The sequence below is a fragment of the Trachurus trachurus genome (genome assembly GCF_905171665.1).
Source record: "Trachurus trachurus genome assembly, chromosome: 6".
NCBI classification, from domain to species: domain Eukaryota; kingdom Metazoa; phylum Chordata; class Actinopteri; order Carangiformes; family Carangidae; genus Trachurus; species Trachurus trachurus.
In genome coordinates, this window is record NC_139897.1 from 24,047,614 (window position 1) to 24,191,792 (window position 144,179).

A 144,179-nucleotide genomic window follows, 5' to 3' on the forward strand; every position below is an offset into this window, starting at 1 on the left:
TTCTCGGCGCTGAGAGTGACAGTCTCCTGCTCCCGTAACACTGCAGGTAAACAGGCTCCAGGATTTCATGTCAAGTCAGCTGAGTGAAAGGTGTAATTAATATTTCCTCTGACACATTGTCTTATCATCTGCCCCCCCCCCCCTCTCTCTCTCTGTCTCTAAGTCAAACCTCAACCAGTAGTGCGCCTCAGTATCTCGCCATTTCAACACCAGCAGAAAGCATCATACTAAAACAAGACATACATGTGAATGCCTCTCTTAAAGAGGAACTATGCAAGATCTGCATCTTAATTTAACGGCTTCAGAGTAATTGTGATGGTTAAATGATTTGTTACGGGGAGAATGGAGGCTCTCTACCTTCCACCTAGCATCTCTTGGCCGAAAACCTTGCAAGATCAGCGCCTCCGGCTACATTGAAAACAAAATGAACATGACAGGGAACGAGGGAGGAGGGTTACAGGCGAGTTTTTACGACAGTAAAAATATGCACAAACAGTAGGGGGAGCTCCGTAGAGAAAAAAAATGCGACCAAAACAGTGAAAAAGCGACTGACTTGCATAGTTCCCCTTTAAGATATTGTGCTTATTTCATGATGTTTCGCTTAATTGCTGATGTGACCACTGCATTCTTCTACATGGCTGCAGCACTGGACAGATGGAAAACTCTGTGGTTGCATCGTGAGTCCCTCATCAACTGTGAAAACTGGGGCACTAACTAAAAAAAAAAAACCACTATCACATAGTTTCAAATTGATTGAGCAGTCTGCAGTATTGTCTGCTTCTAGTCATATCTCCATGTTGCCCTAATCCTGCTGTGCATGTACATATTCATCACTCACTCATTCTGTTCGGACCACATTACTATTTTTGGCTTTGGATTTATCTCCTTGAGTGTTGAGAGAGCAAGACAGATAACAAGACAGATGACCGAAAACATTATTGTGACTGTTGAGTGCAGCCCAGTTCAGATCTGTCGGAAACACTTACATCACAGGGCAAATGAAGATGACAATACAGTTTGATTAGGTTTTAAGATTCCTCTTCTCTGCTGCAGAAACACTGCAAACTAACAGGTACTACAGGGAATTAGAAAGAGATCCAGATTGGATTAAAGTTTGAAGACCTTAAATAGCTCGGAAATTACTTCCTGACAGTCAACACAGCACTGTGATGTATGACTGAGTGTCCTCCCTGAGCAAGTTCACTAAGTTCATTAAATAAAAGCGACTGCTTTGCACAGTAAACACGCTCTGATCGCTGGTGTTTTTGAGCAGAAGAAGCTCATCAGTCAGTGTTTCCTCTAGCCTGTGAGAATGGCTCAATTTGCAGACAACTTGCAAACAAACAGACTGGTAATGATTTATTGGTTCAAATCACATTATGGGCACCAACTCTATTAAAGCTGACTTTCCTGTGCAGACGGACAAGATTGTCCACAAGCATGTGTTGCATTGTCCCAAATTGATTCCAACTGTTTACCCAATTATGTCTGTCTCTGTGGTACCCATTCCTCTTTGGCTTGTGTCCACTAAAACAAGGCAATATCTACCCATTACATAGTTTTTTGTTTCATGTAAACACTCACAGGAATTATACATATATGCATTTGACGTATCATATGAGCCCTTAACTTTGAGTTCCGCCCCCCAAGTTGAGACCTTTGCAAGTGTTGAAAACTGATCAATTCCCTACAAACAGCTCAGAAATTAACCACACATGCTGAAGTCTATTGATGAAACCATGTTTTACATTTAGATATGCAATCTGTTCACCCGCACTGGTGCTGAAACAGCTGCAGATCTCTGCTATGGCTGTCATTATGTGTTAAATCACCTGGAATCACCTCTCTGCAGGTCAAATGAGTAATTCCTCTCCATCCCTCTATTGCATGACATTGATCTTCTGGCGGCAGCGAGAACTGCCTACAGGACTTATGGTCCCGCAGAGTCCTTCCCCCTTCTAAGCATGCACGCGGTCCATGTGATAGTCTGAGTGGAAATCCAGCTGTCTGGAGAAGAGCCTGTTGTTTTGACAGTGCACTGCTGGATCCTCACATCTTGTCTCTGTCTCTGGAACTAATCAATTTTGATGTCGCGATACGCACAGCCCGCACCTGCTTCCTCTCTGGCTACCACACACACACACACATACACACACATATGGGATATGCACACCCACGTAATTGTACATACACACACTGCTCAGAGGACAGTTCTGCCTCTCGGTGACGGCAGAAGAAGACAAAGTACATTCTGTCGGTTTAGACCAAAAAAAATAAATAAAAAATGGGTCCATTTCCTTATACGTGTGGATCCCAGCTGCCAAAAAAACACAAAATGGTGTGTTGGGAAGGCTTCTGGAGTTTGGCTGTTAATAGTGCTCTGCAAATCCTCAAGGGGTGGCCATTTTAGGGAGCTGGGGATCTGGGTTGTGTCTCTGACTCCTTTTTGTGCTAACATTATACACCTGCATAAGCATACGACCGCCCATGCAAGATCACACACAGACACACACACAGACACACACGTACACTAGCATTAGTTGTGTGTTGACTGTGGTATCTGGTACATGTGGGCATAACGTCCAAACCAGGAAATAGAGTAGACCAGTAGCTCGCCAACAATTAAGACAGAACCCATAATGGGACTTGAAGGATTCCTGCATGTCTGTACTGACATTTGGGTGAGACCTGGCACTGAGACTCTAAACTTTAATTCTGGGAAACACATGCATCAGCAAATTCAGTTTCAAACTTTTCAGAAGGCCGGTACATTGTGTCAGGAGGCTGGGGTGAAGGCTAAAAAACCAAATATAGTGTGCTGTAGCGTTGAAGAGAAGATTAATGACCCAGTGTGTTCATTTCCTGCAGTGTGCCAGAGTTCTCTCTACACACACACACACACACACACACATACACACTAATTTCACTGATAAAATCTAAACCTGGTTCCAGCCGGGTGTTATTACACTGCATATCTACATCTCCATGCAGTCATGAACGCAAATGATTTGACAGTGTCATTTTGATAAATGTGTTGTCATTTCATTGGATAAAACTCAATGTGCCCATGGATACATGAGAAGGGAGGGTTTGGCTTTTATTATGACTCCAGTGCTTGGAATAAAAACACATGCAGAAGGTTCAAAACTGGATTATGTCAGGAGAATTATTCTTTAGCGCACCGTTTAGGTATCTGTTTACAAAGTGTCTGTTCACAGTGTTACATCTGGTAACAATTAGCAATTATAAAATGATTCTCTGCTATTAAAGGAATTAATAGATGAAGGGTAAGAGTATTTAACCATGCTAACACATTTGTATGCTTAGATACTTATCTTAAATAATCAGATTGTATAAGGTTATGTATTTATACAGTACCACTGCAGATACCTGACTCTATCCCTATTTAATTTTCGTGCCAGCAGTCTGTTTACATCACTGCAGTTCCTTGCACAAACTGGGAGACATTGTTAGCGTGTGTTATATCACCATGCAGCTCAGAATTAGCTACTTACTCAGAAGTTGGAGCCTGACGTGAGTGGTTTATCCTACTTGTCGCCTTTGTGTATTTGCATAATATGTTTTCTTACACTGCACTGCATTGAGCTCTCAGAGCCACCATACAGAACAGTGTGCAGCTTAACTCACACAAACTTATTAAGAGTGCAGTTTCCTACAGTTAGACTGAACGATTTGACACAGGAAAATCTTTTAAATCCCCTTGTGAACTTTGACATGTTCTAATAAGCACTTTACATTTAAAAACAGCAGCTTCTGTTCCACTGAGCTACAGTAGCGCATATTGCATTTGCAAAAATAGCACCAAAGAAAGACAATTTCCTTTCTGAACATCAAAACGCTTCAATAATGTGAAGCAGAGTTTGCATCTCATGCAGGAGCTTCATCTTAATACTGCTTCTATCAAATAATAACAACGGCTATTGAGTCCAGAGGAGAGGGCTTCTCAGCATCACGCACAGCCGTCCGCGCTACAGAAGCTGGCCGGCTGCTGTGAGCGCCTGGGCTCAGGCGCTACAGATCAAAGTGGTGATAGTTCATCAGCACATACCAAAAAATATTTGGTTGATAACAGAGGGCAGATTTTCCAGATCATAGCATAATAAGAAAAATTCCTTTCTCCCAGTTTGAACTCTTCTTGATACAAGAGGTCATATAAAGCAGCAAAGTATACTGTAAGTCATAAGAGTGGAAGACAGATGGAGGACCCAGGGTTTATCTAGTGATGTGAGACAAATGTGAATATTTTGATAGAAGAATGGAAAAGTTGCATCAGATTTTCTGTGGGAGAAAAGCCATTTTGTGTCTTATTTTTGTGGTGATGTATATTTTGTACTTTGCAGAATTCAATATGCTCAAGTGCTTTATCACCTTCGAGTATAATCTTGTCACCTCCTCTCTAAAGGCTTTCCGGTGCACATAATGATGAATTCAGTGAAAACACTGACAAAAAAACTTGACAGAGTTCATCATTAACACTTGCAGCTGTGCAGCATTAATAACAACTATCAAAATGATGTGCTAGCAAGTCTTGAGAGGTGTGAAGGCAAACGAACAAACATTACTCCCTGGAAACAAGGGTTTGTTTTAACACCATTGACACAGTGATCCAAATAAACAAATAAGCTATGTGTCTTTTTTAGTGCATATTAGGAAAGTTAGTACTGTTTGGGGAGCAACAAAATATTATAGTTTTCATTCTTGGCTATAACACAGCACACAAAATTCTGATTTGCCGCCAATTTCAAACTGATTGCTTAAGAGAATATGATGATCTGTGACAAATTTCATGACCATCCAGCCAATAGCTGAGATGTTTCATTCAACCAAATCCAGAAATAAGAGGTGATAGAGGAAACATCAGGGATGACCAAAACCATTAGGATACATCATCCTGGAACCACGAGTGTCATTTTCTCCAGAACATGTGGCAGATATTGAGACATTTCACAGATTAAGTGAAAAACGAAAGAAAAAAAATTGAATCACCAAAGTTAGTTGTTATGATTCATCCTCTGGGGAGCCAGAATTTCACAGAAGTTCATCAGTAGTTGCTGAGATATTTCAGCCTGGATCAAAGTGATAGATCAACCCCCCGACTGCCACACTGACAATATCATACAGTAGTATGCTATACTGACATGGCTAGCAGTCCTTTAGGATGACTGTGCCGATGAAAACTGTTTGCACTCATGAAAATTCCCAGAACAGTTTCCTCTGCTACTGCTGCCACGTGCGCCGACGTATAACTTCAAAGTCAGTGGAATATGCAACATATGGGACGAATTCAAAATGCCTACTGAGACGAAAAGTATAAAATGAAAGCACATTTCTTCTGTGGCGTGACTCTACAGCCCAACAAAGCAGCAACAAAGTTCCCCCGATTTCATTATTATTTGTCTCGATATGTGAAGTGCACCTGTTTTATTAGAAGAAGACCCAAACTGGTCCGGACAGTGGAAGCAGCAACGTCTGTGCATTCCAGTCCAATAAGGAGAGCTGGGCACCATGGCGAGCGCCGATCATGGGAGCAGACCTCTCATGTAGACACGTGAGAAACATCACAAGGCGGACTGCTCGGTTCTCAGGGAAGGGCCTTTTTGCTTGTCAGCGGGGTCTGAATTGTGGGGGTGGGTTGGAATCGAAACACACCAAGCCACATGTAGTACACACTGTGCTACCCCGTCCATATGGGAATATTTACGTCGCCTTTGTTGTGCAAAGATCAAAGCGGCGGAGATCCATTTCAGTTGATTTTATGACACGATTTAGCAAATTTACAGGGGGGGGACTTTAAATGCCCTGTAAAACCTGTTCCACAGCATGCAAGACCACCCCATTAAGTCTGATGTCCCACATGAATATAAAGGAAATCTGACTTTGTAGACCTTTGTAGATGTTGCTGCAGTGTGAAGGGACGGTGTATTTTTTTTAAATGTTGGTAAGTGTAAAAACCCACACGAAACCCAACCCATAAATTCAACTGAAATGAAAAAAAAAAAAAAAAAAGTTAAAGAAAACAAAAGAAATGGCTGCACAGGAACAAAATCAAAAGCAGAACACCATAAATTTATTGTGGAAAAAAAGCAACATTGGGAAAAAAAAAAAAAAAAGTCTATTCTGGCACATTGTTCATTTTTTTTATATTACAAAAAGGAGAAAAAGGCTACAAATCTCGATAATTTATACAAATACAACAACTTTCAAAAATAAATCTTTAATTTAGTAAACGCTCTGTGAACAAGTTTCTGCAATAACCACCCACCACTTGAGATCCCTGAGCAGAGACACAGAGTGAACCGCTTCTTCTTCTTTTTTTTTCCTTTTTCTTTTCTTTTTTTTTTTTTTTTTAAAACATCTTCACTCAAGCAATAACAATTATCAGTGTTTGATCATAAACACTTTATATACACAGGAGAAATCAGCACATGGGGTTTTGTGAGACGCGGGGCGGGGGGAGTGAACGTGACTGGTGATTATTTTACTCAACATATCACGAGTGACCATCACAGGCAGCGACAGAACAGTGTTGACGCCGTTACAACCGCAACAAGTGACTTATTATATATTCAATCTTTTATCCTCCACTGCAGGTGTTACTGTGTATGAACCTGTAACGGGCCACATATCTGTTACCTTCCTTCATTTTTACATGTTATAAAAAAAACACAGTGCCAGCTGGTTCTGTTGCTAGGGTAACACAAAGCAATAACTTACAATGTAATAAACTAAGGACACAGATACAGATCAAGTGGTTTGTGGCCGGTAACAAACAAAATGATCACAAATACTGCACATATTCTTACTTTTGGGGAAGGTGCCATTTTTCCATTTACTGTATGCCGACGACGACAACAAACAAACAAACAAACAGATGTTAATTACACAGAATATATACAAAATGAGATCTTAAGACTGTGAACAGAGGTTTGACAACGTGGGAAAATACTTCATGTCAGGAAAAACCAAACTTGCTCAGTAATCTGAGCTTCCATTTTAAAGTCTGGCTACTTTTTTGCTGCATGATTTTCTGTATAATATACACAACGTTGGTATATATTAGGATTCATTTTATACAAACACAATGAAATTAGTTTTTTATTCCAACACAAACATAGGCGTTTTTTTTTAACATTCCCCTCAGACGTGCTACGTCTCTGCATTGTTCCACGGTGAGAAGGTGTCTGTGCATCGGCATAGCTCTTGTATTTGGTTAGAAGAACTCCTTCATCTGTATCAGCTCCACAAGCGCTCCTTCAGTAAAAGTGGCAGGTGTGTGTACCCAGAAACTACCGTACCTGCCACTTTGTCGTCTGCGACTTCCATGGGAAGCTAGCTTAATAATAACAATTCCATTTATAGCTTCTTGATGTTGAGGATAAACTAGTAACTATGGCAACTTTTAACAGGGAAACACAAGAAGCAGTAGTGGTAGAAATGCCACCTGCGTGCTACTGTAGACTGCTAAAAGAAGATCCACACCTTTTGTCATAAGGCATAACAATGTGAAAGTCCCACTTTCTTCATTCCAGCCAAAACATTTTGCACGCGGCAAAAATCCTGCCTGTGTGGAGCTTTAAGAGGCTTTTGTTGTGCTGTAATGGCTGACAATTTTATTTCCCTTTTTTTTCAAGTTTTCACCAAATGTCAGGACATCCGCTACAAATGGTTTACAAACAACGCTGCTGATTCTCATACCTTCATTATGAAGCGTGTATAATCTAACAAGCGAAACAAACCCACTGAGGAAAATACACAAACTTGAGATTTCACCGATAAGAAATGGATTTACATTAATTTGGAGGTTTTGGACGGTGTCCATTTCTTCATATAATCTTATTTACTTCATTATCAAGATGGAACATCTGATCAAACCAAGAACTTCACTAAATGGTAAAGGAAAATACCCTCAGTGCTGTGCTCTGAGATCCCTCTCTGTTGTATTTTATCTTGCACAGCTCAGGGATAAGTTTCACCCTTTCGAACTACGATTACTTATTTAAGGAACTTAATTCGTCACAAATGTTGGAGGATGTACCTGGTCTCACCTCAAGTTCAAGTGCTGTAGTTATAAAAGAGAAAAAAAAAAGAATAAAAAAAAACATGGTTCCTGTGAGAGCACTAATTTTGAAGAAAGTTCTAAAGAGTCCAAATACTGCGCAGCGCCGGCCAAACTGTGAGCAATGCCTCAGAGGAAAGCTGCTGGCCTGAGGTGTATGCAGAGCTCAGGAGTCATTAGGAGGGCTGTACGGCGCAGTCATGGCCTCTTTGAACAAACATCCTCCCTGAATCTCCTCCATCCCTCCTGGAAGAGAGGAGCGAACGAGTGAGTGCGTGGGCCGTCCTTTTCCTTTTCCTTCTCCTTCTCCTCCGTGTCTGGCGTGCACATGGCAGGTACTGTACTGTAGGCGGGCAGGATGAGCTCAGGGGCCGGTGGTCCTCAGGCCCTGTTTCTCCATGATGTTCCACAGCTTACGCAAGTTGGACTGGGTGATGGTGTCGTCAGGTTTCAGCTGAAGCGCTCGGAGGTAATTGGCTTCAGCTTCTTGCAGCTTCCCGTTGAGGTGGAGGATTGCCCCCAGGTTCATCAGCGCTGCAGGATACTGAAACCAAAAGAAAGATTTCAGTCATTTCAGGGGCGAGATGAGTTTCACGCTGAGCGTATACCTCAGGCAAGCTTCAAGCTCTCCAAACTTACACTGTCTGTTCTTTTCTATAATACCGATGCAGAACCCTACACTGTTACTGAGAAGTAGATATAAGAGCGTGGGTGTTAACAGAGCCTCCTGAGAGACAGGAAACAGTGAGCTGACACACACACAACACTTTTATTTACTCACCACAACAGGCTTGTTTAAACTGAAGAAATTATTCATTGAAAAATTCAAATCAGAGGCCATGAATGGATGTTATGAATAATGCAAATGAAGTCTTTTGAGTCGCACTTGGGGGTATAAATAATTCAACGAAAATGAAATTTGACCAGAAATGTTTTATATCACTGAGCCACGCAATGAATTATTGTCTGGACATTTAACAGATTAAAATACTTTCAAATGTAAATCTTTTCACTAAAACCTGAGAAATGTCTGAACGGATGTATAAATATAAACAGTCTAGCGGTAGCACATTTAGTGATCATATGAAGCCATACAGCACGCCGTTGGTTCCTGCCTGTCAAGATTGTTTGGAAGATCGGTAACCACGATGCTTTGCATGTCCCTGTGTCTTGTCTGTGGCCACACATGTCAAAGTGAGCAAACCACCACTTTGAAGTGGGTCTAACTTAATACTGTATTTTCCTGCTGGTGCCGAAGGGGTGAAAATCAAGACGCAGGAGGAGCAGCAACTGGCGACGGGCGGGTGAGTCACGAGGATGCACTAAAGGTACGTGTCCGGTGTGCAATCACATCATAAAGTATCCAGGCAAAAGGAAGGGTCCACATCTGATCTCCATTTTAGTCTGGAGTGTGGAAAAGATGTCGAATCCTGTCAAGAAGCTACCGTTTTACTGCTTCAGACTATTGCAATTTCTCTAATTGTTAATTCCCTGGCAACGAGACACACTCAAATAAAACAGCGTTAGTAAAAAAAAAAAAAAAAAAAAGGCCAATCATGTGCTTTGAGACTTTTTCCCTATAATTATTGCCTCATACATCACTGTCACATGGAATGGCACATGATTATGGCATTGAGGCTCAGTTTCATTCTCCCTGCCTTTTAACTAATCACGAGTAATTCTCAGAGAAACATACTTTGCATGAGAAAAATGTATTTCTATAAATGTTTTGAGAAATCTGTGGAATGTCGTGGGAAAATGCATGGAAATGCGAACCGTTCACATCGGACGCAGTTAAAGAAAAAATGTATAACGTATTGAAAATATAAAAAAACCCATCAGAGACCTTTTTATGTACTTGCATGGCTCATAAATAAAATGTTTGATCCAATTCATTTAATGGATTTATACAATGTAGAGTAAGTAAACAGCTCAACTGTGAAATGTAAATGTCTAGACTTTGCATATTCAAAGTGTAGTTTTCCATGCACCTTCTCATCCACTGTGAACTGCTTTCCTTTGTCTTGCCTGTTCCACCCTTGTCTCACTCTCAACTCTCAAAACATTTCTTTGTTTTTCCACTGTCAAGCTTGGATGAGTGATACTCCATGCATGAGAATTGCATTGGGAACACAGACTCTGGGATAATCCTATTGTCCCTTGGAGAGAGGAGTCACTTCCTACCTCAACACATATAAAACACGCTGCAGATGCTTCAGCCAAAGTAAAGGCGAGTGGCATGACCGACACAACTCACTGTTGCTCCATGATGATCCAAATGTGCAGCTTTGAATTACTAGATACCACACGCTGTAATATCGTGCAATTACATTAATCCCCTACAAAAACATTGTCCCTCAGTGTTTCAGTTATTATTCACAGGACTTCTTGACTTTAATGGTCGGGGTAATTCTGGAGCTGTTTGTGCTTTAAATTACCCGCCGTTTGACCTCACCGTTGGAGGGTCAAACCACAAAATAACGCTGGGGGATCAATTTGCAAGTGGGGGGATTTTAACCGGTCGAGAAAATACCAGCCAAAACATAACTGTTTATACATATGGACATAGTCGAAAGTGACGCATTTATACTGCGTCTGTAACGTGGAAGTGACAAATGGTGTAGGTGTATATTGGAAAATTAGTCTCAAAGTCATTTTGTGGAGTTGTTGAGGATCCAATGTTAAGTGAGGAGCAATCATCCCTTAGCCCCAGATTGCTTCTGAAGGGGTCAGTCGGTTCATAAGGTAACGGCAGCTCAGAATAAGAGCAGTCTTTGGAGAAATTCAAGTGAGAGAATGACAATGGTCAAATAATACCCTGCTTTGGCTCTTCGGGATCTCTGGCGTCTGTTGATTTTGGTTGTTGGCAAATGCACACAGGAATATTTCAGCTACAATTTATGTTTTTCGTATCATTTCTCCATTGCCCCGCAGAAATGAGGTGATCTCACAGGGTACGACAATGGTTTCGAAAGTTTTCCCTTTAGAGATGACACGGGTCGTAGCAGAAGCCAGAATCAAAAACAAAGGCCAGTTTGTCCAGTTGCTGGAGAAACAAATTAAACAGGAAAGTGCATGAGAGGCTGACCTAAACAGGCTAACAAGGCTTTTATTGCAAGCTTTTGTGCGATCCTTCCGGATAGAGCCTGATGAGTGGCGTAACATATGAAGCAGCTGAGCAAAGACTCCTGGGTAAAAAAAAAAAATCAAGGGACTCCTGGTTTTCCTCTCAGTGCAGCAGCAACTGAGGTTCAAAAGACCCCTCTCTCTCTCTTTCCACCATGCAGAACTTATCAATTCCCAAGATCAGTTTCCTTCTTCTCGTCTCCCCTGTAGGCTCCCACCTTTCCTCACCCAAGCCTTTATCCACCAACTTCATAAAAGCTAAGACTTTTGTGATTTACTCTTACATTCTTCCTTGCCTTTGCAACACTCTGCAAAATGTTCTCTTGTCAAAAGCTTTCATTTTTTTCCTCATTTCCTGCTGCTCTGTAACCTTTCTGCGGTGCTACCCTTCCCAAAACTGGCATGTAGCTTCCAGAGGCATGGGCCAGATGTGGAGCATATTAGCCTGGACCGTAAAGCAACATATGCTATTAAGACTGCCAGAGTTGAATGTGAAGCTAGACTCGGGGAATGACCTGACCATAATGACTCCAGAATGGCATTTAAGTAAAGAATATCTTCATAGAAATGGGAAATCTCAAAAGGACAGATGTCACAGGGTGCAGAGAGCAACCAAAGCAAACCATGCATCCGATAGGATTTAGCTCGTCTAGATAGAGGGGATTGTGGGACTAAAGGACTAAATCCCTTGAATGGAGGGAATTGTCCTCTCTCACTGAGAGCAAGCAGACATATGTGCTTAATATAAACCACCAGTGCCTTCGGAGAGTGAGGAGTCAAGCCGCAGTAAAGCATGAAATGACAAATGAAGATGGACAGGGTACATGGCTTAAGTCAAGTCGCATCGCAAAGAACAAAGGATAACGGTAAAGAAGATGGATGAAGATGCTAAATTGCAATTGTGCCTCAGCTGTAAGCAATACAAACAGCGAGAGGCATCGAGGCAAAAAGTGACCAACTAGGGACAAAATAGAAAAAGTGCCTCTGTGTTTGGACGCAGACGTCAAATGCGTATTTGTACAATTACAGACGCCAAGAAACGGTCATGTGAAAATTACACGGATCTGGCCTTGAAAATAGAGCTGTGGGAAACACAAACTTTTACAGCTTGTATTTCATAGAAATAACATATCTATCAGGGGGATGCATGATATGGCTGGAAATGTCTCTGCAGAGCAAGAGCTCAACTTGTTTACCCAGTGTTGTCTGTATGTGAGAATGTGAGTGTACATCATGGATGTTTTATGGGACTCCATCAAGGCGTGCCCTCAGTCCACCACTGGAAGTTGCTAATCCAGCGTCGACAGTATTCTCATTAGCTCGACTTTGTTTGCTACCAGTAAATCCTTCCATATTATGTCATAATCATGTCAACAAGTTCACATTTCTATAAAACGGAGAAACAAGTGAGTAGTGATCAGATGAGTCTAGAAAACAGGGACATTCCCACAGTTCTCCTTTAACGTTGTTATCTTACTGAACATTATTTAATGTATGGGTTTGAACTAAAAAATATTTTTTTCTTACTTTCCATCTGGGTTTAATCAGATGTTAAAAATACACAATGCTTTGGCAAAGGTTGAGCCCTGCATCAACATTGAGAACAACAAAGGCGATAGGAGCTCAGTTTCATGGTTTCTGTGGAAATTTTTAAATTTTATCCCTTTGTTTTCCTCCAGTTTTGTATTTTTTGTTTGTATATGTTATACTAGTGTTTGTGTGTTTTCAGAGCTAAACTGTATTGTCTGTGTAACGCTGTCCAGATACTTTTTGATCATTAATCCTGAGGTGATTTCTTCTAATCAAGACACAGGAACAAACACGGCGACCGCATGCCAAACATATTTTGTTCCCTCTGCGGCCCTCGCTCAAACAACTCGACCCCTCCTGTCAGGGAGTCTCAAAGACTGGACCCCCATTCATTTTCAAGATGTCAAAGTCCTCTGACTGAGTGTTATTATCATTATTCTTTTCAATTTGCCTACCCGGGCCCCTCCTTTGAAGTTGATGATGGATTCTGCACAAACAAACCTCTGAGCTTAGTCGAAGTTGCCCTTATTTATCCACTGACAATGAAGGTCGTTGTGAGGAGGGCCGAGCGGGCAGTAATAATATTGGAAAGCCGTCCAGACTGTGATTGCACGGTGCCCATCAGGGTAAACAGTAATGTGGGTGATTAGCTGGTCGCGGTTGTACTCACATTAGGTCTCAGGCTTGCTGCTTGTCCGTAGTACTTCTCGGCTGCCTCATTTAGGCTTGCTTGTCTGCAAAAAGGGGGAAAACAGAGAGAGGCGATCATTATTCATCTTTATTGCTCCTGGCTTAGGATGAGGCCCTGAACCCTGCGTGTTTACTAGCGCTCAGGGGTCACTGAGAAAACAGCAGGAGGGAACAGCATGAGGGATGAGAGAAGGGCCCATCCAGTTGCCTGTAGGTTTCTCGTTCGATAGCATCTCGCTCTCCCTCGATAACATCTGTGCTGAGCAGTGCACTGCAAGCACTTTTTGTTCTAATTGAAGCTCAGGGTCAGGACATTTGGCTTATTGGGGACTTGCAGAAAACTCATCAACAAACCACGGCTGAGGTCTGAGATATTCAACCCGGGGTAAACTGTGGGTTGACATACCAGACAGAGTGCAGCGACTCTGAGGATGGAGGCACAGAACCATTTAACCATAATATGAGAATAAACAGGAGAGCAGAAGGGATGGCACAGATGCACCGAATCATGCTGTATATCCCATACTGCGACAAAAATGATTTTTGGGGCAGATGGCTTGTCGGCATGACTCCCTGGTACCAGAAATACGTTATTCCTTAGGACATAAAAACCTGCAGTTCAGACAGGAATGGCCTACAGTATATTATGCTTCTTATCTTCCCTCATAATCTACTACTGTTATACACAAATCTGTGGCTACCATGTCACAAGGCATTTTCTGTAATTAATATCATAGAAATCACCTTTATGGTCCACAGCTGCATGCTTGTCACTGATGGTAGCTATCGCCTCATTGGAAACAAACTTTGACAAAGTCAAGGTCAGAGTCGGCGACGGCCGGCCGTGGAGCCCCTTTTTTTTTAGTTGTAATGATCAAAGGAAGCGAGGCCGTTGGAACCAGTTTCATTTTGGCTGTCGCAGTTTGTTAAGGGATCATCATCCATATGGTTTCAGATAAAAGGCAGTGCTTTTACTTCAGGATCTCCGGGGTCAGCAGCCTAAGTACACACAGTGTTTATGTGTGGTTACACTGTGTAATATGTTGTAAATGCCTGATTTGTAACTGGAGAATTTATGCTCTTTAGTTAGCCGTTACATAGTGAACGCACCGACATGACTTAAAAAACATCATTCTGATCTCATCCTTCAAACATACAGATGAGCATGCCACTGCCGTTTATTTTTGTTAGCACAAATGAATTTTTCCAACTCTGTAAAAAACAGCTCAGATCCAGACAACGAGTCGAGTAGCCGAATTTGTCCTGAGATTATAAATGTGGGTTTCATGTCCAACCACAACCATATGTTTGTTTGCCAGCATAATATTTAGAAAGCGCAATCCTTTGCGAACAAGAAAAAAAAAAAAAAAAGCACCAATCTAATTCAATAATATCATTATCACATTTATAAACACATTATCAGAGGAGAGCTGGAGAACTGCCACGCCACAACCAAAAGGAGCAGCGGCCAGAGTCTTGTCCGATTGCGGGCTGTGAGAGTACAGGAGACAATGGAGGCCAAGTATGTAAACCACTGCCTGGGTTTAAACCCGAGGAAGAATCAGTGTGAGGCTACAAGAGCACAAGAATGAAGGGGAGGAGATTGATGGGAAAATTGAGGAAGAATGAATGAAAAAATAGAAAAAAACCCCCAAGGGAAAAAAATTCTTGACCATATTTCAAATCAGCAGCTCCACCACTGATCCTTTCTGCCCTGACATCTTGTTGTCTGGCGATGCTTTATTAACCCCAGACATGCACAAATCACGATAGTTGACAGTGCTGCTTATAAGCGTGACGCTGCTGGATGCTAATGACTGCATGAACAAATTGCATTTTCAACAACAGGCAGATATTTGTGCTTAAACCGCAGCCGTCCCATCTGTCTCGAGGACAGAAGCACATTTTTTAAGGGTAGGATCTTCTGCGTTCGGAAACAACATTGCACGCAGACGCCGTCCCTGAGGGCAATGCTGTATGAGCACTACACCTAATGCAACTTACCACCATTTTGTCTTCTTTCTTTCTTTTTACTTTTTGGGAAGAGGCACAATCGAATATGCACAAATTGGCGAACCTAACATCATGACATGCTGGTAATATGCACAGATATGGTGCATTATATTTTCACATACTGTAAGACATGTGGTTTGTGTGGGAAACCATGAGGTCAGCTATGAGTCTACGATATATATATATATATATATATATATATATATATATATATATATATATATATATATATATATATATATATATATATATATATATATATATACACTGCTACTGCTTGTTTGTGTCTTTCAGAGTTTCAGATCATATGTGTATGGAGGAGTATTACACCCACTCATGAAAAAAAATGAGAGGAGGGAGATTTTTTTTTTATTATGCACAAGAAGAAAGTCGAAATACAATGCCGAAAGTGAAGTCAAAATGCTTCTTTGTAGTGTAACAGTAACAGCAGGTTGTATCATGATGCAACTGCATACCTCATTGATATCATATCACGTGTTTTAAAAATTTCCCATTTCAACTTTTTCCATAACATTTCAACATTTTTGCTTCATTCTCGAAGGACATAATGAAAAAAATGATCCCTCCTCTTATATACTCTTCCGTATATGTGATATCACAGTGTAGCTGTCACATAAGGAGGGCAGAACAGACACATCCCCACTAGTTTTACCATGAAACAGCCTTTCCTGTTTTATGTTCCCACTATAAACCAGAGCTGAGGTTTTAAAAAAAAAAAAAAACATAAAAATTGTTCAAAGGAGTTAGAAGGAAATTCTTAGTTGGGAAGCAAAAATGATCAAAAACCAAAGGGCTCGGGAGAGCAATAAAACACATTTGCACATCTGAGAGCTTCTGCCCCTCCTGTTAATCTCTTCCCTTCCCCTGTGTTGTAGATTCACTTGTGTCCCCACCAACCGAGGGCCTTTCCACGTCCGCGTCCAAGACAAACAACATAAAGAACATGAGCTGTGGAGGAGTGGGGACCCCATGCCAAGCGAGCGGAGGAAAAGTTCAACCCTGAACACTGCTTGAAGCCCTTTTTAGCTGCCAGGGGTCTGCACCCCGGAGGAGGCTCTCAATACTGGAAGCTGCTGGAGATGAAGATCCTGCATGATCGTACTGGTGGGGGAGAGAGCTATGCATAAAGCAGCTGGGTAAGACTATTACACAGAGCTGTGCAGCATTGCTGTACTCTTGGGAAAAGCGCAGCCAGCTTTATCATACTGGTGATTCAAGATAAGTATTTCCCTTCAGAGCACTGCAGCCATTTTAATCCCAAAGCCCCGAGCCAACCATGATGAGTTTAAACAAGAAAATCTCTATACTGGCTAATATAATTTTGTAGGTTTATTCAGTTAGAGGTGGGGTGTACTGTAAGTTGGCACATGGTTGTATTTACACATTTTCCATTCATGGCTTGTGTTCAGAAACACAACAGATTGTGGGCTGCTGAAGCTCTGCAGCTCCAGCTTGTCGGCTGAACCCTGCGCTGATTTGGAAGCTGTCTTTCAAGTAGCAGCCAGTAAGAGACAGTAGAGAGGAAGAGTGAGACAGAGTGGGAGAAGAGGTGTGGAGAGGACACAGAGAGACAGAGCATATGAAGATACATAGCTGCACAGCACGCTAAGACAAACCAGCAGCTCTCTCGGGCTGGCACTGCAGCAGGAGGAGAGGATTACATAGAACAGCCAAGCAAATCACAGTGGCTGAGGAGAGGTGTAAGCTTCTGGATAAACCGTGCAGACAGTAGACCTCCCTTTTTTTATACACAACCTCGACTCGGCCTCTCGCACAACCGCAGCCAACGCATCTCATCTACGCAGAATGAATTACATTGTGGCTATGGAAATCATCAAACATATCAAAAAAAGAAAAAAAAAGAAAAAATGAATTCCAATCACATAGTCACCTGAGCATGTGGGCCGCGCTGAAGACCACATCAAACTCCCCGCTGTCGAGGCGTGCGGCTTTCTCTGCCATCTCCGCCGCTTCCAGCAGCCGCGACTCTTCCAACAAAAACTGACCTGGCGGGGCGAGAGAGAACAGAAACATGAGTTTAAAAAAAAAAAAAAAAAACGCAGAGGGATCCCCACGGAGATGCTGAGGGATACTCGGCCTAGAAGTGTTGCCTTTGGCCCAGGTGGACAGACAGAACTGGTCTGCCCCTGAATTAATATGCTGAAACTTTAGATACGAGCACAGCATACCATCACTCCTTTGGCCTTCTCTCAGACCCATTTGTTCCTATTAGTCGACCTTGATTGATCTATTTCTCTTAAGATGAAAATACTTCCCCGCAGGAGCTTTGTGCTTTATTATGGGTGTTGCCTTGCTTCTTGCCTTGGACGTCTGTGGACCCACATAATGAGATGGGATTATGGACGGCTGACAAGGCCATGAACTGAGGGTGGACCCCTTGCAAAGGGCCAGGTTTAGAGAGGAATGAATACCCTGTTGACTTTGGTTAGCCCCACTACTGTACCAGGATGCAAACCCACCGAGTGAACCTAAGCATATTTTCCTTAATAACTGCGGATGAAACTGAAGCCGTTAGACCTGAGGTGAGAGACGGGCTGAAAATGAGACTTCAGACCATGATTGAGTGTAAAGTGGCTCCAGGTTACAAACACTTCTGCAGCTATGGAGGGTTTATGATATCAAAGCAAATCAAGGCAATAAAGGAAAAGACAGTTCCTGCAACAATGAATGCCCTGAGCCCGGGAGCGCCCCCGCTATATTTAAACATACATTTCTCAAAGGTGATGCGTGTGTGTGAAGTCTGTAATATTGTGAATCCTGTTCATCACGCGGCGGCGGCGGCGACGTGACTTATAGGGGAATATTGCAGGGTCCAGCTCTGAACACAGACCTGAGCCCTGGGGTTCTGCAGGGCTCGCAAAATTAAATGTAAGAAATTAAATTAAATCTGAGTTTTTTTTAGGACCTTTTTAATACCACACAGAATGCAATTTAATACTTGTATCAAATCATACTGACCACAGTATATGAAAGCATGATAAAAAAAATTATTATTACACAACTTATCATTATTATACCAGAATTATTTCAACTTGATTAATTAAATGAACATGACCTGGATCTGGATAAGTGCTAGAAAATAAATGGCTGCATTTACCTCTTGAAATTTAGGTTTATTGAAGGGATTGCTGAATTTAATTTAATTCAATTTAGCATATAATATCTCCTAAGGCCTTTTTTTTTTTTTGAAGGAAACCTCATATTTATTTTCATAGCCTTTTTCCAATTTGGATGATTTACATTCAGTGCCTATCAAAAGGCCACATCCCTGTTCATGTCAAATAATCAATACCTAGTTGCACACAACACATTTTGTATTTGCGGTTCTGTTTAAGTGTATTTACAGGAATCTGTAAAGTGAACCACAGCCCCGATCTGAATAAGGAACTCGAAATGGGTCAAAGGGAGTTCAAAGTACAGATGTTATATCTTTAACATCCAATACATTCCTATTTCATAGCTTGTTTTGCAATGACTCTCTGTCTCTGTGTGGATCAACGTGGTTAATCTGATCATTAACTCATCTCTTAACCTTTGAAGGTGACAACTGAGACAGTACAGTACAAGAATCCACCATCAACCTGGCGTATCGATTGTTTTAAATTCCACATCCGAGCTGGTGCGGTAAACACAAACCATTCATTTCAGACAGAGGTTCTTCGAGTTGAGTCCTATGTATAATGATGTAAGACAAGAGAAGATGCTGAAGTGGTCACGTTTCATATTTCCATCAAATCAAAGAGAACAATCTGAGGAAATCATCCCCTCTTCTTTTGATCCCCCACTGACCACGTACAGACTGACACTACGGCCGGTCAGAGGAAGAGATGGCAGACGGGGTCTGCCAACACTGTTGTTCTAACATCCTGGGGAGGCGTGCGAGTTCCTGCCTTTGTGCGCACGTCTGTGTTGAGCTGCCAATTTTAAATACTCGCGGTTGCAAGAACGACGTCAGGATCTGTTAAATTGAGAGTTCCAGAAGAAAATAAAAATCAACACTTACCGTAATGCATGTAACAGTTGCCTTTTGTGGGATCAAGTTGGATGGCCTTGAGGAAGTACCTCTCCGCTTCTGTTTTCTGCCCCTGTGAGAGAGAGAGGGATTAAATACAGTGTCATTATTGTTCCAACTGCTTCTTAGAACAACTCATTATAAAAACACTGTACTCGGCTCAACGGCCAAAATACCTTTGTGTGTACCTAATGTCCCTCTCCAAACCGCAGACCTACTTTAACAATAAATCTTAATAAATAGACATGAAACACACGGACCACGGCTGTTATTCTTGCAAGCTCGTGTGTCGTCCTGTCAAAGTGCGCACTGTCATCCTTGGCGCAGTGATCCAGTCGGGGCAAAGGCTTATTCATTACGCACTTTTTATCTGTGCAAAATAACACTTCCAGAGCATAACCGCAGATTGCCCGTGTGTGTGGCCTGACCGCCGTGAAACAAGACAGAGTGGTGGAGAAATGGAGCGGGAGGCTGGGAAGGCAGCGAGAGAGGACAAAGACAGACAGTCTCACGTGTCTATAGGGATCTTTGGTACACAGATTTACATACACAAACACACACTGACGTTGTGTGTGTGTACACTGTTGCTCTGATGAGAGAATCCATACTGGGAGGGTGTGAACAGCATGATGAGGAGAGGCATCACTGAAGACCTGAACGCTCCCTCAGGTCCTTGAGACTGTGACACGCAACCAATCACAGCTCAAGTACGACGGAGCAGCTGGCCAGTGGCGCTGCCAGCTGGGACTCTGTCACATTCCTGCTCTCACTTGGGCTCCAGATGCCATCCAATCAACAATTAACAATGTGCGCCCATCTATAAAAGCTGATGTTTTAGCATTAACAATGCAGCCCATTAAGTATGAGTTCCCCTCTAAAAGATCATGCCTTTTGCATAAATAATGCATATTATTAAACTGCTGTTGTGCTGAGACTATAAAAAGGCGACAGAGCCAGAAAAGACGTTGGGGGATTAAATAAGAATTGGACGACTCAGTGAAAATAATTTACATGTTCCTTCCTAGCGTAATATAAAAGCAAATTACTTCAGTTTACTCAAATAGAAGAACAGGTTCAAATCCAATCAGCGCAGTCTAGTATTAATGACTGTATACTTAGTCAAGCGTATACATTTTGAATGAGCTGCAGATTCAATAAATACATAATTTTCTAATGTAAATATGCGAGCGGGGTTTCCCCCCCTTGATGCCGTGGAAAAATCAAATCCGCCCCGAGTATATGTTTAATATAACCGACGGCGTCCAAGTAGCGATCCCAGCTCCGGTCTGAGAAGCATCATCTCTGTGTATTTATACACTCTAATTCACAGATGGAGGAACGCATATGTTTAAGAGGGCCAGCTGGTTTTATGTTATGTTAGCGGAGGCTTACGTGTGTTTGTTAAACCTCAGAGTGAAGCTTTCACACTCTGAAATGAGTTCCAGTTGTGACTGGATAGAAGATTTGGATTATGACAAGTATATTAATGGAGAGCGAGCTGTCTGTGGAGGAGACAGAGAGGGAGTTAGAACCAGAAAAAAAAAAAAAAAAGCCATCGGTTGCTCATTTCTCATTACTCATCTTAAAAGAAATGTTATTACAGTTCTTATACAGTTCCCTTGACATGCAATTTGTTACACTGCTGGTTATATTACTTTGCAGTTGCACCCCCCTTAAATTGGCAACTGTGTCCTCTTTCATCTTCAAACTTTTGGATTATAACTCATTTGGCTCACCTGTATGCCTCTATGAATAATCCTGAAACTCAACCAGCACTCATGTTCAGCTCTCTTGTTGTACGGCTTCTCTGTGAAGTCAAACCTGTTGCAATGCTTCAAACTCAAAAGGAGTGAACTCCTCCACACTTCTCAGAACAGAGAGAAAGAGAGAGAGAGAGGTGATCGTTCTGCTGCTGCAACACTGCTTCAACTCTGCCGCGTTAAGCTCTGGTCTTGGGACAGAAAAGATCTGAACTCACTTTCTGTCTCTGTCTCTGTTTCTGTCTCTGTGTTCATATGTGTCGCATGTTGCAACAAGATATGTACTGCCCTGAGGGAAGACCGGGTAAAAAAAAGATGGATTACAGACAGCCGATGTGTTGCACATGCCTGGCAAGCAAACAGTCAACATCGCTTCAGTGACACATGCAGGTTGGGTCATAAATTTGGCAGCAGGACCCAGAAGGGTTTGTGTCGGGGATCAAGACCGAATTCAGGTCTCAGTTTCAGGCCTCTGGTTTGTCTAAACAAGACACCGACAATGCCAGAGTCTGGAGAATAACAATATCTACCTCCCTCAACTGCCCTGATACTTTATATTAACTACAGTACTGTAAATATCCACTTCTCATTCCAGTCAGCTCACAATATGGACACAATATCCTCCCTTTTGTCACACACACACATACACACACGTACATGCTGAGATTATTGGTGCGTGCTTCACACCTCAACTCTCCTGACAACATCAGATAAAGTGCAGATGGAGGCGGCCCCGGCTCCGCGGTTGCCGTGGTGATTATGAATGAAGCCTGCATTCTATTAGCTGAGGAAATGACAAGTGGATGACTGAATCCAATATTGCGAACATCGTGTCCAGCTCTGACCCGTGGCGGCGGCTGCAGCGACGGCGGCGGTGGTGGTGTACACATCCTGCCCCCACCCCCCGGCCCCCACCCCCCGCCTCGGTGTGGGTGGAGGTGTGGAGGGGTGGAGGGGTCAGTCCAGCAGGGAGGGTGATACTGATCTGTGTGATTAACTCCCCCCTTCCACTCCCATTTTGTCCTTTCCCCCTCATCCACAAATCAGAGCATCTCATTGCTCTCTCTCTCCCCGGCTCCACCGTCCTCCTCTCACCCTTCTCTGACCCTGCCGCTGAGTCTTATCTCCTCACAAACCCCCCACCCCTCCTCTTCTTCTTCCTCCTCCTCCTCCTCCTCCTCCTCCACCACCACCTCCACCACCGCTCCCGCAGGGATCTGAACCTCCAAAACCCCCCTGACAGTATCTGAAGCGTCTTCATCACTCAAAGTTGTGCCACAGGGAGGAGTGAGGAGGTTAGGAGATGAGTGCTGGGGCGAGGGGGATGAGCAGGTCAATTTCCTGCACTGGTTTTGATCATGCTGAAACGCTGTTGTCACCAGACACACACATGGGTCACAGCCACACGACAGAGAGGAGAGGAGCACACATTAAATAGTACCCTGACTGGGATTCGTGCTGTATAAAAAGTGTGTTTTCACGGCTAAAGAAGCTCTGAGCCTGTCCAAACAAACTCCTCTGATGGAATTATTTGCACTCACAGGGGCTCAAAACACCAATACCATCCATCATGGTCAGAGATCTACAGAGAATTATCCCTGCAGGTTTGAACTCTACTTTCCTCCCGAATCAATAACACTTTCTTAAATGAAATGAGTTTCTCTTCACGGCCGACTGAATTCCTCCTTCGTGTCCACTTCACCAAGTCTTAACTTCTTCTCTGGAGAACTGAGTTGTTCTAAACTCTTCTTCTTGCTGACAGCGCTTGGCCTCAAGATGCTTTCTGATGTCTGATGTCTTTTGTTCCGAGAGGAATTCATGTCAGTTTAACAAGCCACTTTTGTCTGTATGGTGTCAGCCCAACTATAATTTAAGATGACCAACAGTCTGAGCGGAGATGGGAAAATCAATCTGGTGTGAAGCAAGAGCTTGATTTAAATTTCAGCACACAATGCTCCCTTTCAAAAGATATATGGCATTATATTCATATAACACTAGATCTGTTAATTAACTTAGCTAGCTTGGCTCTGCCTATAGGTAGGTATTGTTTTTATGCATGCATGCTTTGGTTTTTGTAATTAAATACATTAGACATAATTAACAAGCTTTAGAGATGTTTGTGGATTCCTTTATGGACAACAGCAAGTCCTCATTTTCACAGTACACATACCCTATAAATAAGTGTCAAACTTATCTATTTCTCGGCAAGAATAAGGGTTTTTCCCCAAAATGTCAAAATAATTCGTCAAGTGAACTTTTTTTTTTTTTTTTACAGAAAACGTGTTTCAATATTCCCATAACAAGTTGGAAAAATGAGGTTCTTTCCAACAAATGTAGGTAAATGATGTGCCAGTAGAATTCTTCCATACAACTCAGTTGTGTGATATACACAAATGCATAAATTTGGAAAGGGAATAAATGAATAGAACTTGAAAAAGACTCTGTTTCCATAAAGGAAATGAAAAGGGACAGAGCCAGGAAGAGCCTTGCCTTCCAGATACCACTGCTGCAGGATTTTGAACACATTTACGTCCTTTCATTAGGGCCCAGGCTGTGGGAGAGAGGGAGAGATGTCGGCTGGAGAGGGGGGCCTCCACCCTTCTTTTGACCTTCTGTGCTTCTCTTCTTCTACTTTGTTTATTTCTCTTCTGACAGTCCTTTTCAGCTCTGCTCCTTTCAGCCAGCTCAATTGCAAAGACGCCTATCGAGCTGCGATCTGTAACGACTGTATGACCTGAACACATGACTGTCTACTCGTAAAAAAAAAAGACTCAGGGACTCTGCTTCTGTCTCATCAACACAGATGTCCCTTTCTTTTGGTTGCGGAGACACAGGTCAGCTGTGTGAACCTGAACGGATATTATCTCTGCAGACCTGAGATCCATGGCAGAAGCAGATTTCTTTCTCTACAGTGTGGAGATCTCAATCATCTATTTTTTTAAGTATTTATTTTTCAACGTTATAGTCAAAGTGCAGCTTTTTGAGCTTCGCTTTGAGATCTAAGGACAAGTTAGATGGAGCATAAAAGAGTCTTTAAAAGACTTTTAATCAGGAAGTTCTAGTCCCTGACAGAGATGATCATCTTGAGAAATACAACGTGACCGCCGCCCCCTCCTCTCATGCTCACTCTTCCAATCTTCTCCCCCCTCGCTCTCATTCACCCACACATTATTGATTAACTGTAGTGGCTTCAGGAGAACTTTACGACTGTCAGGAAGGAGCAGAGGAGAACTGATGAAAAGCTTGGGGGAGATGAAAGAAGGAAGAGAAGACAGGTAGAGAATGAGAAGTGGGAAGCGAAAAGGCAGACGTGTCCAAGTCAGTGATGTAGGCGTCAGATTGAATAGAGTACGATGCTGGTTGTTCCAGGCAGGCCGGCCAGGAGAGGCTGTTAGAGAACTGACTGTAGCAAGCATCGGTTTCCTCTCACGATCTCTCCACTTATAATCAGTGAAAGAAATGATCTGTTTTATTTTTTTGTTTTGTTTTTTTCCATCACAAGTCTGCCCTACAAAGGCAAAGTGCAGTATCGGCATTTTTAAAAATCTTTTTTTTTTTCAAAAGTGTGGCATATTCTCTTCAATCTGGTAGAATTTGATATTGGTACTGCTAAAATTTCCAGACTTATTGGGCTTTTTATTTTGCTGTCCATCCAAAAAAGCACAGTGAAACCAAGGCAAAGTGTAGTATCTGTAGCTAATACCAAGCCAAAGTGCAGTGTCTGCACCAAAACCAAGGCAAAAGTGCAGTATCTGCCATAAAACTGTCAAAATTGGTCAGAAATACAGTACATTTACATGCAATACATGTAATTCAGTCCACCTTTATCTAATCAATTATAGACTTGGTAGTTATTCATAATTTGATGCTTAAACCTGACAATGAAAAACACAAAAAGCTGTTCGGCATTTTTACAGATACTGTACGTTGCCTTTGTAGGGGAGAAGTGACATAGTCTCAAGAGAGGATGACATACACAAAACAAAAAAGTAGTCTTACTGTAATGGCCAGCAGTTTGCCGTAGGTGAGGTGTGCAGGTATGTGGTCGGGCTTGGCTCGTAGGGATTCCCGGTACCAGTGTTCAGCTTCAGGCAGCTTGCTCAGCCTCATGTAGGCTTCTCCTGTGAGAGGCAAAAAAAAGCGAGGGGGGGGGTCGAGTCAGGGGTCAGGCTGTCAAGAGGTTAAGACATTGCATATCTTCCCATTCCTCTGCTGAGGATTTGCATGACAGAGCGGCAGTGAGGCCAGACCTCATCCCCATGGGCTGGAAAACTCAACAACGAGGAACAAAGCCCATGTTGTTTATAAAGTTGTCCTCTTTTTTTTCTTAACTCGTATGCTAATACATGGCAGTGAATGAAAACCATGCAACTGTTTAAATGTCCCGCAGTCCTACTGCAGAAAGTATTCATAGATACTTTCAGTGATATCCACAAAAGCAAAAAACCCCATTCAGTAACACATGTTAGATTTCTTAGATGTGAAAATAATTGAACTGAGGTCTTAGAGTATAAATAATCTCACTTCAGCTCACACTCACAGCTCAGTGGATGGTTTGAAGAAGTCTATAACACACTCCCTCACACATCATCCGATACCTCCTCCCCCCCAACCGCCGAACCTGAACCTCTGCCTCCTAACACCTGAAATAACAACGACCTCTCTTTCATAGCCATCCAATAACACTTGTATTATTGCAAGAATTTGACAACACGGGCTGGTAATTGGACACAACACAGTTAAAATCAACATTATAACATATTTAGGGGCACAAAGTGAATGCAGCACAGGTGTTGGAAATGTCGCTACAACTCGGGCTACATGTTGACATTTCCATCCACACCGAGTCTCGGGAGCAGCTGAACGAGCGGACGCTTTGTTTAGACTAGAGAGCGGAGGAACTTTAATCCTGCGGGGATTAAGACTAATCACTTCCCTTGATAAGAAACTGCGATAAGCAACAGGTGACACACACACACACACACACACACACCTCATTACAACTTTTAATCTCAACACACTTTCTCCAACCGAGCGATAACCCTGCACGATGAGACCTCTTGATAAATACTGTGGTAATGTGAAAGCCATCACGTTTTTTTTAGATGTAACTTCCTTTTCATTGTGAGAAAACACAGCTTGAGGCTTAGCAGACCCAACACCCCTGATGTAATGTAATACATGAGAACATATTTTCAAGATGATGTCCATCAGTGTGGCCTCATGTTTTAGATTCGAGTGTTGGAAATCCATCATCCCGCGGCCGCAAAGTCGGACAAGTCCTTGTCAACAGCTAACATCAAACACAGCATAAGAATGGATTAGATGGATATCACTAATGTTGTGGATCTCACTGTCACAATTCTGTTGGGTTAATTCCTGTATCCCCACATGGCTGACTTTTTTTCATTTCAAACTGACATTTTGACAAGATTAAAGGACAATTCCGGGAAAATTCAACTCGGGGCTGTATTTTCCTATAACATTTTAGGTCTAAAAGAAGGAATCTGAAGATTTTCAGTTTAATTGCTCCTGTTTTGCGGTAGTTGTGTCTGTCCCCGCATCGCCACGGCAGCGATGAATGGGAGCGGATGCAAGTTCCGCTGCTTAGGCTACTCAAACATGCGCTGAGAAGTTTTTTTTTACTTGAAGCAAGTCAAGAGTTGATATTCCTGTGTTTATGACACAAACGGGAGCTTCCGACTGCACCTGAACACACCGAACGCGTCAACTTGGGTCTCGCGCGAGACTCCCGGAGACTTTGAATTAGATCTAGTTTTACAAACATGTCGGCTTGCTTGAAGTAAATAAACTTCTCGGTGCATGTTTGAGTCGCCATCTGACGCTGTCTGTGGAAAAAAAATGTGGCTTTGAGGGATGTAAACAGCCTAAGTAGTGGAATTTACATCCGCTCCCATTCATCGCTGCCGTGGCGATGCGGGGACAGACACAACCACCGCAAAACAGGAGCAATTAAACTGAAAATCTTCAGATTCCTTCTTTTAGACCTAAAATGTTAGGAAAATACAGCCCCGAGTTGAATTTGCCCGGAATTGTTTCAGTTTTAGTTCAGGAAATCATCATTGTGGTTATAAATACGATTATAGAAAAAATGTACAATGCACCCTGGAGGCACTGAACTATTTCTAAATGCACATTCAAGTCTGTTTTGACACAAACTCTTCACTTGTTGACGGGGGTTTTAAATACACGTGTCACCTCCCTGGCAGAAGACCTCTGTACGAGATTAGCGCAAACACACAACGTGCAATTAGAAGTGACATTGAATCCCGAGGAGCTGAAAACCACCAGCTCCTCGGAGTGGAACATTCCTCGGCCCACCAGAGAGCGTTGGAGCGAGACCAGTGGGGCGCAAGATTACCACCCAGGTCTGCCTCTGATGAAAGCCTCTGCTGCTTGGCGTCTGACAAACGGCATGAGAGAGCGCGGGCGCAGCGAGCAGCGAAACTGGAGGGAAACAGATACGAGCAGGTGTGGTGCCAAATGTGCAAATCGGTTGAGCGAGGAAACAAACGCTAAGCTGCAGAAATCACGGCTCGCTGGCTCGCTGCCTCCGTTACAGACGCAGCGCTGCTCCTTAACGGTGACTGGAACTTTCATCAACATTTTGACATAATCTCTGCAGCTCTGTCAAACTGCATTTTGCCAACACATGAAGCCAGGGACCTGTGGCACCACTACCAAGTCTGGATTACACACGTCCCAAGTTGGGGAAGTGTGTGTGTGTGTGTTTAAGTAGCTGCATGTGTATGACAGAGAGAAAGCAGGAGGGAGGAGGGGAAAAAAAGTAAAAAAAAGCAGAGGGAGAGCAGCTATAATGAGCCTGCAGCAGCTGTTCTACAGCTGTAATCCAACAAAGCAAATTAACTCTGTGTAAAATGATATTGTAAAGCTGTTTAGCTGTTAAAGACTGTTTAACAGCGTGAACTCAAATTACACTTCTAAAACATGGATTTCACTGATAGAAACTGATAGAAATGGTTTTACCTGGCATTTTGACGTCTATTCTATTCAAACACTCTTTCTTGTGGCATAGTTTAGCTTTGGCTTCACCCAAAATGCATGTTACACAAATCCCACTATGAACTTTACCTACATTTTAAGTGCCTTGTTCAGGATTCACAATTAATAAACCAGTCATTTCTCACATCACCAGTGGTATGGGTTAGAAATGTTGTAGATAATGTTTGACTTCCTCTTTTCTATCCATAAAAATATAAAAAAGAAATCTACAAATTGAACTTAGTAATTCCTATTGAAAGTTTGTTTGCTGATGCTTTCTCAACTGAAATTAATGAATGTTTTTTTTCCCTGTTTTAATCAGAGGAACTTAGTTAATTATATATAACAAGCAATTTCTCCAAAATACCTTTACCCTCAGTAACATCTGCTGTTAATTCTGCACTACACAACAAAAACAACAACAGGAACAACAACCACAGCTTTTATATTTGTGGTCCTGAAACGAAAGCAGCTCTTACCCATCATGTTGTAGAGGCTCTGTGGTGCAAACTGTCTTGGCATTTTCTGTATTGCTTCTTTAAACACAGAGATGGCCTCCTGTGAAAGAGACAAATACATTGAAAAAAAGAAGGTGGGGGTGTTTGCATTAGAAAGTGGAGTAAGACCCCCACCGGAGCAACTCGCGCTGGGGTAACCAGTCATTCCTCCCCTGCCACTGTGAATACACAGCGTGGAATTGGGGGTCATCGGGGAGGCTGGTTGGTACAGAGCCCGGCTGACAGGGTCTATCCTCAGTGTCACGGCTGTTAGGACGACCAGAGCGGTGTCACGTATAGACTCTATCTAACATGTATAGTCTGTTAGGCCCATGCATTTCCCTCAGAGCCCCTCAGAGTTTAAACGGTGGAGGGAGGTGGAACTACTTTATTGCTGAAGCAAATGTTGCGGTTAGAGGTCGGAGGAAGTGGGACTGTTCTCTTCTTCCAGCATGCCAACTATTTATAAAGGCCTTTATTGAATCTGCAGTTCTACTGCTTCATTCCTGATTGAATCAGCAGCATCAGTGCTTGTGTACAATATAAATGTGCAGCATTGGAAAACCAGTTCCTTTAGCCAGCACTGTAGGTCTTTAGGGGCATGAAAGAGAGTGAATTTGTTAGAAACAGCCTGAGGATTATCTGCACACAACACTGTGTCCCCTATGACAGAGGCAATTTTGGAACATGTCCATATAAAAGCCAGCATTTTCTCCGTGTCCCCCAAAGGCTCCTTGGGCAACTGCCTGCATTTTATCTCAGTTCACTATGGTTTTATATTTTCCGGCATGTACTGTATTCAAAGGAGCACTTTGAACTCCTTCAGCAGTAATGGTGGTGGTTCTTAGATGTAAGTCAGATTATGTTTCAATAACCATACACTGCACACTTTTCATCTTGAAGAGATTTGTGCTTTTGAACTACAGCAAATGCATTTTTGCTACTTTATATTTTATAGAATCCACTTATACATTATGAGGATAAAAAAAAAAAAAAAAACGGTATTTCATATGCAGCGCTGTGAAATCCCAAACATGTTGTGATGTGCAATGTGCAGTCGTTACCTCCTGGTGACCCTGCTCATGGAGCAGCTTGCCCAGGTTGTACAAACAGCTGGCGACGGAGCTCTTGTGGGCATGAGGGTCCTTCAGGTTCTCGTCAGGGATATCAGCACAGGTTAGGAAGGTGCGCTTGGCTTCGTCGTGGCGACCCTGGTTCATCAGGATGATGCCTGTGTTCAAGTAGGCCGCTGTTTCGGGGGGGAGAGGGGGAGAAACCACACGAAGCACAGAAAACAGTGTTAGTTCAGGCAGCTGCTCACATTAGCTGATTAGCATCACTGGTTTCATTCATGCTTTGCAATTACTGACTCATTCACAGCTGCGCAGCTATCAGTTGACTTATTGATTCAACTTTGATTTATTCATTTATTTTTCATGCGTATATATTTTTCAAGGCAGGATTATCTGTCTCACAGGAGTCTTTGATTTTTCGAAATCTTCCCTTGAAACAGCGAAGACATCCTCTGTGACAAATGCATATATATGTGTGTGTGTGTGTGTAATGTAATTGAATCATTTCCCCTCCATGGTGAGCTCCTTGACATAAGTGTCTCTCTGTGACCTGTGGCCACAGAAAAATCAGAAGCGCTGAAAAAGTGAGTAATGACCGTCCATCTCTATAAGAACGAGTCCTTCAGGCTGGAACAATGACCCGCTGTTAATCCTGTTCACACTTTATTGTTGTGTATGTTTGACCTTTGCATCCATCCACCCTGTGGGACACTTCGGGAGCTTGTTGAACTTTTTTTTTTTTTTCTTGAACAGTCAAAGACAACATCTAATGATCGATAAGCAGCCGCAGTGTAATTAGTCTCTGTGGACCCTCTCCTGTCCACACAGCTCCCTATCAAGACGGTCTGTTGGAATAAATTAACCTGATAGTGGAGATCACTCAGGAGGGCTCTTCTGTAGGGTGCTGACATATAATCAAGTAAAGGGAGGGGGGGGGGGGGGGGGGGGGGGGAATCAAAGAGCCTTTTTTTCCCCCCTCCCTACAAAGAAGTTACGTTCCTCTTCTTATGTCGTTGCAATCCATTATCTCAAACACTTCCTCACACCTCACAGTCTTATCTGTCTTACATGGTGTTGCTTTCAATGGTCAATATCTAGATTTTTTTTCCCCCCACGGCACTGAAAGGGGAGCAGATAACAAAAAAAGAAACAACACAGACAGAGAAAAGCAACGTTTTTCTTTTTTCTTTTTCCAATTTCATCAGCCTTTGCTGTGTGCGTAAAATGTGACAGGAATCATTAACACTTTCTCACAAAGCAGGACAGCTCTGCATTTTTAATGTAAGTCCTACAGTTTGCACTAGTTGGCTCCAAACTAGGCAGTGAGTAATGGTGTAACCTTGACAGAAAAAAAAAAAACACCCTTCGTTGTCACATTCTCATTTCGTCTTCAACATGTCTGTCTGCTGCTTGGGGTAATTAATTAACCTTGTTATCGGCGCCAGCAGATTGGATAATTGCATGCTGACTGGAAATTTTCAAGTCTAACCATGATCTTGATTAGGTCTATAATTAATTCGGAGGCAAAAAAAAAGGAAAAAAAAGGAAGAGACGTTTAAGTTCTCTGTTTATCCGTCACTGACTAATGCCTGGAACAATGGGGGGCTAATTTACTGCACGATCAGGTAAGATTGTGAGCGATTTGTTCTAATCAGGGAGCGACGCTGCTGAAAATGACAATGTATGGGAGACTGTACTCCAAGAAAAGCAGAAAAGTTGGAGTGAAGGAGAGGACAGGAGAGTCGAGAAAGGGACACACAACAATAAAATGAGAGATTGAAGTTAATGTAAAGAAGGTATAGAGGGGGAGGAGAAGAAATGAGCGGCACGGTTTCTGAATTCATAATAAATGACATAATGCAGTTACTCGATCTGTTGACACGTCTTGGCTTTGAAAGCCAGTCGGGCAGCTGTGTCGAATGTTTAATTTAGCTGTATAGCCGCTGCCCTTTGCCACCTATTCGTCTCCCTTCACATAACCACAGCCTGTGTTCACTGTTGCCTGGACACAGCACAGCCACAACCACAAGAGCTGGAGATTGTCAATAAAAAAAAAAAGAAAAGAAAAGAAAAGAAAAGAAAAAAGAAGAGCTGTACTTACAAGCGAGAGTTGGCCGGCTCCCAATGGCCAGCTTATAGTAGTGAAGCGCCTCTGAGAACTTGTTGCTCTCCTGCAGCAGCAAACCACTGGAACAGACGAAAACGAAAGAAAGGAGCAATGACAGCTTGAAAAACTCAAATGTTTAGAGTTCGAAGCCTCTGTTAGGTTTAGACAAGAACACAAAGCAGCTGATAAAACTGAGGGGTGGGGGGGTGGGGGGGGAAGAAGATTTAGATCTGAGCGAACCACAGACATTTGAGCACACACTGAGTATTGGCTGTGGATGTTTTGCATTTTCCCCTCCGGCTAAAACAGCATCATTAATAACCCTGTCAGACAGACAGCACTCGAGGGAATACAGTACAAGACACTTCCTCTGAGGGAACAGCTCTGATCAATGAACACACGCAAAGGAGAAGGAGAGCTCGTCCATTTGTTCACACACACATACACTCTTACAGTCAGTGAAACAGCTGGGAGTGGAGATGCATTCAAATGAAAGACATGCATACGAGACAAAAAAGACATTTCTACAGCAGAGAGACGGCACATTTTAGCATAAGAACATATAAAATGACAATGTGAGGCGTGATAGAACATAAACTCACAGGTTATACAGCATGTCTGCCATGTTGCTGCGGTAATACAGAGCATTTCTGTACGCCTGTTCAGCCTCCTCCATCTTGCTTTGGCTCTTCAGCACATTTCCGAGGTTTCCCCAGGCTGGCGGGTCACAAAACAAAAAGTTAATCAAACAGAGGGAGAGAGAGAGAGAGAGGAGGGAAATGGATGGTAGCCTTCTTGAGCAACAACTTAACCTTAAAAAGCTCAGAAGCAGAGTTAGAGAGATATGCTTTCATGGTAAGTAATGGTCGTCTTTTGTTATTCACCGTCTCACGCTGACACGGGATCAGTGTTTTTAACCTCTAAAGAGGACGTTGTTCTGCTGCAGCTGCTATTCCAAGACATATGAGTAAACAGAGATGACACACTAGGGGAGCTTTGTGCCAAAAACCACCAGTCGGTCCGTATGAGTGTGTGTGTATGAAAAGGAGACCACCACTGTGTTATTGCACAGCTAATGGCATTACTGGTGAATGGCACAAAGCAGTATCCGACTGCTTTACTTAAAGAGGCTTTTGTGCATTGTTATAGTCTAATGCATTAATAACTCTAGTGTGTATAAACCCCCGGACGCGGCTCCTTCCTGCAACTCCACTCATCATATGGAAGAGGAAGATAAAAATCTTGGCTCGTGCTGCCTTTGTTGACACGGGTGTGCGTGAGCGCTACAATCTGCAGTGTGCCTGTGAGCAGTGTATTTACTTAACTGTTGAAAAATCCTCCTAACATCTATGAAATCTCACAAGAATATTCAGTGTAAATAAAAACCAGGCGGAAGGAAAAATAATAATAACTTAAGCTTCCTTTATTCAGCTCATAACACCCAGTTCTGCACAGATGACTTCATGAAGCTGTTTTGTGCATCCCGAAATTTCACAGTTCAAACGATCCAGTGGGCGTGTCTGTGTCTGTAAAAGGCCGACTTCCATTCAATTCTCATATTAGCCGTAATGAGTGTGAGTTGGGGACATTGCTGCTGCTGCTGCTGCTGCTGCTGTTGCTGCTCTGTTCGGCTGATGGCCTGCCAAAACAAACAGCTGTCATGCCTCAGCTCCGCTACAGAATCTGAAAGGGAAATTAGCTAACACAACGTGTCCTGCTGTTGCCTTTGCGAGTCCCTTTGCCCTGCTTCCCCTTCTCTCTGCCTGCTCCGAGAACTTCGCCGTGGATAGGAGTCAGCGTCTGATGACCTTGAATGCTGAAAGCTATTGAATATTTTATCTCCTGTTGGAGGTGCCAATCAGAGACGGGTGACGGGTGCCCTTCCAAGAGGAGACGGGGCGTGCGGTGTCATGGCACAGACTGCATGCAGGGTATAAAGAGATGTTGAGACAAGGAGACACAACTTGCGGTAAAATCATGTGTTTCTTTTTTTGTTTTTTTTTAAGAAGAAATGTGACCTCAATTAGCAAAAGTCACACCGGTCTCTCTTGCCTCTACAACTTTCGAGCACTCATGAATCCTGTGGTAGAGCTGGAGTGATGAAGAGGAGACACTTTGAAGCAGAGATTTACTTTGAATTATTCAGAGCGGCAGTAGACTGAGAGAGACAGTGCACATAATCAAATCCAAAACCTAAAAGCTCGCTTGTGCTATTCAGGCAAGCCGAGTCTGATGGCTGAAAAGAGGATTTGAAGTGGGAATGTGTATAAATAAAGAGTGTCTGTGCTCATGTTGCACCTTTGTGCATCCCGAGTCGGACCTTACCTTTAGCAGGATTGACATAAATCCCTGACTTGTAGAGCATCTCCTCATTCTGCCAGTCCTTGTTCCTCAAGACAGTTTTGACGCCAAAAAGAAGAACCAGGGTGGCGCTGCAGTACACCAACACGGTCCTGAAGGAGCGGCGTCGCAGGCGGACGTACAGCGACCTCATCCCCACCGCCACCAGCAGGCAGAAGCCCATACTGGGGATGTACAGTACTCTCTCTGCTATCACAAAGCCCACGTAGAAAAAGAGGTTTGTGGCGGGAAGGAAAGGGATCGCCAACAGGCCTAAAGAGAAAACCACCACATTTTCCGTGGTGGGCAGTGGAGTCCTGCTCTCGTAGTGCTTTTTGGTACCGTTCTGTGCACTACTGATGATGTGAGCGCCTGCGTGGGAATTGTTCATATGTTCATGATTGTTATATTGGTAACTGTGTCCGTTACTGTTTCCGTTTCTGCCGTTGGTGTAGTGATGCGCTTTGCCGTTGCCGTTGGTGTCTTTGCTGCTCTTAGCCGCGTGGTGCGCCGTCCGCAGGCCGAACCAAGCCAGCAGCAGCAGCCCAAGGTAGAAGAGCACGGTGTAAAAGTTCCTCCAATCGGCCAGGCCCCGGATCAGAGGAAGGGCGTCCATCGACCAGTCGAAGCTCAGCGTGTCGGGGCAGAGGAGGAGCCAGAAGTTGACGGCGGGCAGGTAGAAAAAGGTCAGCGCCCTGGTGAGGAGCGAGGGGGAGTCGGCCGCCGGGTTGTCGGAGTTGGAGAAGTTGGGCGGTTTGTTGCCCATCCAGTAAAAGCGACAGGCCAACAGGACGGCTCCCCAGGCCGCCAGCAAAAACACATTGAGCAGCAGGTGGACGTTCTTTCTCTGAAAAGACAAAAGCAAACACAGAAACAACCATCAAATCCACTGGGAAGGAAAATCCACACAGCACTTTAACCAAGAAGCATGTAAGCCAAAGCTCGTTTTCTGGGTGGTTGTAATATTTATGACTCTTATGCATTTACATTTACTTTAACCCAGAGCTATGCACTGGAAGTCGAACAAAGGGATGCCTGATCTCACAGCACTATGTGGCTATGACAGTACAGATGCATGATGCCATCTGGAGCAGAAAGAGTGTTCAAGGACAATTTACAGAGGGGTCGACTGAGCGGGGAGGCTTTGATGCATTTCCTCAAAAACTTTTGTTTTAGCCGCTTTGATGTTTTTTTGGAAACCTGTGCAGCAACAACAGTCCAGTGTCATTTATTTCTGTTCTGTTATTGCCTTAAAAAAAAAAGTCAGACCATCATACTTCAGAGCCTACATAGATATTGTATATCAAAAAGAAACACAACTACATGAGCTCCATTCGTCATATTACTGACTGATATTAAACACTTTCGCATATGCTGTGTGGAAATGCCTATGAAATATTTATAATGTGTTATAATAAAGTGACTGGACGTATTCCCCCACAAGGCCGCTCCACTGTTAGGGACCGCCTTCACCTTATATTGTTTTCATAGTTGAAAATCTAACTTCGAAAAATGTGGAGCTGTCTCTAAAAAACAGCAGCTAAAGCATTAGCAGCAGTGTCCACTCAGATCTTGCAGTATTAATTTTGCATTGAGCTTTAAGAAAAATCAAAAATGAGAAATAAAAGGCAAAAAAATATAGATTGCAAAGTCTCCTCAGTCCAACTCTAAATCCCAGGGGCTCCGTGGTTCTGGGTGTTTTCTCAGATCTAAACCTTTTTATTATTTAAACTTAAACCCAAGGCAACACAAGCTCAAAACCTCTCATACCATTATACCAGCCAGTCGGTGTGATCTTTCTCCATCTCCACAGGCCAAAGGGCACAAACTCGTCTCATTTGTGATCATAAACTTCATACCACTGCAGCTTTAAGGGCTGTAACTATTGATTTCCTCCAACCCATCCATTGTCATTTACAGATTGGGTCTGGTGCAGAGATGCTTCAGTAACCTCTGGGCTCATCTGACCACAAGGGGAAAGCTCTGTTGTCTGCTAATGATCACGGCTAATGCAATGTCGCAGCCCAACACTTAAGCAAATGTAAATTAGTCTGGAAACACAGGAGACAACGCCATGACAACACCATGAAAATGATCTGCCAAACAACTAATTTTGGTGCTGTACTATGGTGCAGGGTGTTTACATCACAACTGGAACAAGATCTGCAACAAACTCAAATCCAGTCTGTTCTTACTGAGGTAGAATGGTTTTGAATCTACAGTACAGTATGGTCCTAACAAGTCTGAATATCACTGAATACACTGCAAAAACTCAAAATCTTACCAAGAATATTTGTCTTATTTCTAGTCAAAACAAATCAAATTATACTCAAAATAAGACTCGTCACATAAAAAATGGCTTGTTTTCTTTCAAGCATATTTTCACTTGAAATAAGTGGAAAAATCTGATGGTGGAGCAAGTTTTTTCAAACGTTCTTATTACGAGCATAAAAAACCTGCTTTCACTGGCAGATTTTTCTACTTACTTGAAGTGAAAATTTGTTTGAGACAAGTGAAAATGATCTAAAAACAAGTTATTTTAAGTGGAAAGAGATTAGTTTTGACTAGAAATTATACATTTTGACAAGAAATGAGACAAATATTCTTGGAAAGATTTTGAGTTTTTGCAGTGTAGCACTTCTTGCTCCAATTAGACGATGTGCTGTATAGCTCTGATACTTCCCAGGTGCTCTGAGAAGCTCCATGTGCTGTTACTGTACGCAGCAAGAGCCGGGCTGAAGTATAGCAGTCCAGAATAAATGAGTAAATAAATAAAAAGCTTGTATAAGGTCATCTCTGTCAAAACCTTCAGGGGAGGCATGACAACAACCCGCGGTGCTTCAGTATTACGTGAAGATATACCGCCGCTGAATAAGTTGTTCAGTCGCTTGGCAACAAAAGGTCATCGTTTTCAATCCACATCACCTTTTCTCATTAATTTCACAAACTGCCAAAGTTGTTACTGTCAACTCCTCGTGGATATCCACAAGGAAAGTCGAGAGGGCAGAGTAAATGACAAACAGAGACAATTATATAAGAATGTAAATTTAGAATTATGAAAAAAAAATGCTCTGAAAGATGCTATTAAACAGCACTTAAACAAGAATATAAAGTTGAGTTACTGTGCAGGGACGTCATGGATGAACCACTTCACCAGGCAGCCATAATGAGTCTAATTTGACTGAATACCCATCATAAAAACAAAAGCCACAGCTAGGCAACTGCATGGAAAACAATAGAGTCCATGTCAAACAAACTGTTCTCCCAGTGTTGTGAAAACCGAAAAGGGAAAGAAAAGCAGGAACATCTGTCAGTATGTACAGATGCAGCCGATAACATGGTACAAACATACACAAACACATTCCACACATGAGACCAAAAAGTGGGTTCTGACTTCTTGTCATGTGGAAATTCAATTTGAGTGAGTGAAACTTTGCCGGTTTAAGTGAAAAACCAGAACAGAGAGCACTTGGGTCATAAAGCTAAAATTATGTCTAAATGGTCCTGTAACAAAAAAAATACAAAAAATAAACAAGCTCCACATCCTGTGGAACTGAGGTTAATACGATGCCTATGTATCATTTTAATTAGCCCTCGGTGACACGTGGGAACGCAGCATCTGTTGGTGCTGATTGTGGGATTATACCCACTGATGTGCGCTCGTAGCAAAAATAAACACACCCATAAGGACGGTATGATAGATCCTTTGATGCAGGTTAAAAGAATTGTTTTGGGATGTGTGCAAGTTTGTACTAGTGTGAACTAGTGTGTACTATGTGCAATAAATTTCTATTTCTATTTCCATTTCTATGTTTTGGCTTTTAATTAGCACTTAATCAGTTTTTTCGATAACCCTGGGATTTAATAATTTTTATCTCTTCTTTTGATTAATTGAAGTGTATGATGTTGTTGCATTGTATTAATGTTGGTTTATGCCTACAGTATGTGACCTGTTGACTGTGAAGCCCTTTGGTGCAAATGCTCTTTGCTTTTAAGGTGCTATGTAAATAAACTTAAACTTAAATATGAAGTTATGATGTTTAAAGTTAAGTTATGAGAAAATTCTTGGACCTATAGTCAACCTAGAACAAATGTTTTGCACGTATGTAAAAAAAAAAAAAAAAAAAATGCATTCAAATGCTTGAATTTACATAGACAGAGAACAGAATTCAAATTCAACAGGCGCCTGCAGCCCGACATTCAAATCTGTCATCTGAACTCTACATGAACTCCCGGGGTAGATGTGTGACTTTCATCCTCTCCCAATCTCACACACCAAGGTTGCATGTGTGATTGTAACTCCATCCCCTAAAATCACCAGAGTGGAAACACACATCGGTCCTGCAGGCACGTTTCTGTCCACGCAGGTGAGCAGCAACTCCACAAAGACGTCGTGAAGTGGTCTGAAGTGGTCTTTGAGGCCCATGGCGGACGTGCCGTACTTCACACAGACTCGAGGCTTGCTGAGCGGTGTTAATACATCTCAATCACCTCTTCAGGGAATCCGGCCTGGATTTACGAGGCTCTTCTGCAGGCTCTCGAGACGACTCTCCGGTCCAAGCAACGGCTTACGAGACACCACCTCGGTGTAACTCAGAGCTCTGCAGCACAGAGTGGAAGGGAAAAAAAAAAAACTCCTCCTCTATTTTTAGATAGAACAGGTCGACTAAAAACTGGGTGTTGCGCAGACAGGCTGAGGTGCCAGGTTACAGACCAAACAACACTCTGATCTCGTCTGAGATAGCGGTCTTTTGTTTATGGCTGTGTTTTTGCAGCACCTTTGCTGTAGGGCAACGAGGCACGAGTGTGTGTATACAACACCTCTGAAGGTGTAAAAAAAACACGACAACGACCTGGCACCGGTCCCGCACGTACTCACTCATAGCTGGCACTGTGACAGACAGATATGTCATCCTGACTCTTCCCAGACACTGCACCTACTCAGACAACACCACCTTAACCACAACCATATGTTGACGCAGAGGACTGAGGCCCAGTTTCATTTACATTCCTCTGCTGCAGTTGTACACTGGGATTTTGCTGATTTATTTTTTTTATTTTTTATGCAGAATACAGTCTTTGGGCATAAGTGAGAGCATTAATACAATCCACTGATTGCACTTGAGCACACATTCATAACCCCGCTGCTCCTTGCTCTTGGCCTACTTTACCAACTGCTCTGACTTTCTAAGGAAAATAAATGTGAAGACAAAAAAATATATATATAGGCAGAGAGCAAACAGGAAATGCTCTGAGGAGATGTTCTGGAGGACACATTACCAGGGGACAACATGAACCCCATGTCTATTATGTCTTGGATAAACAAACATGTGCATCGTCCTTAATATGCCTGCGGTCAAAATGTCTACCATTCAAAAGCATAAGTTCAATTACCAGCCAGGCAACGGCTCCCTGGGCGCTATAGCTCCATTATGCAGGAAAACCAAGGCATTCCAGCTTTGTGTCTTTTGTCTATAATCCAGTTTAGTTTGAAATAAGTGGTTTAGCACAACCCCGTAGGAGGGATGAGGGCAGAATTTTTTTTCTTCTCCCCTTTTGTGTTTCAGGCGCAATCAGTTCAGAACTGAAACAATTTAGCCTTTATAAGGCAGGCGTGTGAATAAAATATCCTTGGAGATGAAATGCAAAACAGGCCAATTACGGAATCCCTATTTGTGCCTGTGCCTGTTTTTTTTTTCCTCCCCTTCTACACTGATTAGGTTGAATTGACTGAGAAGAAAACTCAATCTAAAAAGTTTTTTTTTTTTTTTTAACATCCGTTAGAGTGTATAGTGAAAGAAGTCGTACAGCAAAATAAAGCAGAGAGAGCTCTGAGAGAAATTTAATTAATTAGTTTGGAGAATAGTTGTCTATTCTCTGGGTACACCCAGGCAGGCTTCTTTGCATAATTGGCTGATACACACCATACCTTTTTTTTTTTTTTTTTTTCCAACAGCATTTTAAGACCAATCCATCACTTGACACATCTAACTAGCCCATCAAACCGCAGTGCTGCAACGGCACCTCCGAGAAAATCCAGTGAAAGGAGAAGCGGCGTGTCTGACCTATCCCCCTTCTCGTCATCATTACTGAGATCAATTGTCTGCAGAGGGCCTTTCATCAAGATCCTGCTCCGCATTGATAGTCTTGTAATGGAAGTGAAAATGAGCTCAGGGTAGCAATATGGGAGTGCAACCACCTTTAAAGCCTTCACACACACACACAAAGCTCAAATTTGGGATCCACTCAAAAGGTCTGCATGAATATATCTAGAGGTTTGATGGATGGATGTATACGCTAGGCCGATGTGCCTGCTGCTCGACTGCTGGATCAACTCATCAAGCTTGAACCACAAATTCACCATTTATCTTTTCTGCCTGTTATCAGCAGCAGCTGTTGTGATCCTCTCATCTGAACCTCCGAATGTAGGAACCTGATTGTTAGCGGGGAAGACAAGATAAGAGCTCAACTACACACTTCCTAACAGCGCGTTATGGATTACCAACAGCTGGCTCATGTTTCTGAAATGCAATTAAGCCGATGTCCAACAATTTGCTCCCACACACAAAGTGCAGAAGATGTTCTTCACTAATAACAGGGATTCATTTGGTACATTTTTCTTTGTGTCTTGTTTATTTAATGTGAAATGTCAAAAAAATGTGAATATCAAAGTGTAAAAACAACATGTTGTCATTTCAAGGAGGGTCCATTCAAGTAGTTTGGCACATACACTCCAAATAATGTATCACATTTACTTTAAATTAATTAAAATAAACCCTGATTCTTTTGCTGAGCCAGCTGTTAGCAGTAGTTTAACATTTTCAGTACGAATGTGAGGCCGCTGTGAATCTTCTCTTTTAATGCTCAGCAACAAGAGTATTTAACAAAATGTTGAGGTTACAATAATAAAACATAGAAAACTGGGGTCTAAATGACATAACCTATAGCTGAGAGGCGATGCCCTAACATGCTTCAAGAGTTAGTGAACACCCAAGAAGATTAAAAGTGTCTCCAACCAGTGTTTGACACTTCCTGTCACACCAGCTCATGAATCATTTCACATGCACTAAATTCTCATTCCTCAATTTTTCATGTAGCTAAGCTGAACTACACGGACTCTGTCATCACATTGGGACAGATAACCTCTGTAAATAGTGTGGAGCCTTGGTTTACTTAACGTCAAGTGGACCACTGCTGGACTGCAGGCCACATGGTGCAAAAGGTCACAGAGTCAAACCCCAAAGCGGTCCTGCCTCACACTGCTCATAATCAAAGCTTTTAACCCGTGTGAACCCCGTTTCCAAAAGCCACAGAGTCAGCTGGTCTGGCTGGAGGAGGATGGATGGAGCTGCAGATGAATCTGGCTCAAGAGGAAAGAAATTGGCCACTGATGAGCAGGAATTTGTTGGAGATATAAAAAAAAGGGAGAGAGAGAAAAGACTATTGACTATGAAAGATTAAAGAGAATTAAGTTTCCAGCGATGAGGGTGGGTGATCACTTGAAGGACGTAAGAGGAAATGGGAAGGAGATGGAGCCTGTGCGGATGAAAGGTAATGACAAGTTAATTTTCTGTACTGAACGTGAAAAGAACAACATTTTCTCTTTTAAGTATCCCTGCCTATCTCCGAAGACCTAATGTAAAGAGAAAGAAGAAAAAAAAGAGCTGGAATTAAAATGTACGTGGTGAGAGCAAATAAATCTCAGCAAGAAAATTTCCGACCAAGACGACTTAAAACACGCCAGCTCATGCTCTCTTGGTCAGCCTTTATTCACCATAATCACTGAACCAACATGGGATCCATTTCTCCTGAAACCTTCACTCGACATTCCAGCTCGTCTCACTCTGTTTCACTTCAGCTCAACCTCCTTAAACAACACTTATTTTAAATGTCCCAATCATGCTGCAAAATGTCTTCCCCTGCACGCTGAGGCCAGATGACCCCATGGGTTGGGGAGGTCAGAGAGGAGCTCGCTTTTCCAAAAGTGCCAAAATCAAGGGTGGATTTATTTTCTCATCAGTGGCGTATCTAGGGGAAGACACATCTCATTCTAGGGTACCTCCAGAGGAGAAGAAATCTGATCCACTGGATGGGTGAAAAGGGAGAAGCGTGTTATGGGCAGACAGGAGAAGAGGGTGGAGGAGGGTCTGATGAAAGGAACATAAACAGCTAATCAATGGAAAATCCTCCGGGTTGCCAAGTTTTCAGTGGTTGTTGAAACCTGAGTTGATAAAAATATATGGAAAAGCAACAAAACCTCTCGCTAGTAGCTTCCAAAAAGTGATGACAGTTCATGCACCGGCTCCACCCGCCGACTCAAAGTGGTGAGAATAAAGAAAAAAAAGCTTGTATTATTTCTGCTTTTCTGTTGTTTTGTTTTGAAATAAAAAATGTTTTTGCTGGATCACGCAGCCACAACAAGGTCACACTTCACAATTCATTATCTGAAAGTCCTCAAAAATAAAACAACTCTAAATTCGTCTTCATTAGCATTTGTTACAAAACTGAACTTCGTATTCTGAAAAAGGCAGAAAGGGTCAGGCCGACCAAACAATAAGAGGATAATGACAATGGAAAACCAAAGTGGACTCAAACCCTTAACATTTCGGAGAAGATATTTATTGAGTGAAACCACAGAAATGGTTTGAAAAAATAAACGGACTGTTCCTGATTTCTGGTCTTTTTCGTTTCCCGTATTTATTTGTACTGCGAGGGCCAGCTAGACGAGGCGACCACCACGGCAAATTTGCTGTGACAAGATGCTGATTCAAGCTGGAAGGAGGAGGAGGGGTTGGGTGGGTTGGAATTTGGGTTGGAGGTATAAGTGCTTATGCTCCATCCTGCTAAGGACTTCAAAGATGAATGGAAAATAGTACACAGGCAGAAAAGAAATAAAAATTTTACTGTTTCTGAGGCAAGTTGCCAGTTGTATAAACCAGATTAGTCCTGTCCATGCATGGATTCCCAGTCATTACAATGCATTTGGGAGATCAGAGCCATTGTATTGCAGGGTTTTAGGGAGGCAATAAGCTCCTACAGAATATTGCATGAATGAGACACACAAAGCCAGAGCTGGGGTCCAAAGCTAAGCAGATCTGCTGTCAGACGGATGTCAGTTTCTGGATGTAGAAAGTTGCTCTGATTGCATATTTTCCCTCGCCGAACCGCATTTTTTTGAAAATAGCTCTCCGGTGTGTGTCACGTTACGGTTGACCACCACGTCTCAGTGACAGCATGCCATTTGTTGCTGTTTATACTGGCCTAGTAACGAGCACAAGAGAAGCTCTGCTAGAAAACGCACAGTGAAAAGATGACTTGTGGTGTGGGGACGATGACGAAGAGCAGAAGCGAGACTCAACCATAAACCAAGTCAAGGTCAAAACTCGGTCCAAGATGAATCATCAAATGGTAATGTTCCACTTTTTTTTTTTTTTTTTTACCGGTGGATTTCGAGGGGCCGGTGAGTGTGTGTTTGCAGAATGAGAAACAATAAAAGCTGGTTTTAAAGGGAGTGAGCGTGTGTGCTACAGCCACTAGGGACCACTTAAAGCGGATATAATTGTATCAAGTGACAATACGAGGAAGTGAAAGAGGTTGATGGCAGTGATGAACCTGCAGAGAGCTGCTCTCAGCTTTACAGAGTAAGTTTTAACTCATTCTCTCATTGCCTGGCATGAAACTTCACCTCTTTAATAACATCATCTTTCCCTTCAAGAAATATGAAACAGCTCCGTATCGTTACAGCTGAGAGACAAAATCTGCATCTACCTGTGTGAGCCAACCAGATACTTGGTAGAAACCAAAAACAGAAAAAAGACTGAATATTATGAGGTTGTTTCCGCTGTCTGCAAGTTGTTGGTGGTTCACACAGATGCAGAATAACAATGCTCACATTATATTAACTATAATGTTTGCTCTGTGTGGCCTTCATCTTTATCCACTTTGTGAGTTAAGATAAAAATGCAACATCTCTAAAATACTGTAAATTTAAAGCAGGTATAAAAGAAAAGAGATGATAACAAAAAAACACAAAACTTTAAAGCCATGAGACACCACAGACACACTGACAGTGCTGTTCATTTTCCACAAACCAGTTAAATATGTGAGTCATTCACAAAATTTCCACCTGATAGAATTAATTCAGAATACCAAACGGGCACCGCTCCATAAAAGGAGCCATAGATCAGACTCATAAAATCATTACAGAATCATAAAAGTCTCTTAAAGACCATTGAATTACTTTAATTTGTACCTTTCAGGATAGACAGTAAATCAAAGATGGCCACAGTGGGAGAAATAAAGAGAAAAGGCGCAAGTGGGGGGGGGGAAAAAGATAGAATAAAGAAAAAAACAGACCAAAAAAGAGAGGGAGAGAAAGAAACACCCTGAAAGATCAAGCAGAAAGCTGAGAAACCTTTAATGCTGTGGGAGTACGCAGAGCTTGCCAGACATCTTTCTGTGGGTCTCCGAGCGTCCACTTGTCTCTGAACTCGCACAAGGGCATGATAACTCAATTCCACAGCGGTATGCTCCGAGATTACCAATGAATCCGGGGATTGAGAGAAGAATTCCCAGATGTGCTGGCACAGAAACCCGGCACCTGTATGTCTCCTTGCTGCTTTAACACCCAATCCTTCTTTGGCATGGCTGTTTGAGATGCAACACATGAACATTTCTGCTTGTAATCAATTAGTTTCACTCAGAGGCTGAATTTGTATAAATGCGAAACTGACCGACGGACGTGTTGGTGCTGACAAAACCAAGCTTTGATCATGCAAAATTAAGCGATCCATCCAACTCTCACTACTTTAACGGACATCTCCTGCTACAGATCCTGTTGTGGAGAGGGGATCTTTCCACAGTTTGCATGTTTATAACCGGTGCATTGTCCCGTGTGGCTTCACTTTACTGCTGCTATAATGATTCCAGTGTGTCACAGTGGAGAAATTACAATTGGGTGTGGGCCCGAGTCCATTTAATCCACATGGTCGACTGGACGTTTTAAGAACAAAAACTGCAACTCAGCAGCAAAACAAGAAAGAATGGAAAACAATTAGAGAGTACTGTAAGAGCAGAAATGACAGGGAAACAGCAGCATTCAAGTCTTTCATGGCTGCATTAGGATTCCCAGCAATGCGCATTCAGTATTGTTGTTGCAGAGAAGCCTCTCTGGCTGCTCATGAATCATTTTGTTTCACTGCTCGCTGAGATTGTAATAATCCGAGAGAGCAACAGCAGACCTAAAATGACACTCTGGGTTATACCAAGAAATTATTTTTGGAGAAATCCAGAGTCCAACAGTGGATGGATTCACAATGTCCTCTTTGTGTTGTTCCCAGCGCAGAGACACGTTCTTGATCATACTTATTTCCCAATTTAGTTGATAAAGTAGCTGCTAGAAAAGTAGAAATTGTACAGTAATTCGAGCCTTGTATCAGTGAAGAATAACATTTATCTTCTGTATCTTTACACATCTGCACTGAAATCCAGTTTCAATCCTCATGGGACAACTCTGCAAGACACACGATGACTCCACATCCTCCCATCGCTATAGTGAACAAGTCCCTTGAAACATTATGGACAGATACTGTAAGGTCAGTCATGTGCATCACCTCAGCAGTAAATACTGTGGCACCTGCAGTGGATCGCCTCTGGGACAAGAAATCCATGTTTAAGATACGTTTGGCTGCAGTTACCAGAATATTATGTCTGAGCTCAGACTTCGGACTGAGTAAGAAAAGCAACTCACTTTAATCATAATCTTATATAACGCTGGCCAGCTTAAAGTCTAATCTTATTCTAATACTTGTAGTTGTGGAACATGACAGTTGTTATTATTAATAACGCTACAGTTTTTAAATCACCGCAGAGTTTAAGAATGATAACATTAGATGACTAGAAATAGAACAGAAACACAGCTAAGGCCGATGTCAAACAACATTTAAAAAAAATAATAATAATACATTTACAATAAATGGTCCAAATCTGCCCCAAAGTTTTATTGCTTTTTCTCCCAGGTCCATGCTTCATCTCTCCACTGAATTTGGTGCAAGTCGCCTCAGTGCCGTTTGCATAATCCTCCTGACACAGTTGAAAACATAACCTCCTGCGTGTGTTATGACACAGTATATCATTTTAACATTGCACAGGGGTTTCTGTTTCATGTGACATGGGCTGTATGAGTTACGTTGTGTTTGGTCATTTCTGCATGAGGCCAGCATTCAACTCTTGTGACATTTAAACAGTGGACGACAGACGACGTTTAAATAAAGAATGACTACTGAGAACCATTATCACACAAGTAAACAAAAACGAGTCATGCATTAAATTGTTAAAGGGACCTTCCCCACACGGCCAACTGATATTCTGTGTTATATAAAAAAAAGGCTTTCATACCATCTTGGTGCTCGGGTCTATCCCTGCTCTGTGTATCCTAAAATAGAGCACCAAGTAGCTGATAGTTCATGGGCAGTGACAGGCCATATGACAGCAGCACTTCATACACACAGACTCTACCTCCTGAAAATGTCTACAGCAGACACTTTTTCTTTGTCTCCATGTCCCTTGGCTGCTCCATCCATTAATGTCTCTCCCTTCCTCTGCAACACATTGTTGCTCCATCTCTTTTCTACACATGTCCTGTTTCTCCTCGGGTCTCTCGCTCTGCGCTGGGAGCGCCCACCCTGATGATAAGGCGTCTGCTGGGAAATGCAGTGGTCCTTTGCAGCTACACTCACAGGGGGAAATTTCACCTCAGACCAGGACTCCAGAAAAAAAAATCATATTCAGGTAATAAACTGGACCATTTTGCCTTCGGCATCTATTTTGTGGATATTACACAACACGCTGAGATGATGCAGCAGAGAGACTCTGCAGATAGCACTTAATTTGTTTCCCTTTCCTGTGTTTGTGTAAAGTGGCCGTCTGCCCATTCTGCATCTGAATGATTTCATTTCTCTTATCCAACTTAACAGTTTTGGCAGAGGTTTATAAGGTTTACATGGGTATCTGGTTGCTTGTTTTGATTAGGATTCCTAAAAGCCATATTTACTGTAGTACGTACACAAACAACCAACTAAAAATAATTCCCAACAGCACTCGGAGCCCTTTGACAGGCTTTGAGCCCATTTCTCATATTCCAGATTCTGTTGAGCTTTACACAGCGATAATTCACAAAACTTCAGGACAGGAAAATGGAGAAACACGCTGCATGTCCATACCAAAGCTCACAACTGCCTTTTTTATACAATGATAGATAGTAGCTGGAAGTCTGAATAATGGAGTTCTGGTTGGCTGATTTTACATGCCAGTTTATACGCTGAGACCATAAAAAATGAACTATAAATAGGAGCTATGGCCAGCCACTGAAACAAAGGCCCATACTATACTTCACTTGTATTGATGTTTTGTGCAGTTTGCAAAACTTTACTTAATCTTAATATCAATTGACCTTATAGAACGAGCTGGAAGAAAGAGGACAATTTGGTCCAGGACTGAGAAGAGCAGGGGTCTCATTTATAAAACTGTGCGTGGGATCGTTACTAAAAGTGTACGTACGCCCAAAAGCCACGTTTTGCGTGCGCCAGTAAATATTCAGACTTATAAAACCCTGCGTACGCACACTTGCAAGCAAACTTCCCTTTATAAATCAGAGATCTCCTACAATTGTGCGCAGCTGAATCCGCTTCACGTCCCTCCCTGTACACGCCCTGTTTTAACCCTAGATGGTCAATGCAAACCACCACATGAATGCGATCTGCATGTCAATGAGCCTGACGTGCTGTTGTTCTGTCGGTGTTGTGAATTAGCTGCAGGTGTGAAAGTTACAACGTGACGTGTTGCTGCAGCTGTTAACGGCGTCAGCGGCTCAGAGCGCACGCGGTGTTGTTGCTGCCCTCTCGCATGCTGGACCCGGTTCGGCACATAGTTACAACAATGACAACAGTTTTAATCTGAAACGAGTTATTAACCATTCATCATGGTCTCCCTCTCCCTCCTTTCTCCTCCAGCGGTGCCGTGGTGCAGAATTACGCACGGGGCTCACCGCTGTATTATTTACAGTAATTAGACTGATCGATAAAACTTTGAATAATTAGCGGAATCAGTTACATTCTGAGGAATGATCAAACATGACACTTCTCTTGATAACAAGAAAACAGAATGTAACAATTGTGGGGACGATTACTGGATTTTTTTCCCCAGGGTTTGAGATTTAATTGACTCTCGATCATATCACAGTATCATAGGAACATATAGTTATTTACACCATGTATTTATCCCATGCAGCCGCGGCGTCCTCTCCTCCTCCTGCGCTCCAGGAGTGGACAATATGACGGAGAGATGGTGGTGATTAAATATAGAGAAGGAATTTTGATTTTGAATTTTCAGTTAGATTCTAAGAAGATGTTTCTGAAACACCAGTCCGATGCAACATAAGGGCGCTGTTGAATTAAATCACTGTGGCAACATGGATCTAACACATACGGGTTGAAATTAAATGTGTGACGGCCGATAATAAAAACATAATCGTTCTTCTCAATCATCATTTCCTGAGTCTGACTTCAGTTCACCACCACACCGTCTGTGTCGCCAATTCCCCTTTTCCTCCAAACCATGCGTACGCATGGGTCAGAGTTTGCTTAGAGCTGCGCAGATTCTCCCGTCAAGTTTGTTTTTTATAGATCACAACCTTGGCGTGAAAAGTCACGTACGCCACTTTCAGCCCCGTTTTGTGCGTACGCAACGGTTATAAATGAGACCCCAGGTGAGTAAATACACTGAAAACATGTCTGAGTTAATTAAAATGAAGGGGGATTTCATTACCGTGAGTCTGTTATTTGTTGTAATACTTTGTGGGTGAATCAATCATCCCTGGTGATAGCTTAATGAGTTTGGGAAGAAAACAGACAAACCAGCAAATCTATACACGTCTCCATTAAGACAAACCCAATGCATGTGTAAGAGCGAGACAACAGGACACTGGTGCTATGGGACATTCCTTTCCAGAGCTGAGGTCTTACATAACGTGCCACTATCGATTCGCAGACAGGCTTGGCTATAAAAAAAAGGGGCGTGCAGGCGATCTCAGCAAGAAAGCAAAGCGAGGCCAAGGGACAATGTGAAATTTTTCACATTACAGCCTCATGCTGTATTTGGCATCTGTTTTTTACGCCACCATGAGGCTTTGTTTTGGGGATTTTTCCCCCATTTTTTCTCTCTGTTTCCACCCTTTCACAGTGGGCAAAGTCAGGGTCACAGTGCTTGGCTGTCGCTGGCACTGTGCCTGTCAGATTCGCTTATGCCTGATGAACGGTACATGCTGAAGCGAACCCAGCTCAAGTCACTTTCCATCACTGCGGCTGCATTTGCCTCGTTTTACCCCAAAGCAACGACATTCAGGGGTCGAGAGACCTGTTCAATCATCTCCACGTGGAGCGTCTTCTCTGTTTCACTGCTGCCTCTGTACGCCATTGTTCGGAATAAAAATAGGACTGACAAATGAAGAAACAGTACCTTTTGTATTAAGTTTCAAACCAAAAGATGTAATATGCTAATCTCTTGCTGAGAAACAGATGAGAAAACTCATGTCTGCAAGGTAAATTGCAAGCTAACAAACATTTAGCTTAGCTTATAGCAGCTAACTGGAAACAGCTAGCCTGGCTCTGCTCAGTGAGAGCAAGAGCTGACTCCCCTCACCTTTAAAGCTTACTAATCAACATCTTATGTCATATTTGTTAATCTGTTAAGTAGCCTAAGAACTACTGTGGTTTTATAGAAGGTTATATTCCTTCTTGGAGTCTAATTATGACGCAAGAACTATTCGAGAGCTGTTTCCCTTTGTTTGTACTCTTTATGCAATGACACAACATCGTGTTGGTCTTATCATCTAATTTCTGGTAAAAAAAAAAAAAAGGAAGTGATTTCACACTGTATATCCCAAACAGTGGTAGCCTTCAACCTATACACACTGACCCTTTTGTTTGTCCATAAGTGTGTTTCCATCAAGCCTCAGACTTCCCATCTCCTATCCGCACTAGAAGCGGTGGTGTGTATCCCCTTGTGAGAGGCAGGTGTGTGAGGGCAGGGGGCACTAGCAGAGCCCACCAGGCCCAATCCATCACACAGTGACAGGAGCCATTAGAGCATGGAGGAGCATCTGTGGAGCCCCAGGTAAGAATGTATTGTACTGTATGTGGTGGGCTTCCCTTTACCCTCATCCAATGCACAGCAAGGTAATGTGTGCATGTCATGTTATATATGTATGTAGGGTCTATAGCTCATACACGCCCCTCAGCGTGTAAACATGCACAACACACATATGTTTGGAAGGACCTCCAATCACAAACCTGCCCTCCCCTGCTCTGTTCCATACATCCATGGGGGTCAGATCACGCTGGCCTCACTAGCTGCATGACACCTGAGCTCCCAGCCAAAGGTAAACTCTGACGAATTACACACACCTTAAGCAGTGACCTTGCACTAATAGCCGAAGTGTGAACAGAAAATGGTAGGTGTGAAAAGATAAAGTGTGTAAGCTTGACATTCACAGAGGGCCAGCTGGGTCTTGTCCCAGATTTGGAAATCATTTTCCAGTGGTTGAGTCGTCGTCGGGATGTTGCACGAGAACAAAAGCATTCGCAAGAGGAGCATCTCATGTTTCTCCGAAGATGTAGCTACGTGATCCCACGGTATGTTACTGATGGATGCACAGCAGCAGTGACATGACATCACCAAGATAATTCTCTCTTTACCCAGTTTACGTTTTCAGCAGCATCGGATTTCTGCATTGTGTTTTCAAAGGCTTGTTCTCTTCATGGTCATGTCAGAAGTGTCAGCCCCTCAGGGACTTTGGCTTGTACTGTACGCCCATGTCAACAATCAGTATTGTCTCCCCAGTGTGTAAAGAGCTCACTACCACTTTCTCTTTGTAAATAAAAAATATGGACAAGGGGTGTTACATTATGTTGGCAGGACTATCTACAGTACAACAATGGAGCCTCATGGCGAAACGCAGCCGCATATAAAAAGAAAACATGTAAATCGTAGTGAAGATGTTTACAGAGAATTATACGGCCAAACAGTTCTTGTTTTTCCCAGAACTGGATCTGGCTTTTAGGCCAATTTCACTGTCTACAATTCTCCAAGCATTTCTTTTATTGGTCGACTAACAAAGACTCCTCAGGATAGACAATTTATGGCATTATGCTATGGAACAAACACAGTGAGATCACTTTAAAAAAGCATTCTTTCCTCGACTTAATTAAGAGCTCTAATTGTGTTGCTGTATCTCCTATTGAAAATGAGCCTATTAACTAATGCTGTGGAGGAAAAAGCATGTAAAAAAAAAAAAAAAAAAAAGGCAGGTTTTTTCCACATAAACTGCGGTTACACCACACACACTCTCTGCAGCCAACTATGTTACATTTGAATGCAATAAACTCATTGCCTGGGAGTTGCCCAATACATAAGAACATATGACCGTAAATGCTTTAATCAGGCTCAAAGGCAACTGTTGAGTATCACCACTGTAAAGGTCAGCTTGAGTAAACAAGTTAATGACAGTTTTTTTTTTCTTCCTCCCACTTTTGAAGACAGTACATGTCTTGGAAAGAACTAATTAAAAACACATTGTAAACTGTAAACTTGCATTGGCACCGGTTATCAGCTGTGTAAGTGCTGGTGGGTTTCAACACTAAACATACAGACTAATGACTGGAGGGAGGAAAAGGAGCGGGTGTGATGCTTGTTGAAAGGTGTATACGAGGGTATGGGTCATAAAATGTTAAATTGCAGCTCAATGTAGGTTGATTCTGTAAGGAAGACGTGTTTTTCTATGTATTTATTCATAAATATATCTGACTCGGATGTATTTAAAGAGCACTGTTTTCCTCAGAAAGGTCACTGAAACATCTGAAGGCTGCACCAGATCTCTTAATAAAAGCTTTCAGCTGAGGCTGGATGCCAGAGGATGCCAAGAGCTTTGACTCCAGCGCCACCGTTAACCCAGTTTGTTCTTATTCAATTACCGTCCGGGCACTTTTCTGTTTCTCTTCTGTCTTACCACCTTAAGCCAGCACTTCTAACATTAACACAAGAAAGAAAACAGTGCCATACTTAGATTAGCATTTATGTGGGAAAAGTTTAATATTCACATAATCTGTGGGAGATCATAAAGTTGGCGCATGTTTGTCCGATCCCGTTTTGAACGATTTTGAGTTGCCCTGGGAAAAATTGAATGTGATGAATGGAAGAAGTGGATCCATGAAGCTGACACTACCCAGACAACAGTTCTACAAGAAGAGACACATGTGCAGCACGCTGACGAATTATAGTCTATTCAATCTGACAGTATGTCCTGACCTGATTTAAATAGGGCGTACTTCAATGTAAAAATGTATTTTTCCACATTTTATTTTGATTGGACTAAAATCCTTATAATGGTGATGCATTAGAAGTTTTTCTTTTGTCATTTCTGCCTCTGCTGTGTCCAGATCTGTTATGCAAATTTCAAGTCGTTCGACAAATAAGCAATGAATCAAGATAATATCCATGCATTACCTCTTCCCTCTGATTTGTACGCAGAGAGTCTGTCACGATGAAATGAGTTATGAACCTACATGGAATTACAGTGAAGCTCCCGGTCTCGACCGCCCGTAACCTTCAAACCGCACACAGAAGCCGTAACGACACAATGGGAGATTTGCAGCAGATATAAAACTCTAATGTAATTGACTGTGGGCCACGATCAGATAAGCCGGCCCATTTCACCATTTCCAACGTTAAATGTCAAACGACTCCGGCTGAGAGGAGAGCTCAGTGATAAAACGTAGCGCCGGCCCATTGTGGCCTGTCAGTCATGCAACGAGGCGGCCTCTTTAGTCCAAATGAAGCGTGGGTTTTATGTTCTCAAACGGGGGGGAGAGAAAAAAAAAAAGCTGAGACACGGTGACAGTTTCCCTTTTGCATGCTTTTATGCCTGGTTTCACTCTTATCACAGAAAATGAATGCAACAATGCCACATTCCCATTCATTCACTTCAGTTCGGGGGAGTTAGCAGCCAACTTTTCAGCACCTGATAGATCTCAAGCCTGAAACATGAGGGCGGGGGGTGTATTTATTTTCACCACGATCATTTTCAGCTCTGTACAGAATTTAATGTTCACGCAGGCGGTTGAAAGCTCGACTCGCCCTGAGGAATAACTCCCTTTGCTTATCATCAGTCAAAGTGACTGCCTCCCTCCGCAGAGACAGAGAGAGATGAATGTACACGCTGCATTAGTGGACCGTTTGCCACGAAGAGAACAAATCGGGTCACAATACTCATAATAAACATGGATCTGAGATCTGAGACAGACTACCATTACATTACCAGCATGACGGGAAAGAAACCTCCCAAGTTAGCATGATGGAGGTGCTGATGACAGCTCTCTGTCTGTGTTCCTCCCTTTGTGTCGCCTGTGTGACAGAGAATTGTCAGCTCAAAGTTGCATACGAGGAGAATCAAACCATGTATTTCAGCCTCAGAGAGAATTTTAAGTAAAAACAGGTTCAAATCAGTGGCATAAAAATAAAAAAGAACCGGGTGGTGCCAGATCCTGAACCAAAACAAGTACAAGAGAGAGAATTTTTAAGTTGGCTACTTCACAGAAGGACGAATCCTGAATGGTATATTATCTCCAAACTTAGTTGACATGTCTTTTCCTTTGTCATCAAACTCTACAGTGTGAATTACATCAGATGAGTCAAAGACATTTACTCATTTTTCAACCTCTGGAAATTCCTTAACAACACATCTCAAGAGTGATCTGCTTTCATGTCATTTCCCATTCCCTCACTTGTTGTACTGTACTGAAATATTTTTATTTCAGTTGTTTCATTGTTTTAAATTGTTTGCAAACATCAAGCTTTTACAATCTTTTTTAACTTGTAATGCAATCTTATGCTGCATTTTCTGTATGACATGTGCCATACAACCAAAGTTAAAAGTAATATTCAAAACAGCATCAAACACCAGAGACAGAGTGCGGAAATCAGAAGCTACTCTGGATGTGCCGTGTCCCGACTCCTGCCAAGTTCGTTAACCATGATGGCAGACCATGAAAGAAATCTATAGAGCCTGATCCGTGCCAGAATTCTTCACTATCTGCCATGCTTTTTCCGCCCAAAAACAAGTGGTTCAGTGGGGTTTGTGGATTTTCAATCAAAAAACAGTTGAAAATCTGTCAGCTCTGAAGCATCATCTCCTCCGGCCCTTTTGGCCTCCCTGGTTTCCTCTCCCAGTCTATCCGTGCCTGACAAGCCATTAGAAGGCCTGTCTGCCTGTAGCGGTGGATGGGCTGCACTCCAGAGGACACAGGGATGTGATAAGGCTTAAATCATGAGAGGACAGCGTGGAGGAGACAGCAGCAGAGGCCCCTCCGTCTTTATTACCACACGAGGGTGAGCAGGGAGGGACGGCTTAGATCTGCGCTTCAGTTTCTCTTCGTTTCTGCCTCTCTCTCTCCCTCTCCAACACCTACCCTTCCATGCCACATAAATATGATTATTCCTTGGTTGGAGGAGTGCCACATAGCCAGAGCCTCTGATTTGGCTGCACTGGAGCTCTTTTGTCACGTTAGTGCACACGTCCCGTTGCATTTGTTATGATGTGTGGAGAGTCACGCATGTCACATTGCCTGGACAGCAAACAGTAAACACTTCTGACAGGAGCTGTTGGGGAAAAGGGCTACTTAATGGCTGGACGCTTCCAAAGCGACAAGATAATATAAAATGGACATCACTTTTTGTTATGTCAGCTATTTCTGTTGAAAAATGTTTTTCAATTTCTTCTCTTTGTGTCGCCTCGTGAAATGAGAATATGGCCTACAAGCAAATCATGGGAACACACACACACGCATATACAGTATATTTATATATATATAAATACAGTGTACAGAAAAGAAGGAAGAGGAAAGGAGTTCCTAATGTGTACCATGTGGCTAACAGAGCACTTTTCATCACTATGCTCTATAAAGATGTTAATAAACACTAATGGCTCCATGAGCAATTAGCTACATTCTCATTTGGGTCCATTGACTAAATTGGTCTTTAGTTTAAATGTTTGTTACCTGTCACGGAGGAGTAAGTACTGTAATGGACACTATGTCACTGTTAAAGGCACAGATTTAGAGTTGAACTGCATGACTCGAAAATGACGTAACAGCTCAGACTGTAACCTTGTTACCACTTCAGTCCTGAAAAGGTTAAGCTTAGAAGGATTAAAAATAAAAGCCTTACTGATGTTTTATTGCCATAATGATACTCATCATCCTCGTGGAGGATTATTTCAGAATACCAATTGGTGAATTACATGGGAGAGGCTATAAAACATCATTACTGAATTTGCCCCGTGCACAGTCTCTGAGAAAAATATTCTGTTTGCCTTCCCTTCCGACATGTGAGTTTCCTTCCATTTAATGGAAAACACAACAATGTGACCTGAACGACACAGCTGCGCATACAGTGCCAAATGTTTTTCAAATTATATTGTGATGAAAAGCAAACAAAACACACACATTGTAGACATTCATGTGCGCAGACCTATATATATACACATATACTGTATATATCAACTTTCCTATGTTGTGTGCCAGATGCTTGGGAGCCACAGATCGGGTGCAGGAAATCAGATACATGTGAAAAAGGCAGCACGGCGGGCCGAGAAACAAACTTGTTTACCTTGTAGAGGAGCATAATGACCTGTCGCAACTTGAGCTTGTGGAAAACGCAGACGTCATACAGCGCAGATACAGCCAGGACCGTCACTCCGAGCTCCTTCCACAGCATGCTGCAGGCGGCGCAGGCCAGGCTGCACAGGAGCCAGGCCGCCAGTCGCCAGGGCCCGGCGTGGCCCCGCAGCGCGCAGTGACGAATGTAACACAGCAGGGACAGCAAGAAGAACAGCGCGGCGCCCTCGTCGGCCCGGCCCACGATGCCCGCCACCGCCTCGGTGTGGATGGGGTGCGAGGCGAAGAGGAGGCCGGCCAGCAGGCTCCACAGGCCGCCGCCGAGCAGCAGGCGAGCCAGCGAGGTGAAGAGCCCCGTCACCGCGCCGTGGAAGGCCACGTTGACCATGTGGTAGCCCCAGGGCTCCAGCCCGCCCGCGGCGTGGTTGAGACGGAAGGAGAGGGTGCAGAGGGGCCGGTAGGACTTATGGCTGCCGCTGTGCGTGAGTAAAGTGCCCCAGAAGTCGTCGTAGAAGATGTTGGTCCAGGGGGTCTCCGGGAGCAGGTCCTGATTGGTCTTGATTGCTCGGCTGTGAAGAGAAAAGAAAAAAGGTTACAGTGCTGTGGATGGATGGATGGATCAGATTAATAATTGATGTAGTGCTGAAAGCGACCATGTTTGTCAATTCAATTCATGTCACTGCCTCACTGTCTGACCACTTCACCGCTCTGTCAAACTCAATAAAACAGCTACTTCTGAAAAACAGTGTTTATTCTTCTGGCAAGGCACTGCAGCTTCTCTGGGGAGGATTCACAGCTATTATTTGCCAGAGCAGACTGAGCAGAAAATATAGGTTGCTGTGAAATGATTTTTTTTTTTTTTTTTTTTTTTTACATTTGCTTAGAGTTTTTTTTTTTTCCCCCTAGAGAGTCTGGTCATGTGGCATTCACAAACAGAGAATCAAGACTGTGAGCTTCAAGGTCCGGGCAGCCTCGCCACCGCAGCCACAGCTCTTACAGCTGTGGACTCGAGGATTAAGCAAGAGCACCACGCCCTCAACCACAAACAAATACAGGCACGCTGTAGGGGAACGCCATGTTGGCAAAATGCAGTTTGGAGAGAAGGCGACCTGGGGTGACGATCAACATGGGAGCTCTGAGTTTGTCCGCCGCACGCAGAGCTCCAGAGAACAGCAGCAGTGGTGAAAAAATAACAAAAAAACAGAGAGATTTACTCCTTGTCCATGTTTAAGGACGTTTTTCTAAACACCATATGTGTACTTTCTGCCCCTTCTGCCCCTAAATATGAGGCAAGAACGACTTCCCTTCTGTTTAGGGACGAACCTGCGTGACCTAACCTAATGCAGCTACATCAGCCACCAGCTGTGTGCGCCAGCGGGTGGTGAGGATGAGCAGCAGGGGTCAAGGAAGAAGAAAAGAAAAAGGCACGTTTCTCCCAACAGGAGTCCTTCCATGTTCAGTGTTTTTTTTCTTTTTTCTTTTCTTATCTTTTCTGCTTTGCAACCAGGCGTCTGACCGAGTGACAGGACTCGTGCTGCTTTCTCCAGGAGATGGTGACGCCACCGCTGCTGCTGATTATGATTTTAGGGCGACAGAATGAGACCCCCCGCAGGGAAGAGGAGGTGGTTGGCATTAGCAGAGCAGAGGTGTCGTAATTAAACGTGTGATCGATGGGACGTGGCACGTGATAACAAGCCAGGAGCACCGGGGTTGTAATGTGTCCTCATCGGCAGTCACAATTAGCACACTCTATTAGTTCAAAAAGGGAGCTGGGCGGAGAGAATATGCGAAGTTTAAAGTGAAGTAAATCAATTAAAATAAACATTAAAGCGAGAGAAAGCGAATGAAGTGAAAAAGCAAGTGGACTCTGAAAGTAATGAAGTGCTTCCTCAGCCGTCCTCCACCTCTTAAGCATAACACTTTACTTTGGCTAAAGCCCACTGAACAACTGCCACCGCTCTCAATACCAGAAAGCTCATGGGGGGAGTTTGGTACGGTGCAGCGGAGATGGCGGCATTCATCAAATCGCTGTGGAAAAAAAAAAAAAAAAGAAAATCAACTGGCTCTCGAATAGAAATAGCCCTTCTTATAATGGATCTAAGGGAAATAAATAGCACCTGGCCTCAGGATGTTGGAAGGGGCGTAGAAATAATCAGCTGGGATATAATAGAAATGCCTTGGATGTCAGCGCACAGATGATTGGGTTTCTCTACCTTCTCTCTAGTCAGACTGACGGAGGCTCCAGCCCTCCACCCGGCAGGCTTAAGAGAAGCTGGTAGCCCAAAGTCTCCACTTCATGACTCAGATATGCCAGTTTATTTTCTCTGGCCCATTTGTCAAGTGAGATCTTCATTCCACCGCAAGATGCTCACATAAGAGGCATTATGGTTCAATTACATCTCAAAGCTGCTTTGGAGACAAGTGTGCTCTTTTTCCATTGCACAGTGCGGACCAGCCAGCGAGGCCCAGATACGTTATATATTGCCTCAAAACCACACCAGATTTTTCTGGCAGAGAAGCACGGACGAAAAGCCTGCAGTGCCAGTCAGTCAAAACAGAAAAAGACCACTGCGTTTATGGCCCTGGTTTCCTGAGTCGCCCTGCACAAGGTTCACCTCTCAGATTGTCTCCTTCTTATATGTTGCGACGGAGCGAGGGGGGGTGTAGAGCTGCGAACGCACTGCGGTTGACAAGCAGAGAATCGAGGACCGTGGAGAAAGACGGCGGTGTAACCTCTTAACCCGATCGGAGCAGATGAAAGGGACACACCCACATCTGAATTGACGCATTTGCATTATAGTCTAACTAGTCATGGTTCTTCCCAATCTATGCCACGTCATTAATCAAATGGATTTCTCCTTTATCATCATCATCATCATCATCATCATCATCCTCTACCACGCTCGGGGGGCCAGCTGGAGAGAGAGATTGAGTTTCTGCGGCCGGTCGGGACCATTTCTCAGCGGAGCTGGCGGCAGCGAGGACCTCTCGGTGCTCTGCAAACCTTTTCCAGCCGGGAGCACATTCCTCTCTCCCCCCCACCATCACCATCCCCACCCCCTCCTCCTCCGACCGCCATGCAGCCTGCGCTCCGACTCCCAGAGGAACGGAGGGGATCATGTGGCCGCTAACAAGAGAAGCCCCTGAAAACTTCTCTACCTCCCTTAACTGCTCCTCAATCATACTGCTCCTGGCTGCCACCCTGAATTCGTCCACAGCGGCTCCGAATCCCAGTCATGCATCTCGATCTGTCACATTCTGTTTGCTTGTCACAACACGGACCGAAACAGGGAGTGAAGTCAGAAACTATAGATTTATTTTTTGTATGAGGAAAGACTTTGATTATTTCAACAAAAGCTGGTGTATTTGTGTAGATACACTACTGTATGTACAGCTTTTGTTCCTTCTGTATACATTACACTGTACACAGTGCTGCTAATTTGAATGACTATGGCGAACCCAGACAACCCCAGAAAAGTTAACATTTCCTCAACTCAGAAATGAATTCACCATAACAAAGATGTGTGATCCTGCTGAGGCGAGAAAACCAAAAGCAGCACAGTGTCGTCTGTTGTCGATGTCAAAGGCCTTGACTGACTTCTTCTTCTGGCGGCTTCTTTCTATTCCAACACCACATCAGAGAGCAAACGCAGGACCCCGATAATGGCCCACTTCTTCTATCATGCAGCGACTGTTCCCAGTTTGTCACAAAAGCTGTCACATGTGTAAGATATTCATTGTTTCTGATCAAATTTTTAGTTTTTCCCCTTTCAAACAAAATGGAAAGAAGTCTTGTTTTTATTATTCCGCTTATGTGGATAAATGGTCCTCTGATGAAGGACAATGGCTTACACAGAGCTGTAGACCATGTAATTATAAAGAGTGAAATCAATTTCCAACATGAGCCTTATTTGAACTCTTTTTTTTTTGTTGCCAAGTTCAAAAGAATTTCCATGAAAAATGCTCCTGCTATCTCCTTATCTCCTCAGCTGGGGAATAATCATGTGAGAGCTAACCTCTTTACCCCTGGAACAGTCTCACTTATAATATGAATGCATGAGCAGGATGAAAGGGGAAAAATAGCCAAGTCCAATGACCAGAGGATCCCATGTAAAGAGGCTTTCGTAAAAATTGAAGATTGATTGGCTTTTTCGGTGAAGAGTCTGTAGCGGCAGTTGCATCACATACGAGATGAGGCTGGATATCAGGGATGAGATTGAAAACCAAGGGCATGTCATCAGGGTTTGTCCTTTACAAGAACTCAATGAATTTCAGATGAAGCCTTGAGTGAAGTGGAGCTGTACAACCAAACAACAAAGCCTCCTCTAAAGTCCTCCAAACTCTGAAGGAGGAGGACATGAGAATAATAAAATAACTGTCCTCACCAAAGGTCGCTGGGACTCAGACCACAGAATACAACACAACACAATGGCAAACAAAGTTTACCCATATAAGGAAGGTTTTGGGAGAAGGTTTAGTCATCATTATAATAAATAAAAGTATCAACGAATATCAATTTTATGTGCCAGGTAGTCAAACCCTTTGACCCAGGAATTAACCGCCACCACAGTACTGTACAGACACAACCAGACCAATAACATTCACACTGATTCCACAGTGGACTAACCAGCACATAGTCTGGACGCTAAAAGCCGGCCCTTTTATAAAGCACAAAGCATATAAAGATTTCCATTTGTGACAGCATGTGAAAAGAAAATCAAATCTGGTGGGTGTCTGGGGAAAGTGATCGAAGGTCTGCCAACTATATGTCATCACCCGGCTTCAATATCTGAAAGACGCACAGTGGTATTTTTAGACTGCCCACAGAGACACCGCTCTGTGTTTCCGGCATGCTCTTTTGTCTAATGTTTCTTCCCATGGGCAAGCTAGCAGGTCATTAATAGCATACCTCCAGTGCACTTATGGCACCTAATATAGAAAAAAAGGTATTTTCCTTTTGCTAAAATTATATATTGCACTTGTTTTCTTTATTACAATGCCAGAGAGCAACAAAAACAGGTCTAAATATGTCTTAATGGCATAATTTTAATGGGTTATTTAAGAAAATATTAGTCTTTCTGCTCTTAAATCTTTCTAATGACATGAAAAACAAACACTGTGTCATTTTGTGCCTTAACAGAACGGTGATTAATGTATTTAGCCAACTATCAAAAAGCCAATTTGCATACAAAAATGAGGGTGCTGGGGATGAAAAGAATGAAGATGAAGGGACATAATGAATGAAATATTTATATTATTTTGCAGCAGTGTTACAAATAGCATCTTAAAGCATGGAGATATAGATCAGAGTGACAAGCCATTGGCAATACAAGCCAAACAAGATAAAACATAATCAAGCGTTAACATTTTTAGACTCGCTCGGCCAGGGAGAGAAAAAAGAAAAAAAAAATCAAAAAACACCTGGGTCCCATTCAACATGGAGATAAAAAAGGTGCAGATTTATTTTGGCTGGGGTTTAGTTTGCTCTATCTCTGTATCTTCAGGCTAAAATGCAATTAATAACTCCACTATCAAAGCGTCAGTAATTTTTGGGATATTTCAGCTGTAACAAAGAGGCAGTATACAGTGAATGAAAACGGGGGACAAACGGAGAAAGTGGCTGAGTGGTATAGCTCAGCTCACTGTAGCAAACACACCACCAGTGAGGCCTGCCGTAAAATCCCCATTGTAGTGGATGAATGGCTGCTTTCTTTCTTTTGACATATGCGATTTGTAAGCCCGTAGTAAAAGCTCTTAATAAAAGAAAACAGCCTCAGGGAGTGCTGAAGAGAACAGTGAACACTTTCACCACAAGGCATCATTTTTTGTTATTTCGGCAGAAGATGCATCTCATTTTGCGAGTCACATCTTTTCATCGAAAATAAGAAATTTTACATAAATTGACAAGACTGTGGAAAAAAAGGTGGATTTGAATTTGTGTTCCCTTTATGGATTTTTCTTTCCTGGGAGCAAAAGGGTGTTGGCTGGACACCTGATGCCTCCCTCCATCACTGTTATTAATGAAAGGCAGGAAAGTGAGGATGGATGAGATACTGGCAGAGCTAATGACTATAAAAGGTCAGAGATACGCTAATTAGGGCTGAATCTGCCTGAACGTCCCCCTGTACTCCTAAAGAGGAACTCTACCCTTTGGTGTTCTTCTGCTCAATATTACTTTGTGTCATTATAGTGTAGTGTTTACCTTTTGGTGTGTCTCTGCCTCCTGTTTCATCCTCAGGTAATATCTTTCTGTATTCACATTTCAGACACATTTCCCCTTTTGATTTTAAAGCCACTGGCATTTGACATTTAATGTTGATATTTCTGGATGGTTCGATTTTCTTTCCCTGCGATGGAAATATCTTGTTGCAACATCACATTTCACGTTTCCAAGATGCAACTCATGCATTTGATCAAGATAATAAATATACATGGGCATGTGCAAATATTTCATCTAATGCCTCGAGCATTGCGGAGTGTTTTATGAGAGCATGTTTTAGTAAAATACATATCATATCACGAACCTGCAAGCATTTAAAAAAAAAAAACATAAAAGGAGCTCTCACTAAGGGCTTTTTAAAAAGGGATCAAAGCGTTTTCCACAGTGCAACATGCAACACTGTGTCTAATTCACCCAGCAGCGCTCCCTAACTAAGTGGAATAGGTCTTCCCCTCAGGGAGGGTATTTGCATTGCTCCACTGGCACAATCATACACACTCACTCCATTTCATGGCACAGTAGACAAGCAAACACAGGGACACTGAGACGTTGAGTCTCGAGCAGGACGAGCTCGTCCAGCTCTGCAGAGTGTTTGAGCTCGGTGAATACCCCGCGCCTGCTGCCTAGCATCCCTGATCAGCCCTTTGTCCTGAGCGGGACAAGCACAGTGAGGCATGGCCTGAATACTGATCACTAGAGCTAACCAGCCAGTCAGGAAACCAACCAACCAGTGAGCAATACTCCACACTGATCCGGCCAACCAGGCTGACAGAGCAGGAATCCTGGCAGCACCAGCATTGAATCCCAGAGCTTGAAGTTGCCAGGGGCATTTATGAGACTTGCTCAATCTTCTCATGTCCAGCAGAGGCCTAAGGGCCACCACCCACTTTTAATAAAACTGTCTGGAAGTCTCCCTCTATTACTTTCCCTATTACTTACTGACCAATAGATGTCAGTTCCTCAGCACATAAATGCTTTTTAAGCTAAATATCCAGTGATTAAAGTATTTTAACCACTTCAGTTACTATAAATAGAAATATTGCAAATCCTTTTACTCTCTAATTTCACTTAATGACTGAGAATGTTGTTCCTGCTCTTTAGCGTTAAACCGGAGCCTCAAAGAGACAAAAACATCCTTGATCACTGTCCATCACTGCATTCCCAACAAATCCCATTAATGTCAAAGTCCCCGTTTCAGTCCAAGTGTAAAAGTTGTGTGATGTTTATAGTGAGTTCCAGGTGTAAAAGCCAATTACAGGAGCTGCCCGTGCAGAGCGTGGAACAGGGTGATATAGTACACTCTGATTATTGTATCCAATAAATCTGTCAGCATGCGCAGGGCTGTGGCCAGACAGCAAAGAGCTGCTGGGTCACCACTGTAGGCCTCTCCCTTTCCCTCTCACACACATACACTTAGATCCAGATCCCTCTCTTTCTCAGGCACTTACTCCTATTTTCTTTCTGGCTAAACAGAAACTGTTGCTTTGTATCTGTCACTACCACTGTCTTCAACTGGCTGCCTCGTTGGTAAAGCAAAGCACACAGGGCTGTCGGGGGTGGAAGAACTTTCCACAGCTGGAGTTCAGATGTTTTTCATAAGAGCTGGTTTACTGCTTGAGGGTGAAATTCAAAGGGAACCCCTACACTTCTGCATGGTGATGCACAAACACCTGTCTGTAAAAAAAAGAAGAAGGGGGAAACAAGCTACGCTAGTTAAAAGTCATGCCAGCAGCTTGGTGAGGATTTACTGGTAAAAATGGTACTTTGAGACAAAGGCTAACATTAGTATGTGAAAAATGCTAACAGCAATAATGCTGTCGTAAAACAGCCCAATGTTGAACAATACCGACCATGTTCAACACCTTAGGTTAGCATGTTAGCGTGCTTATACTTTCCTATTAGTTTGTGGGGGAAACTCAAACAATGTCATGATCTCCCATCCAATAGTTGTTGAGATATGAACCCCAATAGGCAACATACCGACACTGACAAACCTACAGCCTCAGTTACATGGTCATTTTGAAACTGACAGTAAACATGACTATTTTTACCAGATATAATGTGTTCTTGCTATTGAATTAGCATCTCCAAATTAGATTGCTGGACAAATAACCACTTGATAAGTCTACATTACTAACACGTGACACCATATTTGCTTTTCTAATGGACTTGACATGTCTGCATTTTGCTCATTTTCTTAAAATGTCCCCATAATGGTCACCAAATTGAAAAACTCAATTTCTCGTGTGTCTTCTTAGGCTTCTGGAAAATTTAACCAAACAGGTTTTATTGAATAAACGTCACAGCCCAACAAGAGTCAAGAACAAGGCCTTTGTTCTCAAACGAGCTCTACCTCCATGTTTCCCCTCAGCCTGACCCATGTCTAATGCTGCGGTAGTCACCCAGACTCTGCTTGGATGGGGCCACTCCACTGCACTCCTCCTCACAACAGGAGGGCTTTTGTCACGCTCTGACCTTTTTGGCCATGTGGTAATAAATTAGTTAGTTTTGTTCCTCCTCTCGTGTTTAGAGTGCTTCTCTTTCACATGGAGAGGGAGACCAGTGCAGGGGAGGCTACTCTTCCAACGGCTTGCGTGCGAGACCCATCCGGCCTGGCCCACCACTGGGCCGTTTAATCGTTCTGGTTTTGGTTTTGCAGGACGCTGACCCATGGAGGGGGTTCAGGGGGAAACCTGCACCAGGCAGATGGGACCAGCAGAGGAGGATGGAAAAATCCTGTACAAGCCAAGAGCCCAGAATAGATCTCTTGTCCAGCGTTTTGCCATCCTTCTTCCCAAACCCTTTTGCATGGAAGGGCTTCACATAGCACAGCAGCCCTGAAGGATGAGCCCGAATGATGGCACATCACCGCAGAGGCCCTCCACTCACTGATGTTTATTGCATGGAGGCTTAAGTGCAGGAAGAGCCTTTGAGAATGCCAGTGGAGCAGAAAGGAGAAGACATCTTTAGTGCCCCGACCGTCTTATATGTTCAGCATTTGAAACAGCTGTGCCATGTCCCAGTTCTCTTCACTGCTATGAGCCACTCGTCTTTAAATGTGAAGTAGCTGCCTGAGTGAGTGCAGGAGGACTCCGGGAGCTCATCCTCTTGCCGGCGTTGTGATTAGCGGCTATTTTCTGGAAGCTCCGTGCAGTCAATCACACACAAACAAATATCAGAGAGTGGGCCAATCAGCTTAAGGCCCCAACGGTGTAAGAGAGGGTGTGAAGTTGGAGAGTAGGAGGGAGAGAGCAACTGATTACTTTTCTCTATCCTCACAGCTTTAATAGATATATATAGTATATAACCCTCTGCAGTTTACCACTGCTCACCACAAGACAGCAACCAGAAGAAAGCATGGAAGCTTATTTGGTTAATTGGGACACACACACAAACGCTCAAATACACACACACACACACACAACGAATCATTACATTAATGAATGGCAACGTTCAAGGATGCAGCTCTGAGTCATCTCATTAGATCCTATCACAACAGGCCAGTGTTCTCACACTGCACTCAGCCCAGCCTTTTTTTAAACTCCCCCCATTCGGGCTCCAGTTCCCGGCCCTAATTGAAGGCACATGTAGCCGACTCACACAGAGATCGAGAGCCCCCTTCGACAGCCACGTGTATGTGTGGAGGCTGTCAGTGTTAACGTGGAGGGACGGGGGGGTTTGTGTTCCCTCGGCGCTATGAGCACAGGTCCTGCAATAACAGCCTGGACTAATGCAGATCTGATAGCCCTGATATCGCCGCCTCATTGACTTTTGCTTGTTTCTCAGATAGCAGAGGTCGGGCGTGAGCTGCTACACGGGGCGGGAAATCAGGGTAAAGTGCGATTGTAATCTGTCATTTATTCCAACTTAAATTGGAAACGGAAAACTGGGCTTAAGGGGGTTGATGCATATGTGCTATATACTCTGAACAGAGAGACACACAGATGAATACAAAAGGAAGAGAAACACTGAGGAAAGCAGAGCCTCAGTGCATCAGGTCCATCTCCGTGGCCTGAGGCTTCGCATCAATGCAAAAAGGGAACCTAAATCTCTCCAACGTCGCCTGCCTTTGCGTGAGACTGTGCTGCCTTGTAAACCTATAAACATGTCAGAAAGGAACCCACATAGCCTCTTACGTGTTTTTTAAATGCTTTGTCTTCCACATGGTGTCAATTTGCATTTTTTGCAAAGGAGCTCATTTACGCATTTAAAAGTTTACAGGAACCAAATCACACAAACCCTAACCGCCTCTGTAACCAGTGCCTGCATGTGCCTATTTTTTTTTCTTTCTTTTTTTTTTAAAGCAGACGTTGGATTACCTCATTTTCGTTTGCTATTTAGAAAGCCTTAAATCTCTTAAATACATATATTATAAAAAGTAATCACACTGCTCGGATACAAGCCACACTTCACTTCAGAAAAACAAACCACTGTTTAAGTGACTCTGTACATAATATAGAGATTACATGAACTGATGGAGTACATCTACAATCAGATATTGATTTTCCTTTTCCTGATACGACAAGACCAATCTGACGCCTGCAATTCAGTGTCAATGTATCTAATAACAAAAGCCTTTGTGGCCTGAGATGGCCCAGAATGGAAAAAACGCATCCATTAACAGTGATGTTTCCCCCTGTATCTTCATGTCTCCTCTATATTGTGTTGTCATTCCCCGTCCACGCACCACAAAAGACCTTCCCCCGGCTAATCTCTTTCTCTGAGTCAATAACATTCACAGGCAATTTTCTTCAGTTCCCATTGTCAAGCCAAATTGAATTCTAAACTAAGATACAGCATATACAGCAGTCAGCACTATTGGATTTCCTAAAACCATTAATTCAACGCAGGCCGTGGTCGGCTTTCACATTTCACCACAATCTACGTTATACATATCCCAACGCAAGAAATGAAACTAAATGAGAACAAAACAAAGCCGCAAGCCAGATGAGTCGGATGTTGTTGACGCGCCTGTGAATTACCGTGGAATGAAGTGAACAGAATCAATTGGATAAAGTGAGCGGTAATCAATGTGTTTTTACTAAGTCTCCCCCTCTGAGAGCAGGTATCACACAACAGCAATCTATAGTGTCTCAGTCCTGATGGTTAAACAGACAGCTGCTTGTTTTCTTTTTCTTCTTCCTACCTGGCTCCACGGGGAGAGACGCTCCATTTCAATGATAACAATAATACCCCGAGAGGATTGTGTGGAAATTGGGAAACAGCCCCTCGGTGTTGATGAAATACTGAGTGAAAAGTGGGGTCTGCGTTGCACGAAGCAAAATATATATTTTCTAAAATCCTACTACAAATGTGGAAGTTAGGGCAAGCGCGCTGGCCTCGGAGGTTTGGGAGCTCGTATTTTTTTGATGAGGGGATATAAAAGTTTGGCATGACCGAGATTGGATGTTACAGAGAGTTAGTGGCAATAAATTGATGCCGAGTAAAGCTGGGTTGGAAATTTCACACGGACCAGATTGATATTACCCAAAAAAAAAAGAAAAAATCGAACCCAGCACTGTAGATGGAAGTTTTTCAACTTAACTTGGACTTAGTGAAAACTGTGCCAAATACTACAGGCAGCGTGATGACCTGAATGACTGAGAAGGGAAAAAAGAAAAGTTTTATTTCCCAACGCTTTTGCTGAGGCTACCCAAGAGGTAGCTGTTTCCCTTTGATGTTTCCACATACTGTATTCCTGGTTAGCGGCGCTACAACAAAGGGCCATGTGGTGCCGAGGACCACAGCACCAGTAACTGCATGTTATGCTTCGCTCTTGCAGGTCTGTGCGGTGCAGCACCTACAAATCAGTGCCATTCGTGTATTAAACCCTATAGGAAACTGGTGAATGATTTTATAGGCGACATAAAAATGACATCCCCTCCACAGTTTAAAACCTTTACAGTGAAATCCTATAGCTAAAGAGGGATGGAGATTTCATCAAATTGACATCATTACCATCCTATGTGTGCCGTGTTAATAAAGTGTCAGGGTGGTACCATCACTACAGGGCCATGACAGAAGTTTTCTAAATTAGCTCGGCCTCTGATATAATGAAAGAAAGAAGAAAGAAACCTCCTTGACATGTGTGTGAGACATCAAAAAGCTCCGCTCTATAGATAAAAAGAAAAAAAGGAAACTTAATAAGCCTCAGAATATAAAGATTTATGGTTGAAAAAGTCAGACATGTTAGTGGACATGGAGACAGAGGGACATATATTAAGTTTTTAATGCAGTATCCAGACTCCTGACGCCTGTTTTTTTGGCTCTTTAATTCAGTCAAATATGATAAATATGTCCACAGGTCTGTTAGAAACAAAGGCCTTTCTAGGATTCATGTGGTCTTTGGAGGTTATTCAGCCGCTGGGGGACTACTTGGAATGAGGTGCGCTCTCCATTGGTTGAGTCGTCTCCAACGCATGCATGCATGCATGAGGTTTTAATTTCTCCAGCGATGCTTGAATTTAATTTAGAGCAAAATGTTTGAAAGTGAACCACGTAAACAACAATCCCTCACTCCGGAAAAATGTTAATGAAACTCCTTCAAGCAAGAATCTCGTTTCAAGTATGAAAAAAAAAAGATTTTATTTTTATCACGGGTATCTCAATGAATCTATCAACATCATCAGCTCGGCTCAATAAACGCAGCGAAACCTCCAGAGCAACATTAAATCAAAAACCTCTTTTCTCCCTTCTTTACTTAGGCACATTCACAGCGATAGAAAGACTTGCATTCATGGCATTTCTGGAATACTTGTTGGTGGCATATTGTAGGTGGAGCGAACAAAGACGAGGGAGTGGATGCTAAGGAACTGGGGCCCCCACGTAGGAATCACAAAGGGGCCCGGTGGAGCTCGGGGCTGAGTGAAAGGGCCCTGACAAAAGGCTGAGAAGAAGAAGAGTGGTTTCTGGGTCGGGCTGCAGGGAGAGAGGAGGCAGGACCCGGGGCCTGTGCCCACGCACCGAGCCCCCGGGGTCTTGGTGAGCCGCTGGAGCACGACCATGTGTGGTCCATTATCACACCCAGCAAGCAGGGAGCACCACGCCTCCATCAATGGGAAGACGGATGCCCCCTTGCTGATTGCCCCAGAACCTGGTAAGAAAGGCTCCAGGAACAAAGGCACCCGCCCCATCGGGAGAGGGCCATTGAAAAGGTCGCAGGAGCATGCCTGTATGGGTTTGCTCCTCTTCTGCATGGGACAATGGGAGCTGACAGGTGCTGGGAGAAGACAGACAAGAGGACGGTGCCAGAGAGAGGAGACGGATGGGGTTTGAGCGTGGAGGTGGATGACGAGGATAAAGAATGGGTTGACGATCCTCAGAAGCCGACAGCTTCCTGAGGGGAGCACAACAAGTGTTTATGTCCTACATTTAGAGTTGGCCTGTTTATTGTGGGGGCAGACAATAGATCCCTGCAGAGTAAACATGGCAAAGTTGAATTCTGCCAGTTGAAAGACAAAATTCGCTGTTAGCGGGACTGTCTGGTATGTGTGTTTGCCCGGTTCTAAAGACTGCTTGCTCCGCAACCACCCTCGAAGTCATTTAGCAAACATGTCAATATTTCCAGTCTCATGCGTTCAAGCAGAAGCACTTGTCAAAACACGAGAATAAAGCCATGACTCATCCTTCCTTTTATTCATTTGTCTTCATCCGATCTGACTGAGAACGCCGCTGCCTTCGGGAGCAGGAAACAGATGGAGCTGTGTCCTTCATCAGATCAAAAAAAAAAAAAAAAAAGGCAGTTCAGCCTCTGCCTGCGTCAGCTGCTCCCTGTACTGTTTCCAGGTCAGCCGCCAAAAGGGGGCAGGGAGCAGGCAGCGAGTCTTCTAAGGAAACCGTTCCTTAAGGAATTGGGGTCAACAGAGCAGAGCAGCTGACCTTCCCAGCGCTCAGGATCACAGATCAGGACAAAACGGAAAAAGAGGAACGGGAGGAGGACACTTACGTCACTCCCCCAAGTCCCCTTCCGTCCCGTCATCACTGAGCAGGTCTCTTACACAAGAGGCTTTGGCGCCGCATTATCCACCGCTAAACAGTGGATGAGAAGGGGGTTCAGAGCGGCGCTGGCTGGCTGATGCTGCTCATCAGAGACTACAATCCCTGTCCGGGATGTCCAGCGGCTCATATCTCACAACTGTCACTGCGTATCCATCAGCGCTGGGCATGTATAGCGCATGAACCCACACCCTTCACACGGCGCTCAGCAGCTTGTTGCAGTCTGTGACGGATGCCTGGGAGTGGCCTGGATGTGCTTGAGGAGCTTAACAGTACCCCTGTTACCATGCAACAGGCTGTTTGAAATCAGCTTGGATAAGGTTAAATAAACGGGAAACAGTGAGAATGCTTTGGGCTCAGGCAGAGTGGTGTGTCTTGATGTTATAAAATATGATAGTTAATGTTAGGCAGCTGTAAAAGCTGCAATTTCTGTTTTTTTTTTTGAAACCAGGCTTCTCTCCTGGTAGCATTTAAGTGATAACATGAATGAGTCAGAATAACCGTGTGTTCACACTGCAAGTAACAAGTCAACAAGTCACCAGAGGGCCATTCATTTCTTGTAGAGAGCAGAGCGAACAGAGGAACTCAAACTTGTGCAATAGACCCACAGTACGGGCTGACACCACGTCTGAGCCTCTCATGGACATCAGTCACTCACCGCCAACACTCTGCACGCTCTCCCGAGTCCAGTCTAATATTCACAGCAAATAACTTTACCTGACATGTGGGGAATGGACAGATATTACTTTTACTTTTATTTAAAAAAAAACCTGACAAAGCTTTTCAATCACTATCAACTAATCAGCGCTACCCTGTATAGTCTAATCAAGGCTAACCTGATCAAATAACCACAGGGACACATTATCTTTTTCCATTAGCTTTATCAGTGTATATGAGGACTCATAATCAGAAATTGTAGTATGAAAATGATAATTAAATAATGATAATTGTTTTATCTCTTTTTGTATGTCAGACAATTTCTTTAAATGAATCTGATGACAATAAACACATCAAATAAACAAATAAACTTGATATGGCTCTGTTGGATTTGGTTTTTAATTAAATAGTTTGGACCAGCCTTGAAAAAAACAGTTTCAGCTGACAATTTTGGCAATTTACTGAAACAATACTAAAGAAGAAAATATTATAAAATGATGTGTTAGCCAAAATATGAAATATTTAGTTGTGGAAATCACATTTGGAGAGTTGAGGGTCACCTCATGTTTGAGGATTGGACGTTTACTTTGCAACAGCAGATGTTCTCTTTGTTTGCAGGCTTAGTGTGGCTGGGCTAGTGAGTTTGTTTATAACTAATCCTAAAACTCCACAGATCAGTTCACTTTCTGATGGTAATTAGATGGAAAACATTATTTCCTGACATATATTTAAAAAAAAAAGAAGCGAGTCAACCTACGTACAGTAGAAATGGATTGTGGTCCGGATCTGTAGAGCAGCCAGGAATTACTGGTTTTTACAAAATGTCATGATGACAGATCAAAAACACAGGCAGTTGGAGGAAGAAAAAAAAACATCCTGACCACTTCCAAGAGCTGCAGAGTGATAAACACAAAGAAGAGTTGCACAGAGAAGCCTCCAACACTGGGATTTAGGCTCTGCTTCAGTGGAAATATTTCATGTTACACTTTCAGGACAAGAAAACAAGATGGGAGAAACATCTTGTCCTTGGAACATGAGTTTATCAGAGAAATGTAGTATTAATCAAACCTGCCAGTACAGTATGGTAACACTGTATGTCCCTCAGTGCTGTTGGAGCATCTTACTCCACCCTGAGAAAAGAACAACCCGTCTGGCTCCCACTGTGAGCACATTGTGAAAAACCAGAGGTGGTGAAAGCCGATGAGGACATCATTAAAGCATCTGGAAAGGAAACATCGCTATGACACTTTTGTGGCTTTGTCCATTTAAAATCATGTGGTCAATTAGTGCACTGCTCCCGCTGCGTTGCTGTGCTGCGTTGCTTTTTCTGGACCCAGCCAAAACACAGAAACAACATTTGGTTAACAATCGCGAGGCAGTAAACAGGCATTGTGCAACATCGCTATGGGTGTGACCACCCAGGTTCAGCATCTGGGACCTAAGGCTGAAAACCAGTCGAGGACTTGTCTCGCCTCTGTGCAACACACAAAAAAAACTACCCACGTGTTCTTCCTGTGGTGCAAAATCAAAGCTCTTCCCATTTAAGATAAATATCGCCCGACCTCAAAATATCACACAATCTCTCATCGTCAGGTCAAATGTGAAGGGAAAACAATCGTTTTACAAATCGGGGGGAAAAACAACATGCGGGCTAATTTTCAAATGTCTGGGGATATCTGAGGAGGAACAATAATGAGCTCGCTGCCAAGAAGCTTTTTACTGTATCTGTCTCCAGCCGCTCCAGTGTGCTAGTCTTCACTGAAAGAAAATCCCGGAGCTTATTTCTCTGTGGACTGTTTGAATTAGCCTGGGATCCGCCGTATCACACCATCAAGACAGGAACATTTAAACAAGCTAAGGCAGAGCCAGCTATGGTGAAACACTCCATATCCCCGATCCGTCTGGCCAAAGACAAGGTGATAAGTTCATCCCTTGCTCAGTCCCCTCCGCTCACCATCACTCCACTCCCACCTCGGCGGCAGATAAAGCCACGACGTTCAGATATAAACTGAAAGAAAGGGATCAAAGATGTTTGAGGTGAGCGAGCCAGAAATACCACTCCGAGGTGAAAGTTGTGCGCTGTGCATTTCTTTTCCGAGTAACAAACTGTCATTTCTGGTATGTGCTACTGAATATAACTGGCTGGGAAGCCCTCTCCACAAAAAGGTATATTTTTCATCTTGCAACACCTCCAGCTATATTTCATGCACAGCCCTCAGGCATATGAAGAATATTAATAAATCAAGACAAAGCCCATCCAGAGTGCTGCTTTTGGATGTTTCCTTACACACTGGGGAGTAATTTGTTATTGCAGGTGGCCTCTTACAAGCCCAGTGTTCCTTCTCAAGTATCCCAAATAAAGAAAACAAAGGCTCTTCGCATTTTTCTTTCTTCGCTCTGTGCATCACGTAGGAAATAAAAGAAAAAAGTGCAGCTTTGGATGATGAAATGAACAAGTAAAAACAATATCTGAAACGCTTTTTTTTTTTTTTTTTTTTTTTTGCTCTCGCAGATTACCGCTGATGCCAGGGCTTGTGTGGCAAACACTTTGCATAAGTAAATTCACAGAAGTAGATTAGTCTACTTCTCCCATAATCCCTTTGTTGCCTAGAGGAAAAGGATTTGTGGGTCAAGCCTAAGGGGGGAGGGAGGGAGGGAGGGAAGGAGGGAAGGGAGGGTGTTCACTCTGTGTCCACCTACAGCGGCACAGAGAGGAGCTATGATGCTATCGACCAGACAAGTAGACGAGGACGACGCCCCCGCTGCCTCGCTCCCACTCCCCACTCCCCCCTCCCCCACCAATGCACACCCCAGACACACACACACACACACACACACATGCATGCATATACATCCTCCCTCAGACAGACCAGGAACAAACCATAATGGCACAATGACCTACAAACCACAACCCCACGGGAATTATTCACAAGCATTCAAATCAGATTCCATTAAAAGTCAGCTGCAGAAGAGCGAGAGGGGTGGGGTGTGTGCGTGTTTGAGGGACGGGGGTGGGGGGGGTTTACATACCCCACCCCACCCCATCCCAAGGCCTTGCATTCTAACACACACCATCTTTTAATGAGCTCACTCCGAAAACAAGAAAACATGTGGTGGTCACGCTGAGCACTTCTTTCCTTTGTTTTCTGACATACAGTATGTCGGTCAACCAGCGGGAGGAGTAAATACAGCTGTAAAAAGAAATCAATACAAACAAGACGAGGCTGTGAAGTTGCAGCCAGCACAAATTAGCATTAGCAAGAAGAAGAAGAAAAAAAAGAAGAAATTAGCAAAACATGGCAGAAAGCATTTTATTTTCCCCGTTTAGAAACAAAGTGAGCAAACAAGACACACTTGTTGTTGTCGGCCCGAACAACAAAACTCCTCCTGTTTAATTTCCACAGCTCATATCATCTCCTTTGTCTCTGGATGAGTCATTAGCATAAACCGAGATATTATCAAGATACAGATATGAGAAGGACTTAAGTAATTAACCTGACTAAACCCAATTAAACTTAGTGTAATGAAATGTAATTTGAGATAAAGACAGCGCTGTAAAAAGAAAACGCAGGTCCATAAAACGCAGATAAAACAGAACACTGAAGACTCATGAGATGAGTTATCCATCATTAACCAGAGCCCCAACTGCATGTGGGAGGAAGCCAAAACCTCTTTTCATGTTTCTCGTCTCTTTTCAAGGTTTCTTCTAACTCTTTGAGTGGAAAGACGCCGTTGCCCCCGTGCTACAACACACAAACCTCCTCATGGTTTTCTCTCTGATGATGATCGTTGGATCTGGTTTGGATCAGTTTTGGTTTGTGCGGGTTCATTGTTCAGTCCGACCAGGAATCTATGGAAAAGGGATTTTTGTCGGTTCTCAATAGATCATCCTGTTCTGATAGCTGGGTGCAGTGTTTGGGTTCAGTTCCTGCACTACAGAATGAATACGATTATGAGTTTACAGTCATGCAAGAAACTCTGTCAGGCACAGGAATGCTAATGCTAATGTTTAGCACGTAGCCTATAACGTTTATTATCTTAGTGAACATAAAATCACTTCTTTTAATAGAAATGTAGCTTTTCCGATGATTAAGTTAAGATGAGTTATTTCCTATTCTTACAATTTAGCTACTATAATATATTCATAAATGTGTGTGTATTTTGGAAATGAAAGTAAATAAATGTGCATAGAAAATATTAACAATAGAATTACATTGGATAAATAAGTTATTATTGTTTATTTCCTATTTCTATAAACATTTACAGTCTAGATGTACAAGTACATGTGTAATTTAAGTATTTAAAGAATTTAAGTGAAAAAAAATTTACATAAAATATTAAAAAATGATATTGATTGCTGATATTAACATTGCATAGATGTTAACATTGAACACAAACACTGCATAATATCATGGAAGACAAATATGTAATGAGCCATGTGTAAAATCACATAATCTGGAAGCAATCAACACTTTTACAGCCCTTTTCCTCCCAGCTGTGTAAACTGTGCCCCTGTTTTATAAGTTCTTCATAGCAGCGTCCATGAAACAACGTGCCCGCCTGCTCACAGCAGAATTCAGAAATCGCAGCAAGCTACAAACCCAGTGGGTAAACCGAGCCTATACCTTCCAGGTTTTGGGGGAAAATTGTTTGATCATTTACAGTACAAACCACAAAACCTCTTGGACTGCCAATCACCGATCCAAGAAATATTGTGTTTATGATTCAATTTCCTCACTGGAGGGAGAAAAAAAGTAGTGCTACTGGTATTAAAAAAAAAAAAAAAAAAAAAAAGAAGTCCCAGAATAAACAGCGAGTAAGCAAATTACACACAAATACCCTAATTCCTCTTGTTCCCAGAGCCCTGATGGACCACCTGTTAGACACGATGCTCATTAGGCTGGAGGCTGGGAGGCCGCCGTGGGGCTGTTCTATCAAATAGTCAGACTCATCCTGGAGGAATCCGGCTGTAAAACACACTCTCACTGGGAAATCACTCAGACAAGCTCATAAAAAGCACACGCACAAAGGTTTATTCACACAAGCTCTCACACACATGCACGCACAGCACGAGCGTACCATAAACAAGCACGCACATATTTGTCACGTTTTTTTTTTTTTTTTTTTTTTGAAACATCAAACTGCTTTCTGTTGTACGCAGATGCAATCACCATCACTGCTCCTGAAGGACTAAAAAAAGGCCCATTATCCAGCGGGCTGGGATTTGATTTTCTGTTCGGGTGGCTCCGGCGTGACAAGTTGCTGGTGAAAATACATTATCTCACCAGGGAGTAAGAAATAACTTCCCCCAGCACACAATAAACGATGTCTGGTAAACATTTTGCAATCCCATTCTTCCCACTGATGGAGCTGGGGTTGTCAGTGTTTACTGGTTTTCTAGCACTGACTGTCGTCACTCAAAGATTTTGTGTCTTTTCTGAGTTGGTATCAATTCATCAAAGGTAAAGTCATATTTACCTGCAAACCTTTGCAGTTTAAAGAGGGAAAAAGAGAGAACTATGCAAGATTTTTACCTTAATTAAACAGTTTTGGAGTAATTGTGATGGTTAAGTGACTTGTTACGGGGAGAATGGAGGCTCTCTGCCTTCTACCTATAGCATCTCTTAACCGAAAAAAAAAAAAACAATCTTTCAAGATCAGCGCCTCAGATCTCAACTCGCCAGAAACATGGACCGCTTTACGGCACTATGACATAAACACGCCCGGTAATCTGTAACCTCTTGTTAACGTTACTCCCCCTTGGTAGACATCGCTCCACGGATTGCCTTCTTGCCAACTTCGTAACAAACAAATGCAGAAGGCCGGGCAGGGAGGGAGGAGGGTTAGCTATGAGTTTGATGACAGTGAAAATATGCACTCCGAAACTGTAAAGGGAGCTCTGTAGAGAAAAAAAAGCGATCTAAAGAATGACTGACTCGCAAAATTCTCCTTTAATGTCTATAAAAGCCATTGTTTTAAGCCCATTTGTTAAGTTATTGGTTTTACCTGTATAGATCCCCGTTTGAATAGCTGCGTAAAAATGGCTGAGATTGCATCGCTCTACCAGTCACGTCATCTTTGATTACCCATAGTTCCTCTCACTAGAGCAAAAAAAGATGACGTTAATCTCACCTCAGATATTTATAGGTTAAAAACATGCACATGCCGTTTCATTACTACCATGCTACTATGCTATTTATGCGACTCTTCTTGGGAAGCAGCAGCAGCGTCGTCTCCACCACCGAACGGAGGAGGATGTCAAGTCTCCCGCAAACTATTTCGAGTCCCGCGGATCAGGTTACTCTGTTTTACATGAACATGGGAAGTTTTTCCAGGGGTAATGAGACGCCGTGCCAGCCCAGAGAAGTGCAAAGCACACTCAGAGGGCCCCAGGGGCAGACAAAACAGCATTAAGTATTAAGGCTGCTTAAATGGAAAGAAATTCACTGTGTCAACCCAATTTCCTCCTGAAGGAGCGAGGAAAGCATAATCTCAAAAATAACAGGTTGACAGAAGGTGTGCGTTGGTCTGGCTACCGGTGGCATGGTAACGACCCTAAACAGTGAGGGGCAGAGAAATCATGTCGGCCCTGGTTTGTGATCCTCTGCCTCACAGGAGCAGATTAGTAATCATGAAATATTTAAGACGGCAGCGGGAATGAACAAACTTCCATCCCAATTCACATGATGAAGTGGCATAATGTAAAATGATGTGATGATGTGACATATCCAGTTTATAGTTACAAGCATGAGTGATCATTAAAAAAATTGATTTAACTTTGAATTACGAAGTTAAAATGAAAGATTTTCTTTTTTCCAGATACATGGCTCAAAAAAAAAAAAAACTTAAAGTGAGGATTTTCATCAATTTTATATTTTGCTGTAAATGGAATAACATTTAGTTTTGGACTAATAGTGCAGCAAAACAAGCTAATTTGAAATGTTGCCCTCAGTTGTGGAGATTTTTAATGATTAATCGGTTTTCTTAACTAAAAAAAGGATGAAGACTGATTGATTAAGGGGTGATGTGTCGCAGCCCTCAGTACTGAGGCACATTGATTATTTAAAGTACATGCTCTCGTTAGCATGCTAATACGCTGATGTAATTTACCATGTTCACTCTCTCCATTTAGCATGTGACCGTGCTAATCTCTGCCACATTTGAGGCTGATATAGATAAAAAGCAGACACACCTGCTGAATTCCTATTCACCAAAATGGGATTATTTTATAGAAATAAAATCAAACAAAAACAACAATCCAGCCAGTAAACACACCTGTGAGATAAATCCACCTGCTTTGCTTCACAGTTTCACTAAATTCAGGCGTTCTGCAAACCGGCTTCATAAAGCTGTGTGGGCGTATTTTGCTTTAAAAAAAAAAAAAAAAAAAAGACAGAGACGGAGTGTCCTCTCTAGAGCATCGACCAGAGCAACTCGGCATTGGTGAGCTCTTAATCCACTGATGTACTTAATTACGAGCAAACTGCACGCTTAATGACAAGGGAGCGGCACGGTGGAGGGCAGGACATGCTGAAGCTAAAGAGACAGAGAGGGATCATGTACAACGCAGCTGCATGCAGATGTGAACAAAGCAGTGGGGTTTAATTATACAAACCTGCTAGCATGTCAGATCCCCGATAAGAGAGTTCAGCGGAGGACATGGGGGGGGGGCGAGGAAAGATTTAACGGCCTGTTTGACCCATAATAAGTCAGTGAATTAAGAGAGGGAGGAACGATTCATTTCAGTCTACTACCTAGTGAGCCATTTACAACCCAGAATTATGGTTTGGCTGAACATTTTGGCAACAAGGCCCGTTACATACCCTCGTGCATCTCTCTTAGATCTTGACTTATGGTCCAGGTGCAGAGCAATACATTTGGCCATGCTAGCGACATCGCTCTGTGGATGCCAGTGTTGGCTGGTTACCACAGCACCGTGGTCCAGCTTAAAATATAAAATACAATATTTGGATAAGTGAAATATCCTGATCGCTATTGAGTAAATCACTGACATTTTTAGTATCCAATGATTTAATTGATCCAATCCAATCCATTTTATTTATAGAGCAACATTAAATTATATTATATAAAGTAATTAGCCAATGTTAGCATGCTAATACACACATGATGAACTTAGTTATACCCAGCAAGCATCAACCAACATGTTAGCATTGTCATCAGCACGATAGCCTGCCAACATTAGCATTCAGCTAAAAATATTGTTTCACGTGGCTGCTAGAAAATGATTCATAGACAAATGGCATTACAACAATGAGAGGAAAAGCTCCATAGAGGTTTATAAATCTGGGCCCATTCTGGCCTCTCATGATCTCATGATCTATGGTTTCTTACGGTTCCTGAAGTTCAATTTCTAGCTCAATCCAAAAGTAGCAGTGGGTGTAAGTTAACCCCTGCAGAATAATGAAATCACTTGCAAGATGGAGAGACCCTGCTGCTCTCTCGGCCCATGCCTGTTATTCCGGTGCAACAGAGTGCATTCTACAAGCTGGGGCAGATATTAAAAATTAAAGTCACGCAAACTGGGTTAAAACTCCACACAGCGTCCTCATCTAGTTGAGCTCAGTATAGCCAGAGGTTCAGGCCAGACCCCTGCATGTATGGCACATGAATACACACTTTCACACTTTGGAGCTGTGGCCATGCAAGGCAGAGGGGCCGGCTGGAAAGTACTGCTCTGAGGATATGAAGGGAAGAAGGTATAAATGATGTTATGTCCTGTCTTTGTTGTGTTATGACAGTAAAACTATGTTTTATGGTGAAGGACGGCAGGGGACTAAATGGACACATCAGCGGTGCGAAAGCAGGTATCATCCTCTGTGCTGCCCTCCTCGGCTCTTCTATAATCCTCAGGGACTTCTTTGAGTGCTGTAAGTGAGGGACCTTCAGAGAGAGGCCTTCAGCAACACTCGACGTGTGCTCGCAGGTTTTTATGAGGTGAAAAAAAGAGCTTTATTCCCCTCGACCCTTCGCCTGCCTCTCAAGAAGCCAAGGAATTTTCTCTAAACCCCAAAGAAAAACACTTGTATATGGATTTTTATGACTTGAGAAGTGTACCTGCAATTGACCCTTCCCCTCTTTTGGCTCAAAAAAAGGCTGAGTTGGAAGGCCGAATACTGCGCCACATGCAGGATTGCACCGTACACTGTGCATGCGAAGGGATGAATGAAACACTTTAGCTAGTTTCACAGCCTGAGCCAGGACAAAAACAACAGGCTCACGCCATCTCTGCCTTAGTGTCCTTCTTGTATTATTCATGTTATGCCAACAAATTATTCAGGCCTTGCCCCGAGCAAATGTCAGTATTTTGGTGGAATTAATGGATATTATTTTCCGCACACATCAGGTTGGCTTTTGCCTCGCTGCAGTCAATCCTACACCCCGAAGATATGAGCCCATCTGTTTCCAATAGAAAAGGCGGTTATTAATGACTCCTAATGTGGTATTTCACAACACAGCAGAAGTGTGTGATGCCGCCGCTCCTTTGTAGGGGGAACTCCGTGTCATGGTGTATTAACATCCCTTTGTTTGGGATTCAGATTCACTTTTTTTATGTCCTTGATATCACTTACACAACGATTGCAGCAGTTAAAAAGAATTATTTTTCTGCCTGTTGTATAGAAAACCACATGGTCAACTCAAACTTAAGGCCAGTAAAAACAAATGGCCTGTGTCACTGAGATATGTGGGTTTTTTTTTTCTTCAAATAACAGCGCGGTGTATGGCAAAATGCTCAGTTGATGGCAAAGGCCTGAACGAGAACAAAGGGCTGCTGCGCCATTTCCCCACCCTCGTCATGTAGTATCGATCCTCCTGCAGGTCACACACTCCCCTCTGCCGCTCCACTGCGCCTCAGGACTGTACTTGTCATCTCATTTCAGCAGGCCGGCGGGGGGCGGAGGGTGGGAGCTTTAACAAATCAATTACCACCTCTTGCTGGTTAGCTGCATTAAAGGGCCACCGCTGGACCTTGATTTTTTTTTTTTTCTTCTATATGGCATCACACCGTGTTTCTTCATCCGGGCCAATGCAGCTCAGTTTGACTCATTCCAACACATGGACCTCCAAACCCAAAGTGAGTATTTTTTCACCGTCTGACACTAAAACCTGTCTAACAATCCCGCAGAGGAACATCAGTTCTGAGAATAAGGCTGGCAACATTACGCTACGCTGTTCGTATTGTCAGGCAACCTCGTGAAAATATCAGATCCATCAGTAAACTGATCCCGTTAACAAGTGTCAGTATGGCCAAGGCCTGACAGCTTACTCCTCCGCACCACAGAGTCCTGTTCCAAAAACTATTAAAAAGACATCGATGAGCCACGCTGTTGGACGCGGTGACATGTTCCATCTCTGCCATGAGTGTGGGAATTGTAGTTTGTTTTATTTTCCCCACATACATCGTCCTTCTGCCGTAAATACTCACTAGAGGAGTGAACGTATATCAATCCTCGACGGAAAGTCGTCCTCGGCGACTGCACCATCCACTCCCGTTTAAATTTGCTAAAAAACATTGCAGTTCCCAGCTGTTGCAGAGCCTTTTCTGAAAAATAAATAAATAAAACTACATATTTGTGACCTGCTTTTCAAGATCTATGTCTTTTAGTAACTCTATGTGGCATTTATGGATAAAAAGAAAAATAATAAGGATCACATTTCTGACCGCGAAGGATGATAAAAAAAAAAAAGAAAAGTAGGTAGTAAATTAACTTGAAAGCTAGGAACTTCACTTCCAACTATTACATGATATTGTTCACAGTCTCTGTCTTTGTTTATGGCTAAATCTGGATGGAAAAGAAAGTGGCTAATTACCCTGCACTAGTAAATGTCACTCAAGCTCACAGCTCATCACAATCAGAGAGCATTCAGGGGAAATTAGATACCCTCTGTATATCCTGAGCCAAATTACTGTGCAATTACTCCACAGCTATTCGTACGAAAGCTGATGATTTAGCTATACCAAAAAAACAAACAAAAAAAAGAACTTTCAGAGTAAACAGACTGGGTTTTTTTGTGTGTGTTTTGTTTTTTTCCATCTAGTAAGTCTTACAATTATCTGACTGGACCCGCTGTATACAGCAGAGGCTGGTCCCAAATAAACAACCTTAAGTCCTGCTCAAATAAACACATGTCTCAGCAGCCATAAACACATCACCAACTGAGCTAATAACCCAGACCAGCTCTGCTGAAAATAATGCAAGCGTAGTAGATGCTGTCAAGCCTTGTACGTGGATGTGATGAGATGATGTTTTGATGAACTGAGGCTGGATATTTGTCCACAGCAATTCATTATTTAGATCGAACTCAGCTTTTTTTGTTTGTTGACGGCTGATTTTTGTCCTTGTACCGTCTACTACATTAACCTGCATTATCTTTGTTCTGTAGGTGCAATTTCATATTCCTCTGCATCAGACTGTGTTTCCGCTAACAGGAATAAAGGGTGGTGACCTCCTAAGTGTGTTGCTAATGAGAGCTTTTGAAAACAGTTTGTATTTGCATCCCACGAAAAAATAAAAGCGTCAAAAAAAAAAAAAAAAGGGGAGCCCGACTTATCAAATGTTTATGAAGTCTCGCCGCAATAAGGAAAAAGGCGAGTTTTCCAGTAAAACTAACGCTGGCTACTGCACAAAGCTGGCAGGGTGATGGGCCCCGCGGATCAGCCAAAGGTTTCACCACACACAGCTAAACTTGCATCATAGCTGCATTATTGGATTGACAAAGTGAAAGCTCTCAGCTGCTCCACATTTGACGTTATGGGGCTCTTGTCACACTGCACTCAGTGTTGTGATGGATGGTGTTTACTTAATGTGCCAAGACTGACAACTCTGGATTCATTGTGATACACACTGTGTATTATCACGATGTCCTCTTTTTATTTCCTCCTCCGGCGACGCAGTCTGCGGTCGACCGTTCAGCTAAGCACACTGCATTATCTGCAGACATATGAAAATGGTCCGAGCTGAACATCCGCAGGTTTATGAATATGCAAGTGACCTTGGTTGCAGGGTTCAGAGCTGTCAGACAGTATAACTGCACTGGGGTGAAAACACTGTGCAGAAGAACTGGGTTAGGGTGCTGTGGCCAGAATAACGTGCTAATTCCTTGATCAGTTTTTCAAATACAACCAAGATGTTTGGCCAGTTTTTTTTCCCCAATGGAGATCAAAAGTACCGCGTTCTTTATTTAACCTCTGTGACAATAGTTTAGAAATCACCATCTGTAGCTGCATGGGGATACTTGTGCAAGAAAACACATGAATCTAAATTAAGAGAAGTTCAACAGCCTCTCGACTGGGGACTAAATGGTTTAAACTCCTAATCTGGTTTAGACTGTGGGCGTCCACGCTGCAGCAGCTGACTCACCCTTGGGAGTCCACTGACAGTTACACAGAAAGCCTCCTAAGTCGAACAAATCTGCAAATAATTAAAGCTTTGGGGAGAATCGTCTGTTTCATTAAAATGAATACATCCCCCAAAATCTATTTCGAGGATGCAACTGTTTAGATGAGAAAAACATGCAGCGAGTTGTCCATCTGCTTTCTAGGTTTAAAAAAAAAGAAAAGAAAGGCTGAATGTAAGTGGAGGTACTTTGGCCAATATTATTGTTTCAGTATTATCTGAAGGGTTCAGATGAAAAGGACCTGCACCAAACCACATATAAAAATCTGCTTTTGGTTATTGCAAGACAACGCTGGGACTCTGAGGAACACGTACAACAAATGCACAGCGGAGCAGTCGGAGGATCCGTGGCACTTCTGCAGCTCTGCTCAGGTTTCCCCACAGCGTCCCTCCCATTCACCTCCTTTCATTCCCGGGCCAAAGGATTCCCCCGATCACAATGGTTAAATAGATTTGAGTAGAGATGAACCGGTTATGTTAAGATTGGAAGGAAGAAAAAAAAAAAAAAAAACAGGCCGCTGATGACTTCCAAAAATAAATAAGTAATATTTCAAAAGCCTATTTTCTCTATCAATCACGTAGTGGACGTGATGGGAGACAGCTGAGGTGGTTTTCTGAAGAAAACCAGACGTCGTCTTAATAAATACCATGAGTTCATTCATAATGATGATTATGTGATTATGGCACGGTTTCGGATGTGTCCTTTCCAACAGCGCACTCACTCAGACGGTATACTGTAAAACTATTAGACCTTGGCAACATGCAGGAAGACTGTCCGAGTGGCTCAAACCTGAGCCCTGTGTATTGAGGAAGTACTTTACAGCACATCCACTCAAATTTGTGACTTCCAAGGTGAGACATTGATTTTTGAAAAACTGCCGTTACGAAGATTGTTGTGTGTGGTGGTGGTGGGGGGGGGGGGTGGAGAGGGGGGGCTGAGCACAGCCTCATCAGGGCTCTCAGATGGGGGAATTGTAATTGCGCGCGGTGAAAGCCAAGTTTGCAATTTAGTGTAAAACACTAAGTGCCCATGAAAACAACAGCCAATTACACTGGGAAAAAACAAATGTGCAAGCATGGCCAAGCTAAGAATGAGGGATAATTGTGTGTGTTAAATAAATAAATACAATAAAGATTAATAAACTAACATTGGAGGCAACTGTAAATTCTCCTCAAAGAAAAAGGGGATCGTTTTACTGAGGAATGACTCATGTCAAACAAGCTTCTTTTTTCCCCCCAAGTTGCTGCAACATATCCTTTTATCCTGGTATAAAACAAATGGAGAACTTTTTTTTTTATGAAATAGTGCTACATTCCTCATATTCAAACAGATGTTTCTACTGCTGAGACTCCTATCAGATCTTAGCTGATTCCAGTAAACCCCATTTCCTCCTTTTAAAATGTTTGCTCTATGACTTACTGTCTATACAGGACAAGTCATTTGTACCTTGAAACCAGGTATAATAAACCACATCTTTCTACTCCACCACAGAAGTCTAATTTTTGTGATTTCCAAAGACCTCTAATTTGCTGATGTCAAGTCGTTACCGCAAATTAAAAGCTCATTGAGCATACAAACATGCCAGCGTGGGTCCTGCCAACTCATCTGTTCACGGTGACAGCCGGTATCCATCATTCACCCACATGATTTACGGCCAGATGACTCCAGCAGTAGAGTGTGAGATACACCATGATCTCCTATATAAATCTGATCTTTACTTGTTGGCCGCATGCAATAGATCACATAGAAAAACAAAAAATAAAACACGGTGTGGTTTCACTTCCTCATGCTAGTATATCTTGATGCTAAATCCAGCCATAAAGTATAAAACTTTTAAGCCACCTTTGGAACAGTGACCAATACACTTTACATACAAATGCGGGCGGCTGTGAACCTGCAGGCTGCAGACATACTGTATAAGCCATTCATTTTCCAATATGGATTTGCACTTCATTGAATGAATGAATGGGCTTTGCAACAGTTTGCAGGAAGAAATAAATGAAATCCTTATTCACCTAATAAGTGCCAGCCATCTGTGTGCTCACTGGGAAACTATGGGGGATTATTCCTCCACTAAAAAAAAAAAAAAAAAATCAATAACCTCTCAATGAGCTGCCGGTGGTAGGAGCTATAGCTGCTGCTGAGAACGAGAGCTGCGGGATGTGCAGTTTAGGAGGTGGTGACATAATCTTAGCACCAAATCGAGGACTGTTCTCTGCAGGGCCACGTCTCCGGGGACGGGGGGACGGGGGGGACGGGGATGGCGTGGCAGGTACCCAGAGGGGCCCCGCCTGCTTTGCTTCAGCTGTCAGGAAAGGGAATCATCAGCTCCATCAATCAAACGGAGTGATGGGCGCATTGCATTAGCAAATGTTTCAAGAGGAGCACTAAATGAGCAGCGGAGGCAGGGAGAGAGAGCTGCACCACTCATTTAATCTAGTGTTTAGTGCTGATGATGTATTTTTCTTTACACAAGTGAAGGAAAATCTGCCAGCGGGGTTTAAGATAATTTCACTTCTTGCGAGACAAAACCCGACTCGCCTCGAGAAGTTTCATGATTTAAACGTCCCTCTCCTCGCGGTCTGATTCGTCTTCTTCCAAGATAACAGCGCTTGTTTCCAGAGAATAAAACATTACCGCCGCCCTGACCGTGAGGCTAAAAGACTCAACTCCGGTCAACGTGTTTTTGGCAGGAGAGGAAGGAGGAGAAGGAGTTTGAGGTTTCTGAGTGGCAGTTTGTTTGAACAGTCATGTGTCTGAAGGTTTGGGGTCTTCACCGAGGGACCCCAGCAGTCACTCACTCCGAATGAAAACAAAGCTCTCGAAGCCAGCGAGCGCCGAGGATGGATTTCCCTCCAACTGCTCCCTAATTAAAGCAGCCGCTGATCTCTCTACCAGGTGGCAGCAGCGGCGGTTGTGGGGAAATGTGTCTACTGTACAGGCTGGACACGTTTGTGAGGAACTACTTGGGGGATCCGGTGTGGTTTCGGGGGCTCTTAACATCTCATCAGGTAAATGCTGTAAGGCCCTTAACAGCTGGAGTTCACAGTCGGGACAACACGTGCTGCGCTTCACAGATAGCCCCGAGGCCGGCGCTTCACAGATCCAGCCTTCATCTAATGCCATAATGCTCAACCAGTCATTTTTTCCTCTGTTCTTTTTTTTTTTTTTTTTTGCATACCCTCAATCTCCCTCAGATTAGAAATTTATTTTTCTTGAGAGCGCATTTAAGGAGTCTCATTATTCTGTCAGAGCAGCTGACAGCACCTCTCCCCAGATCCGAAAAAATAAAAAACCTCAGGCGCTGGTAAAAAAAAAGAAAAAGGAGGAACAGTTGCGCACACTTTCTCCCAACCCAAACTTCCTTCTCGGATCAAAAATAAACTCAGGGGCAAATCGTGTGTATCCATCTTCAGGCCTGAGAGGAGGAAGACCTCACTTGGCAGAAGAGCCGGAGGGGAAAGTCACACATGCGAAAGGTCAGAGATGAGGAGGAACATCGTGGGCCGCAGATACTGAGGGGTCAGCGCTCAGCCAAAATAAACTGCTGAAATCAAGCCTGTAAACCATCATGATTCCATCAATCTGTCACCGGTGTGATTTTCATTCACGATGACAGAGAGAGAAGAGCGAGAGAGAGAGAGAGACGGAGAGAGAGAGAGAGAGAGACGGAGAGCGAATGAGAGAGTTGGCTCTGTCCGTGAAATACAATACAACACAAGCTGTTCTCCATCTGGAGAGATGTCAGACTCGTCTGCCTCACCGAGCTATGACAAGTTACATTAGAAGCAGTCAATTTACACTACATTTGACTGGATCTGGTAATGCCTCACATACACATATCCAAACATGAAAAAGAAATACGCCAAGACCTTGATTAATTAAAAACAAAATCATTTATTTAAACCCACTCTAGGAATCAGGCAGGTGTATAGCTCTATAGAGTCTTTTGCTTGGAAAGTCAAAAAAAAAAGAAAAAAAAAGAGGCAGCTAAAAGTCAGTTTCAACAGTAGGAACCTAACATACCTATATATCTGGTTTCATTCTTTCATAACCCACACAGCCATTTAGTGAAAAGCCCCCTAAGGCTGAGATTACAGCTCTGGACTGGATTCAACTCTTGCCCTCTCTTGGTGTTGCTATTTGATGAAAGACTTGGCAACGGTCACATCCCAGTGCGGTGGGTTTTTTTTTTTTTTTCAGACTTACTTAAATGAAACTATATGAGGACCTGAGCCAAACCGGTCGTCTGGTTGTAAATAACCTGTGGTGTCCCAGAGGGTGGCATACTGCAGGCTGTTGTGCTTTGCACGCATTTTGCAGAGGACTAAAAACCACGCTCTGGGTTCCCAGGGCTGCACAGTATCAATTAGGGCAGCTTGTGAAAAGATGTTCTTCCTCCGTCGCTGTGGTCTGGTAAGAGGTAGGAAGTGAGGGAGCGGAGAGGGAGGAGGAGGCGACGACTCCTCCTCCAGCTGGGACAGTCCGGGTCCGCAAATATTCAAGTTTGCTCGGTCAGCCCGTTTGCAGGTCCACAAATATATATATAAATACAACAATGACGTTTCCTGTCTGCGGCGACCACAGAGGATGCACAGCTTCAGAGTAAAGGCCACAAAGGCCACATGAGCAGTTGCATCCCTGGTTTTACAGGTCTGGTTGGAGCAGCAGGTTACCCACAGTGGCTGAACTGGCCAGACCACATGCCTTATGTGCTGCACATGACTCACCTCTCGCATGGAGGAAACACCAGATACTGTAATCACATCTGAAAACCACTTAAACCACAATAAAAACACAAGTCAGAGTGATTCCAGCAGTTAAAAGGCACAAACCTGAATCTGACAAGAGAGAGAGAGGGGGGAAAGCCATCAACAGTAATCATGTCGAATCATTTAGAGATTTCGCTTGATATCTTGTTTTCTCAAGTGATTTCTGGTGTTTTTCATTGAGCTTAAGCATCGAGATTTTAGAGCTGGTTTAGATTCATCCGGGCTGGTCGTTTTTGCTAAATAAAGTGACTGCACTTCCTCAGTGGAGAAACTGAGTGCTGCTGTAGAGCAGATTTAATCGATTTCATCAAGGCAAACAATAACCTGTCAGCAGCAATAACACACACGGCAGCACTACAGTGAAAAGGAAAGACAAACAGACTATTCATCACACTCTGAAAGGCAACGCATGGATGATAAACACAACAGGAAGTGAGCACTACCGCGGCACAACACCACGCTTCGGAATATTAATCTTATTCTGGAAAACTTCCCAACACGCTTAATCCGTTCAAAAACAACAAACCCTGCAGGGTATAAGAGCACCGACAAGCAGATTTGGGTTATGAAAAATAAATTAAATCAATTTTCGAATGTCACCTTTTCATTAGTGAAACAAGGCTTATAATTAAAAGAGACCATAATTGCTCCAATTACAAAATGACTAAAATATGGCAACCCGAAGCAGGTGGCTGTGGTCCAACCTGGCATCCAGCTCTAAGATGTGCCAGCCCGCATTTCCTCAAGCGTCACTGCCTGCACTGACGCATCATGTTTCCAGCTATACGTCCACGCCACCCAAAACTAACAAGTTGAACCAGCTTGACTCAAGACACAATGACGCCTCTGTTCGCTCTCTAACTGTGAATCCTCTTCCCTCCGTCCTTCCTCCGCCTTCCACCTCCACCGCCACCAGAATGAGTTCACTTCGGCCGATTGGTTCTGACAGGTTTGGTCGGCAAAACTGCAGCAAATTTTCTGCTCCGTCCAAAAACACTGAGGTCTTGCTTCTTTGTCCTTCAATAAACAACAGGCCAGCACAACCGGGGGCTTAATTCCCCCTGTGTTTGGCGACAAATGGCCTCCTTCATTGGGTCCAGGGAGAACAGAGGGACCACACAGCCCCCTTCTTTCGTACAATGGACAAAAGGCGCAGCCCCTGAACCGGCCAACTTGTGTCATAACCTCGTCGAGACGAGCCAGTGGTCCTCGTCACAGAATAAGGCCACCAGGATGTGGAGGCCCAGCGAAGAGGGGTAGAGCGCCTTCTCCTCTTCCTTATACTGAAAAGAAGGGGGCAAAACCATAGCATCCCTGTTGGGTTATTGGGGGACAGGGGAGTTTTTGTTTCTAATGGCTCGGGGTTCTCTGCTTACACGTCGTGCCCCCTCTCATCCACAGTCCTGTTAATCCCATTAATATGAAGAGGGCCGAGAGCCTAAGAGTGGCCACGGCTTAAGAGCCATCAGCCAGCATTAGCCCTCGAAATCCAAACCCTTGTCTAGACCCATTAACAACTTAGCCCTGTAGAATCAAACCATTGGAGACCCATGTCTAACGATGGGAGCACAACCTATAGACGGCCTTTACCGATCAATGCACCCGTTCAGAAGATTGTTTTCAGGGAAAACACACAGTTGACCCCGCCACATGTGTCATGTTATTTGATTTACAAATCCCATTTGGTGGTATATAATGTTGGGAAAACAGACAAACCTAATTGATGGATCGCTTTGACAAATGGCCTTTTTTACATTATTAGGTAGATTTGTTGAGCGTCTGCCACACAACACTGACCATGTGAAGGATTTACTTGTTTGATGATTCAGTCTGGTGTTACACATTATTCCCACTTAAGGCGATTATTATCCTCGGTGTGTGTGCGTGTGTGTCAGCAGGATACTGTACGTGTGTGCGCTGCCATAACCACATGATGTATTAGTAGAGATAATCTGCTGGCTTTTAATTAAATGGCCCGGCAAGGAGCACGGAGAATACCCCCAAGTGGACTAAGGTTAACGTGTTGTGCAGTGCAGCGAGGACAATCTCTAATGCCTCAATCCACCACCAGGCAGCTCAAACCCCCGACATCTACATATGGCCCATTTCTCATCCCACTGCATACCAGCCGGGTGATTACAAAGCATCAGAGCCTGATTAATGCAGCTTTGAAGCAGCTTGCTCTGGCCTGGCTCGAGCACAGCGAGGGCTTTCAAGAAACAGTGGGCATGGTGACTGTTCATGAGCAGCTTTCAAACCCACAGCAAGGGCACCGGCCTACCGCTGCAGTATCACAAATGACAATCAGCTGAAGCGGGGGCAATCAGCAAGAGTGACTCAGCTCCCCCCCCCCCACACACACACACACACACACACACACACCCTGCCACGCATATTTAGTTTCATCCAATGGCAGGTTGCAGTTTGCTCCAGCAATCAAAAGGTATGTAGACCAGGATGCCGTCTACTCCTCCACCTCCTCACCAAGATATCGCAGCTATTTAAGACTCATGTGTGGATCGTGTTTCTCAAGAGTCGAAAGACGCCGAGTGGGACCTCGAGGGTTATGGGTTTACAATCACATCACCAGAGCATGTTTCCCCATGTAAAATGTCATTTGTGATTACTGTGACCAAGTGACAAACTTAGTTTCACTACCTTTGGGCCCAATGTATACAAAATATACTGCTCCCCTTCTATTATAAAGACTTGTGAATAGTCACCCTGGTGCATTTAAAGACAAAGAATCTACAACCAAGGCAGAGGCTGTGTAAAACATTTCCATGTTATAAATCTAATAAAATTAGAGTAGTCTATTAGCATCACTGTCTTGGTTGCTATGTGCTGTTGCTATGCCCCCAACAGTGCCTAAACTACTGGATCATGCATCAGCAAGTCCATGAGTCTCTGCACTGATCGAATACCAAGTAATTTATTAATAAACTTCACAGTTCCCCAGAAATCAATTGTTCTTCTCCGCTCTAAATCAGCAGCCCACCTGGGCTCACCATTAGCAGATCCTGTTAATACTTTTAAAGGTGCGTGCAGCATCCATAGCTTTAAATTCAAGGGGTGTTGCATTAAATTGTCATTCATTCTTGGATTTATTTTCTCAAGACTGATAGTAAAGATGTTGAATCACAGATTCTCTGGCATTCATGTATTTGTTCACACACGAATACAGGAAGTGGGACACTGAAACTTATTTTTTAACGCGCGGGATCGGAGCAGTGCTCGACGTCGGTTCAAGTTGAGGTATTGGAATCTGTATCAGGAAGAAAAAAACCCGGCATCAGAGCAGCAGCTACTTGACTGAAGCAGCGAGCCTTGATTTTCGGAGGAACTCATACTCTTTCATGTGAACAATGTTATATGCATCAAGAGCTCCTGCCTCGTAGAGAGTCTTCCCACGTCTTTTTATTGTATTTTTAAACACATCTGTTGCATTTCTGCGCTCCTGCTTCTAGTTACTCCTCCACAGACTCATATTAATGCGTACGTCTGTGATAAGGTAGCGCTGGCTGAAATATTGGCATAGCAGATTTAAAGATAGTGTTGCAATAAGATTTAAAAAAAGGAATATTTCAACCGTTTTGCATTGAAGAAGAAAAAAATCGGGCTGTAGCTTACGGTAATTGCAGAAGTAGTTCTGACATTTATTGTGAAACCTGGTGGCCAGGAATGAAAAGGAGGAGGGAAAAGGAAGTTAAGCAACAGGAATGTGCACCGTGCTGCGATGTGTGTGTTTCCACACTTTTTACATGTTATAGGCTAAAACACCAATAAAACACTTTCTCAAGTTTAATCTCTATTGCACGTTTTCCCCAAATATGCAGGTATTTCAGATTTTTTCCTCTCTGCCCTCACCACAGGGAATGCAGCCTGCGGGCCAACGTTTTCAGATGGAGTTTAGGAGGTGAAACTCAATAACCGAGATGCAGCAGGAATGAAGTATTATTCTGGGTCTGATGACAGCGAGGGAGAAAAAGGAGCATCATATCAAGTCAGCTGTTTCCTATTGACCTAAATATGAACTCCCACCATCCAAGACTCCGGTGCTTCAAGTAATTCTGTAGGGTTTTGTGGGTAAATGAAGCAACTCGCAAACATATCTGAACCCCTCATTATTGGTATTTTTAGAAACAAATGCATTTCTGCCAGACTAGCTTATCTGCAATTGTGGCGAGAGTGAAAATAACTTATTTCTACCCTCATCGTCTATCTGTTGGAAAAATGAGAGCTTAGGAAAATGGAGATCCAATCTATGTGTGGTTAAAAACTGAGCTGATCTTTCCGGGCTGGTGTGTCGCAGCGGCAGCGAGTACTCTAACAGGGGGAATCATCCAGTTCTGGGAGATGACAAGATGGCAGATTGTTTCTGTGATACTTCAGCATCTTAAGAAACAAATGAGAAACTGGAATGAAAAAATTGCGAACAACTTTTTTTTTTCCCCTCAGCTTTTTTGACACACTTCTGCTACTGTGCCTTTCAGAGGGAACAGTCTCGAGCCGGTGCACAGTGATTGTGCAGTGGCTTCCCGCAAATCACAAACACTGTCTTTTCCCCCCCATTAGAGATTATCTATCGAGTTTGGGACCGACAATGCTGGGCAGGATGCCTCCGCATATCTCCCTGCTCTCCTGCCAACAGATTGTACTCCCTGGTGGTTTGATGGAAGAAACGCAAAGCTTCCTCCTCCAGACAACAGAGACAATGAATGAACACTGAAAAACTGCCAGAGGAACACTGCTCAACGGCAAATTTGATCCTTTTCTCTGTAATTTCATTTTGAAATTCAATTTAAAGCTGCGATAATACATCTTATTGGCCACTCAGGGGCAACAGAACTGCAGTCTTCATGACATATTTTGCACATGCTGCAGATAAGGAGCAACATCAGCTTTTAATTTGTCTTGCATGTTTGAGCTAACTGGTAAATATACAGTAGGATTTGCTCTACCTACTTTCAACCCACTGTTGAAGAAAAAAAAAGTCTTTAGCGTCTACAAACTTTTTCTGCCATATGGTGAAAGGCAGGAAGCATTGAGTGTTTTTCTCTGAAAACAGAAGCAGACAGAAAACAACAAGGATAGTGAAAGTCGACCAAAACAGAGACTTGTGGGTCCGACAGCCAAGACATTGAGCTGGAAGTTTCTCTAAAGCTCTGTAGAGGTGAGGAGAACTATTTTCTATGGTTCATTCATCAAAAGAAGAAATCCTTTCAACATTGCAGACTGATCTCACAGAAATATTGATTTAAAAAAAACAAAGATGATATGGGTGTGTGCGCTTTAATCTTGAGGCCACCCCCACTATAACTCCATTACGCACTGTCTGTGTCATCAGGAACTTTGATGTCTCCATCTTGGCAATTACGAGCAAACACCAACATCCTCCATTTGAATCCACTTCAAAAAATTCTCCCCTCAAACTGCAGAAGGGAGAAAAACCTGAAATCGCTTAGTCGCTTACCAAACGGGACCATCTGGAGGCAGTCACTGGCTGATGGGTGCTAGAGGCCTGGGAGGCTTTAGGGGGGTAGTGGAAGTGGAAGGGGAAGGGGAAGGCAGACGACAGAGACGGAGAGAGACAGAGAGACAGAGACGGAGAGAGAGAGAGAGAGAGGCGGCGGAGCAGCTACGTCTACGAAACCCATGTCGTGAGTACCCTCTCTGCCGGCAGGGCGGTAATTACAGGGCACAGGCAGAGAAACCCTGACAGGAGGAAAAAAAAAAAGAAGCGGAGATGCTCAGACTGCTGGGTTGCCGCCCTTGGGCCCTCAACATAACCACAACGTTAACCAGCCCATCCTATAGTACAGGCCATGAGAGTAGGGTTCCAGATCAGTGCACTACTGACACACAGAGCCAGGGAAGAGGGCCGCTGTGGGTCCACGTCAGTCCATCACAGACCGGCGGCTTCCACCTGACAGGGACCACACAGTGGCTTCAGACCGGTCGCTAAAGCTCGGTGAAGCCTGGAATTAAAACTTTTGAGGTCTGAGCCTAAGGAAAGGGCACATCGCAGATGACTTTAAGTGTCACCGAGGGATTTCTGTGGAGTAAACAGTCTGCTTTTTTGTCTGGTCGTCTGAGAACTCTTTCCAAGTTGCATGATAATACACCAAAGATGAAAAAAAAAGACATAGAAATAAATAGAGATTCACCATCCTTTTTTTTCTCCTCATAACCAGTCAGTGTGTGATCATTAAACAACATGCGTCACCCGTCCTGTGTGGCTTCTTTGCCGTCATCGAGCCGGAGCTCACATCAAACCGCATCAGCGTGAAGAAGAGATCCCTTCTTTTTCAGCTCTGCCCCCCCCCCCCCCCCCCTTACCGATCCTGGGTTTTGAGGGCAGAGCAGCGACTTGCCTTTACCGACCAGTCTGAGCATTATAAATCATCGCCCATGCCCCCGGACAGGAGGCGTCCTTCACACATCCGCACACAGTCAGAAACCCCGTGCACCGTCGGCCGGCAGAGAAATGAGGTGAGTCCAGTTCATCGCATCCATCAGCACCTCTGACAGGGAGACGATAATCCATAGAAGCAGTGCGCTCGGACTGGGATGAAATATACCTTCAGAGGAGACTCAATGTTTTCAGCTGATAAAGGGGAAGGAAAAAAAAACGTGCTGCCTTTCAGGCTTCACCGATGCCAGATTCACCTCAGATGACCTGTGGCACAAAGGCTCAATTAATTCTGTAACTATAGCGTGATATACATTTTTGCCACCAGCAATCCACATCACGAGATATATATATATACACAAAGGCGTTCACTGGGCTTTTGGCTGCTTTTCTGAAAAGTGCGCAGGCTTCCAGCAACTCGCACGATATTGCACCAGTATTTCTCCAATGACATTTATCTGGGCTCTCCCATTCCTTCTCTCTCCGCTCTAACTGTAGATTTCAGCAGCACAGATATGAACCACAAGACGTATGATTCCCATTTTCCAGCACAGGTGTCAAAGCTGTGTACGTGCTAATGATGAGTGTGTCCAGAGGGAGGAGGAGGAGGAGGAGGAGGAGGAGGAGGAGGGAGGAAACGCTCCCTGGGGGTGATTTGGCACCACGGAGCAGGCCACTCTTCCAGGCTGTCGTTTTTTTTATCAAGGGAGGGGCTGCAGGGTCAGAAAATTGCCTCACAGGGGGTTATCATTATTTTTATGATTATGTTTTTATGTCTGGAGGGTAAGACTTCTTGTAAAAAATATATAAACCCTTTTTTCTTCCTTGAACTGCGCCCTCCTCGTGGCCTTGGTTTCTCAGTATAGAACACATAAAGTTTGCTCAACTTAATGTGTAACCGCTGAACACACCTTCGATAAGGAGAATGTGACCAGGCAGGAACACAAAGTGCCCTTGACCACTGCACTGTGTTTTTTATTTTTCCCGCAAACACTCCCTTTACTCCCAACAACAAGAACACAACAGGAGGAATGCAGCAAGAAAATCATTACTTATTCCGGTGCTGCACCGAGACCACCAGCCAATCGATTGCACATCCTCAGGTGTCTTTTATGCCAGCTCCGAAGCCACGAGGCGTGCACCCAAACACACACACACACACACATCACAAACTTGGAATCTCAACTTTTAATCAGCAGCAGAGTCGATGCACTGGTTTCACAGCCAGAAGCAAAAAAGTGAAGCACAATCTGTCTTTTCAGAGAGGAATCAATGCTGCACTGTGACAAAATATCCATATTTAATTCCTCTGCAGCCATTAGTCATAAACATTCGATGAAAAGACACAGTTGCTTTTAACTCTTGAACGCACGCTAAATGAAACATCAGCTGCGTTTGTTTTATCTCCGAGCGTGTGGACCTTAACGTTCTGTGATACATTATCTGAATAGTCGGTAAATCAGCATCAGATTCTCGGTTTAAATGAATCCAGTCCACGGGCTGCAGGGTGTCGAGTGATGCAGTTTGATTTGTCACTCACACACACACTCACTGTTTTCTATCATAACAGCTTCTTTCCAAATCACACCATGGCACACACACACACACACATGAGTGAGATAAGTCTGTGTGTCCAGGGCTGTTTCACTTAGCAAAATTTGATATATCTCTCTGTCACACCGCTACTCCTCCACCCTGTCCTCTATCTATCTCTCTCTCTCCACCGGTGCAGCCCGAGGGTACAGGAGACGGCTGCTAATTGCAAGTCTGAACCAAACACATGGTGTTAAAAACAGATAACGCCGGCTGACAGAAAGCTTGTGATGGAAAAACATGTCAGAGACAAAGCATGTCAGAAAAAAAAAATCCCTGGCTGTCATTCACCGGTTTCGTAAGAAGCCTGCAATAACTTGGACTCCAAACTCATGCGGTAATAAATAACATTATGTTAACATCTCCTCACAGAATAATCAAGACCTTGGCTTTCTGTCTTACATTAAAACTTGGGAGGCTCGGGGCTCTCCAGCAGCCACACGGCAGCTGACTGTGCAGCAGCAGCAGGAGGAGGAAGAGGAGGAGGAGGAGGAGGAGGAGGAGGAGCAGCCTCTCACCTCTCCACAGCGCTGCCACTCCCTGACAGGTTTATGGACACAGAACACCATCTATCCTGCGCGAGGCTGCCTGAATCGCCTGACCCTGAGAGCAAAGTGCAAATGCATAGCTGCTCTACAGCAAGAAAAGTATCAGACTTTGAGCAAAAAAAGAAAGAAAAGAAAAGGCCTGGGGGAACGTGCTAAGCAGGGAGTGCTCTATACACAGAGCAGTAAGCGGGGCTGTAAAGGAAATACACCGCTAATTGATTCGGCGTGTGCTAATGTACTGTTTGCTCACTAAGCTGTATCCGTTGGGTGTGTTTGAATAAGTCACAGCAGCACACCTGCCATAAACACACAAACTGCTGGAAGTATAGCCTACTGAACATTGTAAACTAGAGTCAAACAACTTGTATTGGCTATAAAAAAAACATAGGAAAATGATGATGCCTCTGACCTACATGGATGGTGCATGAATGAGCCCGAGGCACTGACAGCCATTCAGCCATTCAAATATCAAAAGGCCAGCTATGAGTAATGCATTACCCTGCATTACAGCGGCTGCAGCCGGGCACTGATAGTTTCTAGTTAGTTGTGTTGGGGGGGAAAGAACCGTAACTTGCAGCCAATTTTCAAGTAAATTAATAATAAATAAAATACTTTACTCAAAGTTTCAGCAGGCTGCATGTCTGGACGGGTTTAGCAGAGGGACTTTGGGGCTGTGGAGAGAGAAGACGTGCTATATGTCTTCTCCTGAGATCAATTATTTCCTCAGAACGAGTCAGGACTAAGCGCAAGTCCAGCCTCAGGAGACTGCAACACTTTGCACAGAGGCATCTGAGCATCATACTGCCTATTTACCACTGATTTCACTCCTCTTCCTCCTATAGAGCAGCACTATAGAGATATAACCTGATATAGGCTGCAGCAATAACTGTAAATGTGAAAAGGCTGTTGTGAAGATGACCTCTATAAAGTGACTAAGAGCAAACAAGTGTCTGAAGCAGAAAGTGATACAGATCTTCAACTTAGGCAACACTGCAGGCTACTACAGACACACAACAAACAGAGAGGATTTCTAGATGTCTTTTCAAAGCATAACATTCTATTGATTTATTGATAGTTGCCTTCAGGCTGGTTATATGTGTTAATGAAAGCTCAAAACATGAGTTAAATGTCAGGAAATACTGAAAGACCATGAATGAAGCCTGTTATTAGTCCTGTGCTGGTGTCCGGATCTGATAAACATTACAAGTGAGTGAGTGGCTGCAGTGAAACAGTAGGCAGTGAGGTTATAGTGTCATTCATTCAGCACCAAGTACCTGTCATCGTAGCAGAAATCGGCGCCCAGAGTGTTGACATACAGGACCAGAGCCACGGCGCCGCACAGCAATTCTGCAAACATTTCTCTGTCTCGCACGCACGCGGGGAATAACGCTACGAATAAACAAAAAAAAATAAAATAAAAAATAATAAAAAATTAAAAAAACAAACAGAGAGAGAGAGATGCAAAGCGAGGCAAGCGAATCGCGATCTCCACTCTCTCTCAGTCCCCGTCTTTGTCAGGATGTCTCTGTGAAAACAAGTCCGTTTCCCCCTCCATCATCATCATCATCATCCTCGCCGAAGAAGTGCACAAAGTGGATAATCCATCGGTCGCTGTCTCTCTCTAACCCATGTTTGGGGTTCAGGGGCCGCGGAGCTCAGGAGCCTGCCGGGGGTCCGGGCTCTGGAAAAAAGGAAACACGAGCGGCGTTTTTAGTGAATCTGTGACAGCATCGCCCACCGCCGCACGCCTTCCCGACACACAGGAGGACCAGCGCTCTGATGCTCAGCGGCCGCTCGCTGCTGTAGAAACGTCGTGATTGGCTGAGCGGTCAAGCTGACGATAATGCATGTGCAGCATCCGGTTGGACTTTCAAAATAAAGCTTCTCGCATTTGAACCAGTACAATTCCTGCAACAGCTTCAGTAAAACTAATATAAGTCAGCTGCTTTCACGTTTAAAGATTTTTTGCTGACCACAAATTTACATTTTGCACCAAAATGACAAGTTATTGCCAGTTTTAAAATAGTGAATCATCAACATCCAGACACTGACAGCTATGCTACATTCTCTGAACAGCAACTTTCACCCTAGATTACCTGTTTATATTTAATTTACAAAATTACTCCCACCCTATATCAATCATTATTCATTTACATTTTCGTATTAACGGACTTTCGCTTTACAAGACTTTTATTATGGAGGAACACCAGCTACACTTCCGCTCATACTCCCGCCATCTGTGGATACTTGATGCAGTTGTGATCCAAAACGCATGTGGTTAGGAGATCACGAGCGCATGCGCACTGCTCCTCCTCCTCCGGAGATTGGGATAAATTACACCACATAAGGTTCACTTACTGCCACTATAACAGTGGTCCATAATGTGGAGGTGGTCCTCAGACTGACGTTCAGGTAGGTGCCACCAATTCCCTGAGCATGAATATTTTATTTCATTTCACTATTGCTTAAATTCCCTGAGGCCTTGGCACCATCATGAATGGGATATCATTGTAATCAGTGGTGTCATGTCCCTCATCAACCACCTACAGTATAGAATAAATTATGGTTTTAGGCTATCACGTGCTCCTTAATTAGTGGGGCAAATGAAAAAAAACATACATAAAAAATGGCATTAAGGCATTGCTGTAAAAAAAAAAAAAAAAAAAAAGGAAATTATATTATACTGTGCTGTGTTGTGAATTATTTTGGTAAATTTGTGTTGTTATTCTGGTCTGGCCTCAAAACATTGTGTATAAATGATTACAGCTGAAGAAAACAACAGCCAAAGAAATATTGTCTGCCTGTGCTTTGAATTCTGTTCATTTACTGTAATAAAATGAAATGGAATAAAATAAAATAAAGGTTCATTGTTTATCTAGAGTTACTCCATATTCTGCTTTTAATAATATTCATAGTTTTGTGATTGGACTTCAGTCACATGTCTCTGTCAGAGTACAGACGTCTGTGATGTAAAATACTTTTGTTTGATTAACTCATAAGAGGGAAATATTTTTTCCTTTAGCTGACACGAAGAAAAGGTGACATGTTCATCACACTGACCCCTCGGAGGCTCACAGTGTCATTCCAGTAATTGCTTTCTATTGATTTTAAAAAACCAGTGCACACAGCGAATTGCACAGTCACCAGTAGAGGGCTCACAGTGCATGTTGGGAGATCACACCAGAAGTCCTTATTCCAGTGTCTTGTTGTGCAATTAAAAGCACTGACCATGAACGCAATATTTTTCCTGTAATTACCCAGTGATTATTTCATTGCTCCAAAATGACTTAACAGTGATAGAGTAAAATAACAACAAAAAAAGAAAAAAGAAAGTGTTCTTTTTCATAATGAATAACATCAGTGACTGATTCTTACAGACTTTCTACCAGATTGGATCTTGTGTCATCAATTTCAGGATGAACAACATGTCTTAATTTCCAAAAACAATATACATTTTACAAATCAAACTCTTCCCATCTAGTTAAAATGTTCCTGGACTCCCTTTCCATAGAGGATATTGCACAATATCAAGACGTAACAGACCAGCGGCAAAAGAGAGACGGGAGAAAAAAAGAATAATTGTAAAAGTCCTCCACAGACAAAGCAAGTAGCCTGGGCCCACTGCATATTGATTCAGGCTTGTTTCAATAGACAGACCCCATCTGTCGGGCCAGACTTCAATGTAGCCTTTCACAGGACAGCAGCAGGACACTATGATGTAACACATCTCAGGAATTAATTAGACTGATCAGAGCAACTGGCACAAGGTCTTTTGCTTCGAGTCTGCAGCTCACAAGTACTGATGAAATACCAAAACATGAAGGAGCCAGGGCAGTTCCCCCACTGGGCTGAATCTAAATGAATGTGTAGTGTACCTACATCTGCTTAGATATCTCACTGTATTACTCTGCAAGGGAGAAAAAGAGCAAAGTGATAATGTGATAATTAGACCGATCATTTGGTCAAATTATTTTTATATTATGAGCATACAGCTGCTTACTTTTTTTTTCAGAATATCAAAAACTTTTCAAACAGGAACTCCAATCAAAAGTGAACCTATAATGAAAATGAAAATAACTGACATGCAAATCTATACTTTTATTATTATTTACATTTATCTATATTATCTCCCTGCCTCCCTTGCCTACCAGAAGCTTCCTTCTTCAGCTGTTGTTAACATTTCCATGTTTCTCACATTCTCTGTTGTAAAACTGTTTTCTTGTCTGTAACAACATCTATTGCACGTCTGTCCATCCTGGGTGAGGGATCCCTCCTCTGTTGCTCACCCTGAGGTTTCTCCGATTTTTCCCTGTTAAAAGGGTTTCTATGGAGTTTTTCCTAAGTCGATGTGAGGGTCTAAGGACGGAGGATGTTGTTATGATGCTATGTAAAGCCCTTTGAGACAATCTGTTTGTGAAAACGGGCTATACAAATAAAATTGCCTTGCCTTGCCTATATTACAGCAGTGACACATTCCAGGTATCAAAAATACTCAGTGCAACTGTGTAAGTGTACTCCACATCTGTGTGTGATACACTGCTGGGGATGAACCAGGGCCAACAATGTATAAAGTGACTGACATTTATACCCCAGCTCAACCAACTAAAGCATTAAAATGCTGCTTACTGTGCATGTTGGCGCATTTGCCGTAATAGTCCGATAATGCAATATAACCTTAACAGGGACCAGTCTGCGGCAGTCTGGATTCTTAGCATGAACTTAGCATCAAGTCACCGTTCAGCACCGCTTGACTCCGGTTGTGTGTTACAGAAACAGCCGATTTGACAGAGTCGCAAATTATGGAGTCAAATTTACAGATTAAAATCAAATTGAATTATTAACACTTCTGCGTTAGGGGATCACAGTAGCTGTGTTATTATGCTGATAAGTTTTCAGCCTCACATCATGTGTGAGTTAAGTGTCCAACCAAAGTGAAAACATGTGGGGGGCTTCTGCCTGATGCGTATGACATGAGGAAGACCTCCCTGAATGTCTTTGGATCCTGGATGGTTTTGAAGGAATTACAGGGACACTGCTCTGCCTGTTCGATAATTACAGGTTCAGACCCACGTCTGAGGGCCAAATCACTTCTGCATGGAAAAAAAAAAAGAAGCACAGGAGAAACGTGAGTGCGGTAAAACAGAAAGTGATGCTTAACGCAGGCTCACTTAAGTATGTCTTTGCACGAAGTCAGGAGGCTTAATCTGGTCTGTGGGTGTTTGGGAGGGACTGACATTCTGTATCGAACAAGGAAACTTACATCAGGCCGCAAGTAATGAATGATAACCAAGGAAACGCATGATGGCGATGCATTGTGCTGAGTCAGAGTAAAACCAGAGATAATGTTCTCATATGTTATCCTGTAAAAAAATGAGTCTCAACTCTTTCCTCTGCAACAGGGACAACACGAGGTGATCAGTGTGAGATATCAACTCTGAATATTCATCCTGAAGCAGCTTACTCAGCGGTAAACTACCGTCAGTAAATTACTTTTCACTATATACAGAGTTGATGGTGCAGTTGGAGAGAACGGGAACGCTGACAGGCAGACGAAGAGGAGGCGGTAAGGAGTTATGTGTCCGTCAAACAAGACGCAGTGGCATTTCCATTAATATAATTTGTCTTTCTCTTTTTCATGAGGGGTTGAGCTATGTGGCAGATGCATTAACTGTGACGGAGATGGAGGAGTGGGGAAGTTTGATGGACGGCACTGTACGGGAGCATTGAGACAATTTAAGAATAAAGGTCCTCGGAGAGTCTGGCTGCCAAGGCCGTGTGATGTTAAGAAGATTACATTGAACCTGGGCCTTCTAAATACATATAAGGAGATAACTACTCACACACACTCATACCAACGTCCTCCCTCCGCCACATCTCAGTGTGCGATGGAGCATGGAGAACAACATTTCCAATTTAAAAAGCAATTAAATTCGGAGCAGAGGAGAGAAGTGAGAGGAGAATCCAGTGTATTATAAAAAGCTTTGCTATTATCTTTAGGATAAGCTTGCCTAAACCCACATAACCCAAGGTTCTTTGGCTCTTTTAAAAAAAAAATAAAAGTGCTGCAATACTTTTTTCTTAAGTAGCCACCATCTTAGGAGTCCATCAGCACACTCTCCGTCTTGCTTTGAACCCCTCCATGCCCCCTGCAGCGGGTGCCACGCTGCTGCTGCTGCCTGTCTCCCTCTCTCAAGTCTGCGCGGAGCGGGAAAGTCTTGATCTTTTTACGAGGATGGGAAAGCAGTTTCTTTTTCTCTTTTAAGTCCTAAGTTCTGAGGCAGATTCTTGTTATTTGCCAGGTGAAATTAAAGCATGCTGGGGTGGGTGAGCCATGGATGATGATACCTTTGATTCACACCTTCTGAGCAAGTGGGAGTTCAGCATGTATTTGCACTGTTATCCATTTACATGTACAGTGAAGGCCAGAATGACTGACTTTTTTTTTTTTCACAAAAAGAAAGCAAAATAAACGGCTTAAGTTTAATAAGACCGTAAGAAGGAGGAAGGTGATTATTTATGGCTCACAGAAAAGAGAGGAAGAACAATAAAAACTGTCTACAAGGACAGAGAGCCAGCAAATTATCCACAAAAACGAACTGTTTCCATGGTGCATTTCAACACTTTGCGAGAAAACCTGTTATATTAAATGTCCGCTTTAATTTTTGTTATCATTAGCAACGGAGAGCTCAGTAACTTTCAATTCTTTTTGATGGTGCACCAAATTCTCCACAGGATGAAAATGCCAGCACAGCAGCAGCTATGCTATAAATAAAAACAATAGATCCTACAGTAAAGTTAAGCTGCAGCTCAGCGTGGCCAAGAGCTCCCATCTGTTTATGCTGTACAGACATAGGCATTGTCAGAGGAATGCTGCGGCTTTCTCTGAATGCCGGCTATTTTTCCCTGTTAACTCAGCCCAAGGAAAGGGGATAACTGCAACTGATCAGATCTCTGTGGTGGTTGGTGGCACAGGCCGGCGTTCTCTGCCAGCGTGCCATACGTGTCCTGCCAGCCACACGCCGCCTCTGTCCTTTTTTCAGCACGGTCACAGGGAAAGGGTAGAGGGGTGGGGGCGCTCACACTCATCTGCATAATGAAAATACCCGCGGAGCAAGGACTCTGCTACGCATGAATCAACGTCTCCACTCCTGAGACAATCGCTGAAACTTCTGTCGTATACCTGACCTTCAGTAACCCCCGTGACTGGCCGACTGGCAGGTTCCCACTGCATAGTATAGTATACCAGAGAGCTGTGTGGATTCATGCTTCATGCCGGATCCTTGTTTAGCCTTTAAAAGCTGCAAGAATGACATTTTATGGACCAAGGACATTTAGCTGACTGCCTTTCCACACAGCAAAAAAAAAGAAAAAAAAAATGACCTTCTCCTGCAGTTGGCTTTGTTTTTTGCTTGAGAGTATCCCTCAGATATTCAGCAGCCAGACATGATGATATTCTTGGAAGTGGATTTGGAGACTCTAACTCCACTTTAACAAAGAGTCAATAAAACCATGCCCTGCTCTATAAATAAGTTAAATAAAAACTGAGCGATTTTCAAAACACAAGTGAGAAAGAGACATTTAAAGTTATTCTCATAAATTCAAGTATGATTATCTGCAACTGCAATCTGTTTTATCTGTAGCAACAACCTGTACAATAAACCCTGTAAATGATCATTTTAATGAGGCCCAATAGACCATGTGAACTTACTGTAGCTAGCACATCTCTCACCTGCACTAAACCCAACAAATATGCACTATAGTGAGAGGATGTTTACAACCATTTTAATGAACACGCAGCTCCCCGAGCCCATCCTAGCAACCTGAGTTGTAGCTGTGTGTGAAAGTGTGAGTGTTAAGAGTTGGGATACGGCACAGGAAAGTGTGCCAGAGAGACAGGCTGTGTGGTGTGCGTCAGGATGCTTCGCAGATGCACAAAAAACCCCAGTCTGTCTGTTTACAAGGGGTGTGTATTTATACATCAATCCCAGTGGCTTTTTGATGTGTAACATCTGAGTGCCTCTGATGAGAAGTGCAGTCGATCTGGGTTAATGTGTTCAGCAGAAGATTGAAGGAGGAGAGCCCAGTTGAGGGATCCTTAAAATGTCAGCTCAGGTCCCCTCTGCCCCCCCACCAACCCAACCGCCCCTACCTTCCCCCCAGCCCTCGACTCCTCTGGTATAAGTGCACACCAGAGGAGGGCTAAGTATGTGTAAAAGTCTTGTTGATGTTAAGAAGTTGTGTATTTTTTGATGTCATGTCTTGAGACTGACTCAGACAGAATTATACAGTCACTTGGCCTATTGGCTCTGCTGTAGTTTGGCAGATGTTTGAATGAGCAGCAGCAGACTCTTGCAGACGACACAGACAACCAGAGGAAGGAAATAAGGAAACATGTTCATGAATACACCCCCTTTGACCTGTTACTGAAAAAAAAATACCACAAAGACAAAATACACAGGGCTAACAGCTTACTTTTTTTCCACTTTTCCAATAGGCCTTTGTCTCAGAAGACTTGTCAAAGTAGAAAAGTGCAGGTGTATAAGTCATGACAGTGAGCCAGAGCCAGAAAATACTCATAATAAGACACCAATAATCGTTATAAAGGTGGAAGTCAGGTCTTCTGCCTGAAGAGGTAGGCTACAACAGGAGAGTGAGAAAAGCTGTCAATCAAACACAGTCCCCACACACCCACAAAGTCCTGAGACCAGGCCCCGAGAAACAGACTAAGTGGAAACACCTGTGTGGAAGCACCACAGGTAACGTGTGTGAAAGAGGCTGCTCATAAACAGAAGGAACCGCAGAGAGTTATCACCTGACGCTGCAGTTCCTCTCAGCTCTACAGAGTTTTATAGCATCTCTGAGCTCATTGTTTTGGTTCTCTGGCATTCTGCTTCACTGTTTTTATGCACTCTTGCTGCTCTCGTATCATCGTTTTTTGGGCCACAGCTGGCAACTATTTGCAACAAAGAGTCTGCAAAAACCCCATTGTGGACTACTTGCTCCGCACCAAACAGCAGACACGTGCATTTAGCGACCAGTTGGTGAACATAGTGGGTACTTTTAGCTGCGACGGAGCTAGATAGTTTCATCATGAGTTAGTGGAGACAAAAATACAAGATACAAAAGACACAGATGTTCAGAAATGTGACTCCGAAGCAATGCTGAAGTTGCTCAGCTCTGGCTCCGTAGCAAATGTACAACTGTCTGCTCATGAATTTGACAAGGCATCTTAAAAGGCGACTAATATGCTACTGTAACTTGTGATAACACTTTGTTTGAAGTGAACTGAGCAGATATTGCCGTTGGTTTAAACAGCTATACTTAGCAAATCAGTTGCCTATCAGATAGCAACTTCAGCACCACACCTATTTTCTCCACAGCTGCGATATGACTGAAGGCACGAGGAAGTCGCCACATGTCGACACGCCCCCATGAGTTTTTTTTAAATTAACCAATATTATTTGGTCAAAGTTCTTGTTATCGGTTAAACGGTTGATCTTGTGCATCCCTAAAACAGATACTGTAGCTACATGCCAGCCTGGAGGAAGTGTCATTTAGTACCCACTCCAAGCAAAATAACACATTCGGTGGTAGAGAAACCTTAAAATAGCCTCTTGAATCAAACACTACCTAGCTTTGTTAACAGTTCATTAAATCCTTGTAGCATCTGGTGCTGTGCCTCTTTATGTGTGAATCATAAGATTGGTGGAGCTCATTATTCCTGTGCAACTCAGACTCGAAACTTTTTTTTATTTTTACTTTTTCATTTTTCTTTCAGCGTTTCATGTTCTATTCTTGAAATGTAGGTGCAAACGCTGCCTGAAAATAATGGGATGTCGTACAGCACAAGATTAAGTAGACTGAAAATGCATTGGATTGATGGAGGAATATAAACATCTTTACCAAGCTATTTTCTAACTAGTAGAGCCATGGGTCTCTGCTTCAAGCCACTGACCTCTATAGCTATTTAATACCTTTAGAGGTCAGCTGCTATCACGTACTCCTGAACAGTTTTCCATGGACTCAGGCAAATTATTTAGGGTTAGGGTTAGGGTGTGCTACAACTTTTCTTGACAAATTACAAACTGTGAAAGCAGGTCAAAAAATTTAAAGACTATTGATCTTATTGGACTTATATTTTCACCTAGAGATTTCATTCAAGTAAGCGATATTTTTGTGTTAATGTAAGTCTTAAATAGTTATATCTTCCGACAGCAATCACTTACATAGAGTGTTTGGACCGAAACACGGGTCTCTCAGTCACTCTGCTCTGCTCTAAACCGAGGAGAAAACTTTTCTTGTATCCTACAAGTTTTATCCAATGAGGAGAGAGAACGGCATGAAGGGCTGTGTGTGCAGCCAAGGGATGCGCGTGAATGTGGTGACGTAGGGACGAGGACCAATAGATCCATGACGAGGGAGGGGGCTGCTAACTCCATCGGCTGACAAGAAGTTATGGTGCGTTCAAGGCAGCCTGTAACTCGTGTTTTTCCGACCTGTGAAGTCGTACCAGTTCGATCTGGTACGAGTTCACGGGTCGGAAGTTACGAGTGGCCGTTATAGTGACTTTCACAGGTAAAACAGGTGCAACAGGAAGGAAAAACACGAGTTACAGGTTGCCTGGAACGCTACAAAGTCGTAAGTCGTGACTTGAAGCTGTAACTTACGGTTTCAAAAGCCTGCCTGGAACGCAGCATTAGCCAAAACGACCGAATCGCTTACTTTAAAGGAACTACAAGGGCTTTCGGACTGCTAAGTGTTTTCACACTATATTTCCCATGAGCCTCCACACACACGGTGAAATTCTTGGACCGGCGCAAGACGGACAAAAGCGAAAGCATTTGCCAAGAATGTTTTCATTAATCAAGAACGAAAAGTCAGAGGTTCAAAGACGATCAGATACCATCGTAGTTCTGACCATAAACAATGCCAACTAGCGATCTGGCCGCGTTATTCCCATGACCCACCGGGCAGCGTCTGGGAAACTGAAACTAGGAAATGCTGGGCGAGTTGCCACTACATAATAATATCAAAATAACTATTAAGACAAAACAATATATTTATTGAAAATGGACCCATTAACAAGTGTGGGAAATGTAGATTCATTCACTTTAATATGAGACTCTTGTACTATAACCAAAAGCAAACTTCTCGGGGTCTCTTTAAACGTTAAAATGCAGACAAAAGGTTTTTCCACGTTTTGATAAGTTTTAGAGTTTTTGATTAATAAGTGTTCAATTATCACGATCGTTTTTGGAGAAGTTTCGACACTATAATGTGTGTGTATTGCGCAGAATGTTCAGGCCAGAGTGGGTGACATCATCAGCTAGTGGGGGAAGTTGTCTGAATTTATCTGAAATCTTTCTCTTTCCACGCTGCTCCCGGCCACAAATTACACTCTCCCCACATTATTTTTTCCACAGTTGTACACAAACCTATTGTCTTTCTCAAAATGTGCTCAACAAAGAGAGACTCACAGAATTTGAATTATGACCCTCTGATTTAGGCCAGTCCCATCCAGCTCCCCTGTCACTTCAAGCCGATTTCAGGAATAGCCTTCTGTGAAGCACAAGTCTGGATTTCCAAAATATTTAATATAAAAACACCAAAAACATATTAACGTGTTCGGGAAGGTCTCTGGCTGCTCATGGTCTGCTTCTTGTTCTGACTGGAGCTATCATTTTGTCACAATAAGCCCAAATGTGAGACTATTGCTGAGGTAGAAAATCACTTCTGACCCTGATCTCCCATACATTTATATGAAGTTTCTGTGAAACACAACCATACACACACACACACACACACACACACACACACACACACACACACACACATAAGCACATAGCCTACACACTTGCACACTCACATAACAAAAACAGTTGGGATATATGTGGCAAGACGAAGGAGGGCCCGGGCGGGGTTTGACCACAGTCTCCCGGGTAAGAGTCATGCGCGCTGACCATTCGACCAAGGGGATTCCCTTGGTCGAATGGTCAGCGCGCTCCTTCGTCCTGCCACATATATAAGACCGAGTTTGAGAGACATTTCAACTGATTCTCACTCAGTAAAGACTTGGCAGATAAAATAACCATGGCAACTGCTGAGGTAAAACACACAGGTGTTTTAAATCAGAACATCTAGGATGTTTGTGGTGTTTATCACTTTATTTTTTTGTCCAAGTCCAACGTACAACTCCAACTTCCAGATGTTATAAGGAGAACAGATTTCATATTCGTTATTTCAACTTCAAAAGTTTTTTCCATAGTTTGCTTTTGTTGTCATTCTGCTAATTAACTGTGTAAAACACAGATCAGATTATGCTGCTCTGCATCAACCAAACAATCTTGTTTTCTCTGACAAGTATCTGTTGATTTGTTGAGCAGCTTCAGAGTGATGAAATCATTGATACCCCACTTCAATCTGCATTGGCTTGGAGGGACAGCATGTACACAGTGGGACCGATCCATAGACCCCTGTCTAATCTTTGCGTAAAGACACAGTAAGATCCTGTTAATTTTTAACTTGCTGAAGAGTAGATGCTATCAGAGAGACCCTATCATGAAAGCATTTGCTTGCAAAAACTCTGAGAGGGAAAATCAGTTAACTGAAGTATATGAATTACAGGAGGACGTTCCTGGCAAAGGGGGCTTTTATTGTCCGTTGGATGCCAATTATCAGCCAGATCAATTTTATCAAGATGTTCTTCTAAATGCCATTAGTACGGAGAACCATCTTAGACTGCAGGGTTTGCACATAAAATCAAAATCGAATGTGAAGCGCCCAGAGTGGTCTCATGGTGTGCCTTGCATCAGCAATAACCCCTGCACTCCTACGCTGTAAACACGCTGTTTGATTTATAGTGGAGTGAACACAGTGGAGAGTGACTACTCACTGAATGCTAATGCGCCAAAGCCGAACCTTGCATACAAATGCCTTGCCCCTCTTCTTTGCCAACACACTTCTTTGACTATTTCTCCCTCCATCCTCTTCTGTCTCAATCCCTCTTTTGCACCCACTCTCCCTGTTCCTCCTGTCATGCTGACTTACTTGCATGCACTCTCTCGGGAGACAACACACAGTCGACAAATTGTTGGGCCACGCTCACACTTTCTGTGCAGTGGAATAGTTTTGGTGGCGAAGAGAGACGACGACACGCATGCTTGGAAATGCAAGTGGCTCGAATGTTTTCCTTTGTTTGTTCTCCTTCTTTTCTTTCCCTCTCAACTCTCAGAGCCAGAAATCCACATGGTGCTTCAGTGTTTAAAGCAGAACCACACACTGGGATCTCAGTCTGGATTGATATGGAGGGGATGTGCAGTAACCTCTGTTTAGGGCTAACAGAGCTACACTTAGACTGTAATTTGCCCATATAATGTGGTTCAGGGGATTATGTGCTATTATACATCAGAGAAAACCAACATCTTTTACACTGGTAATAATATCATTACATGTATGAAAGAAGAGCGATGAGTGTCACTGGAGACAAATAAGCAGGATTAAACACATCAAGCAAAATCAGCTGTTTTCCAACTAAATACTTATTAAGTATCCTATGTCATATCCAGTAACATACTGCAGTGATTCTGTCCCTTCCATGCTGGCGTGAGTGTAGATCATCTATGCAACCGACACTACTAAAGGATCTGCTCCAACAAGACAGACTTCAACATCATTTCTATTTCTTGCTCTGAGATCAAAGAACAAGTAGTGACAGTTTCAAGTGAATGGAAAATACATAAAAATATATGACAGAGTGCTCCTCTAGAGCGAGCTTCTCTTAACGGAGCTGAACAGGGCTGCTTTACTCTGCAGAATACATACGTGATCAACAGGAGAATGAAGTCAAATGTGACCTCGGCATCTGGAGGGAGTAAAACTTAAGATCAACTTTGAAGGATCGGTCTTGACGTGGCCTGATGTGTACAACCAGGACCCTTTTTTTATTCATTTAAGAAGACGTTTTCGGTCTGAGTCCCCGGCGTATTTTCTAAAACAAGCTGAGAACAACAGCACACGGGCTCCCACTGCATTCATGTTTGCCAGCTCACGCAATGAGAGGCGAAGAGATGACAGACACTAAACAAAGGCCGAGTACTCAAAATACCACAACGCCACAAGCAGCCTTCTACATATTTTCCGTCAAATGTAATGAAATTGGATTTAAATGTTGCATATACATAAGAGCGTCTGCCAGGCCCGATGTACAGAGGCCCACGACTGTGAAACCATTTAACATGATGGGCATGTTTAAAAAATGAATGAATGTATTTTATTTTGTTCTTTTTCTTTCCTCCCCCAGTGAAGGATGTTTTTTAACTGCTATTTTGGCATCCTAAACTGAACGTTGCAGCAGACTATTTTCCACCGTCATAATTTCTAGTTTTCAGAGAAAAAGAACGGGGTGTAGCTGACATTGTTTGCCTCTGATTGCCATTATTTTCAACTGCCCAAAGCTTGCAAGCAATCCATCTTAAACCCGCCATTTAAAATAGAAAAAAGAAAAGAAAAAATCTGATTCATAAGTGCCCCTACGGCAGATATTAAACTGCAGTGGTGTACGTCCAGCATACTGATGCGATAAGCACAGTAATCCATTATTGTTAATCAGGCCCGAATCGGTGACGTCGTGAAGTGAAGGAGAGAACACAGCTGAAAGTGTACAACCCATACTCATTGTCAAAGCCTTGGAGATAATAAGAGGAGAAAAATGGCTCCAACTCTCATATGAAATTACAGAGAGCGCTCATGACTCTGCAGCTCAGCATGCAGCCTCCCATCACAAATAACGACCATGAGTGAAATTCTTCCACGTGTATAATGACGCCTTTTGTCCTTTTCGCTGCTCTTCAGGCACCGAGATGTTTTTCGAGACTGTTTACGTCGTCAACTATAAGGATTACTGCAATTTTCACCGCGCACCCCTTGTGATGCAGGATCCGGTGTCGCCTGCGCCTCTAATGGGCCTTTTAATCTGTGTATCTTTTCAACAGCGTAGCAGACAGACATGGGTGGGGACAGATGTGAAGGATGTCGAGGAAAATATTTTGACTGGCAGTAAACAGTGGCTTGATAATGTTTGGACGTTTTTCCGCAACAGTTCAGTTTTGAAGGAGATTGTGTTGTGCAGGTCTTTATGTTTGTACGAGCTTATTTCTGTGGTGGACATCTGGAAGTGATTTGAAGAAGAAATTTCAACTTTTTTTGTGTGTGTGTGTACAGGTCACCTGGTTTGGTGTCTTTTGTTCTTTTTTTTCCATATTTGATTGTTTGATTTTTGTGTGCAACGTGACATACACACACACCGACCTGCAACTTTGCTGTAAATATCGTGTTCTGTTCAAATGACGTTAATGTGTACCCACATGTCACTTACAATCATGTGACATTGACATGAATCCACCACTGAGATTACCATGGGGACTTTCCCACAGGGAATTTCCCTGCTACTCAGGAGGACCTATTTTACCCTTTCAAATTGTACACTACATCCAGTAGGTTCAGCTCCGTCTGCGTCCACATCCAGAACCATAAACACACAAGTTCACTGTCGGGAAAGAAAACAAACCCACACACTGTCTGTATCCATAACTAAACAAGATCCCTGTCAAGTAGAAATCACATTATTTGATCAATAAAGTATTTCTGTACTAATCCTAAGCACTGCATCATTTGTCCACTCAAAGCACTTGCTCCTCAACACGCTCATATCGGACAACAGAAGAACATCGTTTATAACTTGATTCCCACATTTCTCTCGAGAGCTGGCAGAAATACACACAGCTATAACAATATAGCAAAGTAATGGATTTCAAGATCACAGAAAAAAAAGGACGACAGCTGACTCTAACAGAGAATTGAAGTTATGAGGATCAGTTTTTATTGCCTGTCCTGTGATATGATTGTGTCTCAGTAAACACTCACAGATGCAGAGTAAATGACTCATGGAGCATTAACGACCTGTTGCTGTAAACACACTGCATAATTTTTCAGCATGTCCATCCTAATATATGTACTTGCTGCTGCTAGTTTAAAGGGACAACGAGGAGTTTCTCCGTCAGCAGAACGAAAAATTCTGCGACAATAAAAAAGTCTCATTACCCACACTTGTTAATGGGCCCATTTTCGATATCGTTCTGTTTCTATCGTTATTTTGTTATTATTAGTGGTGGCGGAAATGCTGGACGAGCCGACCAGCGTTTCTTTACTTTCGGTTTCGGGGCGAGTCATGAGAATAACGCCGCCGAATTGCCGTTTATGGTCGGAACTACGACGGTATGTGATCGTCTTCGAACCTCTGACTTTAATTCTTGATGAATGAAAACATGAGTCTGTCTTGCGCCGGTCAAATAATTTCACGGTGCGTGCAGAGGCTCATAAATGTAGTGTGAAAACGCTTCGCTTTTCCAAAACTCCTCGTTGTCCCTTTAAAGGGATGCTCAGATTTTAGTTCACTTTGTCCAAGTACAACCAGGCCTGTAATTCCAAGGCGTCCTCTGCGGGAGCAAAAGTTTGATTAATTAAAAATTTTAAATGCTCTGCTTTTGATCACTTTACAAAATCTGTCTCTTGTGATTCCCCAGCCTTTCAGAAATGCAATATTAAAGGGATAGTTCGACATTTTAGCAAATTGGCCCATTGCCATAGTCCCTACAGTCATAGCAGTAGGTTCATTACCTTTATTTGTCGGTGTAAGCTATTTTTAGAACGGCGGAGCAGAGCCGCGAGCTGCTCAGAGTTACGCTACGGAGGCTCATGGAATTTCCCTCATCAAACTCATCAAATACACAATCCAACAACTCCAAAACGGACAAGTTGTGTGACCTGCATTCACCAGGCTATGAGATAATAATGGATTATGGTTACGAGACAGAGTTGTTTTAGAGGCAAATACAGAGACTGCTTGCTGAAAAACTGCAGAGACTGCTTGCTGAAAAACTGTCCCTGAAGGCAACGCGTATCAGCGGTTTTGCATGAATTTACCTCTAAAACGTCTCCTAACGTTCCATTATTATTTCATAGCGTGGTGAATGTGCAGGTCACAACTTGTCCACCGGAGTGTTTCTGAGTTGTTGGATTGTGAATTTGATGAGTTTGATGATGGGAAACCAAGAAATCCAATTGGCCTCCGTAGCGTAGCTCTGAGCAGCTCGCGGCTCTGCTCCGCCGTTCTAAAAATCGCTTGCACCGACAATTAAAGGTAACAAACCTACTGCTATGACTATAGGGACTATGGCAATGGGCCAATTTGCCAAAATGTTGAACTACCCCTTTAAGTCGCTGAGGTTTCCCTTTAAAGTAAATGAGGCTGTGCGTCAAAAGTTACGATTTTTATTAATGGAACCTAAACCAATTAACCAGTGTCCATGTAGCAGACGTGCCTGATGACTGATGCTAGCCAGACACAAGTATTTGTTCTCATTAAGCATAAGCTGTCCTTCATACGTTGAGTCTCTCCATTTGAAACTGGCAGGACTCAGTAAAGGTCTGAGTGTCACTAATTCATCCCTGGGTTTGTTGCTACGAGCAAGCTTTGATTTCCAGACTTTTCCAGACAAGGTTAATGATGATGATGATGATGATGATAAGTGGGTGGATCAGCCTTGATTTTTTTTTTCATTGATAGTTATTCAACATCGAACCAATTTTCTGCCCTCGCAGTAATCATTTAGAGCAGGTTACACAAGGTTCACGTTAACAAATTGTTTTCATTAGCAGAAGAAGAACAGTTAAAGATAAACTGCAAAAACAGGAACTCTTGTACCCAAATATGTATTGTTTAATGGCCTTTAATGATATCCATTACCTTTCATTTGACCCTATGAATGAATTGTGCACATGTCCAAGCACTTGAGGGGGAACAAAAAAACGTTCAGAGGATAAGACGTCCAAGGAAACCAGACTGAGGGTCGACAGCCGTCTGTTTCAACTGGACGCATTCAAAGGAGTAGAAGTTGGAGAAACACAACTTCAGTTGTCCAATACTCTCTTGGACTCTTGGCCCTGCAGTGAACTGTCCACTGGGAGGGCTACAGTACAGCAGGTGTGTTTTTCACCGCAGACCCAGCTGCAGCAGCCTCGTCCTCTCATCTCTGCTATACCTCCAGCTCTCTTTAAAGCAGCGTTTGTTTTCCTCAGCCCGCCACTCACAGCCTTGTGAGCGTGTGAGCCTCACGCCGTAAACACAGGCCATCGTCCCTCCCTGCATGCAATAACACCAAGAGACACAAGCACAAAGAACTTATAATTCTAGCTGTTTTTCCCATTTTTACTGAAAAAAAAGAGGTCAAATGAACTCTTGTATGGTGAAATGCTATTTTAGAAATTATTGGTTGCTCAGAAATAAGTACACTACGTAGGCCCTGCCTTGGGCTGTGTCAGTGCTTTGCATGCCTAAAATTAACTAACCCAAGCACATTTATTTTGGACTATAACTTGCTGCTTTGAAAGCATGAATGAAGGTGAAAGCCCTGCCATGTAATAATGTGACACGGAAACTTTTTAATGCTTTTTGGAGCAGGTAACTAATGTGTTTAAGATGTTGAAGAAGACCTCTGGAAGCCAGCGGGACTCATTTTCCACTCTATTTGTGCAACACGTTCTCCACTTTCCACTTCTCATAAAAAACAGTGCTGCTTTTGAGATCCAGCAAAAGTTGTCAAGGTCATATCTTCCAAAGCTGCAACTACGTTCAATATAACTCCTGTATCTGGAGGTGCTGATGGAAGTTTGTTTACCGCAGCCAGACACACACACACAAGGACAGTGTGGCTATTGTATATCTGCATGTGTTGCAGATCAGAAAAGAGAGGGAGAGCAGCACACACACACACACATACACACACTATTACAAACAACAGGATGTGACAATGCAATGCCCCGAGTGGCCCGCTTTCTCTCTCACTCTCGCTCTCTCTCTCGGCTTTAAACCAACATGCAAACATCTTGAAGTGCTTAATCTCATCAAGGCTTCTTTTTTTTCTTTTTTTCCTCTCTTCATGCAGCTGCTCTCCTTTAGAAGTGGCAGGCCGGCTGGACTGAACACACTCCACCCATATGCAGCATCCCAGAAAGTGTGGACTTTAGGCCTGTGAGAAACCAATTAGCCCCCGGCCAAATCCTTTGACGATAAGGACCAGTGGTTTATCCACAGGCCGGGAGCAGAGACATTCTTCGAATGCTAGAAGAACAGCATCTCCTACAGGAGAGAATGGGTAAAGGAGAGGAAAATGAGACTAAATACAGGTGTACAATTTTTTGAAAGAAAAAAAAAAGGGGGAGACTGCAGAGGAAAAGTGCTCCACAGCGACACAGTAAAATTCACGCCCAAAAACTACAGCGAGGCTATAGAATATGAAGGATTTATTTCTCAGTGGAATCATAATCAATGCCAGAAGTCTTTCTTTTCCAGCTCCCGGTGTCCCAGAGAGGAGCGAATCAAAAGACAGAGCTAACCTGTTCTGTGGAGGCAGGGTCATCACCATGTGGAAGCTGCAGCTCTGAGGTCACAGATCTCTCTCTCTCTCCCATCCCACACGTTCACATTACAAAGCCACTGTTCATCCATAAATCCCCACCATCCAACCATCTGGAGCCCATCTTCACACTCGCACTTCACACACACACAGAAACCCCCTTTTTGCAGGCATTGACCTCACTCGCTCGCTCGCTCAGTCGCTCGCTCGCACACACAAGTTCTGTGTACAAAGACCCAAGCATGATATCACTCTGGCTTGTCTCATTGTACAAACACAGGCTCATCATGTGCGTTCACATTGCTTTTTCTGCATTTATAAAACACAATGCTCTACGAAGAGGAAGAAGGGTCACGCAGTAAACAGCGAGATGACTCAAGAGTGGAAAGACCTGCAAAGCCGAGATGGCGTTTCTCTTTAAAAAGGAGTTTGTTTGACTCAGTAAGTTAAGCCCGGCATTGGCTATCGGCTTTAAGTAACTCATAGCATTGTGTCAGTCAGGCAGGTATCAGTTTACCTCGGTTTCAAAGTCTCCTGCTACATTTCACTTTGACAATTCGCAGTTCAGTATTTCATATTCTCAAAAAACGCAAACAGGTGCAGGTCCTGGCGGCGCACCAAAAGCACAACACAACAGAACACAACACACATACACAGGAATGTTAGACAGTTGCTCAAAATAAAAGCCTGTGAACTGTCACATAAATAAAACAACCATCCAACGCATGGGGGGGGCTTTTTTTTTTTTTTTTTTTTGCGAAAGCAGAGCTGTGTGTTCTCAGATGAACATCAGACGGTGCCCAGAGTGAAACAAATGAATGTGGAGATGCCGAGGCTGGCACCGTGAACAGCTGATTCATTATGTTTCTGTTTTAACCTACCTCACTGATGGACATAACACATCCAGGATAAACTTTCTCCTGTCAGATTTCTAAGATGAGTCCAAATTTAAGTCAAGTGAATTTATTTGTTATTAAAAACAACATGTGCTAACCCAACTTTTTAATAGAGATTAAATAACTGGAGAGAAAAAGAGAAAGAAAAAAAACTCAGAGCAGTTTTTATTGGAAGCATGGAAACTGTTGACAGGCTGTGAATTATTCAAGGTAACACAGACACTGTTTTTGTGATTCTGCCAATGACAACATGTTGATGTTTTGCATTAAAAAAAAAAAAAAAAAAAGCTCACGCTGGCTCATGTGACAAATGTGACAGGTGCACCCTTTCTCTTCTGTGTACCTACGTACAGCAGCTATTGATTAATGACACCCTGATGCAAATTGATGTAAATGAAATGCTAATTACAAGCGCTGACAGCTCGGCGACAGCTCCTGAAGTGCAGCTGACCTGTCTGATCTGCCGCTTGAGATGCAGGCTAACACCCGAGGGCCGGGCGGTAGCTTATATACGGGTACAAGGTTGTATCTCGCAGACAGAACATGCTCAGTGACATTTAAAGGACACACACGCACGTGAATGTCCTCTCAGCAGTGACAAAGACTTTACAGTGTGTTCTGTAATTACTGGAAATGTTACACTGACAGATGTGTTACCTCTCTATTATATATGTACTATGTGTTTGTGTGGGTGTGGGTGTGTATATGACAGATGGCACCGAGCAGTTTTGGCGAGATGAAAGTGACGTGGCTCATTGTTATAGACTTCAGAAACAAGTTTAAAAAATGTTTGCTTCACTGTTTCTATATATTCTAATGCCAGTGCTGTGCTGAGCGAGCTAATGGACACAAAGTACTTTACACCCAGCAGTGAACAGCCATTACATGCCATACTACAATAACCAATGTTCCATATGCACATTTTCTGTTAATATGTGTCTCTTGATGTTATAGCTCCAAATTATTTATACAGTTTCTGTTGCTTCTTGTCTATTCTGTGCACAGTGTATAAAGGGGAAGATGCCTGCACTGGGTAACTGTCCCCATCTCAACCTGAGGCAGTAATGAAAGGGCATGAATACTGTAGAGTGAACAGTTACAGCTTACATTTCACTGCTAAAGATTTAAATTATTTATTGTCTATTCAAGCACTTCTGATTGAGCTTAAGTTTTAGTAATGCAACTGCTTTTCTTGCACGTCTTCCACAATATGCACATTTTTCTATCGCCGTCTCCCATCGCAATGTTTCAGACAGGGTGGCACTTGTGGTCTCTTTTCTTGTATCTGACACAACTGCATGGAAAAATACAGCAAGGGGGGGAAATGTACTGCTCAAATTATACAACTGCTGGAGGCTCGGTTATGTGGATGTGCTGTTACTGTTGTGCTCACAGGACACGACAAGTTTGCTGCACCGTGCAAAGAAGTTCCTCTCTCTGCCAGTGCCGGGCTTTATCGCTGCTGCAGACGGATGCGTCTCTATAGCAGTGATCTGTTGTATTGTTGTTGCATCCGTCCCGTGGGGAACCGGTGAAAATCAATAGCTGCTGTGTTGCTGTTATTTCACACAAGATTTCTAACCTCAAAGGGATGAAGGCAACATATTGCGATATTTTTCAATCAAAGCGCACTGTGCTTTCATAGCGTTATTAAGACCACAAAGCGGTGTAGGGGGATTTTTATTTCACATGCAAAACAATGCAGCAGACTGGGGAGAGATCTCAAAGCACAGACTATATGGGGGCCATCACCTCTCTGTGGCATTGCGTCAAGCTCATAACTCACCTCTCATACTCCCACACAGCAATAGACTGTCTTTCTCAGACAAGATGAGATAATGTTGGATTCTGGTGGATGCACAAGAGGAAGCTTCAGCGTTTCTCTCCGTAGGTTTGGACTCTCTAAAGCCCCGGGTGTGAGACTTTATGAAGCAGTTATGTGACAAAGAGAATCCCCTTTTGTGCAAGAGACACACTGACTGTCTAATCTAGAGCATCCGAAGCAGCAAGCGTTGAACTCTAATAGGTTGCAAGCGATGCTCCACTGTGATCCGGGCTGAGTCAAGAAAAGCAGTCGACTGGATTATGTATGCAGAAAACCGGCAGGTGGTTGTACTCTATAGCTGAGGTGTCACAGCCAAGAACAACCACTATACATCTCCAACTTAAATATTTATCCATATTGCATTAGAAGCCGTCAAAACATCAATGAATGGATCATGATTGAACCTAAATATCACTTGTTAGGCAAGATACTAACCGATGGACGTTTCAGTTGTGGAGCTGATTTGTTGCAGCCGAGCCATCTTTACTACATTACAGGAAATTCCACGCAATGAAATCCATGAGCCCATCAGCTGTAAAAGTGAAGGATGGATACATATTGAGAAACATTTGACCTTATGATCTCAGGTCCTGCAAAAAAATGCAGTCTGGTCTGAATGAACTGTTACATTAATGAGAAACGATAACGGCTACGTGACACGATCACGTCATTGCGTTTCAACTGTAATTACGAGCAGCTGAGGCAGGGAAAAACCGTTGACTTGGAAAATGGAATCAGCGATATTGAGAATATCTGACACAAATGAAATGTCCCACTTTGTGAAAACAAGGAGTTATATATACTCTTTATGTCTGGAAACGAACTGCTAGTCTCACAATATCAAAACAGGGCATGATGCTGAGCACATATAGCATGTTTATTCTCTATGTTCAGCGTGTTAATGTGCTAATTCACACTGGGCTGATGGGAAATTCAAGTCATAAATCACCAACTGGAATATTTTATGAACTGAAATCGAATGTCCAATGTTGTTCCAAAGTGCATTAATAACAGAAGTAGAAAATGAGATATTTCACTGCATAAGTGAAAATCCAATAGTCACTGAGATGTGGAGGGCTTTATGGGAATACAGAGTTGAAATGCAAACGTGCAAACATAAAGACTGAAATTTGGTGATAAATTTTTCCCCAGCTCAACAGGAATTAATCTCACTTAAACAGGTTTGATGTTAATTAGGTAAATTAAATAACTCCAAGATGCATAAATGAAAATCAAGTAGCTGTTTCTCTCCTCGGGCTATAATTCCACGGAAGTGTTGATGCAGATAATCGTGTACTCTCTGTGGGAAACATAAACCTCATGACATAAATAATAACACAACCCAGATCCCCCGTTTCATTAGACACATTTTTGACAGCATCCACCAAAAAACCCTGGTGGAAAAGTATGTTTTAATAATCACCTCGAGGAATCAAAGAACAACATCTGGTAGAGTGCTGCTGGAGTCCCACAAGCTCCAGAACAAAACAAGCTAAATTACACAAAACCATTCACAATATGGAGCTCGCGTGTTCCTGATTTGATTTTTCTTGGATGCAAAGACAATTCGTCCCGAGCTCTAATTAGAACTTATCCCCCACAACGGAGACAGAGCGGGATTCCTGCTTTTACAACTGCGTCTGTTTATGTCATGCAAAAGACCCGTGTGTCAGTTTAATTAACAATCTGTGCTGTAATAGCCTCCCACAACGCCCACTACTCCCACTGTATTCTCTCCCTGAAGGACAGTTTTGAGGACCTCCTCTATTTCTTCTACCATTCATCCCTCACTTGTTTGACAACTGGATTATAGTACACCCCCCCACGGCGCTCAACTGCCCCCCCCCCCCCCCCCCCCCCCACGGCTCCCCATACACTCCTCGACCAGGATACACCAGGTGTGGGGTTACAGGAAGAAACCAGAGGCCATGGTGGCTTTTCCAACACAAGCATCCCTGTGTCAGCAGGATCTGTGACGACTCGTATAGCACAACAGGGTGCCGTGAACGCACCGATGATGGATCTGGAGTTTACTGATGCTTGCTGCCTTAGACTTTCCACAAACCAACTTATGCAATAGATTTGTTTAAACTGACAATCACTGTGTAAAAAGACGTATCAGGGAGAGTGTCACTTAAAATGGATAGGAATTTCCCAAATAAGATGAAACTTACGAGTGTGAGAATGTCTATACTTCTTTAGCTTCATTTCAGAGTGCATATGGAGGAAGTTATGCCAACTTACTAAATGCAAAGAGATTAAATTGCCAGGCTGTGGTAAACTCATTCTAAAAGCATTTGCAATGGAGAAGATACAAACAAAAAGGATAGCGATTCCCAAAATTACAAGTTTACACGCTTTCTAAACAGTGATTTAAAAAAAAAAAAAAATCTAGAGCCAAAAGTGTTTTAACTCGCACTCGAGTAAACTAGACATTATGTTTAAGTGCTGCTTAAGTAAACATTGTCTGTATACAGGAGATTATTTCCACCTAAAAACAAACTAGTGGGCTGCAGTGTTAGACTCATCCTGGCTTGATGAAGATTGGTAAGGTCATGAAAGGCCACAAAACCCGTTCAATATCTCACAGACACTGGAGAAACTGAAGTGACTGTGAAAAGACTTCAGTGGGGAAACTTTAGTTGCATGGACTTCATCAGGGCAGCTCACGGGCACAAAAAGCACATGTATGCTTAAAAAGAAAAAATGTTCAATGTTAAGATAAAATAAAAAATAAAAAAGTTCATTAGCTTTAGGGTCACTGGTCACGAAGCTCAGCTCAGAAGACAGCTTGAACGAAGCTTTGCTAAAATGAGTTTAGCCTGTGTGTTGTTTTGAAGATGGGACCTAAAATAGGGCCGACATACCAAATTAATACCGAGGCTGTCAGCAAAATACATTTTTGCCTCAGGTTTGTGTACATCTCAAAATGTGTGTGGCATTATACAAACAGGACAGATTACTCAAATGCATGATATGCATAAACACACATGGCAAACACACGCACACATACACACACACACATGCACAAAGAAGGCTCTTGCTCACAGACTTTCCATTGATCTAATTTCAGCAGGCTTTCAGGATGCAGTTGCTGGAAACTCAGCCTGCAGATATGCTGTGTTTGTGATATCTACACTACATGTGCTCTGCATGTGTTAGGGTATTAAACCAGTAAGACTGGTAAACATGAACACGGGATAAGAAAATGTCAAAAGACAATAATGTTGTCCATGAGAATGTCATAAATTTCCTTGACATTTTTACTATATGATCTGCATATTGTGTCAAAAATACCCATAAAGCCCATGATGCCCTGCAACCAGCTCCCTGCAACCAGCTCCCTGGAGGCTAAAGTCTGGCCTACTTAAAACAATGTGAAACAATGTAAAACAAAAATTGTAACTAAATATATTAATTAATTATCTTTTTTACAATTGACAACACATTGAAGAGAGGAAACTGAAGTAATTAAACAATAACTGTGACAAAACCACCACATCATAGCCTATTTGCTGAAGCAACTAGGAAATACACCCCGAAGAACAACTAGTGAGGAACAAAACCAGTCATCAGTAAAATTACAATGTATTTCATATTTTCAACCTTGACATGCCCTGATGAATAAAGCTTTTGTACTATATCTACTATGAGACCCTCCTGTTAAAACAAATTTAGTCAAAGCCCTTCTGATTTAGTCCACTTTACAGTCATACAAACACAGGCCACGCCCACAAGTGTGACGTCACAGAGTAAGAGTTCCGAATTCGGGCGAAGGCACCTTCCAGAATTTAAACAACTTCTCCTGTGCCTCAGGCTCCAACACATAACGTTAGCGACCACTATGTTACAGGTGGATATGGAGACTACAGTACCAAGTCGATTTCCAGTTCGGCTGACCAACCCTCAAAACATTCACAAACTTCTTACCTTGTCCATCCGTCCTTCCTGCTGTCGGTCAAGGCTGAATGTCTCTCCCCAATGTGACGTCTGGTCCATGGATGTATTATATTTCTTCTGGCCCTACGAAGATGGAGAAGCTGCTAAAAAGAAAAAAAGTCTCCAGCTTGACTCGGACCTGGCTTTTCTTTTCATCATGTAAGTCACTTGATTGGTACGCTAAATGGATATTTTAATTAGCAACCGGGCACAGTAGGGATGCTAATTTAAGCTAACTCGCTGTTGATAAATGTTGCTATTCCTGTCAGGCTAAGTGCTAGCATCGCTTGCATTGTTGGCGGCAATGTAAACATGAGCAATTTACTCTCGTGGACACGGGATAACTCTCCTCAGTTGTGCTCATCATACAGTCTCAGTCTGTGGTTGTTGTGTGTTTCGTTACCCGGTTCCACTGAGCAACGATAATCGATTCACTTTGCTGGTTGATGAGTTGAACGGTGGAGGAGGAGATGATGAGGGGCATGTCAGTGCCTGATCCGTACCCGGAACACGATCCGTTCCAGTGCTTCTGCGCATGCGCCGTTTTACGGCATTAGCTTCAAAGCTATGCTAACTGATAGCCTAGCAGTAGAGCAGCTAAAAGTCCGCCGTAGCGTTGTTAAAACGTCACTTTATTAATTTTAAATATTTTTTCATGCGAGAAAGTCACAGTTTAGAGTCCTAATCTGTGGTCAGTTTATCCAACTGACGTCTGTTTGGAAGTTTGCTCCGGTTTTGGGAGAAGTGCAGAGCTAGCTGGGAGCAGAGCTGGGAGCAGAGCTGGGAGTAGCCACCGGGAGCTAACGTTAGCTCGCTGCTCGGCTCATCTCAGAGGCAGCAGCCGGCCGGCTGAGGTGATTCAGATTGACCGGTCACCCAGACGTCGTCATGCCGGTGGAGAAAGCGAGCAGATTAATTTATGGTCTCATTGATTAGTTTGTGTAAATGAAAAGTGAAGCTTCAGGTGTGTGCTGGTCAGAGGAGCAGTGCTGACTTGCTGCTGTCTGTATGTGCAGAAATCACCACATTTACATCAATAAATAAATGTTTTACAATTAACTGATCGGTCTACATTACATTTAATTTAATCAGAAATAGAACAGAGGGGAATTCGTTGCGACGTGCTTGTGTTTTTCCTCATAGAACGTCTCTGTTTTCATGCATATCCGCGGTGTCTGCCGTAAACTAAAAGAAGGGGGAAGTGCGCATGTGCGTGCGCATGCGCAGAAGCGTCCTGGAACGGATCGTGTTCCGGGTACGGATCGGGCACCGACAGGGCAGACTGTCTGGGAGCAAACGGAAGTAGCGTGCGCAGCAGAGGAAGCGTTTGTTTTGGTTTGAGATGATGGTGGTGTAGTGTGACCATGGATCTATTATAATACATCTGTTAGAGCCATTTTGTAAATTACACATAACATAAGGTGATAAATAATTTACATTTGTTGGATTTATCCTTTATATACGGTATTTGATGTTATAAGAGTGCCTATTAGTTAGTAACAACTGCTCTCTTCTTATTGGCTGAGACATGCGTAACGTGATGTATGCGTAATTTGGTTCAGTTATGATTATGGAGGCGAGGAGACCACACTAGTTTTTGACCGTGCTGTCGTGCTAATTGTGCAAATGATTATTGCCTGATTTTGGATTGCTACACAGTTTTAATTATTTGTTGTAACATGAAGAAAGGTTTCAATAAACCCTCGTGAGAAAGAAGAACTGTGGAGTTTTTGTGGCAGAAGACACGCGTCAACTACATGCTTGCGCTCCATAATTTTAGTGAGTGTTTAAAAAGTAAAAAGAGATGGAGCCACACTTACAGTACAACATCCATGAGTGTGACATCCAATGACAGTGGCGATTGTTTGCAGAATCTGTAAAACAACTATTTATCTTTGCAGAGGAGTAAAAATGTGCAATCCGAGCTGATGCACTTCACTGTCAAACATGTCTACCCCCTTTTTTCTAGATTTTTTTTTTTTTTTTTTTTTACTTTTTTCTGAGAACTTTTACCACTTCTTCCTAGAAATGTTTAAACGTTTTTGGAAATCCAGACAGAAATTTCTCTATAATATTTCCAAAATTTTACACCATTGGCCCTAATTTGAATGTATAAAAAAGTAACATTATTCAGTCTCAGAACATGGGGGTCCGTGTTTTTTGTTTTGTTTGGTTTTTTTTAGAAATTTTACCCCCTTTTTTCTAGAAATTTTTAAACTTTTTTTTTTTTTTTTTTTTACTTTTTTCTGAGAATGTTTACCACTTCTTTCTAGAAATGTTCAAACGTTTTTGGAGAAATTGTACCACTTTTTTCCAGAAATTTCTCTATAATAGGCTATTTCCAAAATTTCAAGAGAGAGGAGATGGCAGTCTGTGATTGGATGAATTAGGTGATGAGGGGCGGAGCGAGAGGATAGCGGGAGAACTAGGAAGAGGCTTGGCGGTGTGCTTAAAGAGTCTGAACTTTCGCTTAGCTCCATTTCTATGGGTCGCACCGCAAAGCATCGCCTTCGTGGCACGATATAGCCTACTGCGTGCAATATACTGCGATATAAACTTTCTGCCAGCTTTTTCTCATGGCTCATTCAAGTGAAAGAAAACACCTGACATCATAATAAACCACCCAACATCCAGCTTAGCGCTACATTGTCACCTACCAGACTGGAGTGTGGTACATTGTATCAGGCGTTGTCTTTTCCGCGGTCGTTACTCTTTGAAGACTCTGATCATACACGCGATTAGTGCAGGAAGAGCGCTATGGGCAGAGGAGGGAGAGAGAGAGAGACAGAGACGGCAGCTTGATTGACACATCACAATCCAATCATCAAGAATGTCGCATTCAACATGATTGGATGGTGTTTTTCAAGGCTTGATCGTTCCACAGGTGACTGACTTTTTTCATTTTCGTGCAAAAGCATTAAATTACATGGTTGCAATCGAGGTGTGGAGAGAATTTCAAGCATTTCAGCAAAAAATGCCACAGAATAAGATCCCCAACCCTACCTTTAACCTGCAGATCTTAGCATTTTTAATTTGACATGTGTCAAAATGTGATTGACTAAATGATATCGCACCTCTTTGTGGTGAAACTTGATTTTCCATATTTGACTCATCTGGAAGACCTTAGGTCAACAAATAACAAAAGACATCAGTAAACACCTCACTATGTTGTCAACCGATCACAAGAGAAGAAACAGAGGGACACGTCAGAATCTTTCACTCGGCAGGGTCTGTTTTTCAGACCCCGCTGTTGCACATACTTTGTGCAGTCTGCCATATAACATTTTCTGGAATAATAAAAATCTGTTGGTTGGCGCGATGTTCTGTATCTGACAGACGGATCAGAGCTCAGACGGATACACGTGCAGAAAAATAAAGCAATGACTCATAATCAGTAGCCCCCTCACTCATTAGCTGTATGGGCAATACATCACCAGTAGAAGTGTATATATTTAATTGCGATCAAATGGTGCAATTTCCTGTGTTTAAGAGAGTTTAATTTCACGCTAAACATTTGCAAAGTAATGGCCCCGAGGGTTTATATGTTTCCTCTCTTTTACATTTTCCTATACAGCTCCTCTGTGAGCATGGATGTGTAAACAATTTTTAGCTTTTTGCTTTAAAGCTTGGCTGAAGGCACAGAAAAACTTTGTTACGCACACGCAGACGCAAGTTAGACGGAGTGTCCAGGAAAGTACCCATATGTTTCATAATAAACAGACTGATAAAGTGGAAAAAGAACAAAACCGATACCAAAGCATTTATTAAAAATAGATCAGAAAAGCCAAGCAGACAGACACTCAGACCTTGTTTCCCCTCTCACGCTGTGTGCGTCTGTCTTTGTCCGAGAGTTCAGCAGATGAGCTTCTCCTGAGCCAAGTTTTTACAACACACCCAGATGTTGCGGCACATCAGCCACTCATCATTTATCTTAGTGTTTACACGTAAGGGTCCTCTTATCATAAACGTTGGGCATAAAACATAAAGAAAACAGTTCACATGTGATCCATTAATACATTGGACCGAAGCTCCGAGTGTTTAACACATGACAGATAACACAAACTGTAAGAGGTGCCATCGTTGTCTTTTGATTATGAATCTCTCCCTCCCTGTTGTTTATCAGAAAATTAAAAAGATGCATCTTCAGGCTTTGTTGTCACGCTGTAATAAATCTCCTATGGTAAACATGAAAGCATAGAGATTACTCAGTTCGTTTTACGCTTTAAATAATGTTTGATTAATTTATATGGTGAGACTTAACTGGTTGCATGAACTGATAAAGTATTCTATTCATGTGAGGGGGTGCTGAGACTGCAGCGAGTTAAATAGCAACACCCTCGAGGTGGTGGTTTATCAGCGTATTGATTGGACGCCTATAGAGCGATGACCATATTATGTCACAATGACTATGACAAATTATATTTATTCAGTTGTTTCTTCTTATTTCCACTAAAAACACCAATGACATTCCAAAACACCTTCAAATTAAAGTGATACGTGTAATGGGTTTGTGTTACATCATCTGACTTTCTAATGAACAAGCTCTGCAGCACGGGTCATTAGACTTGTGACACGTTTACGATCTGTCATGACAGCGAGCGTTCAGACTCAGAACCATCCGCTCAGATGGTAATGACAGCTTCGAGTGAGACAACAACTGCTTGTCATGTGTGCAGTGAGCCCACATAAGCTTCGAGACCAAAACATTCCCTTCTCCGGGGACTCTATGAAAAGCCACATCGTCTTGGTTCTTACCATCTGAAAGTCATTGGCTTCAAACTGACAGAGGGTTTGTTTTCACTGACTGACATCTTAAAAGCCCCAGACTTTTGTTTTAATGATCAACTCATGCATGATAGCTGCAACACAATATCCCTGTTTGGTTCGACATGATTTACAATCCATTTAAAAAAATATGAGTTAATACGTTTATTAGTGCAGTTTTTAGAACTTAATTCCCTCCTTATTCATAGCCCATGCAAACCAAAGGTCTATAAAGATGGTTGCTGTGGGACAAAAAAAATCTATATCAGTTCTGTGATTTTTGAGCAAGTGTGTGCTAACAGAGCACAAGTATGTTCTTCATATGTGATTGATGTCTGGCTTTCATATACGCATTACATCTTCAGCATGCAAACAAAAAATATGATCACTCTTAAGCCATTTAAAGTCTGTCAAACACCGTACATGCTCCGTACATATCCACCATGATGGATGTTTTCAGCTTGGCTCCGTCTCAGGACATGACTGCGAGAGCCGCAGACTGCAATAACAGATATTTGCACTTTTATTTATTGTGATGTCAAATCAAATTGAATACTGGCGGTCTTAACAAGGCAGGGTCCTCAGGGGGGGGGATTGTTGTTATTGTTCTTTGAGGACAGCGTGCTACTCATCATGTCTTTGAAACAAAGCTATCCAGAGGACATCTCAGGCCTGTAAAACGACAGGGAAGCTGGAACAAATCACCAACCCCCTAATTTGTGTACAGCAGAATCAAAGGAGGATTTTTAGCAATTATGCAAGCAGCGAAGAATGTAGTTTTTGTTGTTTGTGCTGTATGATATTAGTGTTACTCATCGAGCTGACCCTTCTCAGAGAACCAGAAAACCAGAAGAGCAGGGATTGCATGCAGAATACTACAGCCCAGCCTTTACGTCCAGGTACAGTTCAGGAGAATTTATCGACCATGTGGTGTGCAGATTTATACAATACTTCATCATGTGTTGGAAAAGAAAGGGTTTGATTCATGGTTTCTTGCGCAGCTTGATGGCTCTTATCTTTTTTTTTCTGACAGCGGTCTTTGCTTCTCAAAACCAAAACAATAAAAACGGGAAACATATGGTCGAGATGGAAGAAAATCAAAATGACCTGCTGTGCTCTCCCCCTTCAGCCACAAAAGAGCATTTGTTTTCAAATGCCTTCCTAATTCATTTATTTAACCAGCGTGTTCAGCGTATGATTGAGGTGAGGAGGATGAGGTAATCCTCTGTTAAAGACGAGAGTACCAAATGCTGAAGAAGTAGTTGAGAAGTGATTGATGCTCGAATGTTAAAAAACGTAATAATCAAGTTTAATTAGTGATTTATTTTGACCGACTGTAAAATTAAGGTGTGCCAATTCAGGAAAAGCAACTTTCAATTTGCCAGAAGTGCCAGAAGCCACGTAGGCACTGTCAGCACAGCAGGCATCTGTGTACAGTACAGTTAAAGGGATAGTTCACCCAAAATTCAAATTTCACTCATTATCTACTCACCCTCATGTCGACTACGGGCTGGAAGAATTTTCAGAGTCCTCCGTGCCTTCTCGGAGTTATGGGGGGGTCTGCGCAGCAGTATTTGTCCATATAATGGTTGTGAATGGTGCTCACTTTTCTTCGTCCAAAAAGACACACCAAAAAGCATCCAAATACCTCCATAGTGCTAGTTCAAAACCATTATATGGACAAATACTGCTGCGCGGACCCCCCCGTAACTCCGAGAAGGCACGGAGGACTCTGAAAATTCTCCCAGCCCTTAGTCGACATGAGGGTGAGTAGATAATGAGTGAAATTTGAATTTTGGGTGAACTATCCCTTTAATGTAGAAATGCCCCCACTTTCTCTACAATCTCAACATATCTGTGTTAATATGTGTGTGTGTGTGTGTGTGTGTGCATGTGTGTGTATCAGCTTTCAAAAGCCAATGAGATCACATATTGTATTTATCCGCCAAAGCAGGAAACAAAAACCTATTTTCCAGTTCATTTAGCATCATAATCGCTGTTGAAACATTGAATAAAATTGATGAAATGGTAGTTAAAGGTGTAGCAGTAATCAAATTCACATGTTTCTTTATTTGTTATGTTTGGGGAGGTTAGTGTCATGACAAAAAGGAGCAGATGACGAACAAATCTGCCCTTGAAGTAAGATACACTGGAAAACAGTGGAATTATCGTATCCCGTAAGGACAATAAATAGGATAAACTATTAGTATTTCTTGGATCTCCGTTGCAAAGATGTACCTCCAGGGAGGAATGATTGATCATAATCAGTTCTACATCATGGAAAATCCATCTCAGCATGAATAAAGGTTTCAGGAAGCAGGAGAATGAGAAAATCTCTGTGTTATATCTCAATATCCAGACATGCTACGTTTATTTTCCAATTGTCTGGAGGTGTTTATGGGGCCCTTACGCTAACCGAAACAAAAAGTCAATGTCAGTTAGACAATATAATCTCTTTATAAAATACAATGAAATACGCCAGAGTAGATAGTAGATGTGGCCTAATGGCAACGAGTTCAGCACCTTCCCATTAAATCAAGAGACATCTGCACGTCTGGATTTTACTGGGAAGGAATCATGGTGGATTCCTTGATTTTTCTTTGGCACAACCAGATTCCCGTGAAACACAAGATTTTCTGCTGACCAAAGCCAAAACACACTCCTCCACCACCACCATCAGATTATCATTTCTAGCAGTCAATTTCCTCACAGAGTTTGCACTTCCTCTGCCAGAACTAGAGCTCGTTTAAAGCGGGTCCCAAAGTGTTCCCTGTACTAGCAACACTCAGAAATGATTAATATGCTGAGAGGGGCCAGCACAGCTCCGCCATTAACAAAACTTAAGGAGCAGAAACTGAAGTCAAGAACAAGTCATCCATCATGGATTAAAAATGACTTCATTTTTAGGTGATTACTTGGAGGGGTGTTGTGTTTATGTGCTCTGCATAGCTGGACATATTTCTCCCCCCGCAGACATCCATTACATTCATTTCAATTGTTTTATTTCAAGGTCACATGCACTGTATTCTTAGAATATGTCATCCGATATTGTGGATCTGTGTGAAAGCATGAGGACAGGAATGCAGCAGGTTTCAGACGGTGAAACCTTAGCATGGAAAATCATGACGGACAAATTAGCAACAGGTGATTTCTGCCAAACACTTATACATCAACTTAATTCATTTAATGTAGTCTTAGTATTTCTGGACACCGATGCCAGAGTAACAAGGACTGGCACATGGATATAAATATCATTCACCCTGCAAACTGAAGGGATGTCAGTAACGGGGTTGTTACAGATGGGTACAGATGGGTAAGAGTGCTCGAGGTGCTGCTGACGTCATTATTGGAGTAGCGTTTCACTACTCGTGTGTTATTTCTGGCTACAAACTAAGTTGGCGTCAGTGCAGCGTGGCAGCCGTTTATGTTTGACAAAACATATTTATCTTAACTTAAAATTTATGATTTAGGCTGTTGATTGAGGATTACGTGGTTAAGCAACACAGTACAGAAGTCCATAGTCTGCTACCACTGTGACGTTTGACAACATTTAATTTGTAATGAAAGTGCCATTTACAGTTGTTCAATTAATCCATTTGAAGTAGTTGCACTTTGTTCCCATTGTTGGCTCTTTTTTTGCGTTAAATGTGAGAGTATTAGACAGTAATTTACTCCGACGGCCAAATCATAGGCTCAGTTTTGCTGTGTATGTCACATGAAACATAAGCTTAACATCCACTTGTGGTTCTAGTTGGACAGGGACCTCCTGTATTGCTTTCTTTACAGTTAAAAGCAAGAAAAGGGAATCGAGTGTACAGTATAGGCATTTTCTCATTAGATAATGAGAAAAGTCCAATACTGAATTTACTGAAAATGATTATCTCTAGTAATTAGTAATAACTGATTTGTGGGCAGCCACTGTTCTCAGTCCAGAAATTACAAAATAAAGAAGCTCCTCGGCACGTTGTCTGCACATAACATAACACTGCATCCTAGAATAAACAGTATAATGCCAATGCCGCAGGCCTTATTATATTAGATTATCTTCACATTACACTCACTAATGCAGAAACAAGCAAACTCTACATTTCTTTGTTGAGAAGCTCATAAAATTGGAGAGTGGGTGCATTTGTTTTGATATTACATCATGGGGTTTTTGCTGCTTTGTTATTGTTTTGAGAATAGCACACTAATTGTGCACAGGACCTCTTTGTCTTGTGGTTCCCCATAGAACAAAAGAGTTCATGTTCATGACTCGTGTCGTTTCCAATTGACACTCCCGAGCGTGCACGGTAAGAAAGGAGCAGAAACACAAGAAAAACTTACAGTTCTGTAAATTCATGCGGACGTCTACATGGCAATCTATTCAAATAATCCATAACAAGTACCAAGATACTTCACACGCAATCTATTCATAGGAACATCTGTGACGGGATGTGGGCTAGAGAACAGGCACTATAGTTAGATTTATTTCAGGGCAGACTGAAATTGCAGCTAAGTGGCTCGAGTTTCAGATGCAGAGTTGTGACAGCTCCCATTTGACTTCACACTCTGACAGGCGTAAAACACATCAAACATCCAGCTTTCGTGGGACTCAGAATTTATTGTAGAATATTGACCGAGGACTATATTGTTCACAATATATTCCTTTTTGTTTTGGATGTAATAGACCCAGACAGCACAAACCCCTGAGGCTGAAAGGTCAAACCATATAAGTGGTATGTTTTGAAAACTGCTTTTACTGAAGTAAACAAGCCACTCATGTAGCACCGACTCCCTCGCTGCAGCAGTGCTTCGATAAGACGCTTTCATGGCTTGAATGGAGACATTTTTTATTCCCAGAATACTTTGTCCTTCCAACCGCAAGCATCTGAAGCCAACATCAACTGTTCAACACCTCCACAAAAAATTCCTGATGCTAAGGGTCCCTAGCTAGCTGGCCAGCTGTAAAAGATAATAGCCTAAAGGATATTTACTTTGCCCATACTTTGTAATGCAGTACATTTATTTATTTTTTGGGGTAATGAGCGGTATAAAGGTTAACCGTATGCGGTACAATACAGTAACCCACCAACAATACGAGGGTCAGCTTGTTTGCTATGGTACCAGAAGATGGATGGATGGTTGGTGCCTCAGCGGACAGACTGGTGAAGGAAGTGTTTACAACATGGCATAGTGACTGGTGGTGTGGGGAGTACTCCACCAAAAGATAAGACATGTGACTCCAGCAACTCCAACATTATCTTAAATACACATTGCTCCTATAGCCTAAATGCTAAATCTGTGAACTAAGAGTTTGACTGTGTGAACAGGGCTGTTGGAAAGCTGTTCTGACTAACAAAAATAATGAAATTAAATTAGTAATGTAAGTAAAGGAAAGAAAAAGTTATTTCCTATAATTGAAATGATGATTGTACTGTAATGCTAAGAGCCACTCTCAGTTGCCCAACGCTGGAGATGAGTAAGAAGCAAGATGATCCCGATTTCCCTAACTTTAATGTGGTATTTTTTTTAAAACATGGCTATGATCCCAACCCAAGCCAAATCAATGACCCACTTTAATCTGATTAGTAGGCTCAGAGTATACATGACCGTCTGCCAACCCTAAAGCTTCGTGGTAATGTTTCGAGGAGACTGGCTCGCTCCATATTCAACAGGACAGAAACAAGACCTCAGGCTTCCGATAGCAAGAATAAAACCCAACCAGGATTAATAGCAAACTATACATACCAACTCTGCGAAGCTCATCCAGAAAACAGCTGTGACTTATGGGCTTGACTTTAACAGTTATGCCAAAAGTTAATAAATCCAATTGTTTTAAATTATCTTTAAGGTCCACAGTTGGAGCGAAGGAGGCTATCCTAAATCATGATTTCTGCAAATAACAGAATGTTTCTGGTGCAAAAGAGCTCTCTGGAAAATGGGCCGACTTCATAGAATAACTCGCTGTGATGTACAGGAATGTGGAGGAATGGGGCTTAAGTGATAACGTCAACAAATTTCAACTTTTTGACTCGTATCCATGAATTAAACTTTGGAAGAACTTGTTTCATCAACTTTTACCATATTATAGTGTTTCAGTTTGTGTGAAATCATGTCTGGGACACCAATTAAAGTCATCCAGCATCCAAAAATTAAAAGTATTCACCTCACCCACAGAGTGGCTCTAATAACAACCTGCTGTACATCAGCTGCTGTGCTCGGCCTTGGGTGAAGTTATGAAACCTTTATTCCCTGGCCTGCCCTTCAGTCTGACCTAACACGTGGCTGTTGCTGCTGCATGTGGTATTTGCCTTCTGGTCTGAGCAGGCATTTACAAGATGTGCCACCCAGTGAGAAGGCAGTGCCCATTCAGCACAGTGATTATCAGTGGGAGGTCCAGTCTCTCCCTCGCTGTCTCTCCCGGCACATACCTAATATGACTCCATGTCTGCATGATAAATTCCTTCACTACATGATAAATCGTTCAAGTTTTAATAATGGTGAAAAGTCTTATATGCCTCAGATCAGGTGTGGCCGTAATACAAAGTCTGTGCACCTAATATTTCACCTGAAAACCAATCATCCACCTTAAAGAAGCCGTCCTACCCCCCCTGCGGACAGCTGGAAGTCTCCGAGGCTGCTGAGCTATGTGTGCTGTGCTCTCTGGTTTACAGATTCTCACTGTGTGAAAAAGATTGCATTTTGGCAGAAGTGCTGACGGAGAGCCAGGATGGAAAGTATCAGTAGGAGTCTGGCTGTGGAAAAGGAGCTGTAGCTCTAAACTGAAGCCCCCTGATCCCTTGAGGAAGATATAGTTCTCACCACACTCATATTCTACAGAGCTTCGGGGTGATATTAAACTTATTGAGCAAGCTTTGAAGCCAGTTACACTCTGGCAATTCTCACGGGAGAAAATATATGCGATGTATTTGTGCTACTATGGCATATGAAAAACTATGGCAAGGGTTAATAAATAGCACATAAGTGAAAATCACATCCAGAAGCATATAATATGATATAACATTACATTTTGTAAGTGAGCGATCCAACTAAAAAATATAGGTTTGTATTCTCAAAAGTAGGAAAACATGCACTTTATTTTTAGTAGTAGCTCTGTGAATTGTGGGAATCAATTCCATGAATGATCAACATCTCCCCACACCATAGAGATGGTACTCAATCTTCATTTAGAATTTGAAAAATCTCTGGTAAGAAACATAAAACCCACCATAAAGCATATAGGGTGAACAACAAGTTCATGATAATGTTCAGGAACCACAGTCGGTCTCAGCCACAAGAGGAGTTCACTGTTCCAGAAAGAAACAAGATTGATAATGGTGGATGGTACAGTAGAGACACAAATAGTGTTATATCACTGTAATAAAAATCAAAACAGAATACTGGATAAACCATAAAATGAAAACCAAGCGCTGTCTTCCTTGTGACAGCTGAATTTGAAAACAAAATCTGTGAGTGTCTCATTTTGAAAACTGAAAGCAATAGACAAATACTGACTTTAAGAGAGTTTACCATGATTTTATAGTACTTTGTAGTTGAAAGGAAACCTTACACTTCACCATTTTATCTTATACGCCATAATATCTTACTTTATATATAGTTCAATGTGTGAATGCAAGGCAATACATCTAAGCCTATTAATCCCCTTTTATTGCCAATGTGTCAACGGATTGTAACTTTAAAAAATGAGACCTTCCTATAGGTTCCCTCAGGTCACCCTGTTGACTGATCTCTGCGCAGAAGACCACACAATATCTCTGGGAAAACCCAAAGAATGTGATCTTTATGATGTCTTTCTTGCATTTCTTCTTTGAAAAAAATAGAAAAGGAACTGATTTTAAAATGGTACCACACCCTACTTTAAAAAGAGGGCGGTCGCATCTTGGGTTTGTTGACCTAATGACGTGCGCAGCTGCACAGAGATACATCTCTCATACTGCTGACTATAGTGGAAATTCAAAACCATTTCAAGATGTGCAGAGCAGCCTACATGCTATATTGACATGTACTTTACTTTATCTCGTTCACCTCTAAAATATTTTACTTGTACAGTATCTTGCCCCGGTGTGATTTCGATCCTGTCACCCTCAAGACCTGATCGCATTCTCGAGATATGCTCCGTCGAGCTGTTTTGAGAAGTTAAAGAATAAAGTATTTTTACTACGGTGCAGTCAGATAATAGGGGAATGAGACCCAAGCGCTACAACCTGCGTAAACTAAGAAACAGAACTAGATTACTTCAGCTGGCTGCCTATCAGCTTCATAAATCAGTCATCTATTTATGGTCCGGTCCATAAAGAATTCGGTGGACCTGGAATATCGTTTTTACATATGCTTCACCTTGCATATTGCTTTGTATAACACTGATAAAAGCTGGTTTTGAAAAGTTTAGGACACCCAGGAGAGGCCTGCTATTCGAAAGAGGTCAAAGGTCACACTGAAGTTGATAAAATGTAAGTGGGTGTTAAAATTGTGCAAGACAGACAATTCACTTTTATTACCAGGTACACATACATTTAAGTGTCAGTACATGTGTAAGAAAGTGTTTAATTGCTTTATGACTACACTGTATTCAGATTATGTGATAAAATGAGGTGCTTTGCCTGCTGGTGTTGCCAGAGCATGTTTCTTTTTATTTCATTCACCTTCTGTCTGTTTTATTTTATCAGTCACCTGAATTAATGCACTACTGTAGGGGGAAAACCTCTGATGTCATCTTCCTCTCTGGCCCAAAACCATCACCTTTCCATACACAGCTGGGCCACGGACCAAAGTATATGGGAAGTGGTGGGAGTGGGAAGTATGTTGCACAACAAAGGATGAAGGTTTCCCAAATGTGAAAGTTGGTCTCACACATAGTGTTAAGACTTTACATAAATTGTCTACATTTACTGAAGACTGTCAACAGATCCTTTATCCGAGACACAGTTCATGCATGGTGGTCGTCTTTTTAGGTAGAAGGCAATCGACCATCAACAAAAAATCTGTTGCCATCTGTAGCATACTACTGTATTTAAATGTTAAGGCATCACTATGTATTATGTGTTATTATGAATGTTCAGTTCCTCAAGTCAAGAGAGTTTTAAAGGTCCTGCCAACTCAGTTTCCCCCCATCACTCTACAAGAGAGGGGAGAAGTCTTCAGACTCACCTCGGTGGAGCCCCAGAGGTCATTTATTGACACACAGCCTGTAAGTTTAGCTGTACCTTTTCTACTTTTAATAACTTTGAGGGTCATTCTAGTCCAAGGATGTTGGAAGGCAAAAAAAAGAAATGTTTCAATGGTGCTATTCATCTGTAAATGTAAAACCAGGGGAGAAATGAAGCAAGTTATTCTGTTTTCATCATGTAACACGTCTTTCTTTCATGGTTTTACATTCACAGTTCGTTCATTTTTGCTTCCAAACATTCAGGCCCTAAATTACATAAATTAGCCTCCCACTGCCTAATGCTCTTAAATACAGGAGCAAGACTGAAGTTACTGATGACTAGATGGGTCTGGTGTTTTATCCACAGCCATCCAAACTGGCATGACCTGAAGCCCCCCCTCCCCTTTGAACCCAACATGCTTAAATATTCTAGTAGAGTAGTCAAGGTTGAGTTTTTATTTAGCTTTGCGATCTCCCTTTTTACATTTCCATTACTCTAGGAGACAAGACAGTAAAGGCTGGATAAATGATGCCATGAAGTGAGACCAAGTCGATAAGTGACTTACAAAACAGTACCACCGATCTGTTTTGCATTTCTGCACTTACATTACTGGAACTCTTAGAAATATATCTTATCTTGTCAACTGAGAAGATGAGAAGCTCTGCCAAACTGCTGTGTGAAACGCATATCTAAAAAGTATACATACTCGGAATAACTAATCACATCAGATCCAGCTCTCTCTCTTCTCTCAGGGTGGGAGTATTCTTAAGGTATGAACTACAATATTTCACTACATGACAAATACAGCTGCTGTTTTCTTCCTGACCTTTGTTGGGTTGTAGGCTACAGCAAAGCACATTCACTTATTTGACTTTAGGACAAAGTTAGCATGATTGAAATAACACCTTCAGCTCATTTTCTGTGAGCAACATTTATCATAAAGCCGCGTAAGCCAGAAAATTGGCCTTTTTCTTCCTGTGGGTTGTAAAACAGGACTTGTGAAAAGCCTGAGCCAAATAAAAGATGAAAAGATAATGTTTTCACTTGCCCAAGTTATGGAAGTGACTGAAAGTGAAGCACGTGTTTCAAACACCACAGGGAAAACGATTCTGCATAGCTCAAGTGTTCCACGTATTTTTATTGAAGGTCTAAAAATCGGTTTGCTCCTGTAGTGCAGTTTGAAGGATAATAGATATTGGTTCTGGGACAGAAAGTGAAAAGATTATGAGAATAGTTGTAAGAATCCTTAAGCATGTTGGATAATTTACTTATTCTCTTTCTTCCTAAGAGCTGGATGAGAAAAATGGTACAACTCACATAATAAAATATAAAAGTGGTACTATATTAGTGTAAAGACTGGAGGCAGAAGCTGCCTGTGTCTGTCAAGATCTTTTAAAAAATCTGCCTACCAGCTCACCTAAATTTTACAAATTAATACAATCCTGTAAATCTTGATTGTTTAAATCTGTACAAACACAGAAGTAGGGCGCTGCTTCCTCATGCATTGATGTGTGTGGTATTACAGTAGTCTCACCTACACCTCAGAAACAAGCAAGAATTCATATTGGAACCAATCATTAGCAGGCTAAGTTAACAAAAATGTATTTACTGGTTTGCTTTACAAGGGTAGATTCTTGAGGTAACCTGAAGGCAAACTGCAAAATGATAAGAGCGTCTGTCAAGTACACAAGTACAAGTGCAGTGAGATAATGGAAAAGTCAGTGTGGTCAGTGTGAACATGTGAAGAAACCCGTGAAACAATGGGAAACACATGTTTTCATATTCCCCTGGGGTGAGGCCTATGTTAAGTGGTACTTACATGCAATCATGTCTAATGGCATAAATCCTGTTGCAAGAGGGAATGGAAATCCCAAGTGCAAATGTACAGTAACGGCACTGGTCACCAGAAGAGCTTAACTAATCAATTGGAGGTATTAAGTGCATCATAATGAAATCCGCAGAAGGTGAGTGAGGCGGATCGATGACGCAACTATGGCAGCTATGGAAGCTTTCCATTGTGTCACATGTCAGGCTAAATATTCTGGAGCTCGGTGTATCAGCAGCCAACCTGTAAATGGAGCGTGTAATAGCTTGTCTTGCACAATAAGACTTCGTGTGATAAGAAGCAATAGCAGCAGCATGCTTGCTTTGCATGCACACAACCATGCTTCCAACTTGGCCACAGTCCTCCTGGGCCAGGTTGCCACATGAGTGCGCGCTCAACCATCACCACATCCTTGGAAAATAAGTCACATCGGTCAGATCTTTCATCAATGTAATGTAAAAATACGGAGAAATAGCAGACTACAGAGGGAGAACACGGAGGACGGAGGTGTTTGTGACAGAAGTTGAAGGCAGTTGTGGTATTTTGCTGCAGCAGCAACTGAACCATGGCTCCCAGACCCTCTCACACCCAATTTACAGCATGAAGTACCTGCATTTCTCTCCAAAAATAATCCCTTCTTCCCCGCACGGTACTAAGAGTGAACGGCACATTGGAATCCTCTCCTCCTCTTGCGGAAATACCCATATAAAAGAATGGAACAACTTCGAAAATCCATTCATAAAATCATCTTTACTACTCAGCAGCGATAAATTAACCATGACATACTCAATCTCCATATCCAGAGCTCATTAGTGCGAGTGTTTTGGCTCCAAATTAAGTCCACAGGTACCGAGCTGGAGCCGTTCACCACATTAACCTACTTTAGAGTGCCATCTAGAGGTTCCAGTGAGAAACTAAAAAACTCAGGAGAGTTGACAGCTGTCAGCCAGAAGTTATAAAACCCATCATTACCGGTGCACGTACACAAATAATATTATATGCAACTTTTTTTTCCAATTGAATATTAAAACAAGTAGGTTAGAGTTATCTTGAGGCTGCAAAAGAACAATCGCCAGTGAACCTTGTAAGCAAAAGGGCACTGAAGTAAATGAAGTCTGAGAGCCACCGGGGATCCTTAAGGTGAAAATAGGAGCAAACACTCTATCATAGATGTCAGAAATGGTCTAAATTTGGAGGCCTTCTAGGTGATAACAACCCTTCAAAGTAGGTCTGTCCTACATGTGAGTTTCCAATTTTTTACCCCAGCCTGTGGAGATGCAATGACAAAAAAGATCAAGAACTCCTCATAACTTTTACAGTCTCTCTGCTGCAGAACAAATATGTGAATGAGTTCCTCAGTTTTCCCTGGCACAGAATCCTCGCATCGTTACCAGACAAGCACAAAAGGGCACGTCTGTAGACGGGCAAAACCCAAAACCCACAGCCGCAAAGATAGACAATGATACAGTAAAGGCCATGGCTTTGAATGGAAGAAATGTCCACATGCATAGCCACATCCCCGGCCGCTGGCATATCGCTGATCACAGCCACATAGCGTGATCCCAGAGGCACTGAAAGACCACTAAAGCAGTGGCACAGATGACTCCAGGCCCCCCAACCGCACCCCCCCCCCCCCCCCCCCCCCCCCCAAACTCTGAGATGCAGAGCAGGATGAAGCTCTCCAAGTGTGATGTCAGTCCTTCCGAGACCTTAAACCAGAGCAGTGTGGTGACACTGGCTGCACACACTCTCCTTGCTCTCTCTGTCTCTCGCCACTCTCGCTCTGGTTCTTCTCTCCCCGCTGGTGGAAATGTCTCCCTGAGGTCCTGTTGCAGTGGATCTTTGCGTGCCTGCAGAGCCTGGCTGTAGTTTTCTATCTCCCCTTTGAGCTTCATGGACGATGGTGTCTGAAGAACTGTAACGACGTGAAGAAATCAATGCTTTATAGTGGATTTCTGTGTTTCATACAGATAAGGACACAGCTGACTTCAAAAAAACAAGTCCAGGGCTATCACTCTTCCTTGGTGTTGTCTGCTTCCACTCATGCACAAAATGAGTGCTATTTAAATGTTCATTACTCAGCGTCCTCCCGTGTAAACACATCTGGCTCCGAAAACTCAGCTGGAGCATTTCCTTGCATGCATATGTTTGCTGCAAATCGGCCTATTGAAAAACAACTTGAGGAGGAGACAGTCAAAAGCTCAGGAGCCGTTATCATCACCACCACACATGTGGAACACTCATGTAGTTTTAGTCTGTGAAGTTGGAGAGTGTGACACTCGTGGCCCAGGAGAGTGTTTTTACACCTGCTGGGCTGCTGTGCGATGGAGTCTGCACATTTTTAATGGTACAGTATAAGACTATTCCCCCTGTAAATTAAACCCACTTGTTGTAAAACGCAGTCCAAGCTCATCTGAACCATTTATTGGACTGTATCTGGCCAGATGGAGAGTGTTAAATCCACTACAGTGTGTTGAAAGGTCAATAAGTACAATAATAACTTCTATAAAGCAGCTGATTAAACATAAGTTTCCTGTTTTATGATGGAAAAATGGGTATTGAAACGCATTCAGGTGGTTTCAATGAATCCATAAAGGGTCATATACTGCCCTCATCTGAGAGTCATTGGTATTACAGCTGTAAGTAATTGTCAACAGTTTAGCCATGTCTTGTAGTATTAATAAGAGCCTGGTCCTTACTGATTAGCGGTTGTGGTTTTGATAATGCAACAGTTATTTTATTTCAAACAGGTAATGCAGAAATTCAAACAAGAACTAAATCCCTAAATCTTGATTAGCCTACTTCACTCGGTGGGACTTTCATCTGTCCTTTAATGTTTAATACTATTTGAAGAGAAAGTCAAAATGATCAAATAACAGTTCCAACTACAGTTATATGTAGGCTAATCAGTGTATGGGGTTCAAAACACACAGACTTGCTTTATATCAGTACTACAAAGCACTGGGTGCCTTTGAAGTGGAAAACGGGTGCTGCCACATGTCTGCAAAAATGAATCTGTCCATGGCAAAGAACTGCAGGCTTCTGCAGCGCAACATGACAATCATATACAGTTAGCATAGATCTGAAGATGAATGGTGAATAATGAGGTAAGCAATTTTCAAAAGCTCAAATGGTCACTTCCCTCTTCTAGATTATTTGTAACTTGAACCTATTGTGAAACATAACACAGTTGTACTACTGAAGTAGGCTACTGTACCAGGAAACCATTTGAATATTTTGAAACTTCTTGTTCATTATAGGCTATCTGGGAACTAAAATAAAATATACTTTTTACTTTGCTACATATAGTCTCAATGGAGGAGGTAGAATTCAGAAGGACTGACAACACAAACACAATTGCACTCCTCAATTCTGCAATTTATGTAGCCTATTATGGCACGTGGCAACCATATGATATTGTATAGTTTGTGTGATACATAACTTACTGTATATAATTTGTATTAAGAAGTTCAATGCAAAAAGAAATATTATTTGAATTTTTAACAATGTCTACTGTGGGTAATGGTTGAATATAGCCTGGGTATAAACTGGTTTGGACAGGAAATCTTACTTTGTGAGTCACTTTGAATTTTGTCTCTGTAGCTACCCACTTTGCTTCCTTGTCTTTCAAACAAAGTCGGTTTAATAGAGCAAAAAAAAAAAAACTAGTAGAGTGCAGTCATACTCTCTCAGCATTTCCATTGTCTTTTCATTATTGTCTTCACTGACATTTCCTCCTTCCACAGGAATTTTCCTTCACATCTCACATTGACCTCATGACGTTCATCTTCATGGTCAAGAACAAGTTGTTTGGAGAGGTTTTTTTTTTTTTCTTTTCATCTACAGCACAAGAGTTAAGCCTACTTTTCATTTCCACCCATTTTGGAAAAAAGAAAAGTTTAGTGTGTAAGTGTAAAGCAAAATTGCATAGATAGCCTTTGACACATTTGCATAATAGAAGATATAATTACAACATGTTAGAACAGTTAGGCCTCTATTGTGACCAGTCTATGATTGTGAAGTAGGCTATGGGTTAATTGCAAGCAAACTATTTCTCACTGTCACTGCAAAACAATACTGTAGCCTACACACATGACCAAACACTGGTATTCCATATTAGGCTAGAACAATTCAATCACCATACTTTAGGCCTACACTCTGTTAAAATTAGTTTTGGATATTGTCTCAGGCTAAAGTTCATAAAGTAATTTGTAACTCCACATGGACATGGCCAATTAATTTTGAGTTCTGTTGAATTTGTAATGAAGAAAGCCATTTATTTTTGCCACGTCAATGTTTGTTTCTTAAGAATAAGGAACACATAAGAAGTCAACTCGTCCTTTGCCATGAATGTGTTTGGCGCTGTTGCTTGCCATAGCTGCGTAAAGACTTCCTGGTTACCGTTGCCATGACTATCGGCGATGACTTCGTCGAGGCTCCTCCCTCCAGGTTTGCCCCGTCAGTGCTGCTGTGCTCAGTCAAATTCCTGCACTCTCACAAGTTGACAGATTGTAAACAGACAACTTCTCATCAAGCGGATAAGGCCGACGACAGACACAGAGCGAGTCAATGAATCCCTCCATGCTGAATTTCACTTTGACCGGTACGTAACTAACTTTTGTCCCTCCCGTCGACAATGACAGTGTGAGCACTTGTCATAGTTAACCTGACAAGCCTGTTCTTTGCTGTTGTGAAGTTACTACTTACTACTAACGTTAGCCTACCTGCTGCCTTGCTGCGTGTTTTGGGGAAGTCCTTTCTGGCTAAAGTTAACTGGAAGTTTATGAAAAATGTGTAGTCCTATTAATTGTAGAAAAAAGGATGGCTTTAGGGAAGGAAGTGGACGTTTTACCCCGTTACACGTGTTTTGTGGAGCTAGAACCTGCGGTCCCCACCTGGCCATTGTTTTTCTTACCACATGTGTTTCCTCCTCTGTTGATAGGCTACCACGTTTACACTTTATTGTTTGCACTTTTTTTTCAATGACATATTGTTGCAAGGTGAAACTAGGTGTTGTTTTTTGTCTTAGTTTTTTTTTTTGCTGTTGTGACCTACGGTAGCTACACATGACTGATGTGCAGCTACTTGTCATGTGTGAAGAAAAATCGCTATGATCTCTCCCACTCCAGGAAATGGAGTAGATTTAAAACTTTACTTGACTTGACTTTACTTGACTTTACTTGTTAGACCTGAAATACCTCCAGTTTGTATGTCAGATGGATGTCTAGACTGATGCATATTTGGGTAAAAACTTGGATAGCTAATACTCCCTGTGTGCATCATCCCTGCAGACAGATTTGTTGTGCTGGGTCGGTTGAGACATGGCAGCCCATCTTAGGCTATATGTCAAACATCATACAAAAGACAGCTAATTTCAGCACAAATAATTCAACCATGTTTAACAATACACAGAATTAAAACAAATACATACATAACCAACGCAGCAGCACATCGCCCTAACATTACAAGGAATCGTCCAAAATAAACCAAAACCGCATGATGACAGTTTGCACTATGGGTGGGCTCAAGAGACAGGTGTCACAGAAGCTCAAAACCAAACGGCCTAATGCCTTTCAACCACAAACATTCAAAACCAATTTGAATCTGAGCAAATCAATTTGTCAGGGACAGTAAGCAAACTTATATTAAACTGCAGAAGAGAGAGTGTCACCTTTTTAAA

General features: G+C 42.7%; 2 protein-coding genes across 2 annotated transcripts in view; one reads left to right on the plus strand and one right to left on the minus strand.

Annotated features, from left to right (window-relative positions):
• Nucleotides 1–8,238: 8,238 nt before the first annotated feature.
• Nucleotides 8,239–98,258, minus strand: tmtc2b (transmembrane O-mannosyltransferase targeting cadherins 2b). Its single transcript, XM_083973670.1, has 12 exons — nucleotides 97,904–98,258; nucleotides 56,008–56,584; nucleotides 34,276–35,137; nucleotides 32,553–32,667; nucleotides 31,945–32,030; nucleotides 29,835–30,019; nucleotides 28,753–28,831; nucleotides 25,250–25,371; nucleotides 19,482–19,563; nucleotides 17,349–17,463; nucleotides 13,404–13,467; nucleotides 8,239–8,621 (listed from the first exon to the last, which is right to left on the minus strand). Exons 1-12 carry the CDS (start codon nucleotides 97,984–97,986, stop codon nucleotides 8,442–8,444), a joined length of 2,550 nt encoding a protein of 849 aa, XP_083829796.1. The 5' UTR covers nucleotides 97,987–98,258; the 3' UTR covers nucleotides 8,239–8,441.
• A 44,708-nt stretch (nucleotides 98,259–142,966) lies between these two features.
• The window catches only part of cracr2aa (calcium release activated channel regulator 2Aa), a 15,277-nt gene continuing 14,064 nt past the window's right edge, over nucleotides 142,967–144,179 (plus strand). The window contains exon 1 of the mRNA XM_083973116.1: nucleotides 142,967–143,102. The gene's annotated coding sequence lies outside the window, so the exon portion shown is untranslated. The remainder of the gene's footprint in view (nucleotides 143,103–144,179) is intronic.

Excerpts from the sequence above, each read along its gene's own strand:
- tmtc2b (XM_083973670.1), bottom strand. The coding sequence starts at position 97,986 with ATGTTTGCAGAATTGCTGTGCGGCGCCGTGGCTCTGGTCCTGTATGTC. Across the intron at positions 28,832-29,834 it reads ATGAGCAGGGTCACCAGGAG|GAGGCCATCTCTGTGTTTAA; the intron begins GTAACGACTGCA and ends TCTCTTTCACAG. Across the intron at positions 17,464-19,481 it reads CAACTGTTACATGCATTACG|GTCAGTTTTTGTTGGAAGAG; the intron begins GTAAGTGTTGAT and ends TCGCCCCGCCAG.